The 144,179-nt window shown below is 44.9% G+C and overlaps 1 protein-coding gene, 1 long non-coding RNA gene and 3 pseudogenes across 2 annotated transcripts; 3 read left to right on the top strand and 2 right to left on the bottom strand.

The window, feature by feature from the left end:
- Positions 1-13,623: 13,623 nt before the first annotated feature.
- Positions 13,624-13,762, bottom strand: LOC123073111 (uncharacterized; annotated as a pseudogene).
- Positions 13,763-14,804: 1,042 nt separating this feature from the next.
- Positions 14,805-15,618, bottom strand: LOC123064601 (COBRA-like protein 5; annotated as a pseudogene).
- Positions 15,619-21,298: 5,680 nt separating this feature from the next.
- On the top strand, positions 21,299-22,022 carry LOC123064600 (uncharacterized). The gene is made up of 2 exons (XR_006430741.1): positions 21,299-21,529; positions 21,703-22,022. It is a non-coding gene; the product is annotated as an uncharacterized lncRNA (long non-coding RNA).
- Positions 22,023-37,161: 15,139 nt separating this feature from the next.
- Positions 37,162-99,447, top strand: LOC123064599 (flavonoid O-methyltransferase-like protein Os11g0303600; annotated as a pseudogene).
- Positions 99,448-104,952: 5,505 nt separating this feature from the next.
- Positions 104,953-106,583, top strand: LOC123068416 (flavonoid O-methyltransferase-like protein Os11g0303600). The gene is made up of 2 exons (XM_044491005.1): positions 104,953-105,804; positions 106,015-106,583. The coding sequence occupies exons 1-2, from the start codon at positions 105,007-105,009 to the stop codon at positions 106,306-106,308; spliced, it is 1,092 nt and encodes a 363-aa protein (XP_044346940.1). The 5' UTR covers positions 104,953-105,006; the 3' UTR covers positions 106,309-106,583.
- Positions 106,584-144,179: the final 37,596 nt, after the last annotated feature.

Raw genomic sequence — 144,179 nt, 5'->3', positions numbered from 1 at the left:
TGCGAGATTCTCGGGGAATGAACTACGATAGTAAGCTCCAAAACATGAGCTGGTTCTGCTACAAACATGTGGACACGTTGTCCCAGACAAGCATGGCCACGTAGCAGTCTTATAATTAAACACTACCGAGTTCAGGTGGAGAACCATCATCGAGGATATCGAAGTCTTTACGCAAGTCCATGGATTAGATCCCAAGCATAGACTTCTTTTCCTTGAACAAGTCAATCAGTGGCTTAGTGTGCTAGGGACACATATAGAATGAAGGTTGCAAGTCTCCAGACTACAGAATACTTCGCACGTGTGCATGACTGATTTGGGATGATTCCAAAGGAAGCAAAACTAACTTTCTCAAATTCACGGCGGCAACTTTCACCATATGCACGTGTATAAGAGAAAGTCACTCCTTTCATCAAACAAATACTTCATGAGTTAGCATGAAGAAATGCTTTCAAAAGTTTCCAACACTAGCTTAATGTTCAACAAAATCATGGAGGGAATAAGGATGTTGTCAATGGGCTCAACAACAATTCATCCGGGTTTCCTTTTTAAAAGGAATTCCATAGTTAAGTGAACACGGTGATAGCATTGGTCAGACCAAAGATGTAATGGTGTATGCTCGAGGGATCAACCACGAGTAAGACAACATTACGGATATCGTTGGTTCTGGTCTGATTGGATGATAGCCCATACTCAAATCAAAGATGGGGTAAGACAATAGGTCCAACAACTGATCACAAGGACCAATTAATGAAGATATCATCTTTCTTCAACACACATACATAGAAAGATATCCCTTTGGAACGAACTAAGTCAGGCAAGCTTTTATCCTCCAACTCTCCAAGTTGTTGTCTAGCTTAACCAACTAGCTCAGGGTATCCAACATGGATTCTTGGAGAAAGGGTGGTTTACAGGAATAAACCAACTTGATCACGAACTCAACATAGTGGTCAGGTGACAACCTGGTAATACTTCTGAGAAGATATTCAGAAAATCACGAACCACCGATATGTTACTAAGCTCGAGAACAATCTCGCTTTTGAGGGCAAGACGATATGATCAAATGAGTGAGGACTTGAAATAATCCTAACTCATCGATCGAGGAGTGAACCAGGAGAATGGACTAGGTAGCACGATCAATCTTAGAATGATGATTCAATAACCAACACACTAAGAATGAAATTATTGTCCTTAACTACCCAGCAACGAAGTTGCTAGGCGTATTGATTTCACACATCACAATTCATTTGTCGGTATTCCGGTTGCATCAACACGAAGACCGAGGAATGACTAATGATGGCAAGAAGTATCACTGTACCAAGAGTTCATAGGATGGTGTGCAATTCCTATAACAATCCCGATATAAAGATGGTAATACTCCAAGATAGAACAGAACAAAAGCTGGATTAGCAATTTGATCTGCGGAGCACAACTTCTTTGACCCAATCCTGGATATGGAAGAGGTACTGGAGTTTGTTTCTCCTAGTCATTCTGCGATAGAATGGCTTGACGGACCACAAGAGTAATAGGCATCGATAAACGAACGCACGCACTATCGATTGATAGACGAGGGTCAGAAGGCAACTAAAGAGAACAACTCAAAGGAACATATAATTTTCTGAGTTGTGGATGCATAAATTAGTATGTCGAACCAAGTTCAACATATTTCTTCCGGATAACCCATGCAGAAAAGTAGAACTGGCAGAGTCACGATTTATGAATGGAGAACTCCTCAAGAATAATCCTGTTGTGATATTTCAGTTCAACGAGGAACTTCTGCCATAAGTAGTTCATGGTATTTGGAAGAAGAAGATACCACGGACCTCGAGGACTATCGCAAAGTTACTAATATCCTGAAGGAACTAGCAAACACTATCAACATGAAGTAAGTAGAGTGAATCTCGGGTTCAAAGCCCAAGGAGTAGAATACCTACTACTAAGTAGCATCACGGGATGCTTTCGAGAATAAAGGCCAGAATCATCACACTAGGACACAAATCATGGCTAGACCACTAGATGATCCCCTGAGACACCTAGGGTCATAATAATAACTTCAACATAAAGGTCGAGGCAGTAGAGTACCTCAACTCAACAATTAGTGTGATTGAGCTGGCATAAAGGAACATTGAAACGGGAAGAAAGGATTTGCAAATGCATCAGACTACTTAGAAACCTGGGATGACTCGGACAGCATAACGGCTGTAAATGCTCAGAAAAGATTTGAGACATTCACAAAAATGGTGGCATAACCACTCAGAGGCACAATATCAAGGTTTCGAGATCAACAATTAACATACGGAAGCAGTAAAAACTGAACAGAGGCTTAAGTCCAAAAATCTTATAAGTCTACGGAATAGTAACACGTGATCCTGATAGAAAGAAGAGATAGCCTAGTTCTTAATCCCCGTAGAAGAGAAGATGATGACTCAGATCAGAAGGCCATGAAGTATAAGGAGTAAAAAGAGCCTTACGTTCCATCCCACAATCAATTCCCTTATATAACTAAAGAATTTCTAGACTCAACTTCGACCAGTTTGGCTTGGTAATCCTACAGGCAGTCAAGCTCTGATACCAACGCTGTCAGGACCCCGACTCAATGCCACATAGATCTAGCATGTAACACTTCATATCACTTTGCGGCCTCACGCACGGTATTCCCACGGGTGTCGCCTTACCTTTTCCCGGGACCGTTTGCGCCTTTTGGCACACGTATATGACAGTGTCGCTAGCATCCATATGATAAGGAGCCCGGGCTGACATGGCTAGTCGTAAACCCAAAGTGGCACAAACTTACAGGGACAGGCATCCATGACCCAGCATCGAACGTGTCGGTCATCAGCGAGTGAATCCAGACTGTAGCACTGGGCTAGCAGGACTCCGGTGAACCGGGCTGTAGCGGGCTAACAGGACTCTGGTATTCATCGCGTGACATTTCCCCGAAGGGACAGACACAGGAACGAAGAAGGACACATGCCGGCCAGCCTAAGTGTTCCGGAGCAGTAGCAAGCTACCATGGCTCGGTGGAAACACTAGGAGACATTTCCCGGTAAGAGAGGCTACTGAAGATAAACAACTAGATAGTCAGATCCCACACATACCAAGCATTTCAATAACATACACACAATATGCTCGATATGTGCAATACAACATGGCATCACAAAATGACTCTACGACTCAAATAGTTTATTCAATAGGCTCCGAGGAGCGAGACATTACAAACATGGGTCTCATGACCCAACAATCAGAGCATACAAGTCAAAGCACAAGCGGAAGCTATCATGTCTGAGTACAGACATCTATAAATGAAAAGGCTGAGAAGCCTGACTATCTATCAGATCCTGCCGAGGGCACAAGATCGTAGCTGAGGTATCAAGCTAAACGTCGAAGTCCAAGCGGAACTACTAGTGAGACTGAAGTCTCTCTGCAAAAACATAAAATAGGCAAACGTGAGTACAAATGTACCCGGCAAGACTTACATCAAATCTATCTACACATGCATCATTATCAACAAAGGGGATGGTGGAGTTTGACTGCAGCAAGCCAGCTTTGACTCGGTGGCTATCCTAAACTACGACTGCAATGTAACTCTTTTGAGGTGGCGCACACGAGTCCACATATTCACCATATCAATACACCACTATGGATCCGCTCCCGTCTCCCTACGAGAACGCCATCCATAGCACTCACGCTTATCTTGCGTATTTTAGAGTATCCACTTTCACTTGTCTATGAACTGATATAAGCAACCCAGAAGTCCTTTACCGCGGACACGGCTATTCGAATAGATGATGTTAACCCTGCAGGGGTGTACTTCTTCATACATGTTTCCACCACTTAGCGTCTGCACATGACATGTGCTCGGCAGACTTCAAGCGAAAGCCGACGTGGGTGTAGACCACGACCTACCTAAACACTCAAGTCTCTAGTCCAGGTTTATCGCCTATTCGGGTTCCATCCATGAGGAGATCCGGCCGGAGTTTCGCTCACAGCCCCAAACGATGTGAACAGGGTTCCGTGACACCAAACGGGTGCCCGGTTTACCCGGCCACGTGCCTACCGCATCACAGCCCACCCCTACGGTCAGCGCTGTCCACGGCCTCCAGCATACTACAAACACCAGAAACTACTTGCAACTCCTGGACAGAGGACAAGGGTGAATAAGAAGTCGAGCGGGGTCATATTTCAGGGCCCAATGTATGGTAGTAGCTGAATCATGGATCACAAACACAGAACTCAGTTCCTAAGAACGGCTTCAATGAGACAACCCACCATGTACTCCTACATGGCCTCTCACCGCTACCTTTACCAAATTGTGTTCACACACTTAGCTCACACACAATAGGACATGTTCACACACCTCTGATTCATCCCCGATGAATCAGACCTGACTCAACTCTAAGCAGTAGCAGGCATGACAAACAAGCATGAATGAGTAGGCACATCAGGGCTCAAATAACTCCTACTCATGCTAGTGGGTTTCATCTAATTACTGTGGAATGACAGGTCATGCAGAGGATAAAGGGGTTCAGCTACCGCAGCAAGTAACAGATGAATCGATGTTGTCCTAATGCAGTAAAAGAGAGCAGGAGCGAGAGAGTGGGATTGTATCGGAATGAACAAGGGGGTTTTGCTTGCCTGGCACTTCTGAAGATAACATTGAGTCTTCATCAGTGTCAACAATCACATCATCGATATCACGTCTATCGAGAGGGGACAAATACCGGCAACACAGAAGGGAACACAATCAATGCAATGCACAATATGATGCATGCTCATGACATGGCAAAATGAATGTGTTTTGGGCTAATGCAACTAAAACCAGATTAAATGAAGTTGGTTTGAATACAAGATTCAAATTCAAACTCCATATGTGATTATTCAAATGCCATTTAATTGATTTGTGCTAAACAGCAGCTATAAGTTGTTCTATCATGCATGAAAATGGTACAGATGGATTCCTTAAATTTTTCTGATAATTTTTCATATATAAATTATTTAATTTGGAGTTACGGTTAATTTTCTATGATTTTTAGAAGTTTTAGGCATTTTCTGGAATTTTCTGAATATTTAGAATTAAAATAATTCCAAAAAATGATTTATGGCGTCAGCACCACGTCACTGTGACGTCAGCAGGTCAAAGGCGTCGACCAGGTCAAACCTGACCAGTGGGGTCCACTGGTCAGTGACCCAGTCAACTAACCAAGTTAGTTTAGCCCTAACTAACTTAGTTAGCCGGGCGGGGCCCGCATGTCAGTGGCCTATCTAATTAGCTAACTTAATTAACGCTAACTAATCTGACCCTAATCAAGCAGGCGCCTGGGCCCACACGTCAGGGGGTCAAACCCCGGGTCAAACCCGCCGGAGTTGACCCGCGGCTTGTCGCCGGCAACGCCAGCAACGGCGGAGGGCGTCGGAAACGCTGCTCCGGCCACGGTTTGATGCGCGGGTGGGTGCTACGAGTAGCTGGCGATGTGGCGCATCCAACGGTGGCGGTGTTTGGTGCTGGGGTGGCCGGAGTTAACGGCGGCGAGCTCTTTTGCGGCCGCCGGAGTTCGGCTATCGACGGGAACTATGCCATAGAGCATGGGAGGAGCAGCAGTTGGGTGATTTGAGCTCCTTCGGATGCGCTGAGCGCGTTGGCGGGCTCATAAGCAAGCGGTGACGGCTGTGGCCGCGACGGCGCCATGGCCGGCGGCGAGGGATTCTCGGGCAAGGTGGTGGGGCTAGCTAGAGAGGGAGGTGGGGCACGGGGAGAGGGGGAATCGGGTCGAGGGCTCACTGCGGAGCTGCAGGGAGGGTTAGTGGGCTCGGGGGCGCGCCGGAGTGGCCGAATCGACGGAGAAGATCCTCGGCGGCCGGCGAGGGGGAAAACGTCGGGGGCGGCGTTCCGGGGCTCTTCTGGTCGCGTGAGACGACGAGGAGGACGAGGGAGGACCGGCGGAGCTCTGGGAGGCGTCGGGGAGACGAGACGGTGGCTGTGGCCGCGCGAGCGCTGGTCGGCGGCGACGGCCTCCATTCGGTCGCGTGAGGGAGAGAGAGCAGAGGAGAGGGAGGAGCGAGGGAGAGCTACGGGAGAGTGAGAGAGGTCGTGGGGGACGAGGGGGGGAGTGCGTGGCTCCCTCGGGTGCCTCCAGCGGCGAGTAGGTAAGCAGGAGGTGGCCGGAGCTCTTCGGGCGCGCGCCACGCCTCGCCTCTGCCTACTGGCAGAGGAAGAAGAGGACAAGGGGGGAGGAGGTGGGCTGGGCCAGCGGGAGGAGCTGGGCCGGCTACAGGTAAGTGGCCCAGGTACGGTTCTTTCTCTCTCTTTCTGTTTTAATTCTGTTTTTCTATTTTTTTTTAAATTTGTTTTGGCATTGTTTTGAATTTAAACAAATTCAAACAATGCCAAAAACTCCTCTGAATATTTTTTTATTTGCTAGATGGACTTTTCCAACAGCACATAAAGCATTTCAGAGTTATTTGAAAATATATCCCATATATTATGAATATAATTCCAAATTCAAATACAATAATGATTTAAATTCAGTGCTCAAAATATTCCTCAAATGTTCATTATTTTTGGTTTGGTGCAAAACCCTTGCCAAAATATAACCAACATTATTTAAGGCCATTTTGGAACATTGAATGCATTTTCCCAGGGTTCTTTGCCCCTCTTTTATTTAAGTTCTTGAGGCTTCCAAAATTCCTCAGTTCAAGTTTCAAAAATTTAAACATGATGCAAGCAAGATGCAACACTAGACAGCACCAGAAGCTAGGGATGTGACAGTTGGATGAAGCGGCCCTGACCGACATTACGCGTACGCTTACACGAGACTGGTTTTACCGCCGTGCTTTGCACACAGGTGACTAGCGGGTGTCAGTTTCTCCAACTTTAGTTGAACCGAGTGTGGCTACGCCCGGTCCTTGTGAAGGTTAAAACGGAGTCTATTTGACAAACTATCGTTGTGGTTTTGATGCGTAGGTAAGAACGGTTCTTGCTAAGCCCGTAGCAGCCACGTAAAATTTGCAACAACAAAGTAGAGGACGTCTAACTTGTTTTTGCAGGGCATGTTGTGATGTGATATGGTCAAGACGTGATGCTATATTTTATTGTATGAGATGATCATGTTTTGTAACCGAAGTTATTGGCAACTGGCAGGAGCCATATGGTTGTCGCTTTATTGTATGAAATGCAAACGCCCTGTAATTGCTTTACTTTATCACTAAGCGGTAGCAATAGTCGTAGAAGCAATAGATGGCGTAACGACAACGATGCTACGATGGAGATCAAGGGTCGCGCCGGTGACGATGGTGATCACGACGGTGCTTCGGAGATGGAGATCACAAGCACACGATGATAATGGCCATATCATATCACTTATATTGATTGCATGTGATGTTTATCCTTTATGCATCTTATCTTGCTTTGATTGACGGTAGCATTTTAAGATGATCTCTCACTAATTATCAAGAAGTGTTCTCCCTGAGTATGCACCGTTGTGAAAGTTCTTCGTGCAGAGACACCACGTGATGATCGGGTGTGATAGGCTCTACGTTCAAATACAACGGGTGCAAAACAGTTGCACACGCGGAATACTCAGGTTATACTTGACGAGCCTAGCATATACAGATATGGCCTCGGAACACGGAGACCGAAAGGTTGAGCGTGAATCATATAGTAGATATGATCAACATAGAGATGTTCACCATTGAAACTACTCCATCTCACGTGATGATCGGACATGGTTTAGTTGATTTGGATCACGTGATCACTTAGATGACTAGAGAGATGTCTGTCTAAGTGGGAGTTCTTTAGTAATATGATTAATTGAACTTAAATTTATCATGAACTTAGTCCTGGTAGTATTTTGCAAATTATGTTGTAGATCAATAGCTCGCGTTGTTGCTTTCATATGTTTATTTTGATATGTTCCTAGAGAAAACTGTGTTGAAAGATGTTAGTAGCAATGATGCGGATTGGATCCGTGATCTGAGGTTTATCCTCATCGCTGCGCAGAAGAATTATGTCCTTGATGCACCGCTAGGTGACAGACCTATTGCAGGAGCAGATGCAGACGTTATGAACGTTTGGCTAGCTCAATATAATGACTACTTGATAGTTTAGTGCACCATGCTTAACGGCTTAGAATCGGGACTTCAAGGACGTTTTGAACGTCATGGACCATATGAGATGTTCCAGAATTTGAAGTTGATATTTCAAGCAAATACCCGAATTGAGAGATATGAAGTCTCCAACAAGTTCTATAGCTAAAAGATGGAGGAGAATCGCTCAACTAGTGAGCATGTGCTCAGATTGTCTGGGTACTTCAATCACTTGAATCAAGTGGGATTTAATCTTCCAGATAAGATAGTTCTCTAGTCACCATCACCAAGTTAGTAGAACTTCGTGATGAACTATAGTATGCAAGGGATGACGAAAACGATTCCCGAGCTCTTCGTGATGTTGAAATCGACGAAGGTAGAAATCAAGAAAGAGCATCAAGTGTTGATGATTGACAAGACCACTAGTTTCAAGAAAAGGGCAAAGGGAAAGAAAGGGAACTTCAAGTGGAAAGACAAGCAAGTTGTCACTCCTGTGAAGAAGCCCAAAGCTGGACCATGGCCTGAAACTGAGTGTTTACACTGCAAAGGAAATGGTCACTGGAAGCGGAAATGCCCTGAATATTTGGTGGATAAGAAGGATGGCAAAGTAAACAAGGGTATATTTGATATACAGATTATTTGATGTGTGCCTTACTAGTGTTTATAGTAGCCCCTGAGTATTTGATACTTGTTCGGTTGCTAAGATTAGTAACTCGAAACAGGAGTTACAGAATAAACAGAGACTAGTTGAAGGGGAAGTGACGATGAGTGTTGGAAGTAGTTCCAAAATTGATATGATCATCATTGCACACTCCCTATACTTTCGGGATTAGTGTTAAACCTAAATAAATGTTATTTGGCATTTGCGTTGAGCATGAATATGATTTGATCATGTTTATTGCAATACGGTTATTCATTTAAAGTCAGAGAATAATTGTTGTTCTGTTTACATGAATAAAACCTTCAATGGTCATACACCCAATGAAAATAGTTTGTTGGATCTCGATCGTAGTGATACACATATTCATAAAATTGATGCCAAAAGATGCAAAGTTAATAATGATAGTGCAACTTATTTGTGGCACTGCCGTTTGAGTCATATCGGTGTAAAACGCATGAAGAAACTCCATAAAGATGGATTTTCGAAATCACTTGGTTATGAATCATTTGATGCTTGCGAACCGTGCCTTTTGGGAAAGATGACTAAAACTCCGTTCTCCGGAACAATGGAACGAACTACTGACTTATTGAAAATAATACATACCGATGTATGCGATCCAATGAGTGATGATGCTCGTGGCAAGTATCGTTATTTTCTGACCTTCACAAGATGATTTGAGCAGATATGGGTATATCTACTTGATGAAACATAAGTCTGAAATAGTTGAAAGGTTCAAAGAATTTCAGAGTGAAGTGGAAAAATCATCGTAACAAGAAAATAAAGTTTCTGCGATCTGATCGCGGAGACAAATATTTGAGTTACGAGTTTGGTCTTCAATTAAAACAATGTGGAATAGTTTCACAGCTCACGCCACCTGGAACACCACATCGTTATGGTGTGTCCGAACGTCGTAACCGCACTTTATTTGATATGGTGCGATCTATGATATCTCTTTACCACTATCGTTTTGGGGTTATGCATTAGAGACAGCTGCATTCACGTTTTAAAATAGGGCACCATCTAAATCCGTTGAGACGACACCATATGAACTATGGTTTAGCAGTAAACCTAAGCTGTTGTTTCTTAAAGTTTGGGGCTGCGATGCTTATGTAAAAGTTTCATCCTGATAAGCTCGAACCCAAATCGGAGAAGTGCGTCTTCATAGAATACCCAAAGGAAATTGTTGGGTACACCTTCTATCACAGATCCGAAGGCAAGACATTCGTTGCTAAAATGGATCCTTTCCAGAGAAGGAGTTTCTCTCGAAAGAAGTGAGTGGGGAGAGAAGTAGAACTTGATGAGGTAATGTACCTTCTCCCTTATTGGAAAGAGTTCATCACAGAAATCAGTTCCAGTATTCCTACACCAATTAGTGAGGAAGTTAATGATGATGATCATCAAACTTCAGATCAAGTTGCTACCAGACCTCGTAGGTCTTCCAGAGTATAGATCCGCACCAGAGTGGTACGTAATCATGTTCTGGAAGTCATGTTACTAGACCATGATGAACCTACGAAACTATGAGGAAGCGATGATGAGCCCAGATGTCCACGAAATGGCTTGAGGGCCATGAAATCTGAGATATGATCCATGTATGAGAACAAAGTGTAGACTTTGATTGACTTGCCCGATGATCGGTGAGTCATTAAGAATAAATGGATCTTCAAGAGGAAGACGGACGTTGAAGTAGTGTTACTAATCTACAAAGCTAGACTTGTCGAAAAAGGTTTTTTGACAAGTTCAAGGTGTTGAATACGATGAGATTTTCTTACTCGTATCAGATGGCTTAAAAGTCTGTCCCGAATCATGTTAGCAATTGCCACATTTTTATGAAATTTGGCAAATGGATGTCAAAACTACATTCCTTAATGATTTATTAAAGAGAGTTGTATATGATACAACCAGAAGGTTTTGTCAATTCCTAAAGGTGCTAACAAAATGTGCAAGCTCCAGCAATCCATCTATGGACTGGTGCAAGCATCTCAGAGTTGGAATATACGCTTGATAAGTGATCAAAGCATATAGTATTATACAGACTTGCGGGTGAAGCCTGTATTTACAAGAAAGTGAGTGGGAGCACTACAGCATTTTCTGATAAGTATATGTGAATGACATATTGCTTGATCGGAAATAATGTAGAATTATTCAGCAAAGCATGAAAGGATACTTGAATAAGAGTTTTTCAAAGAAAGACCTCAGTAAAACTACATACATATTGAGCATCAAGATCTATTGAGATAGATCAAGACGCTTGATAAGATTTTCAATGAGTACATACCTTGACAAGATTTTGAAGTAGTTCAAAATGGAACAGTCAAAGAAAGAGTTCTTGCCTGTGTTGCAAAGGTATGAAATTGAGTAAGACTCAAATCCCCGACCACAGCAGAAAATAGAAAGAGAATGAAAAGTCATTCCCTATGCCTCAGTCATAGGTTCTATAAAGTATGCTATGCTATGTACCAGACCTATTGTATACCTTGCTCTGTATTTGACAAGGGAGTACAATAGTGATCTAGGAGTAGATCACTGGACATTGGTCAAGAATATCCTTAGTGAGGACTAAGGAAATATTCTCGATTATGGAGGTGATAAAAGAGCTCGTCGTAAAAGTTATCATCGGTGCAAGTTTTCACACCGATCCAGATGACTCTAATTCTCAATCTGGATACATATTGAAAGTGGGAGCAATTAGCTAGAAGTAGCTCCATGCAGAGCATTGTAGAACATAGAATATTTGCCAAAATACATACGGCTCCTGAATGTGACAGACCTGTTGACTGAGCTTCTCTCACGAGCAAACATGAATCACACCTTAGTACTCTTTGGGTGTTAATCACATAGCGATGTGAACTAGATTATTGACTCTAGTAAACCCTTTGGATGTTGGTCACATTATGATGTGAACTATGGGTGTTAATCATATACAGATATGAATATTGGTGTTAAATCACATGGCGATGTGAACTAGATTATTGACTCTTAGTGCAAGTGGGAGACTGAAGGAAATATGCCCTAGAGGCAATAATAAAGTTATTATTTATTTCCTTATTTCATGATAAATGTTTATTATTCATGCTAGAATTGTATTAAGCCGGAAACATAATACATGTGTGAATACATAGACAAACATAGTGTCACTAGTATGCCTCTACTTGACTAGCTCGTTTATCAGAGATGGTTATGTTTCCTAGCCATGGACAAAAGAGTTGTCATTTGATTAACGGGATCACATCATTAGGAGAATGATGTGATTGACTTGACCCATTCCGTTAGCTTAGCACTTGATCGTTTAGTATGTTGCTATTGCTTTCTTCATGACTTATACATGTTCCTGTAACTATGAGATTATGCAACTCCCGTTTACCGGAGGAACACTTTGGGTACTAGCAAACGTCACAACGTAACTGGGTTGATTATAAAGGAGTATACAGGTGTCTCCGAAGGTACATGTTGAGTTGGCGTATTTCGAGATTAGGTTTTGTCACTCCGATTGTCGGAGAGGTATCTCTGAGCACCTCTCGGTTAATGCACATCATTATAAGCCTTGCAAGCAATGTAATCCAATGAGTTGGTTACGGGACCGATGCATTACAGAAACGAGTAAAGAGACTTGCCGGTGATGAGATTGAACTAGGTATTGGATACCGACGATCGAATCTCGGGCAAGTAACATACCGATGACAAAGGGAACAACGTATGTTGTTATGCGGTTTGACCGATAAAGATCGTCGTAGAATCTGTAGGAGCCAATATGGGCATTCCAGGTCCCGCTATTGGTTATTGACCGAGAATAGTTCTAGGTCATGTCTACATAGTTCTCGAACCCGTAGGGTCCGCACGCTTAAGGTTTCGATGACAGTTATATTATGAGTTTATGAGTTTTGATGTACCGAAGGAGTTCGGAGTCCCGGATGAGATCGGGGACATGACGAGGAGTCTTGAAATGGTCGAGACGTAAAGATCGATATATTGGACGACTATATTCGGAGTTCGGAAAGGTTCCGAGTGATTCGGGTATTTTTCGGAGTACCGGAGAGTTACGGGAATTCGCCGGGAGAAGTATTGGGCCTTATTGGGCCCTGCGGAAAAGAGAGAGGGGCTACCTAGGGCAGGCTGCGCCCCCCCCCCCCCCATGGCCTGTTCCGAATTGGACTAGGGGGAGGGGCCGCACCCCCTCCTTCCTTCCCTCCTCTCTTCCCCTTCCTTGTCTCCTACTCCTAATACATGGAAGGACTACTAGTTGGACTAGGAAAGGGGGAATCCTACTCCCGGTGGGAGTAGGACTCCCCATGGCGCGCCATAGTAGAGGGCCGGCCTCCTCCTCCCTCCCTCCTTTATATACGGGGGCAGGGGGCACCCCATGGACACACAAGTTGATCTACGGATCGTTCCTTAGCCGTGTGCGGTGCCCCCTTCCACCATATTCCACCTCGGTCATATCGTCGCGGAGTTTAGGCGAAGCCCTGCGCCAGTAGAACATCATCATCGTCACCACGCCGTCGTGCTGACGGAATTCATCTCCGGAGCCTTTGCTGGATCGGAGGGCCGGAGATCGTCATCGAGCTAAACGTGTGCTGAACTCGGAGGCTCCGTACGTTCGGTGCTTGGATTGGTCGGATCGTGAAGACGTACGACTACATCAACCGCGTTGTGCTAACGCTTCCGCTTACGGTCTACGAGGGTACGTAGACGAATACTCTCCCCTCTCGTTGCTATGCCATCACCATGATCTTGCGTGTGCGTAGGAAATTTTTGAAATTACTACGTTCCCCAACAGAAGTCACGGCCGCGGTCACCACCGCCGCCGTTTGTCTTGTTGAAGCGCCCGCGCGCCGCCGCGTTTGCAGACGACTGAGAAGACCCGCCACGCAGGTTCATGCAAGTCTCGAAGCTTAGGAGCTGTGAGTACAGCTCCGGCACCCCAACGGGCTCGACCCGTGTGCACATGGCAGACACCACGGGATCAAACTCCTCGTCAAGTCCAGCGAGGATGTGGGAGACGACATCTTCCTCGTCCACCTTCTTTCCTGAAGCAGCTAGTTCATCACAAAGTGTTCTAACCTTACTGACATATTCAGCGACGGAGTGGTTGCCCTTCTGGAGGTTCGCCAGGGCAATCCTGACGTTGACGGTCTGTGCGCGGGTATGCGATGCCAGCATCCCTTGCACAGTGTTCCACAGCTCAGCTGCGGTATGGCATGTTGCAACTTGGATGGCCATCTCGCGCGGTAGCGTCGTCAGCAGGTAGGAGAAGACCTGCTGATCTCGCGCATACCACACGCTGAACTTCGGGTTCGGAGCCTTGGTCTTGGTCTTGCCGTCGGAGGAGGTGACCTCCGTGTGCATGGGTGGCACCTCCTGCTCGAGGTCGATGAAGGCCGCCATCTGCGCCCCCGGATGGCTGAGAGGACGGTGGCGCGCCAGAGTGCCTCGTTTCCTCTCGTGAGCTTCTCTGTGGCGAAGTGTGCAAAAGGAGATGAGGGGAACGAATTTGTGGATGAGTTCGCCATGGATGCAACTGAGGTAGGCTCTGATTACCATATAAGAAAATAGGCTAAGCGTTTGATGATCTCATCAGGGACGCATTCGTGTTAATATATATAGCACAAGATACATGAGAGTTTGAGGAGGTTGTTGAAGTCTTGGCCCCTAATCCAAGCTATACTAGAGATAAGGCCGGCTACAACAACCTCCCTTGGTTACAATGTTATCCTACTACAGCCGAACGTACACATGTATACATACGCGTTGACACGCTACAATCTATCTTTTAACAATAGCCGCTTTATTAGTAGGTAAAGATAAATATAAAGATTAGAATTCTTCAGAAACCGTGGTAATTTTGCTCATGCATGCGCACAATTACAGGTACACTGTTTTGGATCTAACATCCAAAAAGAATAAATACAAAGAAACCTGCATCTAATTAAGGATTACAATGAATCACTTGAAGAATATCTTCTTGGTGATATCAACCTTTACAAGATAAAGTAGTCGCAAAATCACTACCCAGAAGACTGCATTGTCTTTTACAAATTAATGGGAAAATTATGCCACCAGGAGGATAGATCATGATGCCGGGAGCAGCAGCAACAACATCAAGCACGTCGAGGCAGCGGTGACGATGGAAGAACGCGGCGGCGTGGAGTTGAGCAGGTAAGGGTAGGATTCCGGCGGCGGCATCTTGCACTCATTGCCGTTGAAGTAGATCTTGCGCGGGAAGGCCCGCCCCTGGCTGAAGGTGAAGGTGGTGTCGTCCTTGCGCATGAGCACCTCCGACTGCACGTTGCCGAAGGGGCCGGGCTCCATGAGCTGGTCGTTGTAGAGCTTGAGGCCGTAGAACATGCCGGTGTCGTTGATGTTGCCGTAGGGGAAGAAGGGCTTGTACTGGAAGCTGAAGACCTCGCTTACGTTGTTGAGGTTGGAGTGCTGGGCGACAAGCGTCCACTGCGTGTAGTTCATGCGGTAGTTGAAGTTGGTGACGGCGATCTCGGCGCGCCAGTAGTCCTTGTAGTTGAGCTTGACGTGCCAGTGCACGCGGATGGGGCACATGTGGTTGGTGCACTGCAGCAGCTGCGCGCCGTCCTTCTTGGGGTCGCCGGCGATGCACCCGTCGCCGTGGCTCTTGCCGCCGCGGCTGCCCGTGCTCTTGTGAGGGCCGCACCCGCACGGCACGATGGTGCTGTTGTAGGAGGAGAAGGAGACGCAGCACGTCGGGTACCTGGACGCCAGCTGCCGCGAGTAGGTGCACATCACCGTCCACGTCATCAGCGCCTGAGTCTTGCGCCGGTGGTCGGCGGTCGAGCACACAGTGGAGGGGCGATGGTGGCAGGGCCACAGGTGTAGCCGAGCCCGGGGCCCATGAGCGTGAAGTTCTTGGGCAGCTTCCCCGTCTTCTTGGGCAAGCCCCAGGGAGACCTGGAACGCGGAGAACCAGCCACGGGCATCGAGTTGCGGAGCTCCATCCATCGTTGCACTCCCCTGCTAATGAAACCGTAGAAATCATAAATAATAAAAAATATAAAGAAGAAAACAAGAAAAACCTGATACAACCGGTGAAACAAAAATCAAAGTGTAGCGAGAAAAAGAAAAATGAAAGAGAATAGCTGAAGAAAAATAAAAAACCATAAGTAAAAAAAACCCCAAGAAAATACAGAAAAAAAATCCGGCCCAATTGAAAAAACCAAACCAAAAAACACAGAGAGAAAAAAATGAACGCACTACTAAAGAGATGGGCCAGCCCGGTCGCGCCGTGCTTCAGCTGAGGGGAGCTACCATATCGCTATAAGCGAGATATATGTGTCGCACGAAATCTATGCCAATGTTATACATCACCTACGAGAGCCGAAATTACTAGTTAAGAGTTACCCTTTCCTTCTCGGGCACTGCCAACTAGCACACTACATATGTGATAATTGTCGCAACCTGAGAGTTTCTTTTTTTTTCCATAAATTCGTTTATTTGAAAGCTTTATCTATTGTACCGTGCTACCAAATCTTGAACAGTTTCATCATTGGATTTCTTGCATCGAAATATTCAAAACTAAATCACATGTTAATACGTTTCGGTGAACATTTTTTTAATAAAAAACTGAAATAAAAAAAGCGTACAAAAACCATGTGACGAAATAAAAGAGAAGAAAAAATCCGGAGCGGAAAGCACGGGTTTCTTCTTCACTTTTCCCTTTCCAAGAAGGTTCGAGAGGCACATATGTGTTTAAATCTATGCCTCCATGAGAAGCAAACATGTGCTTCTCGTGAAAGCACAAATCTTTTTTGCTTTCGGAGAAGCACATTTTCTTTTTCTGAGAAGTACTTGCGGAAACAAATATGTGCCTTGACGAGAAGCATATATATATATATATATATGTGTGTGTGTGTGTGTGTGTGTGTGTGTGTGTTTGTTTGTTTGTGTGTGTGTGTGTGTGTGTGGCATAGGAATTCCTTTTTTCTTTTCGAGAAGCACAACTATGCTTCTCGTGAAAGAAAATTTGTGCATGCACGAGAAGCAAACTAATGCTTCTCGTGGAATCACATTTTCTTCTTCCGCGCAAAAAAATATCATGGTTTCCCCCCTTCCAAAAATCTAGGGATAACTGGACAAAAACCAAACAGCCCAAAATACCCGCTGGCACGCTGCTGCCCGCGACCTGGACGCCATAGAGCTTCCGGCGCCGTTCTCATGGCAGATGTGCCTTCTCCTAGGGACCTGATTGCTTTTTCGAAAAAAACTTATAGGGATCCAACTGCTTTTAAAAAGAACTTACATGGACCTAATTGCTTTTTAAGTTTTTTTGCACGGACCTGATTGCTTTTTTTAAACTTACCGTAGTTATTCTGTAAAAAAATGTGGCCATATATTTTGGGATTTTTATTAGAGTGTAAGAGACATTGACATGTGGCCCCCACATGTTAGTTAACGGTCAAACATACAATTTGTTTAGGAGCGGGCCCGACCTGTCAAAATCACGATCAATTGTGAAGCACTCGATGATTTGGATTTTGGAAACAACCGATGCCGATTCTGGTAATTATCAGTGACAAACAAATTTTTGGTAGTTTTTTTTTGAACCCTAACACGAATTGTGGTAGTTTTATGCTATTCACTCGATGTTCCTATATATCCAAGAAAGCTAAAGAGGCTTGGAGGTTGTTGGGGTTGAATGAAATTATTACTAGGGCTTGTGAATTTGATCCGGATGGTGAGGTTCTACTTGAGTATTTACTCATGTGTTATCTATTTTGGGTATTCAGAATGTGCTTGAGATGACTACCATTACCACTTGGTACTTATGATGGGAAAGGCGCAAGTTGGCCCATGAGGAGAAGACTTAAAATGTCAATCAGATTAATATGGGGATTCGGAAAAATCGGGGGGATAGTTTAGTTAGTGGGGCGGATAGTTTAGTTAGGATGAAAATGACTAGAGTGCCATCTTTACGAAGGCAGGGTTTGGTGACTTCAAAATTGTCAAGAAGCTTGGAGCTCGAGGTGTCATCAAGGTCTATCTATAAGTTCGTGTTGCAAATGGTGTGATGGTGACCATCTGGTATAAATTGGCGTGGTATAGTAAATAAATAAATAAATAAGTGAGGCGTGTGGTGCATTACTATCTAATGGAAGACATAATGTAATAAAAGTTGGTAACTGAAACTTTAAGGGCTACCACATGGCACATGTGGTAAGCAATTCAAACTCGATGAACCGTTTGGGGTGTGGTCACGACGAAACTAGCATGTAATTCTTTTTTGAGGAAGTATGTGCATAAAAGTTGGTATCAAGAAGTGTTCAGGCGCGAATCAACCTGTGGTTGAGATGGTTAGGTGGACAGTGGTATCCCCAACCCACCAGGGTTCAAATCCTGGTGCTCGCATTATTTCTGGATTTATTTCAGAATTTCAGGCGATGCGCTTTCAGTGGGAGGAGACGTTCCCGTCGAAGACGAGGCGCCTGCGGTGACTTCGTAAATCTCAAGATGATATGCCGGCTCAGTCTTTCGGAGGTGCTCATAGGGGTAGGGTGTGCGTGTGTGCGTTCATAGGGATGAGTGTATGCGCGTGTATATGAGCGCTTGTGTCTGTACCGATGCTAAAAAAAAGAAGTGTTCAGGCATTCGGTGTGTATCTATGTACGTGCCACGTTTGTATACTCCAACATGAGGAGATATTATGCTTACCATGTCTATCTATTTGCCGATCGGTAAATCCACAAACGTGAAAAATTAAGCCCTCGGCCAGTTAGAACACGCGATCCTAACACATAGGACGGGTGCAGAGGACATTCCACTGCGTTGGTAGCAGTTTTCTAAGCGCCACTAGTTAAACACATATGTATATCAAGGTAGAAAAATGAATTTAAAATTCGATTATAAATTTCATCGTTTGATATTTCATGGTTACCCCCCCCCCCCCCCCCCCGCGGGGGTGACACGCTCTGGGTGCATCCATACACCCTCCCCCACCCAAGAACCTTTGATGAACATATCAACAGAAAAACACGGTGCCAGTGATCCCCGGCAGCAAGAGAAACAAGAACATGCGGTAGTCTAGCAAGAAATAGAAAAGGCATTGCCGCCGTCATCACCCCTCCCAAGCTAGAGTCGCAAAACGTTGTTGTAGACAATCGGAAAGTTATCATCTTAAGGCCCCGTAAGACTAGCGCATCAGAACAGCAACCGCAATCGATGAAGAGATACGCAGATCGGAAGGACCCAACTTGAAGACACACGCAAACACAAGCACCGACCGAATCATGAGAGTTTCATTGGAGCCACACCTCCACACGCCCTCCGACGGTACTAGACGAACCACCAGAATGGGGGCTAGGTGGAGAAAACCTTATTCCGTCTTGGCTTCAAGGAGTCGCCATCGTCTCGTCTTACTGAGCAGGATACAAACCCTAACAAAACCAAAAAATTGTCTAAAAATGAAGCCCTCTTACCGGCAAAGGCTAGGATCCACCGCGCCCCCATGGCCCTAGGGCTACCGGAGACGAGGTGGACCCACGGCGGCGCCGGTGGGAGACGAAGGAACCCAGCTTTTTTGGAGGAGGCGGCAGCGGCTGCATAAGCGACTACATATATATTCACATGTCTTCTAATTTTTACCAGCTCAACGTCTTAGCATGGCATCATAGGAAAAGTAAATCTATAGGTGAAGGTACAAACCAGTGAAGGATCCACCTCTCGTCCCATTGTGAAGATTGGTGCAGCCAATCCTGGTATAATGTTGTGAATGTTTGCTGAGATTGGAGTGGCACATGAAGCTGCAGTGGCGTAGTCCATGGATCACCCTGTAATTTGGCCCATTACTTCTCTATATAGTATATGCTAATTAACAAAAAAAATTATCTTTGCTTGCATCGGCCAGGGCCCAAGCCCAAAATACAAGGACTGCAGCTGATCCGATCGCTAGGCTTTGTCGTTGAAACCTCCTATATGCCGCTCGTTGCGGCAAAAGGTCGGGGTTTCGCACAGGGGCGGCTAACCTGGGCCGGCTCCTTTACAGTGGCACGCGACGGCATCATGTTCGCGAGATGGAAAAAACAAAAAACAAAAGTGAGTGCTCTATGATTCGATCCCACGACCTCCTTGCAAATCGTGACCTGCACTAGCCGCTGCGACAGAGAAACGTTTGCGAAAATTTTGCAGCACCACACTTGAAAAAGCAAACGACAGCGGCAAAAAACAACGGTTCCTTCAAATTCCAAGCATGTAAAGTTCGTGACAGGACTCAAACCGACGACCTACTACAAGTGATCAACGTCACTAACCACCGTAATCCCTAAAGATTAGTGTCCAAAATGGCAACCCAGTTTATATGAACTTTTTTTTTTGCAATTTCAAACGTGATTTTCTTCTTTGATATTTCTCAACAAATTTTAAAACTCTACCAATTTGTGAAAACACAGCAATTCTTGGGAATCTCCAAGCACATTTTCAAAAAAAGGAACAAATTTGGAAACACGAACATTTTTCAAAATTATGAACAAATTTTCGAAAAAGAGGAACAAATAATGGTAACACCATTTTTTTTGAATTTACAAACAATATTTGCAAAACCCGAACATAATTTTAATTGGCGAACAAATTTTTTAAATAAGAACCTTTATTGAATTTGTGAACAAATTCAGAAAGCAGGAACATTTTTGAAATTCACGAACATTTTTTGAATTTGTGAACCAAAAATTACAAAATGCAAACATTTTTCGAAATTCACTAAACAAATTCTAAAATTTGAAAACTTGAACATTTTCCAAATTAGTCAATAAATTTTGAAATTGGGAACATTTTTCGAAATTCCCGAACATTTTTGAAATTTCTCAACAAATTTAATAAATATCAATATCTTTCGAATTTGTGAACTTTTTTAAAGTGAGAACATTTTTGAAATAACCAAACATTTTTGGAACTTTATAACAAATTATGAATACATGAACAGTTTTTGAATTTGTGAACCAATTTTCAAAGTGGGAAGTTTTTTGAAATTTATGAATATTGCATGAATTCGTAAAAGAAAACTGCAAACATTTTAAAAATTTAAATCCCACCCTATTTCGAACATTTTTTGAATAAAAGGGAACAAAATTTGTAATTCTTGAACATTTTTTTAATATAATGGTACAAAATTTGGAAACTTGAGCAAATTTTGGAGAGTTGAACATTTTTGAATAAATATTTACAAAGAGTTTTTAAAACCAGTAAAACATAAAACATAAAGAAAATAATGAAACACTGAAGAAAAGGGCAAAAAGAAACAACTAACAAAAAACGAGTAAAAGAAAAGGAAAAACGAAAAATAAAACATAAAGAAAATAATGAAACACTGACGAAAACCATAAAAGAAACAACAGGAAAAAAAGAAAAAAGAGAAAACTAGATCTGGACCAGTTGGGAACCTTCTAGAAGGTTCCCAAAACCAGGATCAGTGTAACGCGCAACGGGCCAGCCCATTTAATCGCTCGCTTCACGCTGCTGTGTGTTTGCACGACAACTTGACGCAGCGAGCGTCCAATAGGGTTTTCCTTTCTCGTTTGCTTCGTATTCTTTATGCCCCCAGCCTCCCAGAAAAACTCTCCTCGTTTCCTTCGTATCCTATATGATTACTCGAACCGACGCATGGCCGGCAAACCCTAGCGAGGGACGGAGGCAGCACAAGCCGGTGATTAACGGCCGGCGGTGGGCAGGTAGAGGCAGATTGGAGGAGTGCGCTAGGGGCCGCGGCGCCCTGGCGGCTGGCAACACGCGCACTGTAGACCACATAGGAGCTCACTCTCATCTTCTCCGATTAAAGTATAATCTCTATCTTTTTTTAATTCAAAGTATAGTTTGCCTTTAAGATTTAAACAAGTTTACTCGTGATTGCAAATTAGAAATCGGAACTGATTTATTGAAATGATTGATTAACGATTATTATGTATTGAATCAGACATACAATTAACGGATCGAACTTCTTTTTATTGCAGAATTGTTGCAAAACGAAAAAGGCACGGATACATTGTATCTCTTTTTATGCAATACGCAACAAAGAAGAGGGTTGATCCTCCGTTTTCATAACCTTCTCCGACACCGGTCGCAGCCATGGCAGAAGAGCCAAGATGATACAATAGATACTTTCATGGCATTGAAAAGGCGTGATTCCGGCAAATAAGGTGTGTTATTTTCTTATGCAAATTCAGAAATTAAACTGTGAATTTTCATATTCTTTGTAAGACCTCATTGATGTAAGTTTTGATAAATTCCGTATGATATGTTGGTATGCTTTGTTTGTGGTGTATTTTTTCTATCAGTTTGACCACAATGGCATAAAATCCTAGCTACGCCACTATGAAGCTATGATCCTTGCTGAGAAGATGGAGATTATTTGATCATGTTATTATGTAAAGACCTGAACGATGATGCTGAGTAATGAATTATTAATTACATCCATTTTTGGGGAAAAAGAGAGAGGGCACTTAGGCTAGTCGTAGTGGGGATTATCATATACTAGTATCATGCATACAATACTATTATATGATACTACATCCGTAGTGCATAGTATTATTATAGATTATTATCATATCTAGTCTCATTTATTGACATGCATGACACATAGTAGCATGAAATTTATTATGATACAGTATCATAATATGATACTCAACCTTTTTCTTTTTCATTTAATTCTACGTGACCTCATTAGGCTGGTCGTCGTGGGAGCATCATAGCTAGCATCATGCATACTAACTAGGCAATTTAGATGAGGTGGCATAGAATTAGATGAAGAAAGAGAGGGTTCAGTATCATATCATGATACCGTATCATAATAAATGCTATACCATTATGTATCATGCAAGGCAAATAATAAAGTCATACATGATAGTATTATATGATACTATGCATTAGGGGATAGTATCATACACTAGTATCAAGCATGATACTAACTTATAATACTACCTGAGGGAGTCCTGGACTAGGGGGTGTTCGGATGGCCGAACTATCATCATCGGCCGGACTCCAAGACTATGAAGATACAAGATTGAAGACTTCGTTCCGTGTCCGGATAGGACTTTCCTTGGCGTGAAAGGCAAGCTTGGCAATACGGATATGTAGATCTCCTACCATTGTAACCGACTCTGTGTAACCCTAGCCCTCTCCGGTGTCTATATAAACCGGAGGGTTTTAGTCCGTAGGACAATAATCATAACAACAATCATACCATAGGCTAGCTTCTAGGGTTTAGCCTCCTTGATCTCGTGGTAGATCCACTCTTGTACTACCCATATCATCAATATCAATCAAGCAGGAGTAGGTTTTACCTCCATCGAGAGGGCCCGAACCTGGGTAAAAACATCGTGTCCCTTGTCTCCTGTTACCATCCGCCTAGACGCACAGTTCGGGACCCCCTACCCGAGATCCACCGGTTTTGACACCGACATTGGTGCTTTCATTGAGAGTTCCTCTGTGCCGTCACGATCAGGGAGGATGCCTCTTCCTGTCTTTAAAGACGGTACCATTGCCAAAGGAGCTTTGGCCGCCGGCCAAACTATCCGGCTAGGTGGTTTTCTTATGACCGCCTGTTCGGCCGCTGCTCCGACGATGACCTCTCGGGTCATCAAAAGCGATCTTCATGTCAACTTGAAATTCACCGAGCAGCTAGATCCGATGGAGCTCTCTTCCGTAAACGAGCTCTTGGATCACTTCGCCGCCCTAGGAGTCGCTACAGACTACAATCAGATTGGGCTTAAAACCGATCTGAGAGAGATTGACTCTCCCCAGGTTACCCATCACGTTGCTGTGGTAGAAGAACAACGCGGCGATTCTTCCTCTGTATTAAAAACCATTTATGTCTGGACTCCTGACCCCTCCATGCCGGATTCCCGCGGAGGGACGGACGTCAATCAAGTACTGAACCTAAAGTCAGACAGCAGACCAGATTCGTTGGACGACATCCAGCAATCCAAGCTTCCAAATTCGGAAACTTTTCGGCCCTTGAGCCTCAAGTTGGGTAGGGTTCCGGACTTAATTCCACCCGCCCACCCAAACATAAGCGATCTATCTCAAATCCGGCAAGAGCCCGCTGAAACAGTACATCATTACTGGGCCAGATTCCTTCTAGTCATGGACAGGATAAAGGACTGCCGTGAGGAAAACGTAATTTCAATTTTCTGCAACAATTGCACGGACAAGGGAATCTTGAACGCCGTAAGTCATCGCGAAATTACATGCTTCGCCGACCTGGCGTCCATAGTACGAAAGTACTGTGCGATGGAGAGTGTCCGGAAAACCGAAACTAAGTATTGGGACAATCCAGCTCCGAACACAACCCCAGTCCGAAACAAAAGGGTTCATTATGCTCAGGCACACGGGACAAAAACCAAAAAGCAAAAACCCCATAAAGGGCACGGAACCGTATTGGAGGGATGGCTCAGCGGACCCTGTAAAATTCATAGTACAGAGGGCGCCACTCCAACTCATAGCCTTCGAGCATGTTGGATACTGCGGCAGGTGGCCAAAAGTGGCGAAGAGCTTCTAGCCCCGGAGAACCACCCCATTAGTACCAGTACGGTATTAACAGTCTTCGAGACTTTCACATCAAATAATATGCGGAAACGAACAATCCGCAGCCTCGCCGAAGTCTACCAAGTAGCAGCAACAAATCCATGGAGTGACACGGCTATCACCTTCAACGCCAGCGACGAACCTAAATTCCGAACAGCCCGAGCACCAGCCGCATTGGTCCTTAGTCCAATAGTGGACGGCTTTCGCCTTACCAAGGTACTCATGGATGGCGGCAGCGGATTAAACCTCATCTACGAGGAAACCCTTTGAAAAATGGAAATAGACTGGAGCCGCATTGAGCGAAGCAGCACAACCTCTAGAGGAATAATCCCTTGTCGTGAAGCGCGCTGCATAGGAAAAATTACACTTGATGTGGTGTTCGGCTCGCCGGACAATTACAGGTCCGAGGAGGTCACGTTCCAAGTGGCCCCGTTCAGCAGCGGATATCACGCTTTATTAGGACGAGAGGCATTCACAATTTTCCAAGCCATACCCCATTACGGGTACATGAAGCTTAAAATGCCCGGGCCCAATGGAACCATCACTCTTTTCAGTAATCCGGACATAGCACTCCGCGCCGAAAACAAGACAGCCGCACTAGCCCTAGAGGCACTATCCGAAGCCCTAGCGGCAGAGGAACTCACTGCGCTACGCTCTACGGTGAACAGGGACGATGTGATACTCGATAAGAGATCCAAGTCCACCTCTTTTAAACTAGCGGACGACATAGTCAAATTCCAGGTCCATCCAACGGACCCCACAAAGACGGCCTCCATTGGGGCACAGTTAAGCCCTGATGTAGACGCCGCACTACGAGAATTCCTTCGGAAGAATTGGGACATCTTTGCCTGGAACCCTTCAGATATGCCAGGAATCCCACGCAGATTGGCAGAACACAGCCTAAACATCCTAAAAGGATTCAAGCCAGTCAAATAGGCCCTTCGGCGATTTTCCGAACCCAAAAGACAGGCAATGGGAGAGGATCTAGCCAAACTATTGGAAGCCGGATTCATCAGAGACATCAAACATCCGGACTGGCTAGCGAACCTGGTAATGGTACCAAAAAAGGACAAATCCTGGCGCCTTTGTGTCGATTTTAAAGACCTTAACAAGGCCTGTCCAAAGGATCCTTTCCCCCTTCCCCGCATCGACCAAATCATCGATGCTACCGCAGGGCACGATTCATTGTGCTTCCTCGATGCATACTCCGGCTACCATCAAATCAAGATGGCGGAGGCAGACCAAGCCGCAACGGCATTCATTACTCCATACGGACCATTCTGCTTCAACACAATGCCCTTCGGACTCAAAAACGCCGGCGCAACATATCAGCGTATGATTCAAACATGTCTGGCTACCCAGATCGGCAAAACAGTGGAGGCATACGTAGATGACGTGGTCATCAAAACCAAACACGTCGAAACTCTAGTAGACGACTTGAGGCTCACATTCAACAACCTCCGAGCATATGACATTAAGCTCAACCCGGAAAAATGCGTTTTCGGCGTACCAGCCGGAAAGCTCTTGGGGTTCATTGTATCCGGTAGAGGAATTGAAGCAAACCCAGCCAAGATCCGAGCTCTGTCACAGCTGAATATCCCAAAAGACCTCAAACAAATACAAAAATTGACTGGATGCGTGGCGGCTCTAAGCCGCTTCATCTCCCGTTTGGGAGAAAAGGCATTGCCCCTCTATCGCCTCCTCAGGCGCACCGAACACTTTGAATGGACGGATGCTGCCACGGCCGGACTCGAAGAAATAAAGGCCATATTGGCAACTAATCCGGTCCTGGCCGCGCCCAATTTGGGCGAACCAATGTTGTTATATATCGCGGCAACACATCAAGTTGTAAGCGCGGTGCTCGTCGTCGAACGAGAAATAGAAGGGCATAAATTCCCTCTACAAAAACCAGTGTACTACGTATCCACTGTCTTAACTCCATGCAAGTCCCGGTACCCGCATTATCAAAAGATAGCATACGCGGTGTTCATGGCATCCCGGAAGCTGCGACACTACTTTCAAGAGTGTTCGATAACAATGGCCTCCGAAGTACCCCTCAACGACATCATAAACAACCGCGACGCGACGGGCAGGATTGCAAAATGGGCCATCGAGCTCTTACCATTCGACATAACCTACAAACCATGGTGAGCTACAAAGTCGCAAGTCTTGGCTGACTTCATCGCTGAATGGACCGGAGCCGAACTCCCTAAAGAGTACGGCGCATACTCCAATTGGATCATGCATTTCGACGGCTCTAAAATGTTGGCCGGCTTGGGGGCTGGCGTCGTTCTGACATCCCCAACCGGAGACACAGTCCAATACGTACTTCAAATAATGTACACGGACTCCAACAACGCAGCCGAATACGAGGCCCTTCCACATGGTCTCCGGATGGCAATCTCCATGGGCATTCAACGCCTTGAGGTCCGCGGGGATTCAAACCTCGCAATATCACAAGTAAATGGAGACTTTGATGCCAAAGATCCGAAAATGGCAGCCTACCGTAACGCCGTCTTAAAAATGTCAGCTCGGTTCGAAGGACTCGAATTCCACCACGTAGCTCGGGATAATAACCAGGCGGCCGACGTGTTGGCACGCATCGGTGCAAAGCGCGACGCCGTCCCTCCAAACATCTTCCTAGAGCGGTTCTTTAAGCCATCCGTAGTATGGGAAGAGGGGTCCAGAAACAACAATCCGGAACCAACCGCACCGCCCAACAACAAATATTCTGACACAACCGGTGGCTCAGCCAATGACATAACACCTTCAGCCCACGAAATAATGGCAGTCATTGCCCCGTGGACGGAACCATTCCTATCCTACTTAATTAGGCAGGAACTTCCCGAAGACCAAAATGAGGCCCGCTGCATAGTTCGGCGATCTAAAGCCTACAAGGTCCATGAGGGAGAACTTTATAAGAAAAGCACAACCGGAGTCCTTCAAAGGTGCATCTCCGAAGAGGAAGGGCGAAATCTTCTGGCTGAAATTCACACCGGACTAGGCGGACACCACGCTGCAGCCCGGGCCCTTGTAGGTAAGGCCTTCCGGTACAGGATTTTATTGGCCGACGGCCCGGGCAGATGCTCAGGACTTAGTCCAACGATGTGTCGGTTGTCAGCTCTTTGCTAATCAGAGCCACATGCCACCCACCACCCTCAAAACTATACCCATCACCTGGCCGTTTGCAGTCTGGGGGCTTGGCATGGTTGGACCCCTTAAAGGGGGAACCCACAAGCAAAAATACCTATTGGTCATGGTGGACAAATTCACCAAATGGATAGAGGCCAAGCCAGTTAAAATGGCCGAATCCGGACCTGTGATAGACTTCATATCCAGGGTAGTACACCGTTACGGTATCCCCCACAGCATCATCACCGATAACGGTATGAACTTCACAGCCGACGAGGTTAAACTCTAGTGCAAAAATATGGGCATTAAGCTCGACTACGCTTCAGTCTATCACCCTCAAACCAATGGTCAAGTTGAACGAGCAAATGGTCTAATCATGAGCGGCATCAAACCCAGATTAGTGTGGTCCCTTACGGAATCTAACACGCACTGGGTAGAGGAGCTCGACTTCGTACTCTGGGGGCTGCGGACCACGCCAAACCATACTACCGGATTCACACCATTCTTTATGGTATACGGCGCAGAGGCAGTTTTGCCCTGCGATATAATTCATGACTCACCTCGAGTGCGCATGTACGAAGAAAGAGAAGCCGAGTTGGATCGGCAGGACAGCTTAGACGCATTGGAGGAGGATCGCGACATGGCAAAGGCTCGTTCCGCATTCTATCAGCAGCAGGCTCGAAGATATCAAAGCAGAGAAGTACAGGCTAAAACTTACAATGTTGGCGAACTAGTTCTACGCTTGCCGGACAAGAAAAAGGACAAACTCAAGCCCAAATGGGAAGGTCCCTTTATCATCGACCAAGTCCTGACCGGCGGAGCATACCGTCTGCGAAACACATCGGACAACCGACTCGAGCTGAACCCATGGAACGCAGCCCGCCTCTGAAGATTCTACGCCTAGCGCCGGACTCAGAGTTCGTCTCCTTCCTCCGTCCACATTTTATACTTCAGTTGTCTTTTGTTTCTCTCTTTTCTCCCCACCTTTTCGTAAAGCCTTTGAGGGCTGATCTGCGAATTGTTCGCACACACTTGACGTGCCACTCGCACTCATTATACCTGGGGGCTTCTTTAACAGAAGCTTATTTATACGGGCTTTATGCCCAACACATGTGTCAAACTTCCGCATGTACCTTTTATTCACCATTATATGCATCGATATGACTTAAGTTTTGGCCAAGCTAGGTTGCCTGGCTCCTGTGCTTACCCCTACGTTCCCTATTGTTCGGCTAGGAGGTAAAGGGAGCACCTCTGCGATTGTTACTGCCGGGTCAGCCGGATGTGTACATCAGACTGGGTGAAGCCGAAAGCTAGCATTCTTAAGGGAATATTCGGTCGGTGACTTGAAATATGATTTCTTATTCATTCATTTATCTGCCCCCAGATGCTTTTCTGCTCTTTTCGCAGTCCGGACATGCACTTTAGGGCATGCCTCCTAGGGAAAGGAACCCCTAACGGAACTATTCTCCCTGGAAGATGTTTCTTACTAACCATGTAATATAACATAACTAGTTGGGCACTTGTCTGATAAAGCACTAATGACCCCTACGCCTGGTCTCCATGCATGCCCCGGTTTTTTGCATAATCGCGAGGGTATTCGGACACACTCCGGACCGTTGGGTCCCGAGGTTGAAGCGAAAAGGTCCGCAAAGACAAACGATCTACAATCCGGCTAGAAGGCATTATACATGTCATTTTAAAAATACATCGTCACATTGACTGATGGTACTCCTCTTCAATCCCATCTAACAGGCTGTCTAATTTACATTCCCGTTGGGAATACTTAGCGGCCACCTCTACTTGGCCGTACACTAAGCTCACAGGTATCTCCTTCCCATCGGGCCCCACAGGTCCGACCTCGGCCATGTGGTTCGGATCCGCCTTCTTGTACCGCGTCTTCACCATGGCCCAGGCCTCCCTGGCGCCTTGACGACAAGCCGATATCTTCCATAAATGGAAGCGCTGCCGTGCTCCCTGAAGCTTCTCCGCAAGCCCTCCAAGACCCTCGGGTAGGGAGACGGACGGCCATAAGGCCTGGGCGAGGCTACTCATCGCCTGCCGAACACGTTCGAGCAGTTGCAGCAGCTCGGGAAGTTGATCACCCATTGAACCAGGCATTTCCTCCGCAGGGCGACCTGTGAGCACACCTACAGACACATTTCTGTCAATCGACTTCCTCGCCGAAGTCTTCTTTTCAAAAGAGTTTGCTCAAGCACTTACTGTAGATGCCGTGACGAAGCCGCTGATTCTCCTTCACGGAGCCAGACAGCTGGGCCCGAACACCTTTCAGCTCTTCTCCAAGCTAGGTGTGGGCATCTTGGAGTTTGTTCCTCTCCTGCTGCACCTTCATAAGCACCCTCTCACCGGCCTTCAGCTGGCGCAGTAGCTGTTGCTTGTCCGGATAAAGTCTGGCAACATCTGCAATATTATTGTCAGACTTATACGCACGCCGCACACCACTTATCTTTTTGAAATATGTGTTACCGGAGGGGGGGTCTCTGTGTCTCCTCCTGCAGCGGCTAGTGCGGCCTCAAGTTGAGCCTTGCACTCTTGTAGCTCCTGGGACAATTGGGTATTCTTCTTCGTAAGATCCTGCATATCAAATGATCCTTAAATCAGTTATTTTAACTACTTTAAGTCTCGGGGGCTACTGGCATATACAACTATTAAAATCCCTTACCCGTATGTCTTTCACATACTGCTCTGTGGCTCTGGTTAAACCATCTTGAGTGGCACGGAGGTGCGTGTCTCCCGCGTTAAAGGCATTCAACGCCTTCGGGGAGAAACACGCGTCACGAAGAACTGTCCGGCGGCGCCTGTGATTCATGGCGCTCTCCACCTCAGACCTGGTGGCGGACAGCCTGTCGGCATCCTCCGTTGGAGGAGCATCCGGCTCGCGCCTTGCGCTCGCCTCCCCCTCTGGACCAGGTGTTGGAGCCTGGCTGGCGGAGGCTTGGTTGGCAACCTCTCCGGACACAGTCCGGCGAGCGCTCTTTCTCCTGGAAAAGTCGTTAGCATCAATATACTTCACAGGGGTCTTTTTCCTTAAAAACGGTGGCGTGTCATACCGTTGCGGTGACGTTTCAATTCGCACTGCACCCCTCTTCCGCCTGCTGGGCCAAACTGACCCTGGTTGGTCAGCTGCTGCGGGATCTGCTTCCCGCCTTGAAGGCACCTCCTGCGAGACATCGTTGGTATGCGGTGGTCAGAAATAAGCACGGATGAAGTAATGGTGTCGGGGATCCGGTCATAGTTACCTGGGAAGCCGGAGATAAACCGGGGTAGTCAGCCGTAATGGCGACTAGAGCATTGTCCATGCTAAGTTGATGGAACACCCCGTCAATCAGCTCCACCTTTATGTTCGGATCTTCTTCGGAGGCCGGATCAAGGGATCTTCCTGGATTCTCGGGTTGTGGAGCCGGACTGTGTATGCCCTCCACATCCCGACGCAGATCCTGCGTCGAAATCATAAAGTAAGACATTTAACTTTGAAAGCACGGATCGGATAGATAAGCGTTCACTTACCCAGCTCCGAGGGTTATTCATGGAGAATCCGTTCAATGGACTCGTTTGGAGGAAGTCCTCCTTCTCCCCCTTGTACAAGCCGGACATGATCTTCACCAGATCTGCGGCCGATCCCGGCCCCTTGCGGCCATGACGGGTGGCATCATTCTCTCCGTTGAAATCCCACATGGGGTGGCCCCTATATTGGAGCGGCTGCACCCCTCGCATAATGCACATGGCCATGACTCCGATCATGGTCAGTCCGGAATGAGCTAGCAGCCTTATCCGGCCCATCAAATAATGGACGCTCCTGTCATCCTCTAGTTGAGGGCTCCGCGGGCGCCAACTCAGGCGTTTCTTCAGAGGAGCGTTGCTGAACTCCAGGAGGCCGATCCGAACTGGGTCCGGCAGTGGAGCATCTTCCACATAAAACCATTCCGAAGGCCAGTCTTCGGACGCCTTCTTTGGGGTTCCGGATAGATATCCGGTCCCGGCGATGCGCCATATTTCGGCTCCGCCCACTTGATATATCGACCCCTCGTGAGAACGGGGTACAAGGCAAAACAATCTCTTCCACAGCGCGAAATGGGGCTCGATGCCCAAGAACAGCTCACAAAGAGCTACGAAACCCGCAATGTGCAGAATGGAGGCGGGCGTGAGGTGATGAAGCTGGAGTCCGTAGAACTCCAGAAGCCCCCGGAGAAACGGATGTATGGGAAATCCGAGCCCCCTTATTAGATAAGGGACAAAGCACACCCGCTCTTCTTTGGAGGGACAGGGGGTGGTCTCCGCCTGCTTTCCACCTTTGTAGGTGGCCAGCCCGGCTCGAACCGGGACCATAAAGGCCGGAGGGAGGTATCCCTCCGCTTGGAGCGTCACCAGCTCGCTGTGCGGGACTGAACATCTCCCCCAATCTCCTGGCTGAGGGCTGGGAACGCGAGAGGAGGAGCCGCGTCGATGGTCCATGATGGAGTGGATTTTTATCAGAAGCGCTCCGATGAGTACTCGCGGGAGGAGGATGGTGTGATTTGGATCTGGATTCTTGCCTCTCTTATAGGCAGCTTATTCGTGCAGCTAGGGGGTAAAATGTAAAAATACCCTGGCCTTTCGCATTCGTACGACACGTGGAAGAAGGCCATTATTGGGCGTAGAAGCCAAGGAGCGCAACATTTATAAGGAAGCCGGACACTATTCGGCAAGCACATGCAATTTGGGGGAGAACCCGCCTTGCAACGCCGAAGACAATATACGCGCCGGACTCGTCGTCATTGAAGCCTGGTTCGGGGGCTACTGAGGGAGTCCTGGACTACGGGGTGTCCGGATGGCCGAACTATCATCATCGGCCAGACTCCAAGACTATGAAGATACAAGATTGAAGACTTCGTCCCGTGTCCGGATAGGACTTTCCTTGGCGTGGAAGGCAAGCTTGGCAATACGGATATGTAGATCTCCTACCATTGTAACCGACTCTTTGTAACCCTAGCCCTCTCCGGTGTCTATATAAACCGGAGGGTTTTAGTCCGTAGGACAACAATCATAACAACAATCATACCATAGGCTAGCTTCTAGGGTTTAGCCTCCTTGATCTCGTGGTAGATCCACTCTTGTACTATCCATATCATCAATATCAATTAAGCAGGAGTAGGGTTTTACCTTCATCGAGAGGGCCCGAACCTGGGTAAAAACATCGTGTCCCTTGTCTCCTGTTACCATCCGCCTAGACGCACAGTCCGGGACCCCCTACCCGAGATCCGCCGGTTTTGACACCGACACTACCCATAACCCATTACAAGCAGCCTTAAAATTGTCTAGTTAGCATGCATGATACAAGGCAGATTTGACCGACTGTAAAACTTTGATCCGTAGCAGCGAATGGAACTCTCTTTGCACACGTCATATAAAAGGGCGCGTGCATCACGTGGCAACTAGCTCATCCTTGTTTACGACGCGCGGTGTGTGATGTCTCTTTGTCGTGCCCAACTTGCTAGCTATCTACTCCTACATCGATTGGCCTCCACTTAGCAGACGGAAGTGCAGTGCTGCTTGGATTCATAACAAATGTTAGAGTTGTGTCGAATATAGTGTACAAGATAGGTTACAGTTGGACTCTGGGTAGTATTGTGTTTACATAGGATATGGAGTCGTGTCCTAGTAGGACACATGTATCCTAGGCCTCTCATATATAGCGGGGGTAGACACACGATGTAACCTATGCCAACATAATAATACAGGCGCGCAAGGGGGAGCCGGCGGCATGTGCCGGCGCCCGGGTGGCCGGTGTGCGGTATTGCGACGGTGTCACGAGGAGGAGCGCCCGTAGTCAGGCCCCGGGGATGTAGCCATATCGGTGGTCCTCGGTAGATCGATGATGGCCTCGGATTAATTCTAACAAGTGGTATCATGAGCTAGGGTTGCGAAGATCGGAGGTTGTGTAGTCGTTGGTCCGTGAGGAAGAAAATATCGACAGAGATCTGCAGGATGTAATACGGGCGATATCGTCGGCGAGTTACGATTCCAAGGCGAATATTGGTCGTAATTTTCACGGAAAGCGATCTCGGCGAGACAGCAGCAGGGGACGCGAGATCCCGCGTGCAGAGGCCCAGGCAGGAGCCCTATCTGCGATGAGAGGTCCAGGTGCGGGCCCAGGGGCTCTCGGTTGGCGAGGCCCATGTGGGGCACTTGCGGCTAGTGTGTTTTGACCCTGTGGGCAAGACGCTGGGAATTGCTGGAGACCGCGAGACACGTCTGCGGAGCTGTTGGAGATCTACGGATAGCCACATCGTGAGGATTTGTTTGAGCAAAAAAGGCTACAGGACCACGTGTGTGTGCATGAGAGCAGTTTGGTTGGATCAAGTTCGGTCCGTTGTTCTGTCTGCTATATGGTACACGGAGAAGCAACAACAAACAATGACAGGAAAGAAGAAGAATTGTGCAGTTCCCATAGATGTTTTTTTTTCTGGGTCGGTTTGCTGTGCTGGCTTGGAACACGTGGGCAGGTGGCGGAGGCGCGCGGGCAAGCATGTCATATGGATGTGCATACAAGGCTTGTGGAGTTTGGTGCATGTCGTGCAGCCGGACATGTTCTGCTGGGTCGGACTAGATAGTCTGACGGGATCGATGCAAGTCGGTTGGTACAGAAGACGGTGGTGGAATCGGCGACGACGACATAGGAGCGTGATGCCGATGGTGACCGACTTCTGGGCGTGGAAACACGTGGCGCAGGCCCCGAGGGCTTGTGTGGCTTCGACAAGACTATGGCGTGGGGTTGATTCAAGATGGGGTACGCATGTGAGCTTGAAGTCGACGGGACGCGGGGTGGACTGATCATCTACCATGGAGTCATGTTGAAGGTGGAGCTTGATTGAGGGGCTACGGTGTAAGGATCCAGAGAGTCGAAGCCTATTCAGCTGGGAAAAAGCGAGTGACATGCAGTTTGGACTGGAGCCTAGTGGTTTGATGGAAGCGTGAAACTCGTCATCGGTCGGTGATGATCGGTGGTACTCTGCAGTGGGGGTTGAGTGGTGTGGTTTAGCGACCCTTGAGACTCGACCGGGACAGCGGAGGCTCGACGCGATAATAGCGGTGAGGCATGCGGTAGCACGGGGCATGGAGACGGGCCAGGGCTCTGGTGGTCATACATGTGGTGAGGCAACTGCGAATTTGACTCGGGGTGACTACAAGCAATGGTGAAATTCTTTCAGGTTTCAGACAGGCGGTCAAGAAATGAGCGGTGATATTGAGTTCAGCTAACTCTTATATGTGACACCCAATATGTGAGTTGTTCACTTTCACGCAGGTCAGTGATCGGTGTGTGATGGTGTTGGACTGATACTCTGAAAGTTGGGAGCGCAAACTAGAGTAATGTGAAACTTAATTTCGCTCGAGTGTTGACTGTGGTCAAGAAAAGAAGGGACTACAAGTTGCAGGTGGAGTCACATGGAGTCTTTGGAGTAACAGCGGCGCTCACGGGATAAACTCAAGTCCAATGTACATGAAAGTTTGACGCATGGACGAACTCAAGGTGGTGGAGAATATTCGCCAAGGTGGAGTTTGTTAGAGTTGTGTCGAATATAGTGTACAAGATAGCTTACAGTTGGACTCTGGATAGTATTGTGTTTACATAGGATATGGAGTCGTGTCCTAGTAGAACACATGTATCCTAGGCCTCTCATATATAGCGGGGATAGACACACGATATAACCTATGCCAACATAATAATACAGGTGCGCAAGGGGGAGCCGACGGCGTGTGCCGGCGCCCGGGTGGCCGGTGTGCGGTATTGTGACGGTGTCACGGGGAGGAGCGCCCGTAATCAGGCCCCGAGGATGTAGCCATATCGGTGAACCACGTTATCAAATCTCGGTGTCCTTCCTCATGTGATTGCTTGGTCCTCGGTAGATCGACGATGGCCTCGGATTAATTCTAACAACAAAAATTCTAAGATGTGTTGCAACTAGCTAGCTCGTGACGGCGGCAACAGCAGCTGCTAGCTAGCTAGCTAGCCCGCGTAGCTCACAGCAGCAGCTCGCGGCTCGAGCAATGGCGGCAGCTCACGGGTCGGCAGTAAGGGTCCGGTGGTCATCGGCGTTGAGGCGTTTCGGCGAGGTCACGTTCGGGAAGAACATGGCGGGAGCTGAAAGTTCTCTCCCGCCAACTGTTTCTTTATTTTCAGGTCCATGTAAAAATTGCTCCCAATCTCGTAGATATAGAGGAAACTGCACGGAATATGCAGGTTCCGCAAAAAAAAGAGGACGGATGATTTTGTGTGATCTATTCTGGGCGAAAAAACATCCTCATCCCATGGCGGTTATTTTATCGGATGGTCTTTTTACGGGATCTGCTAGTTTATTTATCCATTTTCACAGTGGCGGAGCCGGGGGGGGGGGGGGGGGGGGGGGTGCCTACGGAACACTTGGCCCCCCTATACGATGCGCTCCAGGCTTGAAGCCCACACGCCCAACTACAGATTAATTTGGTCAAAAGTTGTACGCACTGCAGCCCATTACTAGTTGGTCAAAACGGCCTGTTTAGTCTAGCGAATCCCCATCGTCTACCCATTGTATCGGCGCCGACGCGACGCACGACCCTCGCTGCGTGCCTGCCTCATTCTCACGCTAGTTATAGGAGAAGGGCTGGGCGCATACGGCACTGCATAACCGGTCCTGATCGACGGCGACGGCCGAAGCAGGCAGGTTCCGTCCGCCTCCGGTGACCTTGGTGATGCTCAAGAAAATCCTACGGTCAGTCTCTCCTTTGTTGATTTATATCATACGCGTTACTGGTCTATGTCAGGCAGCACCGATTTCATGACTTAGATTAAATTAGTTAGGTCAGTGATTTCTTCTTCTATCCTGGCATACCGGTATTGCAAATCAGCCATGATGCATTGGTTATATAATTTAGATTTAATCTTTCCTAAATTGTTTTTGTATTTGTGTAGTCATGAAGACGAAAACAGTATATTATTTGTCTGTAAATAACACATTTGATTTTCTGGGTAGTCAAGAACCCGATTTAAAAAAAAATGCAAATGTAACATATTTGCATTGCCCCGCTGAGTGTAAGATACTCCCTTCATTCCACAATGGAGTATATCAAAAGCATTTAATACATCTACGATGTTGACTATTTTTTCGGGTTATGGTCTCTTGGCCCCCTATGCACAAATCCTGGCTCCGCCTCTGCATTTTCATCACATGCAAACCCTCCACTTTATCAACCATATGCTTATATTTCACTTTCTACCACATGCAAACCTCCACATCAAAAACATGCAAGCCCTCCGCGCCATCTTTTTTTATTTTCACCAACAAATTGTTCCATCTCGATTTATACTCCATAAACAGAGTAGCCAGGTGTACCCAGGGAGCACATTGCATTAAAGCTAGTAACTAATGAGCTGTCCATGACACTAATTATCTATCCGGCAGTATTGTGGAAAGGAATCTCGGTACTATACTTTGCGTCCGTCACAAACAGACCCCGCTCTGCTCCTGGGCAGTGTGCGTAACAAGCCATGTGGACGTGCATAGCCCTGTTCTGCAACAAACAGCTCCTCGCTCAGCTTTTGAGCAGTGTGGGTAAGAAATGTCGAGGAGCACTGTCCACCTCGAGTTCCACGAGTGAATGATTGAATCAGTGTTAGTTGTTGTAGCAATAGCAAAAATGGATGCTATATAAACCCTCCTAGCTAGGGAAGTAATCAACACACAAACACAACACCAGCCTCATAGCAAGAGATAGAGAAAGCAATGGCTGCTAAGTCTTCACAGACGATGACAATCCCCACCGACGCCGAGCTAATCAAGGCGCAGTGTGACACCCGGATAATTAAGCTACAGTAATCCTCTGCTAATGACACAACGTCACCACAATTACTGTTGATAAATTCACGTTGATTCAAACTCCGTTCAAATTTAATTTTTAAAATCAGGTCAAACTTTAAAAGATTTCAAATGTCAAAACTAAAATGTTCGTCATGTGGCAAATAATTCCTAATTAATTATGGTCGAGAAACCAACATTTTATAAAGTGGCTAAGTGCCCCAAAATAATTAAATCAGTGGCTAAAACAATAATTTAGATGCTTTTTAAATTATAAAAATTCCAAATATTTTTATCTAAGTGCCAAACTTTTTGTGGCACTGCTATATAATGTAATGTTATTTATGGGACTAGTTACATATTTTCATAAAAGCCAACTAGTGGCTAAAGGAATTACAAAACAGAATTCATAGAGGAAAAAAAGATTAGTAATAAAAAGAAAGGTAGAAAAGTGAAACGGCCACATGGCACTTTGCACTTAGGCCTGCACAGTGCCAGTGCAGCCCAGCCGGCCCAGCCTGCCTCGCCCGCCCGTCGTCTTCCCCCCTTCTGTTCCTCGATGCGCTGGATGCCTGTGCGTCGTCCATGGAGTGGGATGCCGCACGCGTCAGCCATCCGCCGCTCCCCTGTCGCCTTCTAGGTCACCTCGACCTAACCCTAGCGCCCCTAGTTCCCCTCTTCCTTGCGCCGCTCCTCTCTTTCCCCTCTCCCTCGAGCGCAACCGTTGCCGCCGCCTGCTCGCCCGCGTTGCCACCGGCGTCCTCGACAACCGAAACCGCGCTCGGAAGAACCGCCGTCATCTCCTACATCACCTGAGGAAATCCGTTGGAGCTCAACGTCTCCGCATCGAGCTCCACGACGCCGTCTTCAACCTCTGCCCCGCCGGAACTCACCGTGCGATTTGTCAACTCCTGCGCTTCCCCGAGCCCACTGATCAGCGCTCCCTCTCCGTGGTGAGCTCCGCCCCGAAAACCCCATGTCTGCATCGTGAATCCGTGCCGTAGCTCGCCGTTGCCATTACCGTGCCCGTGTCGCTGCTGCTCGACTTGCCGACGTGGCCACGACCATCGTGGGCCTCGCCCAACCCCAGCACCGTGCTCCTGGTGCTCCTAGCAGCACGACGCACCCTCGCACGCCTCACCTCGTGCCCCGTAGCGCCGTCTCTGCCCCTCCTTCCCGAACGCCACTGCCGCTCTTCGTCGCCTTTCCGGCCAACTCCGACGACGCCACCAGTCCCAGTCGACGCGCGGTCGTCTGGCCGTTCGAACGCGCCCAGCCGCGCTTCGATCTGTGCCCTGTGTACGATTTCTGGCGAGACCCGTGCATCTCCGCCGCTGGTTTGGTCGCTGCCGACGCAACACCGGCGACGCTGACATGTCCGGCCGGGTTAGTTGCTAATGCCCCTAATTAGTTAACCCAATGTGACTGACCATCAGGCCCCACTGCCCTAATTAAAATTTGGTTTAACTAAATACTAATTAAACTACCAAATGTGCCACTCACATATGGGGCCCTCCCTTTAATTAACCCACAGTAAAATTTGCCTCTATTAATTAGTCTGTGTGAATGACAGGTGGGACCCAACTACTATTCTAGTGGATAAGGCCATCTCAGTCAGCTGCTGAGTCAGCAGCTGGGCCCACTAGTAAGCCTTTGCTGACTGGGTAGTTGACTCAGTCAACTGGCCCTACTGTCAGACACACGTGTATCCCCTGGGTACACTCTCTGTGTATCCATAGCAATTAAGTTTAATATATATTTTTGAATTAAAATAATTCCAGATAATTCAAAAATGATTTAAACTTCGAAAAATCATATAAAATAATCCGTAACTCAGATGAAAATACTTTGTACATGAAAGTTGCTCAGAACGACGAGACGACGTAGTCTGTTCATGCACCACACGTCCTTAGCATAGCGAACCTGCAACAATCCCCTCCGGTCCGTCTGTTCGAAAACGTGAAACAACGGGAATACTTTCCCGGATGATTCCCCACTTCACCGGTATCACCTGCTACTGTGTTATGTCACCACTAGCACCGCGTATTGCCATGTTATGCTTTGTGATGATTTGATTTCTTAGTTATTTATTGTGTTCCCTCTCCGTTACTTCTTTTCGGTAGACCCTGAGACTGCCGGTGACCTCCAGTTCGACTACGGTGTTGACGACCCCTCCTTTTTGCCAGAACAACCTGGCAAGCAACCCCCCCTTTGATCAACCAGATATCGCCCACTCTCTTCTCTCTTATTCTTGCATTAGGTTTTCTACTGTTGTTGATTCGCTAGCTCCTATTCTATTGCATAGCCTGTCATTGTTCCTACAATTGTTGATACCTTTACCTGCTATCCTAATGCTTAGTATAGGTTGCTAGTATTACATCAGTGGACCTACACTCTTGTTCGTCTGCCATGCTATACTACTGGGTCGTGATCACTTCGGGAGGTGATCACGAGTTTATACTATATACTATTACATAATGATGTTACTGTTCGGAGATGTGGGCTGAAGGGGAAGTTGGTTCCACCCAAGTAGTGGTGGGCTGGGGTTCCCGAAACCTCCTGATGGTTACTTTGTGGCGAAGCGACAAGGCAGGTTGCGACCACCTAGGAGATAGGTGGGCCAGGTCCATGGTCGGCGTCCGTGGATACGCACTAACCAACTACGCGGGAACAGTTATGGGCAGTCGACGGCGTGGTATCAGCTGAAACCTTCTTCACGTCAGCAACTGAGTGGCACACACCGAATTGGACTGGAACACCTACTCTTGTATTAGGAGGCTAGGTCTGCTTACCGGCCACGTACGCAACGTGCAGGTGTGCGACGGGCGATTGGCCCAGACCCCTGCGTGCATAGGATTTAGACCGGCGTACTGACCTCTCTCTGTTGTGCCTAGGTAGGGTTGCGATGTGTTCATCTTCCGAGGCCTGGCATGACCTAGGAAAGTGTGTCCGACCAGAGGGATCGAGCGTGTTGGGTTATGTGGTGCACCCCTGGAGGGAAGTTTATCTATTTGAATAGCCCTATCCCTCGGTAAAAGGACGACCCAGAGTTGTATTCTGACCTTATGACAACTAGAACTGGATACTTAATAAAACACACCTCTTACAAGTTCCAGAGATAACCCGTTGATCGCTTTCCCACAGGGCAACGAGGGGAGGATCGCCGGGTAGGATTATGCTACGCAATGTTACTTGGTGAACTTACCAGCTACTCTCTTCTACATGCTTCAAGATGGAGGCTGCCAGAACTGCAGTCTTTGATAGGACTAGCTATCCCCTTCTTATTCGGACATTCTACAATTCAGTCCATATATACTATCTATTTTATTGATACCGATGCATTTGTAGTGTAGATCCTTGCTTGCGAGTACTTTGGATGAGTACTCACGGTTGCTTTGCTCCCTCTTTTCCCCCTTTTCCATTCTTCTTGGATGTCGCAACCAGATGTTGGAGCCCAAGAGCCAGACGCCACGGACGACGACTCCTACTACATTGGAGGTGCCTACTACTACGTCCAGGCCGACGACGACCAGGAGTAGTTAGGAGAATCCCAAGCTAGCCATCTTATGCCACCTTGTTTAACTTATGTCTGTATTCAGATATTGTTGCTTCTGCTGACTCGTTTATGATCGAGCACTTGTATTCGAGCCCTCGAGGCCCCTGGCTTGTAATATGATGCTTGTAATACTTATTTGTTTTTAGAGTTGTGTTGTGATATCTTCCTATGAGCCCCTGATCTTGATCGTACATGTTTGTGTGCATGATTAGTGTACGGTCAAATCGGGGGCGCCACAAGATGGTATCAGAGCCGACTGCCTGTAGGAATCCCCCTTTCCAACTCCTTGGCCGAAGTTGAGTCTAGTCGTTGAAAAACTTTTAATAACATGGTTGTTCGGATTATGATCCCACGTCGATATTGGGTGGTAATAGGATCTTTTATTCCTCGTCTATACTCTGGGACTCTAATCTCTCTTCTATTCGGGTTAAATGATTTTACTAATTATAACTCTAGGCTCTCATACCCACTTCCTGCCGGAGAGCCCCTTCATTCCAGATGACTGGTTGCATCACCAGAAGATTCTGACGATACTCTCCGATGTTCTCCCCAGACTTGCCATCGCTTTTGCAATTCCCAACCATCGATAAATCCCTATGGATAGCTACATACACTTTGCCGTCCATACCTTCATTTCCAATTGCTCTTGTTGTTACAAGATACTCTGTAACACTTAATGATATTCTGAGAATCCATTGTGACCATTGCCTTGCAGCTCCCTTTTTTGCAAGAATACATGTACGGATAATTTCTCGCACTTACCGAGTATCCGCTCATCCCCAGTTTTTCATATGTTTCATATGATACTTTGAAATACTACCGGATCTATCGAGATTCCTCTGCAACATATTGCTCTGGAAAGTCTTGCCTGCCTGCATTATGGTTACTTTCATATGTCTAGCAATATTCACTAGCATCCCTTGTCATCATCATTTTGAGTCCGTTGATTCAATATGTTGCGAATGCTCGCAATCCTCAATCAGATCCTAGAATTCATCCTTCCGGCTCAGACATCATTTTAAACATGAGCTGGATCTTGACCAACCAAATTGCCATTGATTGCACCCCTAAGCCTACTCAACATATCCATCCCTAATCAACGCGTTTGCTTTTGATCCTTTGAATTGAAAATCATAATTCCTTTGCTTTTGAGCTTTGAATTAGTCATTTGCTTCTATAATCCAATGTATTTGCATTGTTTTCTTCCTCTGATTCTGTGCTGATGCTCACATCATCTCTGTTATGGACCGCCAGATCCTTTGTTGAATTACCATCCGACAATGTCGTTCATATACTAAACCTCGAGTAGTTCTTTCTTTGATATGTAATGCCATTGGTAGATCCTATTCTCTGATTAGCCAACCATGCTATGCTTTCGAGCTGGTGATATTTACTATTGAAGCTTGTGGTATATGTTTCCATGATGCCACGATGGGTAGAACCTATGCCTTCCTTAATATGTGTGAACTCAAAAGTTTTCACTAGTCATACTCTTCTGGTATTTTCCCAGGTAAAATTTCAACACTACAACTTCATCGAACGTGAGAAGTGAATGAAAGGTTATGCGTTGGAGAAGTGGGAGTCGACCTTGAACTTTGTGTTCATGCCCATGGACACGATGTAGATCTTCTCATCGAAGCTCCTTTTAAAATTAATTATTCCCTTGGTATAAGTTCATCTATATCTGGGATCTGGACTTTGATACGTCTCTAACGTATCTATAAATTTTGATTGTTCCATGCTATTATATTATCTGTTTTGGATGTTTAATAGGTATTTATATGCTATTTTATATTATTTTTGGGACTAACCTATTAACCGAGAGCCTAGTGCCAATTTCTGTTTTTTTGCCTATTTTAGAGTTTTGCAGAAAAGGTATATCAAACAGAGTCCAAACGGAATGAAACTTTCGTGATGATCTTTCTTGGACCAGAACAAACCAGAAGACTTGGAGATGAAATCGGAGAAGCAACAAGGCGGCCACGAGGGTGGAGGTTGTGCCCCCTACCTCGTGGGCCCCTTGTGGGTCTCATGGCCTAGTTTCTTCGCCTATATATACTCTTATACCCTGAAAACATCCAGAGAAGCCACCAAACCACTTTTCCACCGCCGCAACCTTCTGTACCCGTGAGATCCCATCTAGGGGCCTTTTTTGGTGTCCTGCCGGAGGGGGATTCGATCACGGAGGGCTTCTACATCAACACCGTTACCTCTCCGATGAAGCGTGAGTAGTTTACCACAGACCTACGGGTCCATAGCTAGTAGCTAGATGGCTTCTTCTCTCTCTTTGATTCTCAATACCATGTCCACCTCGATGTTCTTAGAGATCTATTTGATGTAATATTCTTTTGCGGTGTGTTTGCTGAGATCCAATGAATTGTGGATTTATGATCAGATTATCTATGAATATTATTTGGTTCTTCTCTGAATTCTTATATGCATGATTTGATATCTTTGCAAGTCTCTTCAAATTATCAGTTTAGTTTGGCCTACTAGATTGATCTTTCTTGCAATGGGAGAAGTGCTTAGCTTTGGGTTCAATCTTGCGATGTCCTTTCCCAGTGACAATAGGGGCAGCAAGGCACGTATTGTATTGTTGCCATCGAGGATAAAAAGATGGGGGTTTCATCATTATTTCTTGAGTTAATTCTTCTACATCATGTCATCTAACTTAATGTGTTACTCCGTTCTTATGAACTTAATACTCTAGACGTGTGCTGGATAGCGGTCGATGTGTGGAGTAATAGTAGTAGATGCAGAATCGTTTTGGTCTACTTGACACGGACGTGATGCCTATATTCATGATCATTGCCTTAGATATCGTCATAACTTTGCGATTTTCTATCAATTGCTCGGCAGTAATTTGTTCATCCACTGTAATATTTGCTATCTTGAGAGAAGCCACTAGTGAAACCTATGGCCCCCGGGTCTATATTACATCATATGAGTTTCCCATTGACTTGCCAATTTTTGTCGTCGTTCCTTATGTTGCAATCTTTACTTTCCAATCTATAAACCAAAAATGCCAAAAATATTTACTTTAACGTTTATCTATCTCTATCAGATCATACTTTTGCAAGTAACCGTGAAGGGGTTGACAACCCCTTTATCACGTTGGGTGCCAGTTGTTGATTGTTTGTGCAGGTATTCGGTGACTTGTGCGTTGTCCCCTACTGGATTGATACCTTGGTTCTCAAACTAAGGGAAATACTTACGCTACTTTGCTACATTACCCTTTCCTCTTCAAGGGAAAAACCAACGCAAGCTCAAGAGGTAGCAAGAAGGATTTCTGGCGTCGTCGCCGGGGAGATCTACGTCAAGTCAAGCCATACGAAGTACCCATCATAAACTCTTCTCTCTTGCATTACATTATTTGCCATTCGCCTCTCGTTTTCCTCTCCCTCACTTCTAAAACGATTTTCAAAAAGATTTGCATTTTCTCCACCCCTCTTCCATTCGAATTTTTCGCTTGCTTCTTGTGTGCTTGTGTGTTGGATTGCTTGCTTTGTCACGATGGCTCAAGATAATACCAAATTGTGTGACTTTTCCAATACCAACAACAATGATTTTATTAGCACACCAATTGCTCCCACTACTAATTTGAATCTTGTGAAATAAATGCCGCTTTGCTGAATCTTGTTATGAAAGATCAATTTTCCGGCCTTCCTAGTGAAGATGCCGCATCCCATCTAAACAATTTCGTTGATTTGTGTGATATGCAAAAGAAGAAAGATGTGGATAATGATATTTTTAAGTTAAACCTATTTCCGTTTTCTCTTAGAGATCGTGCTAAAATTTGGTTTTCATCTTTGCCTAAAAATAGTATTGATTCGTGGAATAAGTGTAAAGATGCTTTCATCTCTAAGTATTTTCCTCTCGCTAAGATCATCTCCCTTAGGAACGATATTTTGAATTTTAAGCAACTTGATCGTGAACAGGTTGCGCAATCTTGGGAGAGGATGAAATTGATGATACGTAATTGCCCTACACATAGTTTGAATTTGTGGATGATTATACAAATTTTTATGCTGGACTAAATTTTGCTTCTAAAAATCTTTTAGATTAGGCCGCGGGAGGCACTTTTATGGAAATCACTTTAGGAGAGGCTACTAAGCTCCTAGATATTATCATGGTTAATTATTCTCGATAGCACGCCGAAAGATCCACTAGTAAAAAAGTTCATGCGATTGAAGAGATTAATGTTTTGAGTGAAAAGATGGATGAACTTATGAAATTGTTTGCTAATAAAAGTGTTTCTTCTGATCCTAATGATATGCCTTTGTCCACTTTGATTGAGAATAATAATGAATCTATGGATGTGAATTTTGTTGGTAGGAACAATTTTGGTAACATTACGTATAGAGGTAATTTTAATCCTAGGCCGTTTCCTAGTAATTCCTATAATAATTATGGCAATTCCTACAACAATTCCTATGGAAATTTTAATAAGATGCCCTTTGATTTCGAGAATAGTGTTAAAGAATTTATGAGTTCGCAAAAGAATTTTAATGCTTTGATTGAAGAAAATTTCTCAAGATTGATGATTTGTCTAGGAACGTGGATAGAATTTCTCTTGATGTTGATTCTCCAACCTAAGCATGATATCAATGAGTCTCTCAAGGCCATGAGAATTTCCATTGATGAGTGCAAAGAAAGAACCGCTAAGATGCATGCTAAAAAATATTGGTTTATAAAAGCGTGTTCTTCTAGTTTTCATGATAATAATGATGAAGATCTAAAAGTGATTGATGTGACTCCTATTAAATCTTTGTTTTCCAGTGTGAATCTTGATAAAGATGGGATTGGAGATGAGTCAACTTTAGTTAAAAGGCGTCCCAATGATTTGGACCTTTTAGATCTAGATGCAAATATTGATAAAAGTGGGATTGGAGACTTCAAGACTTTAAGTAGCATGCAATGAACTGTGGCACCCCGGCTCAGAGAAAACTGGAACGCCCCGTATTTCAGCCCAGAGATCGAGATGAAGTCTTCTGGAATATGGCACTGCTTAGCATAGAACAAACCAGCTCTTATAATATTACACGAATATGAATACAAGGTCTCCGATATTACAATGAATAACATCGGTACGGCGACACTACGCCATCCTCAGTTGCTCTATGCAAGCACCAGAACAACTCGAAGCAGCGGAATAACTCTAGCAGCAGAACAACGACGATGGTGGTGAACTCCACTCCGCAGGGACTCTGGCTGGAACGCTTATCCTAGCTCGCACGAACAGAAACCACGGCAAGCAATCAAATCCGGCATGACCTGCAAATTGGCATGACACGCCAGGTCAGTACATTGAATGTACTTGCAAGCTCACAATAACCAGAAGCATTCAAGACAGACAACAACATGGCAATTACAGGTTAAACAAGAATTATCATGATATCATCATAGCAACATGGCATGACCAACATAAACATGATACAACTATCTCAACATGAACATATTAACCCAACAATACTAGCATGCAACATGATGACACTATATGCACCACTTATTCTACTCGGGTTACCTCGTAACCAACACATGCATCACTTACCAACCTCGGACATCACACGATTATCTCAGGATCAAATCAAGCTTGGTATAAACAATACCGTAGTAATCAGTAAATGACCACAAGGAGCTTGACCTTTACCCACGATTCTCATACAACAACAACACGAATATACAACAACTCGGTATCCTCGATACCACTGTGATCTTTCCGGCGATCACAACCCGACCAACAAATGGCCCGTGATCCTTACGGCGATCACAACCCGACCACTAAATGGCCCGTGATCCTTACGACGATCACAACCCGACCACTAAATGGCCCGTGATCCTTACGGCGATCACAGCCAACTTATCTCATTATTATTAAGCACATTATTCTTATTACTGTTGACTCATGGTGTGACCTACTTTCGACCTGGGCCCTTATCCGCGGGCGCGACTATCGATAGATTTAATATACACTCTGTAGAGGTTAGTACACTGTACCCACACCACGGAACCCATGGCCTCGCACTCCCATTCGGGTGGACCAACAACGTTCCGACAAAATCGATCTACTGCCATGACACTCTCCCGGCCACTCCGACTCACTCCCCACTGAGCTAAGTCATGGGTGGCCCCGTGTCTACCTCCAGACACAATGGCCACCGTTGTGGCCCGTCCCACACGGGGACACGGATCCAAAAACTCAAACAACTCAACAACAGGCACACAAGGTTATGCCTGCTTACCAAGCCAGGGTACAGCACACCCATAACCTTCCCTCGTTTGAGGCACTGGCGAGAGGCACGACAATAGACCCAGTTAGGATCGTCCCATACCGGTAAGCGTGGTTGCACTGGTTAGCATCGATTCAACGACACCATGACTCAGCCAACAGTTGTTCAAGTTCAATTTAATCCAGTTAACTTGAATGCAAATATGCTGAGCCATGATAAAATGCATGAACATGATATCAACATAATCATGAGGGTATCACATAACTTTCCACCATATCAACAATAAATCATATCCACTGAGCATCGCATACTGACTAGCATGACCATCTCCAACATCAACATGTACTACTAGCAAGCATAAACATATGAAAGGTAATACTAGCAGGTATAACATGGTCACAGAGTACAAGACAACATAGCACAAAAGTGAACATGCAAATCTGAACATCACCGGAACAACGGTAACCATCTTTTCAAGAAGCAAACATTTATTAAATATTCAAGTTGAAAACCATGGCTACTGCATGACTATCATGCAAGTGGGTATTGTGCCTTGCCTGGGGATGAAGAAGGCACCGGGGAGAAGTGCGAGAAACTCACGGAATGAATCACCGGAAAACATTCTCTCTCGGAGGGAGCTGATTAATGGCAGGGGCAAAATGGTCATTTTAAGTATGCCAAAACATAATGAAAGTGACACCAAGAGAGAGGGCTCGACAAAAAAAGAAGTGAGCGTTGGTTTCACTTTATTTGGAGTTACGGATAAAAAGTTATGGAGGGTTGAAGCTCAGGGACTTTTCTGCAAAAATTTCTTCAGCAAACAGGTCCCTGAGTGGATAGGGCAGAAGCGTAAAATTAGAAATACGCTTTCGGCAAATGAAAACGCACACACAGAAGGCGTCTTCACTTATCTAACGTGGCCCTTGACCAGTCAACGGGCCAGAGGCAGGGCCGGGCGTCAGGGCCGCCGACAGGTGGGGTCGCGGGGCCTGCCTGGACAGGTCAACGCCCCACCTGGCCATCTCATTCTTCCTCTCGACAGAAGTAGGGGAGAGGCGAGGCCGTGCATCGCTGGCGATGGACTGGGCAGCTCCGGCCGTCCCCGATGGAGCTGGGACCACCGACGGGCGCGGAACGGAGTGCTGCTCCCTCCTGGAGTAGCAGCAGGCGCTGGGGAGGCCTGGAGTTCATGGCGGTTGGCGGGGGCCGACGGCAGTGGCGGCGGTTGACCTTGGGGCACGCGGCTAGGGGTACTACGGCGACGAGGGGAAGGATTGGGGAGGGTCACCGGAGCATGGGGAGGACGTGGGTGAGGTCAGTGGGTGGAGAAGGGGACCGGGGAGCTCGAATTTGAGCCGAGCTTCGCGGCGGCCATGGCGATGCTGAGGGGCACAGAGAGCTCCTCGAGCTCGGGGAAGAAGCTAGGCGGGGCTAGAGGAGGTGCAGGAGGCCAATGGTGAGCTCGGGAGGCTCGGGGGATGGCTATATATAGCCGGGCGAGAGGGAGTCGCGCTGGCGTCGCCGTGTATGTGTGGCCGGCACCACGGACTCGTGCTTGCGTGCATGAGCTCGGGGAAGACGACGGCGAGGCACATGGAGAACTTCATGGGGAGGAGGAGGCCAAAGGAGCACGGGGAAGAAGGCGACAACGACGAAGAGATCCAAACCACCACTATGCTCTCGTGGGCGTGCGGCGGTTTGCGTCGGTGAGCAAGCTGCCGGAGGGGGAGAGGGGTCCAGGAGAACAGCGACGACGCGAGGAGCACGTTGGACATCTTCACAAGCGCGAAGCCGACGAGAGGAGGAGGGGGTCCAGCACAAACAGTGCTCTGGACACGCCACAGCACATAGAGCGCACGCACAGGCATGCCATCATCGTAGTCACCATGTGAACATGGGCATTTAATGCTCTACAGTGCCCAAAACATTGTCTAGATGTAAGTTCCTCCAGGGTAGGTCTCAACTACGGTGGTAACTTGGTTAAACAGTCTTTGGGTAAATAGTTAGTGAGCTCTGAAGTTTACTGCAGTAAACTTTATCAGCTCAATGTGATCAACAGGGAGCTGCTAAGGGCCAAATAAGTTGTCTGGGGTGTTTAGGATAGGAAGGACTACAATCCTGGGGAGCTTGGGAAGAAATGGACCAAGCTAAATCATAGTTGCTTCACAACTGCATATTTGGTCCAAAAATGAAGATCAACAAGATGCACTCACATGGAGTGTCCACTTGAGCTCAAATTGGGCAAGGCTTAGTCATTTGGACATATGAATATGTTGTAAAAAGCTCATGCCAAATGGACAAACCAAAATAGCACTTGCTTCGCAAACATCATTTCTGTCCAGAAACTTGGAATAATATTGGTGATCAAATAGCTCATTTAAATGATGCCAAAATGGGTGTAGATATGTTATATGGGTATAAGAATGATCTGGTAATTTATCAGGATTTTTGAAGCAATATAAAATACACTTGCTTCACAACCTGAAAATATTGCCAAAATCAAATATTTACTCCTGTGCTCACATAGATGATTGGATGGGGCTGCAAATAGGCGGAGGGGGTTAATATGAGCACATTAAGGACTGTGCAAATGTTCAACTCATTTTGGTACTCCTAGCTAGTACTTCCTTCACAAAGTCTTCTGTTTGACAGAAACTTTGAAAAATCACTGAGGAAGATTGGCTAGGCAAATAAATTTGAAATTGTGCATGAGGCCATTATTTGGACATATAAACATGCCCAAAAAGGTTGGTAGCCACTAGAAAAATATAAATGACACTTCCTTCACAAAGTGCCATTCAGGGCAGAATAGAAAAAGAAATATTGGGGAATTATTTTTGAACATCGCAATGAAACGTTTTGCCATATTTGATCAAGATATGACCCAAACAATTTATGAGAATTATTTGGGAATTTTTGGAGTGATGGAAATATAGGTTGCTTCACAACCTAGGGCAATTTGAGTTATTCCTTTAATAGAAAAGGAATATTCCCAATAAAAAAGAATATTGGGATTTGGGCTAGGATGAAAATGACAGGGTCTAGGGAGGGATTTGGGAATGACAAGCCACTCTGGAAACAAAGAAGAGGGCATCTTCTTCTTTTTCCAGACCACAAAGCCACGGAAAAAGAAAACTCAGGCAAAAACCTCGGAAAAACAAAGAAAAAGAAAGAGACAAAAATCAGGCCCACTCTTTTGGATTTCAATGAATTTAATTATCATAATTTTTCTTTAATAGATTGTATTTCCTTATTGCAATCTGTGTTAAATTCTCCTCATGCTTATAATCAAAACAAAGCTTTTACTGAACATATCATTGATGCTATGATGCAATATTTTGAAGAAAAGCTTGAATTAGAAGTTTCTATCCCTAGAAAAATTTATGATGAGTGGGAACCTACTATTAAGATTAAGATTAAAAATTATGAATTATATGCTTTGTGTGATTTGGGTGCTAGTGTTTCCACGATTCCCAAAATTTTATGTGATGTGTTAGGTTTTCATGAATTTGATGATTGTTCTTTAAATTTACATCTTGCGGATTCCACTATTAAGATACCTATGGGAATAATTAATGATGTTTTTATTGTTGCAATTAGGAATTATGTGGCCGTAGATTTCGTTGTTCTTGATATAGATTGCAATCCTACATGTCCTATTATTCTTGGTAGACCTTTCCTTAAAACGATTGGTGTAATTATTGATATGAAAGAGGAAACATTAGATTCCAATTTCTGTTAAGGAAAGGCACGGAACACTTTACTAGGAAGAAAATTAAATTTCCATATGAATCTATTATGAGAGACACTTATGGATTGCATACCAAAGATGTCAATACTTAGATCTACTCATGTTTTTATGCCTAGCTAAGGGCGTTAAATGATAGCGCTTGTTGGGAGGCAACCCAATTTTATTTTTGTTCTTTGATTTTTGTTCCTGTTTAGTAATAAATAATTCATCTAGCCTCTGGTTAGATGTAGTTTTCTGTTTAATTAGTGTTTGTGCCAAGTTAAACCTTTAGGATGGCTTACGGTGATATTTGGGTTGATCCTGCTGAAAATCAGAAACTTTTGCGCCCAGTAAATTAGTTTTGATAATTCGCAGAAACGTGATTTTTATCTGATTCATTTTGCTCTGGATTGGTACACAAATTTCTCAGGTTTTTCAAATTTGGCTGGATTTTTGGAGTTACGGAAGTATTCGATAGTTACAGATTACTACAGACTGTTCTGTTTTTGACAGATTCTGTTTTTCGCGTGTTGTTTGCTTATTTTGATGAATCTATGGGTAATATCGGGGGGGGGGGGGTATGAACCATGAAAAGTTGGAATACAATACATATTACACCAATATAAATAAATAATGAGTTTGCAACAGTACCTTAAAGTGGTGATTCATTTTTTTATACTAACGGAGCTCATGAGATTTTCTGTTGAGTTTTGTGTTGTGAAGTTTTCAAGTTTAGGGTAAGGATTTGATGGACTATGGAATAAAGCGTGGCAAGAGCCTAAGCTTGTGGATTCCCAATGCACCCCAAGGTAATATTCAAGGACAACCAAAATCCTAAGCTTGGGGATGCCCCGAAAGGCATCCCCTCTTTCGTCTTCGTCTATCGGTAACTTTACTTGAGGCTATATTTTTATTCACCACATGACATGCGCTTTGCTTGGAGCATCTTGTATGATTTGAGTCTTTGATTTTTAGTTTATCACAATCATCCTTGTTGTACACACCTTTTTGGAGAGACACGCATGAATCGTGATTTATTAGAATACTCTATGTGCTTCACTTATATCTTTTGAGCTAGACAATATTGCTCTAGTACTTCACTTATTATATCGTTTTAGAGCACGACGGTGGCTTTATTTTATCAAAATTGTTGAACTCTCATGCTTCACTTATATTATTTTGAGAGTCTTTTATAACATCATGGTAATTTTCTTTGGTTATAAATTTAGTCCTAATATGATGGGCATCCAAGATGGATATAATAAAAGCTTTCATATAAAGTGCAGAATACTATGAGAAGTTTGATTCTTTATGATTGTTTTGAGATATGAAGATGGTGATATTAGAGTCATGCTAGTGGAATAGTTGTGAATTTGAGAGATACTTGTGTTAAAGTTTGTGATTCCCGTAGCATGCACGTATGGTGAACCATTATGTGATGAAGTCGGAGCATGATTTATTTATTGACTGTCTTCCTTATGAGTGGTCGTCGGTGACGAGCGATGGTCTTTTCCTATCAATGTATCCCCCTAGGAGCATGCCCATAGTACTTTGTTTCGATAACTAATAGATTTTTGCAATAAGTATGTGAGTTCTTTATGACTAATGTTGAGTCCTTGGATTATGCACACTCTCACTACTAGGGAAAACCTTATACACAGAACTTTAGTAGTAGCGCGGGTCAAAAAAGCATGCTAGAGCTAAGTAGCAGTAGCGCGCCTATGCAAACCGCGCTACAGATAAAGTTCTAGTAGTAGCGCGCCTTATTCCAAACTCGCTACTACTAAAATTCCCACGGCTTAGCCGATAGGCTACACATATTAGTAGCGATCTATATCGAACCGCGCTACCACTACTTGCTTTGTAGCAGCGAGTTTTATTCTACACTCGCTACTGCTAAAGGATATAAAATTAAATGGAAAGAAAATAGAAAAGTAATTGAAAATGAAATAAATAGAAGAAGGTGAAAGGAAAAAATAAAATGTGAAGAAAAATAAATGAAAAAGGGAAAAAAGAGAAAGGTGTAGCAGTAGCGCGTATCCCAGAAAGCATTGTAGCTAACTTATCAGTACCTAGCTTTTTGGAACGCGCTACTGCTACTTCTGACTTAACCACACGTTTCCTTCCCCACGGCTGCTTTCCCCAAATCCAATCCTCCGCTCTCGCCGTCGCCGTTTCCCGTCGGCCGCCGCGCGCTCTTCGCACACCCTCGACATCGTCCCCGACCCCGGATTCGACGCCGCCCCCGCCCCCGACCTCGACGCCGCCCCGGACGCCGCCCCCGACCCCGACCTCGACGCCGCCCTCCGCCGCGCCCCCGAGCCCCGACCCGACCTCGACGCCGCCTGCCCCTCCCTCGCCGCATGCACTCGAGGTGAGCACGCCTGCTCCTCCCTCTCCCCTACCTATGCCTAGGGTTTCTTCAAATTTTAGTTGCATCAAATTAGTTAGGGTTTATGTAAGGGTGCAAACGAATCGGATGCGGATGCGGCTCAAATTAGTTAGGGTTCATGTAAGGGTGGAAACGAATCAAATTTCTAAGATGAATCATAAAACGAGTAAAATTTGACCACTTATTTCACTTTTAAGTTGGATAATTGGAATATCCGCTACCACTTTCCACACCCTAGGTTCATAAAATTAGATGGTAATTAGGGCAGTAGTTCCTAGGTGCAAATTAGTTAGTAGGAACTAGGTACTAATTAGGTACTAGTTTATTTTTATTTTTATTAAGTTTATTTTTAGTGAGAACTAGTTGAATTAATAGAACTAGTTGAAGATGTCACATTTGTTGTTATTTTTTTAAGTTAATGCAAATTTTCCCGCATCGACATCGACGATGCCTATCCCGCATCCTCGTCGTCGACTCGGTGGAGGACGCCTGCTTGACCAGATGGACCATGTCCGGGACTGGGCTCCGCCGGGATGGTATTGGGAGGCGCTACCTACCGGGGGGCTCAGCTTGGTAAGGAGTCAGCTCATCATTGACCCGAACCTTCTTTGGTGGCGGTTGTTGGAAATATGCCCTAGAGGCAATAATAAATTGGTTATTATTATTATTATATTTCCTTCTTCATGATAATCGTTTATTATCCATGCTATAATTGTATTGATAGGAAACTCAGATACATGTGTGGATACATAGACAACACCATGTCCCTAGTAAGCCTCTAGTTGACTAGATCGTTTATCAATAGATGGTTACGGTTTCCTGACCATGGACATTGGATGTCATTGATAACAGGATCACATCATTAGGAGAATGATGTGATGGACAAGACCCAATCCTAAGCCTAGCACAAAGATCGTGTAGTTCGCATGCTAAAGCTTTTCTAATGTCAAGTATCATTTCCTTAGACCATGAGATTGTGCAACTCCTGGATACCGTAGGAATGCTTTGGGTGTACCAAACGTCACAACGTAACTGGGTGGCTATAAAGGTACACTACGGGTATCTCCGAAAGTGTCTGTTGGGTTGGCACGAATCGAGACTGGGATTTGTCACTCTGTGTGACGGAGAGGTATCTCTGGGCCCACTCGGTAGGACATCATCATAATGTGCACAATGTGACCAAGGGGTTGATCACGGGATGATGTGTTACGGAACGAGTAAAGAGACTTGCCGGTAACGAGATTGAACAAGATATCAGGATACCGACGATCGAATCTCGGGCAAGTACTATACCGCTAGACAAAGGGAATTGAATACGGGATTGATTGATTGAATTCTCGACATCGTGGTTCATCCAATGAGATCATCGTGGAACATGTGGGAGCCAACATGGGTATCCAGACTCCGCTGTTGGTTATTGGCCGGAGAGTTGTCTCGGTCATGTCTACGTGTCTCCCGAACCCGTAGGGTCTACACAATTAAGGTTCGATGACGCTAGGGTTATAGGGAATAGATATACGTGCTTATCGAATGTTGTTAGGAGTCCCGGATGAGATCCCGGACGTCACGAGGAGTTCTGGAATGGTCCGGAGGTAAAGATTTATATATGGGAAGTCCTGTTTTGGTCACCGGAAAAGTTTCGGGTGCTATCGGTAATGTACCGGGACCACCGGGAGGTTCCCGGGGGTCTACCAAGTGGGGCCACCGGCCCCAGAGGGCAGCATGGGCCAAGTGTGGGAGGGGACCAACCCCAGGTGGGCTGGTGCGCCCCCCACCAGGGCCCAAGGTGCCTAGGGTTTGGGGAGGGGGCGCCTCCACATTACTTGGGGGACAAGTTTCCCCCTCTCCCCCTTGGCCGCCACCCTAGATGGGTTTTGGGGCAGCCGCACCCCTTGGGGTGGGAACCCTAGAGGGGGCGCAGCCCCCTCCCTCTCCCCTATATATAGTTGAGGTCTTTGGGGCTGCAAAGACAAGAGTTTCCACCTCTCCCTGGCGCAGCCCTACCTCTCTTCCTCCTCCTCTCCCGCGGTGCTTGGTGAAGCCCTGCAGGATTGCCGCGCTCCTCCACCACCACCACGCCGTCGTGCTGTTGCTGGACGGAGTCTTCCCCAACCTCTCCCTCTCTCCTTTCTGGATCAAGGCATGGGAGACGTCACCGGGCTGCATGTGTGTTGAACGCGGAGGTGCCATCCGTTCGGCACTAGGATCATCTGTGATTTGAATCACGACGAGTATGACTCCATCAATCCCGTTCACTTGAACGCTTCCGCTTAGCAATCTACAAGTGTATGTAGATGCACTCTCCTTCCCTTCGTTGCTAGATTACTCCATAGATTCATCTTGGTGTTGCGTAGAAAATTTTGAATTTCTGCTACATTCCCCAACAGTGGCATTATGAGCTAGGTCTATGCGTAGTTTCTATGCACAAGTAGAACACAAGTTGTTGTGGGTGTTGATTTTGTTCAATATGCTTACCGATACTAGTCCAATCTTGTTTCGACGGTATTGTGGGATGAAGCAGCCCGGACCGACCTTACACGTACACTTACGTGAGACAGGTTCCACCGACTGACATGCACTTGTTGCATAAGGTGGGTAGGAGGTGCTAGTCTCTCCCACTTTAGTCGGATCGGATTCGATGAAAAGGGTCCTTATGAAGGGTAAATAGCACTTGACATATCACGTTGTGGTTTGGCGTAGGTAAGAAACGTTCTTGCTAGAAACCAATAGCAGCCACGTAAAACATGCAAACAACAATTAGAGGACGTCTAACTTGTTTTTGCAGGGTATGCTATGTGATGTGATATGGCCAAAAGTTTGTGATGAATGACATATGTGATGTATGAGATTGATCATGTTCTTGTAATAGGAATCACGACTTGCATGTCGATGAGTATGACAACCGGCAGGAGCCATAGGAGTTGTCTTAATTTATTGTATGACCTGTGTGTCATTGAACAACGCCATGTAATTACTTTACTTTATTGCTAAACCGTTAGCCATAGTAGTAGAAGTAATATTTGGCGAGACAACGTCATGGAGACACGATGATGGAGATCATGGTGTCATGCCGGTGACGATGATGATCATGGAGCCCCGAAGATGGAGATCAAAAGAAGCAAAATGATATTGGCCATATCATGTCACCTTTGATTGCATGTGATGTTTATCATGTTTATGCATCTTATTTGCTTAGAACGACGGTAGTAAATAAGATGACCCCTCATTAAAATTTCAAGAAAGTGTTCCCCCTAACTATGCACCGTTGCGAAAGTTCGTTGTTTCGAAGCACCACATGATGATTGGGTGTGATAGATTCAAACGTTCACATACAACGGGTGTAAGCCAGATTTACACACGTGAAACACTTAGGTTAACTTGACGAGCCTAGCATGTACAGACATGGCCTCGGAACACAAGAGACCGAAAGGTCGAGCATGAGTCGTATAGAAGATACGATCAACATGAAGATGTTCACCGACGTTGACTAGTCCGTCTCACGTGATGATCGGACACGGCCTAGTTGACTCGGATCATGTAATCACTTAGATAACTAGAGGGACGTCTATCTGAGTGGGAGTTCATAAGATGAACTTAATTTTCCTGAACATAGTCAAAAGATCTTTGCAAATTATGTCGTAAGCTCGCGCTTTAGTTCTACTGTTTAGATATGTTCCTAGAGAAAATTCAATTGAAAGTTGATAGTAGCGATCATGCGGACTAGGTCCGTAAACTAAGGATTGTCCTCATTGCTTCGAAGAAGGCTTATGTCCTTAATGCACCGCTCAGTGTGCTGAACCTCGAACGTCGTCTGTGGATGTTGCGAACATCTGACATACATGTTTTGATAACTACGCGATAGTTCAGTTAAACGGTTTAGAGTTAAGGCACCAAAGACGATTTCGAAACGTCGCAGAACATATGAGATGTTTCAAGGTCTGAAATTGGGATTTCAGGCTTGTGCCCACGTCAAGAGGTATAAGACCTCCGATGAATTTCTTAGCCTGCAAACTAAGGGAGAAAAGCTCAATCGTTGAGCTTGTGCCCAGATTGTCTAAGTACAACAATCACTTGAATCGAGTGGGAGTTAATCCTCCAAATAAGATAGTGATGTTTCTCCAAAGTCATTTCCACCAAGCTGCTAGAGCTTTGTGATGAACTAGAACATATCAGGGAAGATATGATGATCCTTGAAATATTCGCGATGTTTGACACCGCGAAAGTAGAAATCAAGAAGGAGCATCAATTGTTGATGGTTAGTGAAACCACTAGTTTCTAGAAGGGCAAGGGCAAGAAGGGATACTTCATGAAACGGCAAATCAGCTGCTGCTCTAGTGGAGAAACCCGAGGTTGAACCCAAACCCGAGACTAAGTGCTTCTATAATAAGGGGAACAGTCACTGGAGCAGAATTACCCTAGATACTTGGTAGATGAGAAGGCGGGCAAGGTCGATAGAAGTATATTGGATATACATTATGGTAATGTGTACTTTACTAGTACTCCTAGTAGCACCAGGGTATTAGATACCGGTTCGGTTGATAAGTGTTAGTAACTCGAAATAAAAGGCTGTGGAGTAAACGGAGACTAGCTAAAGGTGAGCTGGCGATATGTGTTGGAAGTTTTTTCCAAGCTTGATGTGATCAAGCATCGCACACTCCCTCTACCATCGATATTGGTGTTAAACCTAAATAATCGTTATTTAGTGTTTGCATTGAGCATAGACATGATTGGACTATGTCTATCACAATACGGTTACCCATTTAAGGAGAATAATGGTTACTCTATTTATTTGAATAATACCTTCAATGGTCTTGCACCTAAAATGATATAAGATAGTAATGATAGTACCACCTACTTGTGGCAGTGCCATGCAAGTCATATTGGTATAAAACGCATGAAGAAGCTCCATGTTGATGTATCCTTGGACTCACTCATTTTTGAAAAGTTTGAGACATGTGAACCATGTCTATTGGTGTATATGCATGAAGAAACTCCATGCAAATGGACCATTTGGACTCACTTGATTTTGAATCACTTGAGACATGCAAATCATACCACATGGGCAAGATGACTGAAAGCCTCATTTTCAGTAAAATGGAACAAGAAAGCAACTTGTTGGAAGTAATACATTTTGATGTGTGCAGTCCAATGAGTGCTGAGGCACGCAGTGGATATCGTTATGTTCTTACTTCACGGATGATTTGAGTAGATACTGAGTATATTTACTTGATGAAACACAAGTCTGAATTATTGAATGGTTCAAGTAATTTCAGAGTGAAGTTGAAGATCATCATGACAAGAGGATAAAATGTCTATGATATGATCATAGAGATGAGTATCTGAGTTATGAGCTCTGGCACGCAATTAAGACATTGTGGAAATTGTTTCACAATTAATACCGCCTGGAACACCATAGTGTGATGGTGTGTCCGAACATCATAGTTGCACCCTATTGGATATGGTGCGTACCATGATGTCTCTTATCGAATTACCACTATCGTTCATGGGTTAGGCATTAGACACAACCGCACTCACTTTAGTAGGGCACCACGTAATTCCATTGAGACGACACCATTTGAACTATGGTTTGGAGAAACCTAAGTTGTCGTTCCTTAAAAGTTTGGGGCTGCGACGCTGATGTGAAAAAGTTTCAGGTTGATAAGCTCGAACCCAAAGCGGATAAAATGCATCTTCATAGGACACCCAAAACCGTTGGGTATACCTCCTAATTCAGATCCGAAAGCAATAGGGATTGTTTCTTGAATTGGGTCCTTTCTCGAGGAAAAGTTTGTCTCGAAAATTGAGTGGGAGGATGGTGGAGACTTGATATGGTTGTTGAACCGTCAGTACAACTAGTGTGTAGCAGGGCACGGGAAGTGGTTCCTGTGGCACCTACACCAATTGAAGTGGAAGCTGATGATAGTGATCGAAGCCTCGGATCAAGTCACCGCCGAACCTCGTAGGATGACAAGGACGCAGACTGCTTTAGAGTGGTACGGTAATCCTGTCTTGAAGGTCATGTTGCTATCTAACAATGAACCTACAAGCTATGGAGAAGCGATGGTGGGCCCGGATTCCGACAAATGGCTCAAGGCCATAAAATCCGAGAGAGGATCCATATATGAAAACAAAGTGTAGAATTTGGTAGAACTACTTGATGGTCATAAGGCTATTGGGTACAGATGGATTTTGAAAGGAAGACAGACAATGATGGTAAGTATCACCATTAAGAAAGCTCGACTTGTCGTTAAGATGTTTTCCGACAAGTTCAAGGAGTTGACTACGGTGAGGCTTTCTCACTCGTAGCGATGCTAAGAGTCTGTTGGAATTGGATTAGCAGTTACTGCATTATTTATGAAATCTTGCAGATAGGATGTCAAAACATTGTTTCCTCGACAATCTTCTTGAGGAAAGGTTGTTTGTGATACAACCAAAAGGTTTTGACAATCCAGAAAGACGCTAACAAGTATGCAAAGCTCCAACAATCCTTCTAAGGACTGGAGTAAGCATCTTGGAGTTGGAATGTACGCTTTGATGAGATGATCAAAGATTTTGGGTTTATACAAAGTTTGTGAGAAACTTGTATTTCCAAAGAAGTGAGTGGGAGCACTATAGAATTTCTAATGAGTATATGTTGTTGACATATTGTTGATCAGAAATGATGTAGAATTTCTGGTAAGCATATAGGGTTATTTGAAAAGTGTTTTTCAATAGAAAACCTGGATTAAGCTGCTTGAAGATTGAGCATCAAGATCTATGAGGATAGATCAAAAACGCTTAATGGTACTTTCAAATGAGCACATACCTTGACATGATCTTGAAGGTGTTCAAGATGGATCAGTCAAAGAAGGAGTTCTTGCCTGAGTTGTAAGGTATGAAGTTAAGACTTAAAGCTCGACCACGGCAGAAGAGAGAAAGGACGAAGGTCGTCCCCTATGCTTTAGACATAGGCTCTACATATGCTATGCTGAGTACCGCACCTGATGTGTGCCTTGCCACGTGTCTGGCAAGGGGGTACAAGAGTGATCCAGGAATGGATCATTGGACAGCGGTCAAAATTGTCCTTGGAGTAATAAGGACATGTTTCTCGATTATGGAGGTGATGAAGAGTTCGGCGTAAAGGGTTACGTCGATGCAAGCTTTAACACCTATCCGAATGACTCTGAGTAGCAAACCGGATACGTATAGTGGAGCAACCATTTGGAATAGCTCCAAGTGGAGCGTGGAAGCAATATTTACAATATGACCTACAGATTTGCGAAGTACATATGGATCTGAATGTTGCAGACCCGTTGACTAAAACCTCTCTCACAAGCAAAACATGATCAAACCCCAGAATTCATTGAGTCTTAATCACATGATGATGTGAACTAGTTTAGTGACACTAGTAAACTCTTTGAATGTTTGTCACATGGCGATGTGACCTGTGAGTGTTAATCACATGGTGATGTGAACTAGATTATTGACTCTAGTGCAAGTGGGAGACTATTGGAAATATGCCCTAGAGGCAATAATAAATTGGTTATTATTGTTATATTTCCTTTTTCATGATAATCGTTTATTATCCATGCTATAATTGTATTGATAGGAAACTCAAATACATGTGTGGATACATAGACAACACCATGTCCCTAGTAAGCCTCTAGTTGACTAGCTCGTTTATCAATAGATGGTTACGGTTTCCTGACCATGGACATTGGATGTCATTGATAACAGGATCACATCATTAGGAGAATGATGTGATGGACAAGACCCAATCCTAAGCCTAGCACAAAGATTGTGTAGTTCGTATGCTAAAGCTTTTCTAATGTCAAGTATCATTTCCTTAGACGATGAGATTGTGCAACTCCCGGATACCGTAGGAATGCTTTGGGTGTACCAAACATCACAACGTAACTGGGTGGCTATAAAGGTACACTATGGGTATCTCTGAAAGTGTCTGTTGGGTTGGCACGAATCGAGACTGGGATTTGTCACTCCGTGTGACGGAGAGGTATCTCTGGGCCCATTCGGTAGGACATCATCATAATGTGCACAATGTGACCAAGGGGTTGATCACGGGATGATGTGTTACAGAACGAGTAAAGAGACTTGCCGGTAACGAGATTGAACAAGGTATCAGGATACAGACGATCGAATCTCGGGCAAGTACTATACCGCTAGACAAAGGGAATTGAATACGGGATTGATTGATTGAATCCTCGACATCGTGGTTCATCCGATGAGATCATCGTGGAACATGTGGGAGCCAACATGGGTATCTAGATCCCGCTGTTGGTTATTGGCCGGAGAGTTGTCTCGGTCATGTCTACGTGTCTCCCGAACCCGTAGGGTCTACACACTTAAGGTTCGATGACGTTAGGGTTATAGGGAATAGATATACGTGGTTACCGAATGTTGTTCGGAGTCCCGGATGAGTCCCGGACATCACGAGGAGTTCCGGAATGGTCCGGAGGTAAAGATTTATATGTGGGAAGTCCTGTTTTGGTCACCGGAAAAGTTTCGGGTGCTATCGGTAATGTACCGGGACCACCGGGAGGGTCCCGGGGGTCCACCAAGTGGGGCCACCAGCCCCAGAGGGCAGCATGGGCCATGTGTGGGAGGGAACCAACCCCAGGTGGGCTGGTGGCGCCCCCCCACCAGGGCCCAAGGCGCCTAGGGTTTAGGGAGGGGCGCCTCCACCTTACTTGGGGGGCAAGTTTCCCCCTCTCCCCCTTGGCCGCCACCCTAGATGGGTTTTGGGGCAGCCGCACCCCTTGGGGTGGGAACCCTAGAGGGGGCGCAGCCCCCTCCCTCTCCCCTATATATAGTTGAGGTCTTTGGGGCTGCAAAGACAAGACTTTCCACCTCCCCCTGGCGCAGCCCTACCTCTCTTCCTCCTCCTCTCCCGCGGTGCTTGGCGAAGCCCTTCAGGATTGCCACGCTCCTCCACCACCACCATGCCGTCATGCTGCTGCTGGACGGAGTCTCCCCCAACCTCTCCCTCTCTCCTTGCTGGATCAAGGCATGGAAGACGTCAACGGGCTGCATGTGTGTTGAATGCGGAGGTGCCGTCCGTTCGGCACTAGGATCATCGGTGATTTGAATCACGACGAGTACAACTCCATCAACCCCGTTCACTTGAACGCTTCCGCTTAGCGATCTACAAGGGTATGTAGATGCACTCTCCTTCCCTTCGTTTCTAGATTACTCCATAGATTGATCTTGGTGTTGCGTAGAAAATTTTGAATTTCTGCTACGTTCCCCAACAGCGGTCGCATGGGCCAGTGACGGTCGAGAGGCTTGAGGACCCCGCGGAGGTGGTACGCCACCGTGTCAGCGAGGAGGACGCGCACGTCCGTCGCTACTTGCACTACTAGGGAAAAGCCTAGCAGTAGCGTGGGTTTTGGGGCTATCAGTAGCGCGGGCAGGAGCGCTACTGATAAGGCGCTACAACTAATGCTTAGCAATAGCGCGTCTTGGCCCACGCTACTGCTAAATTGACATAGTAGCAACGCTTCTTCAGAACATCGCTACTGGTAGTTAGTAGTAGCGCTTCTCCTTACCCGCGCTACTACTATTATTTAGTATTTTATTTCTTTTCTTTTTCATGTTGTATTCATACACCTTTACACAAGTTTTCATACAACATGAATTTAGAGATTGTTTTTACATCATAATGAGTTATTACATCATGGGGTGAAAGAACCGTGGACTAGTTTCAAGTGGATGTCCATCCGCTTGAAACTAATCCGCGATTCTTTCACCCAATGATATAATAATATCATCATCATCATCATATCATTAACAACTTAGCATCATAATACATCATTGTCATATAACACCTCCTCAATATCATCGTTTTCATCATTGACATCACATAACACCTCCTCAAGATCATCATTATCAACTCTAACACATTACCACAAACATATTGTACCTCATAGGACCTATTACATTCGATTAAGACCTACTACATTTTCTAAGGTAAAATAACAAAAAACAAGATAGCCCCTGACTCTCCATTATGGAGAATGGAGATTAGCCTGTCTCCAATTCTTGCCTTTCGCTGAATGTTACTTCCAAGATCCTCCTTGCGAATGTCCATACATTTCTTCCATTCTCTGATGATCATGTGTTCACGGGTTTTAGAAATCCGATATGCACAGGTGAGCTCCGTAGATTTACCTGGCAGTATGTTCAGAACGGAGAGGCGACCATGCAGAGACATCAGATGAGGCACACAATCCATCGTGAGTTTCTATTGAAAAACATAATAATAACTTCGTAGTTAGCAATGATGTACTAGTTTTAGAAGTATGCAAAAAATGCACGGATGTCGTAATAGTAAAAAATCTTACCAGGGTATCTCCAGAGAAGTTATCGTTGTTCAACACATGCACTAGTGGCACGTATTCACCATAATTTGGAGGAGTTCGATAATAGTCATTGTAATTCTCAAGTAGAGTACAAAATGCGATCAGATGATTTTTCTCCTTATACGTTAATTGCGTGCCTTCGGTGTAGTGGATTTTATCTACCATCTTCCGCACAGTCTTTGAAGAATCAAAATAAGCTGTCAATGGAAATAAGCTATCAACTATTTTGAAATAAACAATATAAATTAGTTAATAACTATGTTTGAGAAACTCACATAGCGGTACAATCGGAAGCGTATCAACAAGGACCCAAATGTCCATATTGTCTTCCTCGCTGTCAGGTCACCAAGATCCATGGTGACAATCATACCCTCATAAAAACCATACATTTTGCAAAGTGCTTCCCAATTTTGGCAACCAAAATGGGTTAGGCTCTGAGCATTGCACAAATTTACTTCAAAATCCATATCATGATGGGTCCTTAGGTGTATTTTCTTTGTTTTGAAATTTTCATGGTCTTCAAAACACATCCTCTCCAAGACATAGCGTCTTGCATGGCATGGGATAAGCTAGTCGAATTGTAAAATATGAAAATTAGACGTTGAAATAGTTGAAGTCATGCTTAATGGAGAAAAAAACACTTGTCGTTGTTGCGTACCGTTTCACAATCGAAGGTCTCCTCGAGCTTAATGCTGAAGCGCCGATCTTCGTCCAGCCGAACGAACCTGTTGCACATACCTCGATCGTCGTGGCACCAGCTACACTCCCCCGGGAGACCGTCGCCGTCCGAGTAAGACATTTCCTACAATCATAATTCAAAGATTAAACTTGTACATATTCTAGCACAAGTCATGCCAGAATTCACGACAAAATTCGGCATGACCTTTGCTAAAAAAGGACATATCGAGCGCCTGAAATTTGCCGGAACGGAAATTAATCAACACTCCGGCAAAACATAGGCCACTCGGAGATGTAAACTGAACATGAACGACCACTTGGGCAACCACATATCCTGTTTGAGCAACAACACAAGATATACAAGGATATTTGGCTGGTCTCACCTCGATGTCGGAGGGGGTACGTCGGTGACTGGGATAACAGCGGGGATGTCGGAGGGGGTCGGTGACGGGGACGACGGAGGTCACCTGAAACCATATAAGTTATCACTAACAACAAACATGACATGTTCAACTAGTTTTATTAATTCAACTAGTTCTTACTAAATATAAACTTACTATAAATAGAAAAAAACTAGTTCTTTCTAAAAATAAAGTAGTTCAACTAGTTATATTAATTATCTTACTAAAAATAGATTAGTTCTATTAATTCAACTAGTTCAACTAGTTTATTAATTTACTTACTAAACTAGTTCAACTATAACTAAAGTAGTTCAACTACCACTACTACTACTAAAAATCTAGTACTAACTAAGCTAAATTAACATCTACTACTACTAAATTAACATCTAGTACTAGCTAACCCTAAATTAACATCTACTACTACTAAATCTAGTACTAACTAGTGGCAGGGGGTGGGGGGCGACGGAGAGGTAGCTAGGGGCGGCGAGGTCGAGGGCGGTGGGAGGAGGGCTGCCGGCGGAGGAGGGAGGAGGGGCGGCCGCAGGCGGAGGGAGGAGGGCGGCGGCGGAGGAGGGAGGGGCGGCCGCAGGCGGAGGAGGGAGGGCGGCGGCGGAGGGAGGAGGGACGGAAGGAGGGGTGTACCTCGGCGGCGGACGGACGAAGGCGGCGGCGGCGGCGACGCACGACGACGGTTGACGCGGGCGAGAGTGAGAGTGTGAGTGAGAGGGCCGGTGGTCGTGCGCGTGGGGATAAGGTAGGGATAGTTGTAGCGCGTTTGCCAAAACGCGCTACAGCTAACCTGAATAGCAGTAGTGCTCTATAGTAAAGTGCGCTACTGCTATAGCTAGCGGGGGGCCAAGGTCATGGCAACTATAGCAGTAGCGCTGTATGCGTTGCAAGTGCTACTGCTATTTCCAAGTCAGCAGCGCGTTTTGTAGACACGCACTGCTGCTAAGTAGCAATAGCGTGGTATTTTGAAGAGCGCTGCTGGTAAGATTCTGTGTATAGGCTTTTCCCTAGTAGTGTTGTTTGCGTTGGAGCACGGGTTCTCCAATACCTAGCAGGTTCTCCAGGGATCTCACTGGAGCTATGATCTTGTGATGGTTCCTTCTCTTTGGGTGTCCACCGCCCGCGCCGATACCCATCGTTCGCTAGGGTTTTAGTCGTATTAGTGATGTTATATGTATAATACTATTCGGGATGTATTAGTGATATTATTCGACGATGTACGGACGCAAGAGATGATTTACTTTTGCTTATTGAATGCATGCTAATTTGAATACTTATTTATTTTATGATTTGGTTTTGCTTATTGAATGCTCATGTCAATATGAGTCCTATAAGATATTTTGAAATGTATATCTTGTGTTACTCAAATAGGATATGTGCTTGCCCAAGTGGCCGGTCATGTTTGTAGGTTACACCTCCAAGTGGCCTATGTTTTGCCGGAGTGTAGATTCATTTCCTTTCCGGCAAATTTCAGGCGCTTGATATGTCCTATTTTAGCAAAGGTCATGCTGGGTTTTTCCGTGAATTTTTGCATGACTTGTGCCAGAATATGTAGGAAATATCGAGTGCCCCGGATTTGTGTGTTGAGTATCCTGGTAGTTGTCTTCGATCGATTTTCAATTAATGTTTCAACTATGAACATAGGAAATGATTGACGATGAAAAGGTTTTTGGTATTTGCTAATACTGCGAAGACGGGCACAGCCTGTGCGATAGAATCTTCCTAGATGATGATAGGCGCTTCAGCATCAAGCTGGACAAGAACTTCGAAGTGGATACAGTAAGTCACAACGACAAGTCTTTTTTCGTAATAAAGCATGACATATGCTTCATTTGCTTCAACTTATAATTTTTTTTACTATTCTACTAGCGTATCCCCTGCCATGCAAGAGTTTTGGTCTTGGATAAGATAGGTTTTAGTCCTATGAAAAATACTATGGTGGTAAAGAGAGTTTACTTGAAGACCGAGCATGGTTGTATTTTCCACGCAAAATTATACAACGCAGACACCTACACCTATTTTGGATGCAAAACTTGGGAAGCACTATGCAGGACTTACGCATTTGAGCCTGACATGGTTATGACCTTTGATATTCGTCCGGAAGATGATATTGAAGGTAATATCGACATCTGGGTCGACGTGCAGACGCCTCCAGTTATACCATTATGTGAGTTTCTCAACCATATTTATGTCTTTGATATTGTTTATTCAAAAATAGTTGACAACTAATTTCTATTGACAGCTTATTTCCAATCAAGCTAACATGCCCGACACTTGGTAGACAGGACCTACTACTGTCCCGGGGCTAAACTAAACTGCGATGAGATAAGTCATTATGTTTCATGGCTTGAGGATCTTCTTACTGTCAAGAAAAATTATTTTTTTGGACTTGAAAATCTTAGTACTCAAAACGTGCGACCAATAGTGTTCGTACTTAAACTATAGTCACATCTATTTAGGAAAGATGGTAAGATTTTTACTATTTGTCCTCAGTGCATCTTTTGCATACATTATTTTTTAAGCTAAACTTCATTGCTAAGTATGTTACTATACGATGTTCTTCAACAGGGACTCCCGATGAATGTTGTGCCTCATTGGATGGAGACTAAAGGTCGCATAAGAATTGTTAGCTTACGACCAAGATATCCTACAATGCACCTTAGTGCATACATGATTTCTAAAAGCGAGGAATGCTAATAGTGAAAGACTGGAGCAAAATTGTGAACGATCGCAGAGAAGTACTAGGGGGCAGCAATCAGAAGCACAACCCACGATTAGGAGACAGGTTCATCGGCATGCTCCAACTTGATGAAGCAGGAGAGCTACACATGTTTTATGTTATTTTACCTGAGAGAGAGTAGCAGGAGTGATTAATTAGCTGGCTAGAAATGAGTTTGAAGATGATGATGTGCTACACTATGACTATGATGATTACATAGCTAGTGTTGGTGGTAATGATTATGATGATTATTATTAGCTAGTGTTGGTGGTGATTAGATAGCTACCGCAGCTAGTGTTCGTGGTGATTAGCTAGCTAGAATGAGTTTGAAGATGATGATGTGCTACACTATGACTATGATGATTAAATAACTACTGTTGGTGGTAATGACTATGATGATGATTACATAGCTTGTGGTGGCGGATTAGATTCAAGTGGAGGCAACATGTGGTGCACATCGAAAGTACTACTAGTCCAAACTAGATCAAGTTTGGATTAGTAGTACACTTTTGATATGCACCACATATTGCCTCTACTTAAACCTAATCCACATTTATTTGACACACTGTTATGGACATAATGATATAAACCTCATAATTGGTATTGTACCAAAATTTGTATAACGGCGTATAAATACACTTAAAAAAGGAATACTAGTAGTGATGGACAGGAAACACGCTAATACTAGCTAGATTAGCAGCAACGCGTTATAGAACAAACGTTGCGGCTATGAGTCTTAGCAGTAGCGCACGTCATGCGCGCTACTGCTAAGTAATAGCTGTAGCGCCATATTAGTAGCGCGGTTACCCGCGATACAAGTGGGTACTAAACCCGCGCTACTACTAGGGTTTTCCCAACCCTAGTAGTGTCTCGCCCTTCCACCATTGCTAGCCTCTCTTGTGCCACGCAACTTTCGCCGGTACCATACACCCACCATATACCTTCCTCAAAACAGCCACCATACTTCTACGTCTTGAGCTTGCATTGGTTTTCCTTGAAGAGGAAAGGGTGATGCAGCAAAGTAGCGTAAGTATTTCCCTCAGTTTTTTAGAACCAAGGTATCAATCCATTAGGAGGCTCCTCAAAAGTCCCACACACCTACACAAATAAACAAAGAACTCGCAACCAACGCAATAAAGGGGTTGTCAATCCCTTCACGGCCACTTGCAAAAGTGAGATCTGATAGAGATAGTATGATAAGATAAAAATATTTTTGGTATTTTATAATATAGATGCAAAAAGTAAAGATGCAAATAAAAGTAGATTGAAAGCTTATATGATAAAAGATAGACCCGGGGGCCATAGGTTTCACTAGTGGCTTCTCTCAAGAGAGCATAAGTATTACGGTGGGGAACAGATTACTATCGAGCAATTGATAGAAAAGCAAATAATTATGAGATTATCTAGGCATGATCATGTATATATGCATCACGTCCGTGACAAGTAGACCGACTCCTACCTGCATCTACTACTATTACTCCACACATCGACCGCTCCAGCATGCATCTAGAGTATTAAGTTCATAAGAACAGAGTAACGCATTAAGAAAGATGACATGATGTAGAGGGATAAACTCAAGCAATATGATATAAACCCCATCTTTTTATCCTCGATGGCAACAATACAATATGTGCCTTGCAACCCTTTCTGTCACTGGGTAAGGACACCGCATGATTGAACCCAAAGCTAAGCACTTCTCCCATGGCAAGAAAGATCAATCTAGTAGGCCAAACCAAACTGATAATTCAAAGAGACTTGCAAAGATAACTCAATCATACATAAAAGAATTCAGAGGAAATTCAAATATTTCTCATAGATAAACTTGATCATAAACCCACAATTCATCGGATCTCGACAACAAACACACCGCAAAAAGAGTTACATCAAATAGATCTCCACAAGAGAGGGGGAGAACATGGTATTGAGATCCAAAAAGAGAGAAGAAGCCATCTAGAGAATAACTATGGACCCGGAGGTCTGTGGTAAACTACTCACAACTCATCGGAGGGGCTATGGCATTGATGTAGAAGCCCTCCATGGTCAATTCCCCCGCCGGCGGAGCGTCGGTGAAGGCTCCAAGATGGGATCTCACGGATACAGAAGGTTACGGCGGTGGAAATTGTTTTTGGTTGGCTCCTTGGATGTTTTCAGGGTACGTGGGTATATATAGGAGGAAGAAATACGTCGGTGGCCGCCCGAGGGGCCCAGGAGACAGGGGGCGCGCCTAGAGGGGGTGTGCGCGCCCTCCTATCTCCTGGCCGCCTCGATTGCTTCTTGACTTGCAATCCAAGTCCTCTGGATCACGTTCATTCCAAAAATCACGCTCCTAAAGGTTTCATACTGTTTGGACTCCGTTTGATATTCCTTTTCTTCGAAATACTGAAATAGGCAAAAACAAAACAGCAACTTGGGCTGGGCCTCCAGTTAGTAGGTTAGTCCCAAAAATGATATAAATGTGTAAAGTAAAGCCCATAAACATCCAAAAGGGGTAATATAATAGCATGGAACAATCAAAAATTATAGATACGTTGGAGACGTATCAAGCAACCCCAAGCTTAATTCCTGCTCATCCTCGAGTAGGTAAATGATAAAAACAGAATTTTTGATGTGGAATGCTCCCTAGCATAATTCTCAATGTAATTTTCTTTGTTGTGGCATGAATGTTCAGATCCAAATGATTCAAAATAAAAGTTCATATTGACAAAAGAAATAGTAATACTTCAAGCATACTAATCAAAGCAATCATGTCTTCTCAAAATAACATGGCTAAAGAAAGTTCATCCCTACAAAATCATATAGTTAGGCTATGCTTCATTTTTATCACACAAAGATGTTCCAAAATTCTACACCTCTGATGACAAGCCAAGCAATTGTTTCGTACTTAAATAATCTCAAACTTTTTCAACTTTCATGCAATACATGAGCGTGAACCATGGATATAGAACTATGGGTGGAATAGAATATGATGATGGGGATTGTGTGGAGAAGACAAAAAAAGGAGAAAGTCTCACATTGACTAGGATAATCAACGGGCTATGGAGATGCCCATCAAGTGATGTCAACATGAGGAGTAGGGATTGCCATGCAACGGATGCACTAGAGCTATAAATGAATGAAAGCTCAACAAAATAAAACTAGTGGGTGTGCATCCAACTTGCTGGCTCACGAAGACCTAGGGCATTTGAGGAAGCCCATCGTAGGAATATACAAGCCAAGTTCTGTAATGAATAATTCCCACTAGTATATGAAAGTGACAACATATGAGACTCACTATATGAAGAACATGGTGCTACTTTGAAGCACAATATATGGGACTCACTATATGAAGGACATGGTGCTACTTTGAAGCAGAAGTGTGGAAAAAGAGATAGTAACATTGCCCCTTTTTATTTATTTTCTTTTTTTCTTTTTTTCTTTTTTTTCTTTTTTTCTTTTTTTTCTTTGGGACAATGCTCTAACAATGATGATCATCACACTTTTATTGCTTACAACATATGAATTACAACTCGAAACTAGAACAAGATATGACTCTATATGAATGCCTCCGGCGGTGTACCGGGATGGTGCAATGAATCAAGGGTGACATGTATGAAAAAATTATACATGGTGGCTTTGCCACAAATACAATGTCAACTACATGATCATGCAATGGCAATAGGACAAAAGTAATGTATGTCATGATGATGAACGGAACGGTGGAAAGTTGCATGGCAATATATCTCGGAATGGCTATGGAAATGCCATAATAGGTAGGTATGGTGGCTGTTTTGAGGAAGATATAAGAAGGTTTATGTGTGATAGAGCGTATCGTATCACGGGGTTTGGATGCACCGACGAAGTTTGCACCAACTCTCAAGGTGAGAAAGGTCAATGCACGGTACCGAAGAGGCTAGCAATGGTGGAAAGGTAAAAGTGCGTAGAATCCATGGACTCAACATTAGTCAAAAGAACTCATATACTTACTGCAATAATTTAGAAGTCATCAAAAACCAAGCACTATGCGCATGCTCCTAGAGGGATAGATTGGTAGGAAAAGACCATCGCTCGTCCCCGACCGCCACTCATAAGGATGCACAATCCAAGCACACCTCATGTTTCAAATTTGTTACACAACTTTAACCATACGTGCATGCTACGGGACTTGCTAACTTCAACACAAGCATTCTTTAAATTCATAATCACCCAACTAGCATGACTTTAATATCACTACCTCCATATCTCAAAACAATTATCAAGTATCGAATTGATCATAGCATCCAATTCACTTCCTATGATAGTTTTTGTTATACCCAACTTAGATGCCTACCATCCTAGGACCAATTTATAACCATAGCAAATACCATGATGTTCTAAAAGACTCTCAAAGTAATATAAGTGAAGCATGAGAGACTAGCAATTTCTACAAAATTAAGCCACCGCCGTGCTGTAAAAGATATAAGTGAAGTACTAGAGCAAAAACTATCAAGCTCAAAAGATATAAGTGAAGCACATAGAGTATTCTAATAAATTCTAATCAAGTAGGCTTCTCCCAAAAGGTGTGTACAGCAAGAATGATTGTGGTAAACTAAAAAGCAAATACTAATATCATACACGACGCTCCAAGCAAAACACATATCATGTGGCGAATAAAAATATAGCTCCAAGTAAAGTTACCAATGAACGAAGACGAAAGAGGGGATGCCTTCCCGGGGCATCCACAAGCTTAGGCTTTCGGCTACTCTTGAATATCTTGTGGTGCCATGGGAATCCCCAAGCTTAGGATTTTGCCACTCCTTATTCCATAGTCCATCAAATCTTTACCCAAAACTTGAAAACTTCACAACACAAAACTCAACAGGAAACCTCATAAGCTCCGTTAGTGAAAGAAAACAAAACCACCACATAAGGTACTGTAATGAACTAATTATTTATTTATATTGGTGTTAAACCTACTGTATTCCAAGTTCTCTATGGTTTATACCACTTATACTAGCCATAGATGCATCAAAATAAGCAAACAACACACGAAAAATAGAATTTGTCAAAAACAGAACAATCTGTAGCAATCTATAACTAACGCCAACTTCTGGAACTCTAAAAATCCTACCAAAATAGAAAGTCCTGGGAAATTTGTCTACTGATCAGCAGCAAAAAGTATCAACGCAAATGCACGTTTCTGTGATTTAACAGAACTAATTTTGTTTGCGCAAAGTTTCTGTTTTTCAGCAGAATCAAATTAACTATCACCATAGGTTATCCTATAGGTTCTACTTGGCACAAACACTAATTAAAGCATAAAAACACAGCTAAACAGAAGGTAGATGCAAAATTTATTACTAAACAGAAACAAAAACAAAAAACTTAAATAAAATTGGGTTGCCTCCCAACTAGCGCTATTGTTTAACGCCCCTAGCTAGGCATTGAGATTTCGATGATGCTCACATGAAAAACAAGAATTGAAGCACAAAGAGAGCATCATAAAACATGTGAAAAAAACACATCTAAGTCTAACATACTTCCTATGCATAGGCATCTTATAGGCAAACAAATTATCAAGGCAAGCAAAAACTAGCATATGCAAGGAAGAAGAGAGAAACAATAGCAATCTCAACATAATTTTGAACATTCTCCAAATATGTGGGATCTAAAGTTGAAACTCTTCCAAACCCACTTTCAATATTATTGCTAACATTATTATCAATCTCATATTCACAAAGGGGCTCAAATAAATTTTCAAGATCGTAAGAAGAATCACTCCAATCATGATCATTGCAACAAGTAGTAGACATAGCAAAACTAGCATCCCCAAGCTTAGGGTTTTGCATATTATTAGCACAATTGACATCAAGAGAATTTATAATAAAATCATTGCAATCATGCTTTTTATTCAAGGAGCTATCGTGAATCTCTTCATAAATTTCTTCATCACAATTTTCAGATTCACGAATTTCAAGCAAAACCTCATAAAGATAATCTAGTGCACACAACTCACTAGCAATTGGTTCAACATAATTGGATCTCTTAAAAAGATTAGCAAGTGGATGAGGATCCATAAACTTCTAGCAATCAAAGATGCAAGCAAAAGGAAGGCACATGGAGACACAAGATCGAACGGAAGAGGGGCAAAGAAAAGGCAAAGGTGAAGTGGGGGAGAGGAAAACGAGAGGCAAGTGGCAAATAATGTAAATGAGAGGGAGATGAGTTTGTGATGGGTACTTGGTATGTCTTGACTTGAGCGAAGACCTCCCCGACAACGGCGCCAGAAATCCTTCTGGCTACGTCTTGAGCTTGCGTTGGTTTTCCTTGAAGAGGAAAGGGTGATGCAGCAAAGTAGCGTAAGTATTTCCCTCAGTTTTTGAGAACCAAGGTATCAATCCATTAGGAGGCTCCTCAAAAGTCCCACGCACCTACACAAACAAACAAAGAACTCGCAACCAACGCAATAAAGGGGTTGTCAGTCCCTTCACGGCCACTTGTGAAAGTGAGATCTGATAGAGATACACTACTAGGGAAAAGCCTAGCAGCAGCGCGGGTTTTAGGCCTGTCAGTAGCGCGGACTGGAGCGCTACTGGTACGGCGCTACAACTAAAGCTTAGCAGTAGCGTGCCTCAACCCAAGCTACTGCTAAATCGACTTAGTAGTAGCGCTTCCCCAGAGGAGCGCTACTGGTAATTAGTAGTAGCGCTTCTCCCTGCCCGCGCTACTACTATTATTTCGTATTTTATTTCTTTTTTATTTCATGTTGTATTCATACACCTTTATACAAGTTTTCATACAACAGGAATTTAGAGATTGTTTTTACATCATAATGAGTTATTAGATCACAGGGTGAAAGAACCGTGGATTAGTTTCAAGTGGATGTCCATAAATATCATCGTCATCATCATATCATTAACAATTATCATCATAATACATCATTGTCATATAACACCTCCTCAAGATCATCGTTTTCATCAATGACATCACATAGCAAATTGGTCACTAGTCGTAATCACAAGTACTCCTCATCATCAACTCTAACACATTGTACCACATAATAAACATATTGTACCTCATAGGACCTACTACATTCTCTAAGGTAAAATAGCAAACAACAAGATAGTCCCTGACTCTCCATTATGGAGAATGGAGATTATCCTGTCTCCAATTCTTTCCTTTCTCTTAATGTTACTTCCAAGAACCTCCTTGCAAATGTCCAAACATTTTTTCCATTCTTTGATGAGCATGTGTTCACCAGTTTTAGAAATCCGATATGCATAGGTGAGCTCCCTAGATTGACCTGGTAGTATGTTCATAACTCTAAGGCGACTATTCAGATACATCAGATGAGGCACACAATCCATCGGAATTTTCTGTTGAAAAACATAGTAATAACTTCGTAGTTAGAAATGATGTACTAGTTTTAGAAGTATGCAAAAGATGCACGGGTGTCGTAATAGTAAAAAATCTTACCAGGGTATCTCCATAGAAGTTACCGTGGTTCAACACGTGCACTAGTGGCACGTATTCACCATAATTTGGAGGAGTTCGATAATAGGTATTGTAATTCTCAAGATAAGTACAATAAGCGATTAGATGACTTTTCTCCTTATAAGTTAATTCGGAGCCATCAGTGTAGTGAGTTTCGTCTACCATCTTCCGCACATTCTTTGAAGAATCAAAATAAGCTGTCAATGGAAATAAGATGTCAACTATTTTGAAATAAACAATATGAATTAGTTAATAACTATGTTTGAGAAACTCACATTGTGGTAGAATCGGAAGCGTATCAACAAGGACCCAAATGTCCATGTTGTCTTGCTCAATGTCAGGATCACCAAGATCCATGGTGACAATCATACCCTTATAAAAACCATACATTTTGCAAAGTGCTTCCCAATTTTGGCAACCAAAATGGGTTACGCTCTGAGCATTGCACAGATTTACTTCAAAATCCATATCATGATCGGTCCTTAGGTGTATTTTCTTTGTTTCAAAATTTTCATTGTCGTCAAAACCCATCCTCTCCAAGACATAGCGTCTTGCATGGCATGGGATAATCTAGTCGAATTGTAAAAGATGAAAATTAGACGTTGAAATAGTTGAAGTCATGCTTAATTACAAAAAAAAACACTTGTCGTTGTTGCGTACCGTTTCAACATTGAAGGTCTCCTCGAGCTTAATGCTGAAGCGCCGATCTTCGTCCAGCTCAATGAACCTGTCGCACATACCTCGATCATCGTGGCACCAGCTGCACTCCCCCGGAGACTGTCGTCTTCCGAGTACGACATTTCCTATGTTCACAATTCAAAGATTAAACTTGTACAATTAAATATATGTACTAAAAAATCTAAATTAGATCATTATTTTTCGAGAAGATCCAGGCCACTCGATATTTCCTACATATTCTAGCACAAGTCATGCCAGAATTCATGAAAAAACCCGGCATGACCTTTGCTAAAAAAAGGACATATCGAGCGCCTGAAATTTGCCGGAACGGAAATTAATCAACACTCCAGCAAAACATAGGCCACTCGGAGGTGTAACCTGAACATGACCAACCACTTGGGCAACCACATATCCTATATGAGCTACACAAGATATACATGGAGATTTGGCAGGTCTCACCTCGAGGTCGGAGGGGGTCAGTGACAGGGACGATGGCGGGGATGATGGAGGGGCTCCTTGATTTCTGCAAAAGCAAAAAAAACCTATAAGTTATCACTAATACATCCCGAATAATTGCTTGAACTAAAAAAATAACAACAAATATGACATGTTGTACTAGTACTATTAATTCAACTAGTTCTTACTAAATATAAACTTACTATAAATAGAAAAAACTAGTTCTTTCTAAAAATAAAGTAGTTCAACTAGTTATGTTAATTTATTACTAAACTAGTTCAACTAAAACTAAACTAGTTAAACTAGTTTATTAATTTACTTACTAAATATACATTAGTTCTATTAATTCAACTAGTTTATTAATTTACTTACTAAACTAGTTCAACTAAAAGTTAACTAGTTCAACTACTAAAAAATATTATCTATGAACCCTAAATTAACATCTACTACTACTAAAAAACATCTAGTACTAACTAAGTAGAGAGAAAGGGGTGGGGGAGGGGTGGGGGGCCTACAGAGAGGGGAGAGACTATGGCGTGGAGGTGCTCAGTGACGGAGAGGTAGGGGCAGCGAGGGCGGGCTCGGGATCGGGAGGCGGCGGTGTTGGGCGGGCTCGGGCGGCGGCGGTGAGGTCGAGGGCGGCGACGGTGAGATCGAGGGCGGCGATGGTGAGGTCGAGAGCGACGACGCACAGCGGCGCTGAGGTTGAGGGCGGGCGGTGGCCGTGAGGGCAGGCTCTGGCGGCGGCGACAGAGGAGTTGGGGGAACAGGGCCGGGGGGAGTGGGGGGAAAGGAGGACTTAGCAAAATTTTGAGCCCGCGTGTGGTTAAGTCGAACTAGCAGTAGCGCTGTTTCGTAAACGTGCTATAGCTAAGTTAGCTATAGCGTGTTTCAGAAAAACACGCTGCTGCTATAGGAAGCAGTAATTTATTTTGTTTATCCTTATATTTTCTTTTTTTTTTTCATTTCTCTGTTTCCTACTTCTATCATTTTCACTTACTTTTCTATTTTTTTTCATTTTTCTTTTATTTCTTAGTAGTAGCGCTGTACGCAGGAAACGTGCTGCAATAATGACCATAGTGGTAGCGCGCTTTGCGCGGAATCGCTACTACTACTCTTAGCCTACCGCAAACACGGTGGAAATTATAATGGTAGCGCTTGTTTCTGAACATGCGCTACTGCTATAGTTTAAGCTATAGCGCGCTTTGCACGAACGCGCTACTACAAATTAGCAGTAGTGCCTTATTTTAACCAGCGCTACTGCTATACCTCTGTGTATAGGCTTTTCCCTAGTAGTGATAGTATGATAAGATAAATATATTTTTGGTATTTTATAATGTAGATGCGAAAAGTAAAGATGCAAATAAAAGTAGATTGAAAGCTTACATGATAAAAGATAGACCCGGGGGCCATAGGTTTCACTAGTGGCTTCTCTCAAGATAGCATAAGTATTACGGTGGGTGAACAAATTACTGTCAAGCAATTGATAGAAAAGCGAATAATTATGATATTATCTAGGAATGATCATGTGTATAGGCATCACGTCCGTGACAAGTAGACCGACTCCTGCCTACATCTACTACTATTACTCCACACGTCGACCGCTATCCAGCATGCATCTAGAGTATTAAGTTCATAAGAACAGAGTAACGCATTAAGAAAGATGACATGATGTAGAGGGATAAACTCAAGCAATATGATATAAACCCCATCTTTTTATCCTCGATGGCAGCAATACAACACGTGCCTTGCAACCCTTTCTGTCACTGGGTAAGGACACCGCAAGATTGAACACAAAGCTAAGCACTTCTCCCATGGCAAGAAAGATCAATCTAGTAGGCCAAACCAAACTGATAATTCGAAGAGACTTGCAAAGATAACTCAATCATACATAAAAGAATTCAGAGGAGATTCAAATATTTCTTATAGATAAACTTGATCATAAACTCACAATTCATCGGATCTCGACAAACACACCGCAAAAAGAGTTACATCAAATAGATCTCCACAAGAGAGGGGGAGAACATGTATTGAGATCCAAAAAGAGAGAAGAAACCATCTAGCTAATAACTATGGACCTGAAGCTCTGTGGTAAACTACTCACAACTCATCGGAGGGGCTATGGTGTTGATGTAGAAGCCCTCTGTGGTCAATTCCCCCTCCGGCGGAGCGCCGGCGAAGGCTCCAAGATGGGATCGCGGATACAGAAGGTTACGGCCATGGAAATTGTTTTTCGTTGGCTCCTTGGATGTTTTCGGGGTACGTGGGTATATATAGGAGGAAGAAGTACGTCGGTGGCTGCCCGAGGGGCCCAGGAGACAGGGGGCGCGCCCAGAGGGGGTGGGCGCGCCCTCCTATCTCCTGGCCGCCTCAATTGCTTCTTGACTTGCACTCCAAGTCCTCTAGATCACGTTCTTTCCAAAAATCACGCTCCCGAAGGTTTCATTCCGTTTGGACTCCGTTTGATATTACTTTTCTTCGAAATACTGAAATAGGCAAAAAAACAGCAATTCGGGCTGGGCCTCCGGTTAGTAGGTTAGTCGCAAAAATGATATAAGTGTGTAAAATAAAACCCATAAACATCCAGAAGGGGTAATATAATAGGATGGAACAATAAAAAATTATAGATACGTTGGAGACGTATCACATACCTACCTATTATGGCATTTTCATAGCCATTCCGAGATATATTGTCATGCAACTTTTCCACCGTTTCGTTTATTATGACACGCTCCATCATTGTCATATTGCTTTCCATGATCATGTAGTTCACATCGTATTTGTGGCAAATCCACCGTTCATAATTCTTTCATACATGTCATTCTTGAATCAATACACATCCCGGTACACCGCCGGAGGCATTCACAAAGAGTCATATTTTGTTCTAAGTATTGAGTTCTAATTCTTGAGATGTAAGTAAATAAAAGTGTGATGATCTTCATTATTAGAGCATTGTCCCATGTGAGGAAAGGATGATGGAGACTATGACTCCCCTACAAGTCGGGATGAGACTCCTGACGAAAAAATGAAAAATAAGTAAAAAAAAGAGGTCATAAAAAAAGAGAAAGAGAAGGCCCAAATAAAAAAATGAGAGAAAAAGAGAGAAGGAGCAATGTTACTATTCTTTTTCCACACTTGTGCTTCAAAGTAGCACCATGACCTTCATTATAGAGAGTCTCCTATTTTATCACTGTCATATACTAGTGGGAATTTTCATTATGGAACTTGGCTTGTATATTCCAATGATGGGCTTCCTCTAAATGCCCTAGGTCTTCGTGAGCAAGCAAGTTGGATGCACACACACTTAGTTTCTTTTTGAGCTTTCATACACATATAGCTCTAATGCATCCGTTGCATGGAAATCCCTACTCACTCACATTGATATCTATTGATGGGCATCTCCATAGCCCGTTGATACGTCTAGTTGATATGAGACTATCTTATCATTTTTGTCCTCTCCACAACCACCATATTCTATTCCACCTTAGTGCTATATCCATGGCTCACGCTCATGTATTGCATGAAGATTGAAAAAGTTTGAGAACATCAAAAGTATGAAACAATTGCTTGGCTTGTCATCGGGGTTGTGCATTATTTAAATATTTTGTGTGATGAAGATAGAGCATAGCCAGACTATATGATTTTGTAGGGATAACTTTCTTTGGCCATGTTATTTTGAGAAGACATGATTGCTTTGTTAGTATGCTTGAAGAATTATTATTTTTATGTCAATATTAAACTTTTGTTTTGAATCTTTCAGATCAGAACATTCATGCCACAATAAGGAAAATTACATGGATAAATATGTTAGGTAGCATTCCACATCAAAAATTCTGCTTTTATCATTTACCTACTCAAGGAAGAGCAGGAATTAAGCTTGGGGATGCTTGATACGTCTCCAACATATCTATAATTTTTGATTGTTCCCTGATATTATATTATCTGTTTTGGATGTTTAATAGGCATTTATATGCTATTTTATATTATTTTTGGGACTAACCTATTATCCGAGAGCCCAGTGTCAGTTTCTGTTTTTTTGCCTATTTTAGAGTTTCGCAAAAACGAATACCAAACTGAGTCCAAATGGAATGAAACTTTTGCGATGATCTTTCTTGAACCAAAAGCAAACCAGAAGACTTGGAGATGAAGTCGGAGATGCAAGGAGGCGACCACGAGGGTGGTGGGCGCTCCCCCTACCTCGTGGGCCCCTCGTGGGTCTCCTGACCTAGTTTCTTCGCCTATATATACTCTTATACCCTAAAAACATCCATGGGAGCCACCAAACCACTTTTCCACCACCGCAACCTTCTGTACCCGTGAGATCCCATCTAGGGGCCTTTTCCGGCATCCTGCTGGAGGGGGATTCGATCACCGAGGGCTTCTAAATCAACACCATTACCTCTCCGATGAAGCGTGAGTAGTTTACCACAGACCTACGGGTCCATAACTAGTAGCTAGATGGTTTCTTGTCTCTCTTTGATTCTCAATACCATGTTCTCCTTGATGTTCTTGGAGATCTATTCGATGTAATATTCTTTTGTGGTGTGTTTGCCGAGATCCGATGATTTGTGGATTTATGATCAGATTATCTATGAATATTTTTGGTTCTTCTCTGAATTCTTATATGCATGATTTGATATCTTTGCAAGTCTCTTCGAATTATCGGGTTAGTTTGGCCTACTAGATTGGTCGTTCTTGCAATGGGAGAAGTGCTTAGCTTCTGGTTCAATCTTGCGGTGTCCTTTCCTAGTGACAGTAGGGGCAGCAAGGCACGTATTGTATTGTTGCCATCGAGGATGAAAAGATGGGGTTTTCATCATGTTCCTTGAGTTAATTTCTCTACATCATGTCATCTTACTTAATGCATTACACCGTTCTTATGAACTTAATACACTACACGCATTCTGGATAGGGGTTGATGTGTGGAGTAATAGTAGTAGATGTAGAATCGTTTTGGTCTACTTGACACGAACATGATGCCTATATTCATGATCATTGCCTTAGATATCGTCATAACTTTGAGCTTATCTATCAATTGCTCGACAGTAATTTCTCACCCACCGTAATATTTGCTATCTTGAGAGAAGCCACTAGTGAAACCTATGGCCCCCGGGTCTATTTTACATCATATTAGTTTCACATCAACTTGCCTATTTCTATCTCCGTTCCTTATTTTGCAATCTTTATTTTCCAATCTATAAACCAAAAATACCAAAATATTTACTTTACCGTTTATCTATCTCGATCAGATCTTACTTTTGCAAGTAACCGTGATGGATTGGCAACCCCTTTATCGCATTGGGTGCAAGTTGTTGATTGTTTGTGCAGGTATTCGGTGACTTGTGCGTTGTCTCCTACTTGATTGATACCTTGGTTCTCAAACTGAGGGAAATACTTACGCTACTTTGCTGCACCTCCCTTTCCTCTTCAAGGGAAAAACCAACGCAAGCTCAAGAGGTAGCAGCCTTTTACAATCGTCGTTCCGACCATGATACCCTTAAAATACCATTTCCTGTGCAAGTTTAAGCACATGTCTTCTACAGAGCAATACCCCATTCCAACCTCTACTTTGATCTGTCGTCGAGTATAACCCCCTGGTATCTCGATATTATCACAGAACCACATAACTTCTTATGAGTTCGTCATCAAGTACTACATTCTCACCGGTTCCAATTTTTCCTGGGTTCTGAGTGGTTAGTCACTCGAGTACACCGATAACTGAATCACATGCGTTCTATGATTCAACCATTCTTAGCAATCTTCTTTGCTTACGAGTTTGTACCCGATCACTTCATTCCTAGCCTGATTGACTATATCATTATTGAGCTAATTTTTAATTGTGCTACCTAGTCCTTCTTCACGGAGCACAATTTTCGACGATGAGCTAACCCTACGTAGATCTTCCTCATCATATCATTTCGTCTTGAACAGCAAGCTTGATTTCGCGTATGTGTCCTATCCTTGGTTCCAATAACCTTTCGCTTCATCATTCCTTTGACTTGATGTCATCGCTGATCGATTACACCTTCATGAAATCTCTCGACAATTGTGTCATGATCATCATCAACATGTTGAGCTCTTCCAGGATATCAATCAAATTCATGATGGGAAATACCATCCTTGCCCCTCGATGATTGTGTTATCATCGACAACTTTCTTGCCTTCCCCCAACACAAACTTGTTCATGTTATGGATGCAACTTGCTATCCAGCTTGTATGATGTTCTACCTTGAAGTATGTTTGTCTTTTATGTCAAGGATGTTGTGAGGATTGCTTCACCTTTTATGAATTTTTCAAATAGTGATACTTCTCACCATCACCATTCTTTCTTGGTTCCCATGTTAATTCTAACCGGGGCACCAACAAGTGAATGGTGTTTTTTGGATTCTGTACTTCTAGCAACCCTGATGCTTTGAAGTAATGATCGACAGTTCATTCTTAGACCATCGGTTATTGGATCACCATTCTAACAATTGATCAGGCTACCTATGCCCATATTTCGGGCACACCTGTCAACCAATGTTTAATTTTGGATGCTTTCCTCGAACATACATCATTATATTGTACCGTTTGATCTGGCAAATGTTTTCTCCTTGTTCACATAATTGTGGAAATCCATCTTGTTGGAAATCTCGAGGATTGTCGCTGAGTCCATCAGCCACCCCTCATCCTATCCTTAGTTTGAACTCTTGTGTCAGAACTCAATCCTGAGAATCTTACAATGTCATCTCATCAATTTGCGTTGCACCTTTTCTTCTCAGGCATCCCGAGTCCGAGGTATCCTGACACCAGTCAGATTTGAATCTCGGTCAGAAATGATGGTTGGAACATATTTCCAAGAGCTATAACGTTGGTCTTTATATAGCCCTGTAGGGTGATGTCATGCCTAGCACACCTTCCCGGAGGACCTATTGTTATAGTTTCGTTTTTAGAAAGGTTAACCATTCTTCCATGATGAAATTGCAAGACTTATTCTATAAGTTTTTCCTGATGGATCCTTTGTGTATCTTAAGTCTGACCTTTATTTGAAGGCCATGCCAATGCTAACTCGAAGCATGACTGTGGTACTCCGACGTTCAATAAGAACATTGGAAGCGCAATGCTAGACAATTTATTAATCAGCTAGCCAAACACCATTGTATGGTTAATGTCATGAAACTTCTCTCCCCTTTCCTAAAGGCCTTACTATGTTATATCCTGTCATGGATATCATGCTCTGCTTGCGCCTGGGAAGGAGATACACCTAATACTCATGTATACCCCTTTTTCCTTTCCATTGTTCGGTTTAAATCTGATAATCAATTCTTTCCTTTCCATTGGTTTGTTTAACCCTTCTTGTGATCTATATGATATAAGCAGCAATAATTCCCTGCTTATGTAAACACCTCGGTGTACAACTCTCTCAGTAAGATCCTGTTGCTTTTGTTGATGACATTCTGGTAACCACCGATGGACAAGAACTTTGCCTATTGGTTTGTCTCATTTCAATGAGCGAGAAAGTGTTTCTCTTCGTCCCTCTCCCTTGGTACTAATGTTGTTGCCAACATAACTGACATGTTATCCTCTGACATGCCTTGCTATCATGACCTTGTAATTTGTCGGTGCCCTTTTCTACCTTTAACCCGCATGGTGGGCCCATAAACAACAGTTCCACAGGATCAAAACCTGACTCTCCTGTACATCCCTATTTCCAAATGTTTATCCTTCGAACTTTACCTCGTATGTAATTCCGCGAGCTACCTTCCGTCAGATGCTATGTTTCGGTACCAGACATAATATTTGTTCTCCTTGCTCTGAACCCCTTTCACACCCTGTTTTAGACATTGAACGATTGACTATCCACTTGAAACTTCTTATTGCACCTTCTTACTTTCCTCTCGATGTTTTTCTTAAGTTCAATTAGAGAGTTACTTTCTGCCACATTCCCTGAACTATCTACCAGATAATCAACCTTGTAGAGGTCCGTTCTTCCAAAGTTACCCCTTGTCCTTTTCATAAGTACGATGGAGTTCTCGACGAAAGGATGCCAACTTCTTCATGATGATCTGAAGTAGAGAAATGAAGATGACATTGTAATGGATCGACCACTTCGAGAAGAGCAACCAGGAACAAAAGGATCCATTGGAATTACGTGAGCACAACTTTCCCCCTCACTTCCCCTCTTAAATCTCGGGACGAGATTTCTTGTAGTGGAGGAGAATTGTGACGCCTAGATAATTAAGCTAAAGTAACCCTCTGCTAATGGCGCCATGTCACCACGATTACTGTTGATAAATTCACGTTGATTCAAACCCCATTCAAATTCAATTTTTAAAATCAAGTCAAACTTTAAAAGTTTTCAAATGTCAAAACTCAAATGTTCATCATGTGGAAAATAATTCCTAATTAATTATGGTGGAGAAACCAACATTTTATAAAGTGTCTAAGTGCCCCAAAATAATTAAATCACTGACTCAAACAATAATTTAGATGCTTTTTAAATTATAAAAATCCCAAACCTTTTTATTTAAGTGCCAAACTTTTCGTGGCAGTGTTATATAATGTAATGTTATTTATGGGACTAGTTACATATTTTCACAAAAGCCAACTAGTGACTAAAGGAATTACAAAACAGAATTCATAAAAGAAAAACAAATTAGTAATAAAAAGAAGGTAGAAAAGTGAAACGGCCACATGCCACTTTGCACTTAGGCCTGCACAGTGCCAGTGCAACCCAGCTGGCCCAGCCAGCCTCCCCCGCTCGTCGTCTTCCCCCTTCCTATTCCCTGATGCGCTGGACGCCTGTGCGTCGTCCATGGCGCGAGAAGCCGCATGCGTCGGCCATCCGCCGCTCCCCTGTCGCCTTCTAGGTCACCCCGACCTAAACCCTAAACCTAGCGCCTCCAGTTCCCCTCTCCCTCGCGCCGCTCCTCTCTTCCCCCTCTCCCCGAGCGCAACTGTTGCCACCGCCTACTTGCCCGCATTGCCACCGGCGGCCTCGACGCCTGAAACCGCGCTCGGAAGAACCACCGTCGTCTCCTATATTGCCTGAGGCAACCCGTGGTCAGCGCTCCCTCTTCGTGGTGAGCTCCGCCCCCAAAACCCCTTGTCTGTGCCGTGAATCCGTGGAGTAGCTCACCATTGCCATTACCGTGTCCGTGTTGCCACTGCTCGACTCACCGATGTGGCCACGGCCGTTGTGGACCTCGCCCGACCCCCAGCACCGTGCTCCTGGTGCTCCCAAGAGCACGACGCACCCTCGCACGCCTTACCTCGTGCCCCGTAGCGCCGTCGCTGCCTCCCGAACGCCACGCCGCTCTTTGTCACCATTCCGGCCAGATCCGGCCAACTCCGACGACGCCACCGGTCCCAGTCGACGCGCCGTCGTCTGGCCATTTGAACGCTCCCAACCGCGCCTCGATCCGTGCCCTGTGCACGATTTCCGGTGAGACCCGTGCATATCCGCCGCTGGTTAGGTCGCCGCCGGCGCAACTCTGGCGACGCTGACATAATGTCCGGCCGGGTTAGTTGCTAATGCCCCTAATTAGTTAACCTAGTATGATTGACCATCGGCCCCACTGCCCTAATTAAAATTTGGTTTAACTAAATACTAATTAAACTACCTAATGTGCCACTCAAATATGCGGCCCTCCCTTTAATTAACCCATAGCTAAATTTATCTCTATTAATTAGTCTGTGTGAATGACAAGTGGGACCCAACCACTATTCCAGTGGATAAGGTCGGCCGAGTCAGCTGCCCACTCAGCAGCTGGTCCCACCAGTCAGCCTCTGCTGACTAGGTAGTTGACTGTCAACTGGCCCCACTATCAAACACACGTGTATCCCCTGGGTACACTCTTTGTGTATCCATACCAAGTAAGTTTAATATATATTTTTGAAATAAAATAATTCTAGAAAATTCAAAAAATGAATTAAAACTTCGAAAAATCATATAAAATAATTCGTAACTCAGATGCAAATACTTTGTACATGAAAGTTACTCAGAACGACGAGACAAATCCGAATATGTAGTCCATTCGTTCACCACACGTCCCTAGCATAGCGAACCTGCAACCATCCCCCTCCAGTCCGTCTGTCCGAAAACTCGAAATACCGGGAATACTTTCTCGGATGTTTCCCCACTTCGCCGGTCTCACCTACTACTGCGTTTGGACACTTGTAGCACTGCGTATTGCCATGTTACGCCTTGTGATGCTTTGATTGCTCTGTTATTTATTGTGTTCCCCCTTCGTTACTTCTTTCTGGTAGACCCCGAGACTGCCGGCGACCCCTAGTTCAACTACGGTGTTGGCGACCCTTCCTTCTTGCAAGAACAACCGGGCAAGCAAACTCCCTTTGATCAACCAGACATCGCCCACTCTCCAATCTCTTATTCTTGCATTAGGTTTGCTACTGTTGTTTATTCGATAGCTCATATTCTGTTGCATAGCCTATCATTGTTCCTACAATTGTTGATACCTTTACCTGCTATCCTAATGCTTAGTATAGGTTGCTAGTATTACATCAGTGGCCCTACACTCTTGTTCGTCTGCCATACTATAGTACTAGGCCGTGATCACTTCGGGAGGTGATCACGGGTTTATATTATATACTATTACATACTGATGTTACTGTTCGGAGATGGGGGCTGAAGGGGTAGGTGGTTCCACCCAGGTAGTGGTGGGCCTAGGTTCCCGACAGCCCCCTGATGGTTACTTTGTGGCGTAGCGACAGGGAAGGTTGCAACCACCTAGGAGACAGGTGGGTCTGGTCCCTGGCCTATATGCACTAACCAACTACGCAGGAACAGTTATGGGCACTCGACGTCAGGGTATCAGCTGAAGCCTTCTTGACGTTAGTGACTGAGCGGCGCGCGCTGGATTGGACTGGAACGCCTGCTCTTGTATTAGGGAGGCTAGGTCTGCTTACTGACTGGGTACGCAATGTGCAGGTGTGCAATGGGCGATGGGCCCAGACCCCCGCGCGCATAGGACTTAGACCGGTGTGCTGACCTCTCTATTGTGCCTAGGTAGGGCTGCGGCGTGTTTATCTTCCGAGGCCGGGCATGACCCAAGAAAGTGTGTCCGGCCAGAGGGATCGAGCGTGCTGGGTTATGTGGTGCACCCCTGCAGGGAAGTTTATGAAGGAAATATGCCCTAGAGGCAATAATAAAGTTATTATTTATTTCCTTATTTCATGATAAATGTTTATTATTCATGCTAGAATTGTATTAACCGAAAACATGATACATGTGTGAATACATAGATAAACATATAGTCACTAGTATGCCTCTACTTGACTAGCTCATTAATCAAAGATGGTTATGTTTCCTAACCATAGACATGTGTTGTCATTTGATTAATGAGATCACATCATTAGGAGAATGATGTGATTGACATGACCCATCCCGTTAGCTTAGCACTTGATCGTTTAGTATTCTGCTATTGCTTCCTTCATGACTTATACATGTTCCTGTAACTATGAGAATTGTGTAACTCCCGTTTACCGGAAGAACACTTTGGGTACTACCAAACGTCACAACGTAACTGGGTGATTATAAAGGAGTACTACAGGTGTTTCCGAAGGTACATGTTGAGTTAGCATAATTCGAGATTAGGTTTTGTCACTCCGATTGTCGGAGAGGTATCTCTGGGCCCTCTCAGTAATACTCATCACCTAAGCCTTGCAAGCATGTAACTAATGAGTTAGTTATGAGATGACGTATTACGAAACGAGTAAAGAGACTTGCCGGTAACGAGATTGAACTAGGTATTGGATACCGACGATCAAATCTCGGGCAAGTAACATACCGATGACAAAGGGAATAACGTATGTTGTTATGCGGTTTGACCGATAAAGATCTTCGTAGAATATGTAGGAACCAATATGGGCATCCAGGTCCCGCTATTGGTTATTGACCAGAGACGTGTCTCGGTCATGTCTACATTGTTCTCAAACCGTAGGGTCCGCACGCTTAAGGTTTCGATGACAGTTATATTATGAGTTTATGTATTTTGATGTACCGAAGGTTGTTCGGAGTCCCGGATATGATCACGGACATGACGAGGAGTCTCGAAATGGTCGAGACATAAAGATTGATATATTGGACGGATATATTTGGACACCGGAAAGGTTCCGGAAGAGTTTGGAGCTCCGGGAGGTTACCGGAACCCCCCGGGAGGTATATGGGCCTTATTGGGCCCATGTAGGAGGAAGGGAGAAGGAGCAAGGGAGGGGGGCGCGCCCCCCCAAGCCCAATCCGAACTGGGGAGGGGGGCCGACCCCCCTTCCCTTTCTCCTTCCCCCTCTTCCTTTCCTACTACTAGTACTACTTCCTAATACTAGTACTCCTTCCTTCTCCCTCCAAATAAGATAAGGAAAAGAGAGGGAAACCTACTTGGAGTAGGTTTCCCCCTCCCTATGGCGCGCCCCCCCTTGGGCCGGCCACCTCCTCCCTCCCTCCTTTATATACGGGGGTAGGGGGGGCACCCTAGAACACACAAGTTGATCATTGATCGTTCCTTAGCCGTGTGCGGTGCTCCCCTCCACGATATTACACCTCGGTCATATTGTAGCGGTGCTTAGGCGAGGCCCTGCGACAGGAGAACATCAAGATAGTCACCACGCTGGCGTGCTGACGGAACTCCCCCTCGGAGCCTCTACTGGATTGGAGATCGAGGGTGCGTCATCGAGCTGTACGTGTGTCAAGAACTCGGAGGTGCCGGAGTAACGGTGCTTGGATCGGTCGGACCGGGAGGACGTACGACTACTTCCTCTACGCTGCGTGAATGCTTCCGCTTCGGTTTACGAGGGTACGTAGACAACACTCTCCCCTCGTTGCTATGTCATCACCATGATCTTGCGTGTGCGTAGGAATTTTTTTTGAAATTACTACGTTCCCCAACAGTTTATCTATTCAAATAATCGTGTCCCTCGGTAAAAGGACGACCCGGAGTTGTATTCTGACCTTATGACAACTAGAATTGGATACTTACTTAAACACACCTCTTACAAGTTTCAGAGATAACCCGGTGATTGCTTTCCCACAGGGCGACGAGGGGAGGAACGCCGGGTAGGATTATGCTATGCAATGTTACTTGGTAAACTTTGTTGGGAACGTAGTAATTTCAAAAATTTCCTACGCACATGCAAGATCATGGTGATGATATAGCAACGAGAGGGGAGAGTGTTCGTCCACGTACCCTCGTAGACCGTAAGCGGAAGCGTTATGACAACGCGGTTGATGTAGTCGTACGTCTTCACGATCCGACCGATCCAAGTACCGAACGTACGGCACCTCCGAGTTCAGCACACGTTCAGCTCGATGACGTCCCTCGAACTCCGATCCAGCCGAGTCTCGAGGGAGAGTTCCGTCAGCACGATGGCGTGGTGACGATCTTGATGTTCTACCGGCGCAGGGCTTCGCCTAAGCTTCGCGACGGTATGACCGAGGAGGAATATGGTGGAAGGGGGCACCGCACACGGCTAAGGAACGATCTGTAGATCAACTTGTGTCTTCATGGGGTGCCCCCTGCCCCCGTATATAAAGGAGCAAGGGGGGAGGAGGCCAGCCCTAGGAGGAGGCGCACCAAGTGTGGAGTCCTACTTGGACTCCCTAGTCCTAGTAGGATTCCACTTCCCTTGTTGGAGTAGGAGAAGGGGAAAGAGGGGGAGAGAAGGAAGGAAAGGGGGGCTGCGCCCCTTGTCCAATTCAGACCAGAGGGGGGGGGCGCAGGCCTCCTTCCTTTTGGCCTCTCTCCTCTATTCCCGTATGGCCCAATAAGGCCCATATACTCCCCGGCGAATTCCCGTAACTCTCCGGTACTCCGAAAAATACCCGAATCACTCGGAACCTTTCCGAACTCCGAATATAGTCGTCCAATATATCGATCTTTACGTCTTGACCATTTCGAGACTCCTCGTCATGTCCCCGATCTCATCCGGGACTCCGAACTCCTTCGGTACATCAAAACTCATAAACTCATAATATAACTGTCATCGAAACCTTAAGCGTGCGGACCCTACGGGTTCGAGAACTATGTAGACATGACCTAGAACTATTATCGGTCAATAACCAATAGCGGGACCTGGATGTCCATATTGGCTCCTACATATTCTACGAAGATCTTTATCGGTCAAACCGCATAACAACATACGTTGTTCCCTTTGTCATCGGTATGTTACTTGCCCGAGATTCGATCGTCGGTATCCAATACCTAGTTCAATCTCGTCACCGGTAAGTCTCTTTACTCGTTCTGTAATGCATCATCCCGTAACCAACTCATTGGTCACATTGCTTGCAAGGCTTATAATGATGTGCATTACCGAGAGGGCCCAGAGATACCTCTCCGACAATCGGAGTGACAAAACCTAATCTCGAAATACGCCAACTCAACATGTACCTTCGGAGACACCTGTAGTACTCCTTTACAATCACCCAGTTACGTTGTGACGTTTGGTAGTACCCAAAGTGTTCCTCCGGTAAACGGGAGTTGCATAATCTCATAGTTACAGGAACATGTATAAGTTATGAAGAAAGCAATAGCAACATACTAAACGATCAAGTGCTAAGCTAACGGAATGGGTCAAGTCAATCACATCATTCTCCTAATGATGTGATCTCGTTAATCAAATGACAACTCTTTTGTCCATGGCTAGGAAACATAACCATCTCTGATAAACGAGCTAGTCAAGTAGAGGCATACTAGTGACACTATGTTTGTCTATGTATTCACACATGTATTATGTTTCCGGTAATACAATTCTAGCATGAATAATAAACATTTATCATGAAATAAGGAAATAAATAATAACTTTATTATTGCCTCTAGGGCATATTTCCTTCAGTCTCCCACTTGCACTAGAGTCAATAATCTAGTTCACATCACCATGTGATTTAACATCAATATTCATATCTGTATATGATTGACACCCTTAGTTCACATCTTCATGTGACCAACACTCAAAGGGTTTACTAGAGTCAATAATCTAGTTCACATTGCTATGTGATTAACACCCAAAGAGTACTAAGGTGTGATCATGTTTTGCTGGTGAGAGAATCTTAGTCAACGGGTCTGTCATATTCAGAGCCGTATGTATTTTGCAAATATTCTATGTCTACAATGCTCTGCACGGAGCTACTCTAGCTAATTGCTCCCACTTTCAATATGTATCCAGATTGAGACTTAGAGTCATCTGGATCAGTGTAAAAGCTTGCACCGATGTAACTCTTTACGATGGGCTCTTTTATCACCTCCATAATCGAGAAATATTTCCTTAGTCCTCACTAAGGATATTCTTGACCAATGTCCAGTGATCTACTCCTAGATCACTATTGTACTCCCTTGCAAAATTCAGAGCAAGGTATACAATAGGTCTGGTACATAACATAGCATACTTTATAGAACCTATGACTGAGGCATAGGGAATGACTTTCATTCTCTTTTCTATTTTCTGCCGTGGTCGGGATTTGAGTCTTACTCAATTTCACACCTTTGCAACACAGGCAAGAACTCTTTCTTTGACTGTTCCATCTTGAACTATTTCAAAATCTTGCCAAGGTATGTACTCATTGAAAATCTTATCAAGCGTCTTGATCTATCTCAATAAATCTTGATGCTCAATATGTAAGTAGCTTTTACTGAGGTCTTTCTTTTAAAGAACACTCCTTTATGCTTTGCAGAATAATTCTACATTATTTCCGATCAACAATATGTCACTCACATATACTAATCAGAAAGTCTGTAGTGCTCCCACTCACTTTATTGTAAATACAGGCTTCATCATAAGTCCATATAAAACTATATGCTTTGATCAACTTATCAAAGCGTATATTCCAACTCGGAGATGCTTGCACCAGTCCATAGATGGATCGCTGGAGCTTGCACATTTTGTTAACACCTTTAGGATTGACAAAACCTTCTGGTTGCATCATATACAACTCTTCTTTAATAAATCCATTAAGGAATGCAGTTTTGACATCCATTTGCCAGATTTCATAAAATGTGGCAATTGCTAACATGATTCAGATAGACTTAAGCATCGATACGAGTGAGAAAATCTCATCGTATTCAACACCTTGAACTTGTTGAAAACCTTTCGCAACAATTCGAGCTTGGTAGATAGTAATACTACTATCAGTGTCCGTCTTCCTCTTGAAGATCCATTTATTTAACATGGCTTGCTGATCATCGATCAAGTCAATCAAAGTCCATACTTTGTTCTCATACATGGATCATATCTCAGATTTTATGGCCTCGAGCCATTTCGCGGGATCTGGGCTCATCATCGCTTCCTCATAGTTCGTAGGTTCATCATGGTCTAGTAACATGACTTTCAGAACAGGATTACCGTACCACTTTGGTGCGGACCATACTCTGGAAGACCTACGAGGTTCTGTAGTAACTTGATCTGAAGTTTCATGATCATCATCATTAGCTTCCTCACTAATTGGTGTAGGAATCACTGGAACTGATTTCTGTGATGAACTACTTTCCAATTCGGGAGAAGGTACAAATTACCTTATCAAGCTCTACTTTCCTCCCACTCACTTCTTTCGAGAGAAACTCCTTCTCTAGAAAGGATCCATTTTTAGCAATGAATATCTTGCCTTCGGATCTGTGATAGAAGGTGTACCCAACAATTTCCTTTGGGTATTCTATGAAGACGCACTTCTCCGATTTGGGTTCGAGCTTATCAGGATGAAACTTTTTCACATAAGCATCGCAGCCCCAAACTTTAAGAAACGACAACTTGGGTTTCTTGCTAAACCATAGTTCATATGCTGTCGTCTCAACAGATTTAGATGGTGCCCTATTTAAAGTGAACGCAGCTGTCTCTAATGCATAACCCCAAAACGATGATGGTAAATCGGTAAAAGACATCATAGATCGCACCATATCTAATAAAATGCGGTTATGACGTTCGGACACACCATTACACTGTGGTGTTCCAGGTGGCATGAGTAGTGAAACTATTTCACATTGTTTTAACTGAAGACCAAACTCGTAACTCAAGTATTCATCTCCACGATCAGATCGCAGAAACTTTATTTTCTTGTTACGATGATTTTCCACTTCACTCTGAAATTCTTTGAACCTTTCAACTATTTCAGACTTATGATTCATCAAGTAGATATACCCATATCTGCTCAAATCATCTTGTGAAGCTCAGAAAATAATGATACTTGCCACGAGCCTTCATACTCATTGGTCTGCATACATCAATATGTATTATTTTCAATAAGTCAGTAGCTCGTTCCATTGTTCCGAAGAATGGAGTTTTAGTCATCTTGCCCAAAAGGCACGGTTCGCAAGCATCAAATGATTCATAACCAAGTGATTCCGAAAATCCATCTTTATGGAGTTTCTTCATGCGCTTTACACCGATATGACCTAAACGGCAGTGTCACAAATAAGTTGCACTATCATTATTAACTTTGCATCTTTTGGCTTCAATATTACGAATATGTGTATCACACGATCGAGATCCAACAAACTATTTTCATTGGGTGTATGACCAATAAGTTTTTATTCATGTAAACAGAACAACAATTATTCTCTAACTTACATGAATAACTGTATTGCAATAAACATGATCAAATCATATTCATGCTCAACGCAAACACCAAATAACACTTATTTAGGTTTAACACTAATCCCGAAAGTATAGGGAGTGTGCGATGATGATCATATCAATCTTGGAACTACTTCCAACACTCATCGTCACTTTCCCTTCAACTAGTCTCTGTTTATTCTGTAACTCCTGTTTCGAGTTACTAATCTTAGCAACCGAACAAGTATCAAATACTCAGGGGCTACTATAAACACTAGTAAAGTACACATCAATAATATGTATATCAAATATACTTATGTTCACTTTGCCATCCTTCTTATCCGCCAATCAATTGGGGTAGTTCCGCTTCTAGTGACCAGTCTCTTTGCAGTAGAAGCACTTAGTCTCAGGCTTAGGACCAGACTTGGGTTTCTTCACTTGAGCAGCAACTTGCTTTCCATTCTTCTTGAAGTTCCCCTTCTTTTCCCTTTGCCCTTTTTCTTGAAACTAGTGGTCTTGTCAATCATCAACACTTGATGCTCTTTCTTGATTTCTACCTTCGTTGATTTCAACATCACGAAGAGCTCGGGAATCGTTTTCGTCATCCCTTGCATACTATAGTTCATCACGAAGTTCTAGCAACTTAGTGATGGTGACTAGAGAATTCTGTCAATCACTATCTTATCTGGAAGATTAACTCCCACTTGATTCAAGCGATTGAAGTACCCAGACAATCTGAGCACATGCTCACTAGTTGAGCGATTCTCCTCCATCTTTTAGCTATAGAACTTGTTGGAGACTTCATATCTCTCAACTCGGGTATTTGCTTGAAATATTAACTTCAATTCCTGGAACATCTTATATGGTCCATGACGTTCAAAACGTCTTTGAAGTCCCGATTCTAAGCCTTTAAGCATGGTGGACTAAACTATCAAGTAGTCATCATATTGAGCTAGCCAAACGTTCATAATGTCTACATCTGCTCCTGCAATAGGTCTGTCACCTAGCCGTGCATTAAGGACATAATTCTTCTGTGCAGCAATGAGGATAAACCTCAGATCACGGATCTAATCCGCATCATTGCTACTAACATCTTTCAACACAGTTTTCTCTAGGAACATATCAAAATAAACATATGAAAGCAACAACGCAAGCTATTGATCTACAACATAATTTGCAAAATACTATCAGGACTAAGTTCATGATAAATTTAAGTTCAATTAATCATATTACTTAAGAACTCCCACTTAGACAGACATCTCTCTAGTCATCTAAGTGATCACGTGATCCAAATCAACTAAACCATGTCCGATCATCACGTGAGATGGAGTAGTTTTCAATGGTGAACATCACTATGTTGATCATATCTACTATATGATTCACGCTCGACCTTTCGGTCTCCGTGTTCCGAGGCCATATCTGTATATGCTAGGCTCGTCAAGTATAACCTGAGTATTCCGCGTGTGCAACTGTTTTGCACCCGTTGTATTTGAACGTAGAGCCTATCACACCCGATCATCACGTGGTGTCTCAGCACGAAGAACTTTCGCAACGGTGCATACTCAGGGAGAACACTTCTTGATAATTAGTGAGAGATCATCTTAAAATGCTACCGTCAATCAAAGCAAGAATAAGATGTGTAACAGATAAACATCATATGCAATCAAAATATGTGACATGATATGGCCATGATCATCTTGCGCCTTTGATCTCCATCTCCAAAGTACTGTCATGATCTTTATCGTCACCAGCACGACACCATGATCTTCATCATCTTGATCTATATCAATGTGTCGTCACATGGTCGTCTCGCCAACTATTGCTCTTGCAACTATTGCTATCGCATAGCGATAAAGTAAAGCAATTATTTGGCACTTGCATCTTATGCAACAAAGAGACAACCATAGAGCTTCTGCCAGTTACCGATGACTTCAACAAAACATGATCATCTCATACAACAACTTATATCTCATCACGTCTTGACCATATCACATCACAACATGCCCTGCAAAAACAAGTTAGACGTCCTCTACTTTGTTGTTGCAAATTTTACGTGGCTGCTACGGGCTTAGCAAGAACCGTTCTCACCTACGCATCAAAACCACAACGATAGTTTGTCAAATAGACTCCGTTTTAACCTTCGCAAGGACCGGGCGTAGCCACACTCGGTTCAACTAAAGTTGGAGAAAGTGACACCCGCCAGCCACCTGTGTGCAAAGCACATCGGTAGAACCAGTCTCGCGTAAGCGTACGCGTAATGTCGGTCCGGGCCGCTTCATCCAACAATACCGCTGAACCAAAGTATGACATGCTGGTAGGCAGTATGACTTATATCGTCCACAACTCACTTGTGTTCTACTCGTGCATATAACATCAACGCATAAAACCTAGGCTCGGATGCCACTGTTGGGAACGTAGTAATTTCAAAAATTTCCTACGCACATGCAAGATCATGGTGATGATATAGCAACGAGAGGGGAGAGTGTTCGTCCACGTACCCTCGTAGACCGTAAGCGGAAGCGTTATGACAACGCGGTTGATGTAGTCGTACGTCTTCACGATCCGACCGATCCAAGTACCGAACGTACGGCACCTCCGAGTTCAGCACACGTTCAGCTCGATGACGTCCCTCGAACTCCGATCCAGCCGAGTCTCGAGGGAGAGTTCCGTCAGCACGACGGCGTGGTGACGATGTTGATGTTCTACCGGCGCAGGGCTTCGCCTAAGCTTCGCGACGGTATGACCGAGGTGGAATATGGTGGAAGGGGGCACCGCACATGGCTAAGGAACGATCTGTAGGTCAACTTGTGTCTTCATGGGGTGCCCCCTGCCCCCGTATATAAAGGAGCAAGGGGGGAGGAGGCCAGCCCTAGGAGGAGGCGCACCAAGTGTGGAGTCCTACTTGGACTCCCTAGTCCTAGTAGGATTCCACTTCCCTTGTTGGAGTAGGAGAAGGGGAAAGAGGGGGAGAGGAGGAAGGAAAGGGGGGCTGCGCCCCTTGTCCAATTCGGACCAGAGGGGGGCGCAGGCCTCCTTCCTTTTGGCCTCTCTCCTCTATTCCCGTATGGCCCAATAAGGCCCATATACTCCCTGGCGAATTCCCGTAAGTCTCCGGTACTCCGAAAAATACCCGAATCACTCGGAACCTTTCCGAACTCCGAATATAGTCGTCCAATATATCGATCTTTATGTCTCGATCATTTCGAGACTCCTCGTCATGTCCCCGATCTCATCCGGGACTCCGAACTCCTTCGGTACATCAAAACTCATAAACTCATAATATAACTGTCATCGAAACCTTAAGCGTGCGGACCCTACGGGTTCGAGAACTATGTAGACATGACCTAGAACTATTCTCGGTCAATAACCAATAGCGGGACCTGGATGTCCATATTGGCTGCTACATATTCTACGAAGATCTTTATCAGTCAAACCGCATAACAACATACGTTGTTCCCTTTGTCATCGGTATGTTACTTGCCCGAGATTCGATCGTCGGTATCCAATACCTTGTTCAATCTCGTCACCGGTAAGTCTCTTTACTCGTTCTGTAATGCATCATCCCATAACCAACTCATTGGTCACATTGCTTGCAAGGCTTATAATGATGTGCATTACCGAGAGGGCCCAGAGATACCTCTCCGACAATCGGAGTGACAAAACCTAATCTCGAAATACGCCAACTCAACATGTACCTTCGGAGACACCTGTAGTACTCCTTTATAATCACCCAGTTACGTTGTGACGTTTGGTAGTACCCAAAGTGTTCCTCCGGTAAACGGGAGTTGCATAATCTCATAGTTACAGGAACATGTATAAGTTATGAAGAAAGCAATAGCAACATACTAAACGATCAAGTGCTAAGCTAACGGAATGGGTCAAGTCAATCACATCATTCTCCTAATGATGTGATCTCGTTAATCAAATGACAACTCTTTTGTCCATGGCTAGGAAACATAACCATCTCTGATAAACGAGCTAGTCAAGTAGAGGCATACTAGTGACACTATGTTTGTCTATGTATTCACACATGTATTATGTTTCCGGTAATACAATTCTAGCATGAATAATAAACATTTATCATCAAATAAGGAAATAAATAATAACTTTATTATTGCCTCTAGGGCATATTTCCTTCAAACTTACCAACTACTCTTTTTTACATGCTTCAAGATGGAGGCTGACAGAAACGTAGTCTTCGATAGGACTAGATATCCCCCTTTTTCTGGCATTCTGCAGTTCAGTCCATAGATACTATCCATTTCATTGATACCAATGCATATGTAGTGTAGACCCTTGCTTGCGAGTACTTTGGATGAGTACTCATGGTTGCTTTGCTCCCTCTTTTCACCCTTTTCCATTCTTCTCGGACATTGCAACCAGATGTTGGAGCTCAGGAGCTAGATGCCATTGACGGTGACTCCTACTACACCGGAGGTGCCTACTACTACGTCCAGGCCGCCGACGACCAGGAGTAGTTAGGAGGATCCCAGGCAGGAGGCCTGCGCCTCTTTTGATCTGTATCCCAGTTTGTGCCAGCCATCTTATGGCTCCTTGTTTAACTTATGTCTGTACTCAGATATTATTGCTTCTGCTGACTCGTTTATGATCGAGCACTTGTATTTGAGCCCTCGAGGCCCCTGGCTTGTAATATAATGCTTGTATGACTTAATTTTTTTAGAGTTTTGTTGTGATATCTTCCCGTGAGTCCCCGATCTTGATTGTACACGTTTGCGTGTATAATTAGTGTACGGTCAAATCGGAGGTATCACACGCAGGCTGACCTTGGACGCCACAACCTCAGCTACCTCATACCAATGGCGCTCAGGTGCGCCATCCAGCTCGGCATCCCTACCGCGATCCACCACCTCGGCGGTGCCGCGTCATTGCCTAACCTGGGCACCGCGCTGTCCTCCCACCATAAAAGGCTTCATTCCTCAGTCGCCTCTTGCTACTGCTGTCCACGACGTGGGTGCTGGCGTCAAACGAGGTTGGGATCTACAGCCTCGTGCTGATGTCCAACCTCCTCGTGGATGGTATACTCGTTGATGGAGATGCTAGCCAGGCAGCACTTGTGCTCTGCTTGACCTCGCGGTATCACATGGAGGCGGCTATGGGGTTGGCCGTCTGGTTCAAAAAAAGATATCGCCCAACCCGTGCCGTCACCATTCGAGGACGTGCATGGCGTGACACTCTTCGAGGAGAGTATGGCCGTCCTCGACCCTGAGAGTGACAAGTTATTCAATGAAGCTTTAGCTGCCCATGAGCATATGGGAATCGGTACAATATTGCGGGAATGCCATGGCTTATTCAATGGCTTGCAGTCGCTCACCGACTGTTGTGGTGGTGATGGAACGACAACTAGAGCCATTGTTAAGGCCTTCCCTCACATAAAGTGCAACGTGTTGGACCTTCCAAGGGTGATCAATAAAGCTCCAAGCGATGTCCTCGTTAACTATATCGCTGGTGACTTGTTCCATTCCATCCCACCTGCTCAAGCTATAATGCTCAAGGTACAAACCATAATCTCTCTACCATGTTTCATTTTTTTGCCTGGATCCTGTGCCGGATAGATATTGTGATCTTGCGTCACTAGCAGGCACATTTTTTTGGTCTCGTTATTATTTATATCAAACTAAATACAAATGCTTATGCATAATTGCACTGAGTACATGGACTGTTTGTCCTTGAAAATACATTGTTTGACTGTAAAGATATTAGTCCATGCCAGCTTGTTCTACACTTCTGGAGCAACGAGAACTGCATCAATATCCTAACGATGCAAGAAGGCCATTCCTTCTCGAGAAGTGGGAGGAAAAGTTATTATCATGGACATTGTGGTTGACTCTTCTTCAGGACCGATGTTCGAAACCCAAATGCTGATGGATATGGTGATGATGGTATGTACCAGGGGACGACAACGTGATGAAAATGACTGGAGTTCCATCTTTATGAGGGCAGGGTTTAGTGACTACAAAATTGTCAAGAAGCTTGGAGCTCGAGGTGTCATCGAGGTCTATCCATAAGTTCGTGTTGCAAATGGTGTGATGGTGACCGTCTGGTATAAATTGGCGTGCTATAATAAATAAATAAATAAGTGAGACATGTGGTGCGTTACTATCTAATGGAAAACGCAATGTGATCTCTACAATTATTTAGCTCCCATGAAATGGAGCCCTCTGCTTCATCGTGGACTTTGGTCAAATGGTGGACCCCGTCAAAACTGATTTTCTAGCCAATGATTACTACGTGGCAACGTATTAGTAGAAGCGAAAGTAAAACTGAATTTCGTGACTCGGTTGTTTGTTTTTTTGTTTGAGTCAACCGCATCGTCCAACGCTGCCCGACACATTTTTTCCGCATCCAGTTAAAAAACAATTCTGAAAGCATGCATTCAAATCAAAAATAAGTAAACATTAAATGGCCAACCGCCGACAAAAGTCCACTTAAACATTGATAAAACAAAAAACTAAATAAACGCGCCTCCCAACCATCCAGCACGCTGCTCTAAGCGTCGCCATCGTTGCCATCGTCGCCAGTGAGGTCGACGAAGGCTGGCAGCGGCCCAGCCCATTGGAATGCGGTCTCCCACACCACACGCGCCGACTCCTACATCATCTGCCCATCGGCAGCATTGCTGCGGGGCGCGCATTCCTCATTCTCCTGCTCCCGGCGCTCTTCCTCCACCTCCCGTGCCCGGCAAGCACGGTGCTCCTCCTCCTCGTGCTCGGACTGCATCCGGCGCTCGCCGTCGGTGCGCTCCTCACACAGGTGGAGTAGTCCCAGTGCTCCAGGTAGCCTCCTCTTGCTCCGGCGTGGCGCCCAACGCGATGGGCGGCGCGCTCACCCACTCGCGGAGGATGTCGGTCCACGCGTACAACTATGACTCCGGCTCAGTGTTCGGCGTCGGCGTGAGCGTGAGCGCCTGTGTGTGCTCGGGCTCGGCCTTGGGCTCGGGCAGCGGCGGAGCGTAGGCGCTGTCCCCCGCCATCGATAGCGTGTGTCCTCCTCGCGCTGGCTTTCCTCTAAGGCGCGCTGGAGCACCACCTTCAATGTGACCTGGTGGGCCGCCTCCTCCTCCGAAACCACCTCCGAGGGTGGCGGCACGAACCCAAGGTTAAGCTGCACACCGCCGCAGCGGGCCACGTCGTGCTCCGCAGCGAACCAGGCCTCCCGGTTGGGCGAGTCTTGCATGTAGGCAGGGGCCGCACCGATGCTCTGGCGTCAGAAGGCCGAGGCGCTTGCGCACCTCCTGCGTGTGCGCCTATGCTGACCACGCCATTGTTGGCATCGGGATGCGGTACGGGTCAAGGTGCTAGCCATGCGAGAGGTCAACATCTGGCCATGGCCGCGGTTGTCGGTAATTCTAGTGCCAACGTGCTTGGTGCACCTTGTTGTATAACCGGTCTCGTGGGCGGCGACAACTAGCCGCACGGGGATTCATCATGTAAGCTGACGGGGGCGGCGGCGGTGGCCGCGGCGGAGGTGGAGGCGACATGCAGGACGAGCTCGTGCCGGCGTCAAGTTTGCCCTTGCTCTTGCCGAAGATAACCATGGCCAGCGCTTGCGTTGTCGGCGGCGAGGGGAGTGAGGGTGGCCAGATGTGGATGGAAAGGAGAAGTAGATGACCCCCCCCCCCCCTCCCCCACCCACACACACTTACATTAGGAAGGACGAGCACACCGGGCGCTTCTAGACGCTGCTCAGGTTAGGTGCATGCAATGACAGCGGTCGCGTGGAGTAGTTGTGTTGTCAATGCGCGAGCCTGAGGCGGACATCAAGCGGACACGCGGTGCCTCCGTCTCGTGTTAGCGTGGACGCAAATTTGGGCCAAATGCATTTAGACGGGCATAGAGCGGACGGCTTTTGGGTTAGGTTCATCGCATATGGCCGGTATTTTCATTCATTTGGATGCAAACAGACACACGCGAACAATTTAGGTCCTTACGCCTAGAGTTCCTCTAATCTTGGAGTTCCTCTAATCTATGTCAACAACTGCTTGTTGCAAGGGACTAATTGACGTCAATAGCTCTTTGCTTCTTGCTCATGTGTTGATGTCTACTTCAAATTGAGTTTAAAATGGGTTTAACCTGAAGTTTTAAAATGGTTTTTGTTGGTTTCGGTTGGAGAGTTTGGTTTGTATAAATTTGGATTGTGTTGGTAAGTTTTATTAGTTTGCATGGTCTATGACTTAAACCTTTTCCTGGCCGGCTTGCCTATTTGCTGATGAGCAGTACTGGTCCAATTTCTTTATTTGTTCAAAATTTTGCCGAATGTTAAATGGCGGAACTGAACATTATATATTTTTTTAAAAATAATGTTGCTAATTTTTTTACTTCCCCTTGTCATATCTTTTAAGGTTCTAAACTCTTAAGGAATGTTAGCTCCTGGTCCATCAGGGCTTTGTGGAGCTGGCGGGTCCACCTATAAGAGAGTGAATCGCTCATGTGTTATTTGCTTGGGTCCACTCTCAGGCGAACGTGACACTCATATATTGATTGATGTGTTATACATAAGAATACCACAACCACCCACAAAACAATTTAGTTCACCTCTCAGATAGATGTTGTCTCTATCAAGCAAGAGCGAAGCCAACAAAAAGGGAAATCATTAGTGCAACTAAAAGTCAGCTTAACTCACATGAAATACACAACAAACCCACCGACCATAATATCATGTCAAATAAAAAGGATGGCCTAACTCATGTCTAACGACGGCGCGGCAAAGCGCGTGTCAATCTCTAGTAAAAGTTGGTAGCTGAAACTTTAAGGGCTACCAAATGGCACATGTGGTAAGTAATCCGAGCTTGATGAAACGTTTGGGGCGTGGTCGCGACAAAACTAGTATGTATTTTTTTTTTTTGAGGAAGTATGTGCATGAAAGTTGGTATCGAGAAGTGTTGAGGCACTCGGTGTGTATCTATGTACGTGCCATGTTTGTATACTCCAACACGAGGAGATATTATGCTTACCATGTCTGTCTATTTGATGATCGGTAAATCCACAAACGTGAAAGATTATGCCCTCGGCCAGGTAGAACTCGCGACCCTAACACATAGGACGGGTGCAGAAGACATTCCACTGCGTTGGTAGCAGCTTTCTAAGCGCTACTAGTTAAATACATATTTATATAAAGGTAAAAAAGTGAATTTTAAATTTGATTATAAATTTCATCTGAGATGTTTGATATTTCACGGTTACCTTGTAAAGGGGACCCCTCCCCCGCCCCCGGCGCGTTCTCTCTCGTGAGAAAAATATCCAAAATCTTGTAAGAAATAGAAGGGTGGATCCACACACCCTCCCCCCACCCAACAATCTTTGATGAACAAATCAGCGAAAAAACATGGTGCAGTGGTCCCCGGCAGCAAGAGAAACAAGAACATGTCGTAGTCTAGTAAGAAATAGAAAAGGTGCGCTGCCGTCATCGCCCTCCCTCGCTAGAGTTGGAAAATCTTGTTGTAGCAAACAGTCAGAAAGTCGTCATGCTAAGGCCTCATAGGACTAACGCATCAGAAACAAGAACCACCATCAATGGAGAGACACGTAGATCAGAAGGATCTCACTTGAAGACACACGAATGTAGACGAACGAATGCCGGATTCGAGTAGATCCACCAAACACAACCACCGAGCGAATCATGAGAGTTTTATCGGAGACACACCTCCACACGCCCTCCAATGATGCTAGACAAACCACCGAAATGGGGTCTAGGCAAGTAGAACCTTATTCCATCATCAAGGAGCCGAGATCTTCTCGTCTTCCTGAGCAGGACATAAACCCTAACAAAATCAAAAGAATTGTCTAACAACGGAGCCCTCCTACCGGCAAAGGCCAGGATCCACCGCGCCTCCACGGCTCTAGGGCTACCAGAGACAAGCTGGGCTGGTGGTGTCGCAGGTGGGAGACGAAGGAACCCTAGCTTTTTTGGAGGAGGAGGCGGCGGCTACATAAGAGACTATATATACATATATATATATATATATATATATATATATATATATATATATATATATATATATAAACATATCTTCTAATTTTTACCACCTCAACGTCTTAGCATGGAATCGATCACAGGAAAAGTAAATCTAAAGGCGAAGGTACAAACCGGTGAAGGATCCACCACTCGTCCCTTCGTGAAGATTGGTGCAGCCAATCCTGGTATAATGTTGTGAATGTTTGCTGAGATTGGAGCGGCACAAGAAGCTGTGATCCTTGCTGAGAAGATGGAGATTATTTGTTCATGTTATTATGTAAAGACCTGAACGAGGATGCTGAGTAATGAACGATTAATTACATCCATTTTCGGGGAAAAAAAGAGAGGGCACTCACAAGGCAGATTTGACCGACTGTAAAACTTGATCCGTAGAAGTGACTGGAAATCTCTTCGCGCACATCATATAAAAGATGCGCGTGCATCACGCGGCAACTAGCTCGTCGTTGTTTATCCGACCAATGCATGTGCTAGCTAGTAAAACAACTATTAGATCAGAGACCTTACGAACCCCACCTTTGTTGCAGTAATTCTGCCCTCTGTGCTATTTCCGGGTCGTCAAGGCTGTTCAGTTTATTATGACGCGCGATGTGTGATGTCTCTTTGTCGTGCACAACCTGCTAGCTATCTTAGGTCGATTGGCCTCCACTCAGCAGACGGAAGCGCAGTGCGGCTTGGATTCATAACAAAATAGAAATAAAAAAAATCCTATCCTATCCTATATTTGAGAGCTAATCCTCTCCTATATCCTCTATTTTGTAAGTTTCTAAGCAGTTTATCCATTTCCAGCACATGCAAACCCTCCACTTCATCAACCATATGCAGTTCATTAATATTTCACTTTCTACCACATACAAACCTCCATAACAGATACTCCCTCCTGTCCTTTTTAGTTCGCATATAAGGTTTGTCTGAAGTCAAACCTCATAAACTTTGACCGAATTTATAGAGAAAAATACCAACATTCAGAATGTGAAAATCAACAACGTTAGATGCGTCATGACTTTATGTTTTCATATTGTATAAATTTAGTATTGTACATATTAATATTTTTTCATATAAATATGGTCAAACTTTATGAAGCTTGACTTCAGACAATTCTTATACGCGAAGTAAAAAGGACCGGAGGGAGTACATGCAAGCCCGCCATGTCATCTTCCTTTATTTTTATTTTCACCAACAAATTATTCCATCTCGATCCATACTCGAAAGACAGAGTACAGGCCAAGTGTACCTTGGGAGCACATTGCATTAAAGCCAGTATTTAATGAGCTGTCCGTGAAACAAATTATCTGGCAGTATAACGGAAAGGAATCTTGAGCTGACCCGCTCTGCTCCTGAGCTGTGTGCGTAACGAGGCATGTCGACGCGCATGGCCCTGTCATGCAACAAACAGCTCCACGCTCAGCTTTTGAGCAGTGTGGGTAAGAAATTTCGACGAGCACAGCTCACCTCGAGTTCCACGAGTGAATGATTAAATCAGTGTTAATTTCTGTAGCAGTAGGCAAAAATGCACGCTATATAAACCCTCCTAGCTAGGTAAGTAATCAACACACACACAACACCAGCCTCATAGCAAAGAGAAAGAGAAAGCAATGGCTGCCAAGTCTTCACACACGATGACAATCCCCACCGACGCTGAGCTGGTCCAGGCGCAGGCTGACCTTTGGCGCCACAGCCTCAGCTACCTCACACCAATGGCGCTCAGGTGCGCCATCCAGCTCGGCATCCCTACCGCGATCCACCGCCACGGTGGTGCCGCGTCGTTGATTGACCTGGTTACCACGCTATCCCTCCCGCCATCAAAGGCGCCGTTCCTCAGCCGCCTCTTGCGGCTGCTGTCCACGACGGGGGTACTGGCGTCAAACGAGGTTGGGATCTACAGCCTCGTCCCGCTGTCCTACCTTCTCGTGGATGGTGTACTCGTTGATGGAGATGCTAGCCAGGCAGCTCTTGTGCTCTGCTTGACCTCGCGGTATCACATGGAGGCGGCTATGGGGTTGGCCGACTGGTTCAAAAAGGATATCGCTCAACCCTTGCCATCACCATTCGAGGACGTGCATGGCGCGACACTCTTCGAGGAGAGTATGGCCGTCCTCGACCCTGAGAGTGACAAGTTATTCAATGAAGCTTTAGCTGCCCACGACCATATGGGAATCGGTACAATATTGCGGGAGTGTCATGGCCTATTCAATGGCTTGCAGTCGCTCACCGATTGTTGCGGTGGCGATGGAACGACGGCTAAGGCCATTGTCAAGGCCTTCCCTCACATAAAGTGCAATGTGTTGGACCTTCCCAAAGTGGTCGATAAAGCTCCGAGCGATGGTCTCGTTAACTATGTCGCTGGTGACATGTTCCACTCCATCCCACCAGCTCAAGCTATAATGGTCAAGGTACAAATAAAGTGATATCTCTCTGCAAAGTAGTATTTTTTTTCTTGGATTCTATATCGCATAGAAATTGAGATCAGTAATGTGCACATACTTTTTAGGGTCCTTTTTATTTAAATGAAAACAATGACCAATACTCATGCATAATTACACCGAGTTCATAAACTGTGTCCTTTATCATTGCTTAACCATATGGATATTTCTCCGTGCTAGCTTGTTCTACACTTCTGGAGCGACGACGACTGCATCAATATCCTAGCTCAATGCAAGAAGGCCATTCCTTCCCGAGAAGCAGGAGGAAAAGTTATTGTCATAGACATGGTGGTTGATTCTTCTTCACCGATGTTTGAAACTCAACTGTTGATGGATGTGGCAATGATGGTATGTACGAGAGGACGACAACGGGATGAAAATGATTGGAATGCCATCTTTATGAAAGCAGGGTTTAGCGACTACAAAATTGTCAAGAAGCTTGGAGCTCGTGGTGTCATGGAAGTCTATCCATAAGTTTGTGATGCAAATGTTGTGATGGTGACCGTTTGGTATAAATAAAGTACGTAGTGGTGTGCTATAAGAAATAAATAAGGGAGTCTGGTGCCTTGCTTTTTAATGGAAAACACAATGGAACTCAAATTAGTAGCTCAGCCCGTGCCTTGTCACAACATAACCGGAGCGTGTATTTAAATTAGTTTTGAGAAGTATTGAGTCACTCAGTGTGTGTCTGTGTACACGGTATGTTTGTATGCTCCAACATGCTGAAATATCAAGTTTATATTATGTTATATGCCTAGCAATAACCTTATTTTCAAATGGAGAGCATTCGTATATATATGGCTGTCATGCTAATATCCTTTCCCCAACTCTCGTCGTTGCCACCATATGTACAAACAAGCAACAACAACCGATTCCTCTAGTCCCAAAGTTCCCAAGACATGAGACTGCCCTTTTTTATTGCATAAGATATATTCGAGCACAACTGAGCCCGATCTGTCCACAATCAGGGCATATTTAATGACATCATGAAGACCCAGTTCCTCCCAAATGCACCAGACACGAGGACATGTGAAGAGGAGATGATAAATATTCTCTGGACCCGTCTAGCATACCGGGCATTGCGGCGATACAGGGATATGTCTTGTTGGCAAGACAACCTTTCCGGGCACGGTACCATGCAAGGCCTTCCAAATGAAAATTTTAGTCTTGCTTGGCACTTTTAACTTCAGCAAAATATCCCATACAGGGTTTGGTCTTGAAGCTCCCTGTCCATCTTCTCTTTTCACCCCTAGCACCAAATTGATGCTCCCATTCTGTATAGTACGCCGATTGTACCGAGAATAAGAAGATTATGTGTTGTGCCAAGCAACAAGATCATCCTGCTTGTGCTCACTCAATGGGATCATAAGAATATTGTGCATCAATGGGCAAAAGAGATATTCATCCCACCTGCAGGAGTCATGATCACTTAACACATCAACTATTCGAAGAATGCAATTCCCTCTTCTGGTAATGATCTTTCTAGAAGAGCAATTTGGGACCCAGTGGTCCTCCCAAATATAGTTTTTTGCTCTGTTTCCAACTCTCCATATGTGTCCATGTCTGAAAGATTGCACACCCGCGAAAATGCTCTGCCGTGTGAAAGAAGAGCCCATTTTGGATCTAGCGGCTCGGAAGGTTTCCATTAGAATAGTATTTAGCCCTCAACACCTGAGCGCATAATGAGTCCTGGTTATTGAGGAGTCTCCAAGACTGTTTGGATAGCACAACAACATTAAAAGAGTGCAAATCATGAAACCCCATGCCTCCGAGCTTGTTTGGTATGCACATTATCCACCAGGAGAATCAATGCATTTTTCTTTGACCATCTGAGTCACCCCACCAAAAAGCAGACATAACATCATTCATCTCCTTATATAATTTCTCGGGATCTAAAAACTTTCATAGCAAACACCGGAATTGATTGTATCACCGCCTTAATTAGAATTTTGTTTGCACCCAAGGACAAAAGCTTCTCCTTTCACCCCTTGAGCCTTTCAATGATTCTCATCAGAAGATAAATAAAACTATCACTTCTATCCAGCCCCACCATGGAGGGTCATCCAAGATATTTATTCACATATGGCTTCAGTGAAAATATTTAATTCAGTGCAGATCAGAGCTTTCACATCTACATCCACATTTGAACTGAGGAAAACACTGCATTTCGCTTCACTAATTTGTTGTTCAAAGTTGCAAAAATGCATAGGAGCATCCGCGGGCTCACCCTCCCTATATCTCACCACTGAGTAAGCATAGGGATCTGTACCACTATATTAATCTGCATGTATTCCTCAAATTTAATTGGACGTATGCTTTGTTTTAGGAGAGGTGTTTTTTATAGTCTTAATGATCTGTGACAAAAAAATAAATGGATCTACATGTGAATGATTGGACACTTGGACTGGACATCTGACAATGCCCCATATGCATGTAAATTTTACGAGCCCTACGTTTTGAATCATGTAAACACATTTAATAAATGCATCTACATCTGAACACATCTTCATATGATTACTGTTTTTGACGAATCATATAAACACATCTAATATTTAGTTGTACACTTCGCAGCTTGTGGAGTACCAAGTTCCTAGGAAATTTCTTTCAACACTAATTCCTAGAAAATTATGTAGGTAAATCCAAGAGATTTCTCAACATATTTCTTGTTATTTTTTTAAGTGAAAAACTGAGAACGTCATCGTAATAGTTCCAGAAACTTCCTTAATAATCTAAGTTTAAAAAAATATCGAAGGAATTATTCTGTTCTAAGAAGCTGAGAATTTAATAATAAGATTCTAAGGAAGGCACAATTAATCGTCAAAATCCAAACAAATGTATCCCATCACATAGGCACAAACAAAATTGCTACATGCCATCGGTGGAAGAGACAGTTTCTATCTTTACATTTTTACAGTGCTTCGTCCTGGTTCTTTTTATTAAATGGACGTGTACCAAAAGTCTTTGCCATTCATTGCTCCGTTGAAATCTTTGGTATGTTTTTCAGGCATAGTACCTCAGACTGAATGACCGGAGAGCATTTACTGTTGGCATATACACAAACACGTTGTATTGCGTTCTTGCTGCCAATTAAAATAAAACATGCACCGATCCCCAAACAAACAACTAGTGGCTTTGATTCATGGGGTGTGCCTCGCCGTGTGCTCCTAGTCCGATTCCTCCCAAGTTGGCACAATATTCATCCAATACTTGTCTCAATGAGGTTGCATTAATCAAAACAACAAAGGAAGTGCTTTGAGATTGGTTCAAAAAAAAAGGTGCTTTGAGTACAACCTTTAAAAAATAATATTATTATCGATGTAAATCAATGGTAAAGATTAAAACTTACCCCTTCATTGAAAAGGATCTTTTAGTATATGAAGAAAAGCTCAAACTTTTTAAATTTTTTAAATATATTTGTCAACTGTTTAAGTTAGTACAAAGAACATCGGAAGTAAAAGTTACATTTAGGTTCTTAGACCACTCAGTGATGACGTACAAGCACTCGAGCGAGCAGAAGACGTGCCGTCGCCATCGCTCATCCACCGCCGGAGCTGGACAAACCTTGTTGTAGTAGATAGTCAAAAAGTCGTCATTAAGGCCCCAAAGGACCAGCACACCAGAACAGCAACCGCCGCCCATGAAAAAAACCCAAAGATCCTTAATCAATTTGATTCATGTGTTTTCTCTCCCTACGCCGCCACGCCACCTTTGATGTCGCCCAAGATGGCCATGGCCTCGCCGCATGCTCTGAGTATCATACAGTCGATCGTGTTGCCAACGGTGTGCTCTGCTCACTCCGCCATTTGCGCGTCCGTCATCATCGCCGCTGTGCTGTGGACCATGGGATGCGCGTCCTGCGTCGTGCCTTGCAGCGGACCTCACCATCACATTCATCGGGGAGCGAGGTCACTTACAGTTCTTGTCGTGGTCTGTGCCAGTTGTTGCCGTCCGGGGCGGAGCTTGCTTACCTACAGCCGTCCACCGTCACGTACCTAGGTTTGCCTACCTCCGGTGCATGCGGCCGTGTGGCCCGGGCCTAGGGCGTCGGGGAGGTTGCATCCAGTTGGTTATTGCATCGGACTGAGGCAACGCGGGCGACGCCCGCGGCGAGCGCCGCGATCCGGGCGCCGGCGCCCGTTGACCCTGGTACGAGGCATATCGGCGGGCGGTTCTGGATCCTCGCGGCATCGGACAATGAGGATGACGACGGCAGGGATCACGCCGGAGCTTCGCCGGACGAATACTCACCAACGCCTTCGTACATGATCTGCGAGGCGTTTAGTCCTGGGTATTCGGAAGAGGAGGTGGCCACGTTGGTGGACGACGTCGTGCCAAGTGATGATCCGGCGCGGCTTGGGCTGCATCCCGAGGACAAGGTGGAGGTAGTTCGCCGGGTTATTCACCGGAGGACGGCGGTGACTGCGATCCGGCCTTGGAAAGGGCCGCTACCTAAGGTATGCATCAAACCTTTAACATTGTCAGATTTCTTCCAGCCAGATTCATGGACTCGTGTAGTCAGTAAGAAAAAGAAGAGGAAAGGGAGGCCGGAGGCGGCACCGCCGGCGCCGGAGATTAGCACGGTGGCTGAGATCCGGGCGGCTAGGGCTGCCCGTTTGAAATTCATCTTGGGCCGATCTGAAGCTGTGGATGAGCGGGCCGGCTTGGACCTCGTGAGTGGGTATGTGGCCCAACATGAGGAAGCCGAGGAGGGGCTAGGTGGACCGGTGCGTATTGGGTATGTGGCCCAGAAAGATCAGGTCGCTCCTCCTGTGCCTATCGACACATGCAGCGATCACGATCGACGTGAGTCTGAGTCTTCATCGCTGCCACCGCATAGGTTTTCTTCGCGACGTGCTTTGCCTGGCTTTCTCGGTGCGGAATAGGCCGTGCCGCCCATATTCCCCGTCTCACCATGGCTGGGCGAGGGGGTGCTCCGCCGGGACCGAGGCCGTCGGGAGCTGCCGGGGTTCTGCCGACAAGCCGTGGAGCTGCGCCTCCCTCGGCCCAAAGGCAACCTGTGGCTGCCGGTAACGCGGGCACGGGCCGTGCTGCTGCGGCTCCGCCTGGGCAGCGGCCGGCGGGGGCCGGGGGTATGGCTTCGGCTAGAAGTGGTGGTGCCCCACCACCGGGTCAGCGGCCACCGACTGCCTTCATGGTCGTGCAGGCTGTGGCGGGTTGAGGTGCGGGCTCGTTGGGACCTCGGCCGCCACCGCCTGGGGCCGCCGTGGTGGCGCAGCGCAAGCAGGCGCAGACACAGGGGTTGCAGCCTCGGGCTCCGCATCCCCATGTTGCTGCTTGGCCGGTACAGAAGCGCGCTGGACCGATGCCAAATACTGCTCCGCCGCAACAAGAGAGTGATGGGGGCGCCAGTCTTGCTCAAGTGTCAGTCCACCGTGCTGCTAATGGACCACCTCGGGGTCAATGGGGCGATGATGGCATTAATTCTTACAGCGAGGGGCATCATCGTGGCTCGTCGTCGTCAGGCGGCGGGCGTGGCTATGCGTGGCAGAGCGATGGAACGGCTGAAAGACCGTTTTATGGTCCTCCAGGAGGCTTTGTCAAGGGGGCATCTGGCCCTGATCACTGGCACAGAGGTGGATACCGTGGTCATTGCGGTCATCGCGGTGGGAGAAACCGTTACCGCCAACATCCGCCGGCGGTCGTTGTGGAACAGACAGCGTACATGGAGGTGGCTACTTCTGGGCAGGTGATAACCCACAAGTGTAGGGGATCGCAACAGCTTTCGACGGTAAAGTATTCAACCCAAATTTATTGATTCGACACAAGGGGAGCCAAAGAATATTCTTGAGTATTAGCAGTTGAGTTGTCAATTCAACCACACCTGGATAACTTAGTATCTGCAGCAAAGTATTTAGTAGCAAAAGTGGTATGATAATAAAGGTAACGGTGGCAAAAGTAAAGATAATAGTTTTTGGGTTTTTGTAGTAGTTGTAACAGTAGCAACGAAAAAGTAAATAAGCGAAGAACAATATGTGAAAAGCTCGTAGGCAATGGATCAGTGATGGATAATTATGTCTGATGCGATTCCTCATATAGCTATAACATAGGGTCACACAGAACTAGCTCCAATTCATCAATGTAATTTAGGCATGTATTCCATAAATAGTCATACATGCTTATGGAAAAGAACTTGCATGACATCTTTTGTCCTACCCTCCCGTGGCAGCGGGGTCCTAGCGGAAACTAAGGGATATTAAGGCCTCCTTTTAATAGAGAACCGGAACAAAGCGTTGGCACATAGTGAATACATGAACTCCTCAAACTATGGTCATCACCGAGAAGTATCCCGATTATTATCACTTCGGGGTTGTCGGATCATAACACATAATAGGTGACTATAGACTTGCAAGATAGGATCAAGAACACACATATATTCATGAAAACATAATAGGATAATAGGTTCAGATCTGAAATCATAGCACTCGGGCCCTAGTGACAAGCATTAAGCATAGCAAAGTCATAGCAACATCAATCTCAGAACATAGTGGATACTAGGGATCAAACCCTAACAAAACTAACTTGATTACATGGTAAATCTCATCCAACCCATCACCATCCAACAAGCCTATGATGGAATTACTCACGCACGGTAGTGAGCATCATGAAATTGGTGATGGAGGATGGTTGATGATGACGACGGCGATGAATCCCCCTCTCCGGAGCCACGAATGGACTCCAGATCAGCCCTCCCGAGAGAGATTAGGGCTTGGCGGCGGCTCCGTGTCGTAAAACGCGATGAAACTTTCTCTCTGATTTTATTCTCCCCGAACGTGAATATATGGAGTTGGAGTTGAGGTCGGTGGAGGTTCAGGGGGCCCACGAGATAGGGGGGCGTGCCCGGGGAGGGGGCGCGCCCCCCTGTCTCGTGGACAGGGTGTGGGCCCCCTGGTCTTGATTCTTTCGCCAATATTTTTTATATTTTCCAAAAAGTCGCTTCGTGGATTTTCAGGACATTCCGAGAACTTTTTCTTTTCTACACATAAAACAACATCATGGCAGTTCTGCTGAAAACAGCGTCAGTCCGGGTTAGTTTCATTGAAATCATGCAAGTTAGAGTTCAAAACAAGGGCAAAAGTGTTTGGAAAAGTAGATATGTTGGAGACGTATCAACTCCCTCAATCTTAAACCTTTGCTTGTCCTCAAGCAATTCAGTTGATAAATTGAAAGTGATAAAGAAACTTTTACAAACTCTGTTTGCTTTTGTTGTTGTAAACATGAAAAGCCAGCATTCAAGTTTCAGCAAATATTATGAACCAACCATACTCACAATAACACTTAGGTCTCACAATTACTCATGTCAATAGCATAATCAGCTAGCAAACCATAATAATAAAACTCGGATGACAACACTTTCTCAAAACAATCATAACATGATATAACAAAATGATATCTTGCTAGCCCTTTCTGAGACTACAAAACATAAATGCAGAGCACCTTTAAAGATCAAGGACTGACTAAACATTGTAACATGGTAAAAGAGATCCAGTCAAGTCATACCCAATATAAACCAATAATAATGAATGCAAATGAAAGTGTGCTCTCCAACGGTTGCTTTTTAATAAGAAGGGTGATGACTCAACATAAAAGTAAATAGATAGGCCCTTCACAGAGGGAAGCAGAGATTTGTAGAGGTGCCAGAGCTCGATTTGAAAATAGAGATTGACTAACATTTTGAGCGGCATACTTTCACTATCAATGCAACAACTATGAGATGGCTATATCTTCCATACTACATGCATCATAGGCAGTTCCCAAACAGAATGGTAAAGGTTTATACTCCCCCAACCATCAACAAGCATCAATCCATGGCTTGCTCGAAACAACGAGTGCCTCCAACTAACAACAGCCCTGGGGGAGTTTTGTTTAATTATTTTGATTTGCTTTGATCTTTGGATCATGGGACTGGGCATCCCGGTTACCGGCCCTTTCTCGTGAATGAGGAGCGGAGTCCACTCCTCTTGAGAATAACCCACCTAGCATGGACGATATAGGCAGCCCTAGTTGTAACATGAGCTGCTCGAGCATACAAAACAGAATTTCAGTTGAAGGTTTGGAGTTTGGCACATACAAATTTACTTGGAACGGCAGGTAAATACCGTATATAGGAAGGTATAGTGGACTCATATGGAATAACTTTGGGGTTTAAGGAGTTTGGATGCACAAGCAGTATTCCCGCTTAGTACAAGTGAAGGCTAGCAAAAGACTGGGAAGCGACCAACTGAGAGAGCGACAACAGTCATAACCATGCATTAAAATTAATTCACACCGAATACAAGCATGAGTAGGATATAATCCACCATGAACATAAATATCATGAAGGCTATGTTGATTTGATTCAACTACATGCGTGAACATGTGCCAAGTCGAGTCACTCAATTCATTCAAAGGAGGATATCATCCCATCATACCACATCATAATCATTATAATAGCATGTTGGCACGGAAGGTAAACCATTATGACTCATAACTAATCAAGCATGGCACAAGCAACTATAATCTCTAATTGTCATTGCAAATATGTTTACCTCATAATAGCTGACTCAGAAACGATGAATTCATCGTATTTACAAAAATAAGAGAGGTCGAGTTCATGCCAGCTTTTCTCATCCCAATAATTCCATCATATATCGTCATTATTGCCTTTCACTTGCACGACCGAACAATGTGTATAATAATAATAGTGCACGTGCATTGGACTAAGCTGGAATCTGCAAGCATTCAACTCAAGACAGAAGACAAGTAATATGGGCTCTAAGTTAAATAAACAATCATGCATATGAGAGCCACTAAACATTTTCAATATGGTCTTCTCGACCTCCAAAGGAAAGAAAAGAAAAGAAAACTATTTACACGGGAAAGCTCCCAACAAGTAAGAAGAAGAACTAGAAATCTTTTTGGGTTTTCATTTTAATTTCTACTACAAGCATGGAAATTAAACTAACTAATTTTTTTGGTTTTTCTTAAGGATTATCAAACACACAAGAAGAAAACTCAAAAAATAAATTTAAACTAGCATGGATAATACAATGAAAGAGTATGAGCACCGACGACTAGTGTGTGAACATGAATGTAAAGTCGGTGAGAAATACGTACTCCCCCAAGCTTAGGCTTTTGGCCTAATTTGGTCTAGTACCGAGGACAGCCTCGCTGATATCCGTAAGTGAAACTGGGGTCGTACTGAGATGCAGCGGCAACCGCCTCCTGAGCTGCGGCATGTTGGCGAGCCACCTCCGCTCTCCCCTCGTGTTCAGCTGCTTCTTCCCTGGTGACAACATATCTTCCTTTTGCCTGATAATCAAAAAGGTAGGGAACAGGAAGAGTGACATGGACGACGTTGCGTCTGTCATAGTTTAGTCGATATTGGAGAAATTGTTCATTCCTCCTAAGAAATTGATGATTGACCATAGTTTCATAATCCAAAAGAACAGGTGGTATAATCATATCCCCTTCTCGTGGGGCTATACCAAGATAATTAGCCACACGGGTTGCATAAATTCCTCCAAATAAATTTCCCTTTCTACTACTATTCTGCAACCTACATGCGACTATTGCCCCCAAGTTATAACCTTTATAACCTAACACAGCACTCTTGAGGACACACAGATCAGGAACACACATGTGACATGCTTCATCCTTACCGTTAATACATCTACCAATGAAGAGAGGAAAATAATGTATAGCAGGAAAATGAATGCTACCTATGGTAGCTTGTGCTATGTCCCTAAATTCTCCCACAGTAATACTAGCAAGGAAATCTCTAAATTCAGATTTGTGAGGATCACTAATATTACCCCACTGCGGGAGTTTGCAAGCAGTTGTGAACTCTTCTAAATCTATGGTATAAGATGTATCGTAAATATCAAATATGACACTAGGAGAATTACGCGCACAGTTATATTTAAACCTCCGCACAAAGGAGTCAGTCAATTGATAGTACTGAGGACACTTATCTTGTAAGAAGCCCCCCAGCTCGGCATTACGCACATACGCGTCAAATTCCTCCTTAAAGCCTGCTTCGACCATAAAATTATCGGATGGCCACTCACAAGCTCGTACGTCCGCGTCCCTCGGCAATTCAACATCTTGCTCACGTATGGCAATCCTTGGCCCTTTCTTCGCCAAGGAGCCACCTTGGTACATTCTTCTAAGCATAATTCTTTTTCTGAAATAATTCTGAAATTTTAGTAACTTCAAAATAAAAGTGAATAAAACTAAACAAGATTGGTAGCAACTACTCCTACAAGTGCCTAGAGCCTATATCATGAATTGGAATTGCTTGGGACCTCATAAATTCAACATGCAAGCTCAAGAACATGGTCACCTATGCAGCAAACATTTGTAATGAATAAAGCACTAGAACAAAAACTAATTGGACCAATGGAGGAGTCACATACCAAGCAACAATCTCCCAAAGCAGTTTTGTGAATGGAGCTTTGAGCAAGGAGATCGAAAATTGCAGCAAAATGAGCTAGAACTCGTGCTTGAGCTGGATGGGGATTTTTTTGGGTAGAAGATGAAGTGTGTGGGTGCTGGCATAAGTGTAGGGGGGGCACCAGGGGCCCACGAGACAGGGGGCGCGCCCAGGTGGGATGGGCGCGCCCTCCACTCTCGTGGCCTGGTGCTTGCCCCTCCTGCAATGATTTCAGTGCCTAAAATCCTCAAATATTCCATAAAAAATCATACTAAATTTGCAGGGCATTTGGAGCACTTTTATTTTCGGGAATGTTTTTTAATGCACGGATAATTTAGAAAACGGACGGATAATTCTATTTTTTGCTTTATTTATTCTAAACAACAGAAAGTAAAAAGAGGGTACAGAAGGTTGTGCCTTCTAGTCTCATCCATCTCATGATCATCAAAACGAATCCACTAACAAGGTTGATCAAGTCTTGTTAACGAACTCATTCCGAATAACACGGAACCGGAGAAATTTCGAATAACACTAAGTTACCTCAACGGGGATATGAAAATCCCCGACAATAAGAATATCATACTTTTTCTTGAGAGTAGAGAGAGGAAATTCAAAACCTCCAATAATAATAGTTGGAACTTTTCCAATAGAATTGATGCTATGAACTTGAGATTGTTTCCTCGGAAAGTGTACCGTATGCTCATTACCATTAACATGAAAAGTGACGTTGCCTTTGTTGCAATCAATAACAGCCCCTGCAGTATTAAGAAAAGGTCTACCAAGGATAATAGACATACTATCGTCCTCGGGAATATCAAGAATAACAAAGTCCGTTAAGATAGTGATATTTGCAACCACAACAGGCACATACTCACAAATACCGACAGGTATAGCAGTTGATTTATCAGCCATTTGCAAAGATATTTCAGTAGGTGTCAACTTATTCAATTCAAGTCTACGATATAAAGAGAGAGGCATAACACTAACACCGGCTCCAAGATCACATAAAGCAGTTCTAACATAATTTCTTTTAATGGAGCATGGTATAGTTGGTACCCCGGGATCTCCAAGTTTCTTTGGTATTCCACCCTTAAAAGTGTAATTAGCAAGCATGGTGGAAATTTCAGCTTCTGATATCTTTCTTTTGTTTGTAATGATATCCTTCATATACTTAGCATAAGGATTTACTTTCAGCATATCAGCTAAGCGCATACGTAAGAAAATAGGTCTAATCATTTCAGCAAAGCACTCAAAATCCTCATCATCCTTTGTTTTGGATGGTTTAGGACGAAAGGGCATGGGTTTCTGAACCCATGGTTCTCTTTCTCTACCGTGCTTCCTAGCAACAAAATCTCTCTTGTCATAACATTGATTCTTTGATTGTGGGTTATCAAGATCAACAGCAAGTTCAATTGCTACTTCATTGTTTTTGCTAGGTTGAGCATCAACATGAACATTATCACTAGGTTCATGTTCATCACCTGATTGTGTTTCAGCATCAGAAATAGAAATATCATAGGGATTCTCAGGTGTGTCTATAGTAGGTCCACTAGAAGCATGGAAAGTTCTATCGTTTTTCTTTTTCTTCTTTTTAGAAGAACTAGGTGCCTCTAAATTATTTCTCTGAGAATCCTGTTCGATTCTCTTAGGGTGGCCTTCAGGATACAAAGGTTCCTGAGTCATTCTACCAGTTCTAGTAGCCACTCTAACAGCAAAGTCATTTTTATTATTTAATTCATCAAGCAAATCATTTTGAGCTTTAAGTACTTGCTCAGCTTGAGTAGCAACCATAGAAGTATATTTGCTAATGAGTTTAAGTTCACCTTTAACTCTAGCCATATTATCGCTCACACGTCCTACCTCGAAAGCATTATTCTTTAACTCTCTACCAACATAAGCATTAAAACTTTCTTGTCTAGCCATAAAGTCATCAAAATCATCTAAGCATAGGCTATAAAATTTAGTAGAGGGGATTTCCACTTTATCATATCTATAGAGAGAATTTACCTTTACTACCTGTGTTGGGTTATCAAGACAATGTGGTTCTTCAACAGGCGGTATATGAAGACCATGTATTTCTTCAATAGGTGGTAAATTCTTAACATCTTCAGCTTTAATACCTTTTCCTTTCATTGATTTCTTTGCCTCTTGCATATCTTCGGGACTGAGAAATAAAACACCTCTCTTCTTCGGAGTGGGTTTAGGAATAGGCTCAGGAGTTGGCTCAGGAAGAGTCCAATTATTTTCATTAGTCAACATATTATTCAATAGTAATTCAGCTTCATTGACTGTTCTTTCCCTGAAAACACAACCAGCACAACTATCCATGTAGTCCTTGGAAGCATCAATTAGTCCATTATAAAAGATACCAAGTATTTCATTTTTCTTGAGAGGATGATCAGGCAAAGCATTAAGTAACCGGAGAAGCCTCCCCAAGCTTGTGGGAGACTCTCTTCTTTGATTTGCACAAAATTATATATTTCCCGCAAGGCAGCTTGTTTCTTATGAGTAGGGAAATATTCAGCAAAGAACTAATAAATCATATCCTGGGGAGTATGCACACAACCAGGAGCAAGAGAACTATACCAAGTATTAGCATCACCTTTTAAAGAGAACGGAAATATCTTAAGGATATAATAATAGCGAGACTTCTCATCATGAGTAAACAGGGTAGCTATAACATTCAACTTGGTAAGATGTGCCACAACAGTTTCAGATTCAAGCAAAAGCAGGGTCAGGTTTCATTCTATTATTAAGAGACTGCTGCTTCCATTTAGCTAATAATTTCTTAAGATCATATCTTTCATTGCAAGCAAAGATAGCTCTAGCAGCTTCTTCATTCATAACATAACCCTCAGGAACAACAGGCAATTCATAATCATTGGGAGAATTTTCATCATCACTATCATCAATAATAACATCTTCAATAATTTCATTCCCCCTAACTCTAGCAAGTTGTTCATCAAGAAATTCACCTAATGGCAAAGTAGTATCACGCACAGAAGTAGTTTCATCATGCATAGCAGAAGTGGCGTCATCAATAACATGCGACATATTCTGAATTCATAGCAGTAGCAGGTTTAGGTGTCGCAAGTTTACTAATAACAGAAGGAGAATCTAGTGTAGAGCTAGATGGCAGTTCCTTACCTCCCCTCGTAGTTGAGGGCAAAATTTTGGTTCTTTCGTCTTTCAAGTTCTTCATAGTGATCAACAGATATAAATCCCAAGTGACTCGGAGAGTAGAGCTATGCTCCCCGGTAACGGAGGCAGAAATTAGTCTTGATAACCACAAGTGTAGGGGATCGCAACAACTTTCGAGGGTAAAGTATTCAACCCAAATTTATTGATTCGACACAAGGGGAGCCAAAGAATATTCTTGAGTATTAGCAGTTGAGTTGTCAATTCAACCACACCTGGATAACTTAGTATCTGTAGCAAAGTATTTAGTAGCAAAAGTGGTATGATAATAAAGGTAACGGTGGTAAAAGTAAAGATAATAGTTTTTGGGTTTTTGTAGTAGTTCTAACAGTAGCAACGGAAAAGTAAATAAGCGAAGAACAATATGTGAAAAGCTCGTAGGCAATGGGTCAGTGATGGATAATTATGTCGGATGCGATTCCTCATGTAATAGCTATAACATAGGGTGACACAGAACTAGCTCCAATTCATCAATGTAATGTAGGCATATCTTCCGTAAATAGTCATACGTGCTTATGGAAAAGAACTTGCATGACATCTTTTGTCCTACCCTCCCGTGGCAGCGGGGTCCTAGCGGAAACTAAGGGATATTAAGGCCTCCTTTTAATAGAGAACCGGAACAAAGCGTTAGCACATAGTGAATAGATGAACTCCTCAAACTATGGTGATCACCGAGAAGTATCCCGATTATTGTCACTTCGGGGTTGTCGGATCATAACACATAATAGGTGACTATAGACTTGCAAGATAGGATCAAGAACACACATATATTCATGAAAACATAATAGGATAATAGGTTCAGATCTGAAATCATGGCACTCGGGCCCTAGTGACAAGCATTAAGCATAGCAAAGTCATAGCAACATCAATCTCAGAACATAGTGGATACTAGGGATCAAACCCTAACAAAACTAACTTCATTACATGGTAAATCTCATCCAACTCATCACCGTCCAGCAAGCCTACGACGGAATTACTCACGCACGGCGGTGAGCATCATGAAATTGGTGATGGAGGATGGTTGATGATGACAACAGCGACGAATCCCCCTCCCCGGAGCCCCGAACGGACTCCAGATCAGCCCTCCCGAGAGAGATTAGGGCTTGGCGACGGCTCCATGTCGTAAAACGCGATGAAACTTTCTCTCTGATTTTTTCTCTCCGAACGTGAATATATGGAGTTGCAGTTGAGGTTAGTGGAGGTCCAGGGGGCCCACGAGATAGGGGGTCGCGGCTAGGGGTAGGGGGCGCCCCCTGTCTCATGGATAGGGTGTGGGCCCCCTGGTCTTGATTCTTTCGCCAATATTTTTTATATTTTCCAAAAAGTCGCTCCGTGGATTTTCAGGACATTCCGAGAACTTTTCTTTTCTACACATAAAACAACATCATGGTAGTTCTGCTGAAAACAGCGTCAGTCCGGGTTAAGTTCATTCAAATCATGCAAGTTAGAGTCCAAAACAAGGGCAAAAGTGTTTGGAAAAGTAGATACGTTGGAGACGTATCAGCAGGCGCCGGAATTGTCTGATGAGGCTATGGAGGTGGTGACGACGCTCGCTAATGTTGAGGTCCCTGTGACTAAGCCAGTGACATCGGGCGCTTCCGGGGCCGTTGACAAGGCAGATGGTGAGAGAACTTCTAAGTGGGCTCGGAAAAAAGGCGATGTTGTGTTATCGCTGTGGTGAGAGGGGTTACTTTATTGCTGAATGTGTGACCGCGTTATGTGATACTTGCCTCAAGCCTGCGCATGACACGGGTGAGTGCCCGATATTGCATGATCAGATGTCGAGTATTACTATCTATGGAGTCTGTTGTGCCGAGCTGATGTTCTTTGAGTCTCCTTGTGTGAGGGATGTTCCCGAGGAGTCCCCGAGCATGACTACCGGGATCGTGAAAGTCACGAAAGGTGATGTGTCAGAGCCTCAGATTTTGCAGAGGCTTAGGGAATTGGTTCCAGGTGATTTTCAGTGGGAGCTTGTTCTTCTCGAGGCCAACATGTATAAGGTTGACTTCCCTACTACAGAGGACTTGGAGCGTCTTCTAAGTTTTGGGTTGTGCAAAATTCCTGGCACAGAGTGCATTCTTGAGTTTCACGAGTGGAAGAAGGTAGAGCCACAGGACAAGCCTCTCACTCAGGTATGGTTGCGTTTTTCGGGGACTCCGTCGAAGCTGATTCAGGATGCCCAGGTTGCTGCTAGCTTTGGAATTCTGGTTGGGAAAACTGAGAGGGTGGACATGTCTTTTACCCGAGCTAACGGGGTTGCACGGCTTCTGGTGACCGTTCTGGATATCGAGTTTGTTCCTTACATGGTCAAGTGGACACATAAGGGCCTAGTTTACAACCTCGACATTGAGTTTGAGGATTTCGAGTACTTCGCTGAGGCACTGGTAGGGACTGATGTGGACATGCATGATAAGAATGATGGATCGGGTAATTCGGAGGCGCGGGGGGAGGATGTTGGGCATGAGTTGCCCAATGGCCCGGGGGCTGACCCACAAATGCCCGGGAATGGGGCTGCACCCGCTACTTCGGTACCGATGAGTACTTTGTGTTTTGGTTCTTTTCAGCCAGCTTCCGCTCCTCCTAGGTTGTGGAGTGACAGGGTGGAGTCTGAGGATGTGCTTGAGTGCACGCTTCCGCCCCTGGACTTTCCGGAGGCTGATGACTCTCTGGAGGGGAGGGACGATCTTGGGCAGGTGGCCCCTAGTTCTCCCACCCTGTCTGCTGTTTTGGCGCACGGGAGGACCCCGCCGGGACTGCCCACGGAGCTGGCAGTGTCTCCGATCAAGCAGGCGGCCTCGGCTACCTCGTCACCTAGTCTGTCCAGGGTGGCTGAGCTTGCGGTGCCGACCGAGCCCTGCCTGACGCCGTCAGGAGTGGACACGACGATCTTCATTCTGACTGCCGGGTCTGGTGGGGCACGGGGGCAGGCGGCCCCCGTCCTCTCTTCTCCTCCCAGGCACTACTAGGAAAAGGGCTATAGATAGGATTGATTCTAATGGCGCACCGTGGAAGCAGTGCGCCACTACTATATACTAATGGCGCACCTGTTTGCGATACGCCATTAGTGTGGAAGACACTAATGGCGCACCGTAAACAGGGTGCGCCACTAGTATGAATTATTTTTTTTCCATTTTCCCATACATACTAATGGCGCATCTGGTCCATAATGCGCCATTACTATCTATAACTACTAATGGCGCACCAAGCAGGTAGTGCGCCATTACTGTAAATTTTGTTTTATTCTTTTTTTTACAAAACTACTAATGGCGCATCCTCGCACAGTGCGCCATTACTAGCTTAAACTAGTAATGGCGCACTCAGAGGAGATGCGCCATTAGTATATATACTTATTATTTTTACTTTTTTTGCAAAACAACTAATGGCGCACCGTCTGCTGATGCGCCATTAGTAACCAGGGTTACTAATGGCGCATTTTCCTACAGTGCACCATTAGTAACCTGGGACCAACAAGATATTTTGGACAGCCCACACCTATCCACTCACTTTCCTCACTTCATTCCATCCACCTCCTTCTCCAAGCTTTCGGCCATCTCCTCCTCCTCACCTCATTTCCACCATAGATTCAACAAAATTAAGTGGTGAAATTACCTTTTTTTGATAGGTAAGTAAGGGAAAGCTATCTTCATGATATAGATTTACTTTTTTTTCTCCCTAGCACGCTCCAACAACGTGCACATGCACTTTTTGTGGCCTAGCTAGATCTATGTATGTTTGCGGTGTTGCATGTGTTTGTGGTGTTGCATATATGTTTGTGTTTGAAGGTACCGGAATTTGAAATATGCGATAGTTGCCAATATTTTGCCGGAATGTTTTGATTCATTTCCGTTTCGGCGAGAATTTTGGCACTATGCATTCTTTTTGGTCCTATTTTTAGGGAAGGTCATGCCAAATTTTTTCTTGGTTCTAACATATCGTTTTGCTCTACCCCGCAGGCGACCATGGTCCGCACGATGACTGAAGGCATCGTGAATAGGTTTTTGAGCTCCGCGAAGGCCGAGATGCTTCAAAGGAACGAGACGGAGATAAGATGTCCATGTCGAAGATGCAAGCTGAAGAGCCTTATTGCGGACCCGGATTCCGGGCAGGTGCGGGACCACCTGCTCTTGCATGGTTTCATGGATGGCTATCGGTGGCAAGGTGATGAAGATGACTATCAAGTCGTCCATGGCCGGGGCCGGGCAAGAAATGAGGAAGGGCAACAAGACAAGTACCACTGCGGCGAGGGCGGGCGAGAAGACGAAGAATCTCCAGCACATGATCACGACGGTGATGCTGTACACAGTCATCATGTAGAAGATGTCGTACATGATGATGAGGAAGATCAAGACGAAGGGCATGATCATGAAGATGAAGATGCCGGAGCAGACGACGATGGAGGCTGGGTGCAGGACCCTCATATTCAAGAGCTGCTTCTCAAGCGGACGGATAACGCAAGAGCTGCCGCCCGAGAGAAAGCCAAGCTGGATCAGCTGGAGATAGACGCGGTTACTCCATTGTATGAAGGATGCAGGCCCGAGGATACCCGCCTGAAAGTAACGCTCATGGCTCTGGAGATGAAGGTAAAACACAAAATGACCGACGCATGCTTCGACGAGAACATGTCATTCTGGCACGAACGTCTTCCCAAGGGGAACAAGTGCCCGACCAGTTTCGAGGAGGCGAAGAAAATCGTGTGTCCTCTGGATTTACCGCACGTGAAATACCATGTGTGCATGAACAATTGCATCATTTATCGGGACGAGCACGCGGAGTCTACCATATGTCCGGTGTGCGGCGTCACTCGATACAAGAAGAGGAAGAAAGCTCCTCGAAAATCGGTGTGGTACTTTCCGATCACTCCTCATCTGCAGCGGTATTTGCGGACCCTAAGGTAGCAAAGCTCCTGCGTTGGCACGCGGATAGGGAGGAGAAGAAGCGAGAAGATGACGCAAATGATCCAGAGATAGATAAAAAAGGCAAGATGCTGAGTCACCCTAAGGATGCGAGCCAGTGGCAAGCGTTGAACTTCGAATACCCAGAATTTGGGAACGATCCAAGGAACATCGTGCTGGGCGCGAGCACTGATGGAGTTAATCCGTTTGGCAGCCAGAGAAGCACACATAGCACCTGGCCTGTGTTTGTGTGGATGTACAACCTTCCCCCCTGGTTGTGCATGAAGAGGAAGTACATTCACATGAGTATGCTAATTGAAGGGCCGAAACAACCAGGGAACGACATCAATCTGTATCTGGGGCTGCTGAAAGAGGAGCTTGACACGCTGTGGAAAACGCCAGCCAATACGTGGGACGCCGCAGAGAAAGAATATTTCCCTATGAGAGCCGCACTGCTCACGACGGTGCACGACTATCTCGGTTACGGATGTCTCGCGGGGCAGGTAGTCCACGGATTTTCTGGATGCGTAAGGTGCATGGATGACACAACATATCGCCAGCTAGATAGAGATCCCGGGTCTTCGAAAACCGTGTTCATGGGACATCGAAGGTGGCTTCGCGACGATGACCCGTGGAGGAAACGCAAGGATCTGTTCGATGGTGAAACCGAACCCCGAAAATGCCCGTGTACGAGGAGCGGCAAGGAAATAGACAAGCTGTTGAAAAATTGGAAAGACTGCCCACTGCCGGGAAAGAAGCGAAAGGCGCCAGAGCCGCTGCTGAAGGTATGGAAATCGAGGTCTGTTTTCTGGGACTTGCCGTACTGGAAGATCCACCGTGTGCCTCACAGCCTTGATGTCATGCATATCACGAAGAACGTGTGCGAGAGTCTGCTTGGTACCCTGCTCAACATGCCAGAGAGGACCAAAGATGGGCCGAAAGCAAGGGCAGACTTGAAATCAATGGGCATCAGGCAGGAGCTTCACGCTAATGATGATGATGATGATGATGATGAGGCGAAGCAGGACACGGAAAGTCGTCGCAAAGGCAAAAAGGCCAAGAAGACCAGAAATGACTACCCTCCCGCGTGCTTCACTCTAAGTCAGGAGGAGATCGAGCAGTTTTTCACCTGCCTCCTAGGAGTAAAACTTCCTTACGGTTACGCGGGGAAGATAAGCAGATACCTAGACCCAGTGAAGCAGAAGTTCAGCGGGATGAAGTCTCACGACTGTCACGTGCTGATGACGCAGATACTTCCAGTTGCAATCCGTGGGATCATGGACGCGCACGTCCGTGAAACGCTATTTGGCCTATGCAACATTTTCGACGTCATCTCTCGGAAGTCGATTGGCGTGAGGCAACTCAGAAGGCTACAGGAAGAGATCATGGTGATACTATGCGAGCTTGAGATGTACTTCCCGCCCGCATTCTTCGACGTTATGGTGCATCTGCTGGTCCATATAGTGGAGGATATCATCCAACTCGGGCCGACGTTCCTGCACAGCATGATGCCGTTCGAAAGGATGAATGGTGTCATCAAAGGATACGTTCGCAACATGTCACGTCCAGAGGGAAGCATAGCTAGGGGCTTTCTGACCAAAGAGTGCATCTCCTACTGCACGAATTATCTAGGCATCGAGAACCCCGTTGGTCTGCCCGTCAACAGGCACCTCGGCAGGCTCGCTGGATGGGTCACCATGAGGGTCGCCGCGAAATGCATGTCGACTTCGAGGGTCGACTCGCCGACTTTGAAAGAGCAAACCTAGTCGCGCTACAACACATAGACGTGGTCGATCCTTGGGTGGTAGAGCACAAAACCTTTATTAATAAGACGTACAATGACCGAGGCCAACAGAGGACGGACGGAGATATACTCAAAGAGCACAACTCATGTTTCACACGTTGGTTCAAGCAGAAGCTTCTGTCGTACCCTTTACATGAGGATTCTTCCGCGGAAGAACAACTCATATTCGCCTTGTCACAGGGCGCCGAGCACAACCTGATGACCTATGAGGCGTACGATATCAATGGCTACACATTCTACACCGAGGACAAGGACATGAAGAGCGATGGTTATCAGAACTCCGGGGTAATGATGGAATCCTACACCGGTAACGACAAGGACAGATACTACGGAAGGATCGAGGAGATCTGGGAGCTGAGCTACGCTGGAGAGAAGGTCCCGATGTTCCGTGTCAGATGGGCCAAAAACGTCATAAAAGAAGACCGGTATTTCACCACCATGGTTATACCCGAAGCCAAATCCAAGACCGCGGGCGCAAACGTTACCGCGAAAAATGAGCCATGGGTACTGGCTTCCCAAGTGGACCAATGCTTCTTCATTACCGACCCGCCAAAGCCCAGTCGTGTTGTCGTGAGGAGAGGCAAAAGGAAGATCATCGGAATGGATGGAGTAGCCAATGAGCAAGACTTCGACAAGTACGGCGACCCGAAGATCGAACATGACGACGACGATGAAGTAGAAGGACCACCACAAGAAGAAGCAGGACCACCCTACCTAAAGGACGTCCGTTCCACAGAAGAACTCCGTTTGCAAAAAAGAAGGGCAAGAAGATTGTGAACAGATAGCTAGCTAAGACCGATTGTATTTAAATCGTAGTCTTCATTTCTCGATTGTATTTCATGGGCACTTTTTGATATCATGAATATTTTTAAATTTCATGGGCACTTTTTGAATTCATGAGGACACTTGATCTCGATTCCCCCTCCATCTCGATCTCGATCCCCCTCCATCTCGATCGCACCTGCACCCTCCCCCGCTAGCTCCACCCATCGCAACCCTCCCCCGCTCCACCGCCGGAGCACCCGGCCCCCCGCACCCGCACTTTTTGAACATATTTTTTAATTTTTTTTACTATTTTTATAAAAAATATTACTGTTATAATTTAAACAAGTTTGAACATATTTAAACACAAATAAATATAAAAAACAGCATTTAAAATGCATAAAAAAATATTGGGGATCCTAGGAATCGAACCCAGGACCTCCTGGTGTGTGTGCTGCGTGCTGACCAGTCGGGCTAGTGGGTGGGTTCTATTGTAGATAGGGTTGGGCTGTAGATATGGCTACTGGGCTAGATTAAAACAAAATTCTAATGGCGCACCGAGGGGTGGTGCGCCATTAGAACAGTCGTACTTATGGCGCACCGGCGTGTGGTGCGCCATTAGAAAGCTTCCCTCCACCTATTCCCCTCTGGCCTCTCTCCCTCCCTCGCCAGATCCCCCCCCCCCACTCGACCTAACTTTGCCCCCGCACCGTTGCCCCCGCGCCGTCGCCCCCCGAGCCAGAGGAGACAACGACCGCCTCTACCTCAGCTCAGCCAGGCCACGCGATGCCGAGCCGAGCGCCGCCTACCTCGCCATCCCCCCTCCGCCCGCGCCCGCGCCCTCGACGTCCTCCTCCCAAGCCGAGACGCAGAGACAGGCGAGTGGTGGAGCCCACCGCGTGTCACCGGAGCTTCAACGCCCAGCCGCTGCCAGAGCTTCAACGCCGGCGTCTTCCTCCATTCCTCCATCCCCTCCCCCAGGTGATTCCTCCCTGCTCCTCCATCCCCTCACCTGCATGTATTTCAGAGAACAAATTCGTAGTTCATTTCATTATGTTGGCCTGCATTAGCTAAGCATCAAGTGGATTTAACTATTTTAGACAGTTTCAGTTAACTGTTTTGTGTTTCCTGAAGAGGTTCACCTATAGTTTCAAAAATTCAGTCACTGGATATATGCAATAATTTACAAAGAGCAAGTGATGTAGAGCAAAAATTCAGCAAATGATGTATAGTTTCAAAAATTCAGTGAAACTGAACCTACCCTATTGCTTCATGTAGCAAAGGCGGCAATGCAAGCAAGATCATGCTTGGCTTAGCCAAATTCATGTTACTGAATTTTTTTCAACATGATAAAATTGTCATGCTACTAAATGTTATAGAAATGCAAGGGAACACAGAAATACTAGGGCACACAACATTTAGAGTACTCTGAAATTCAGTTCTGAAATTTTTTGTTAGATAGTGGCTACACTAATCTAGAGTAGTATCCCAATCTGATGGAGTACTCGATTTAAAACTCCTAATCTAGACTAATATCCTAAAATCATTCCTGGAATTGCTGGAGTATAAATCATTAATCATTGATCATTGATGTTTGAGTATAAATCATGAAGAGCAATATCCATGTAACTGTACCTGCAATCTCCAGAACAAATTCAACATTTCAATAACATTTCGCTACCTTCTGAACCCACATAGGCTGCAGGTAAAACAAGTTCCAGAACTTCTTCCCTGATCCATCACAATAACCTTGCACACGTATAACTAGTAGTACCGTGCTATGGTAGCTGGCTCGAGGATGTGGTGGGGGATCTTTGCATGCCTAACACTGATTTTTGTGACAGTACCCGAATATTGCTGATGGCCTCTTTCTATAGATGTTGCATATGTAGAGTGTAATGAGATCTTAGTGTCATTTATGACACATATTAGACAGTGTGCAGCTTTGTCATTTATGACACATGTGCAGCTTACCAGATGTATTGAAAGAAATCATTTCTTTATTTTTGTTAAGTGGAGCGAACAAAATCATTTATCTGGTTTTATTATTTCGCATACCCACTTGGAACTGCAATTTCATTTATGTTGTTATAAGTTTGTTGCTGTCAGCATGAGTTAACTTGCTGTCATTTATCGAAATTCAGAATGTGCTGGACTATATGTTCATTGGTACTACTTGTGATGCTGCTGCTGTACTACTTGGAAATTTTGTCAACTTGTGATGCTGCTGCTGTACCCCGAGAGGCCCTTGAGTTTGCCGGAATGTCGATTAACTTCCGTTTCGGCAAATTCGGGTACTCCATATGTCCTATTTTCAGCAAAGGTCATGCTAAAATTTTCCGTGAATTTTAGCATGACTTTGCTAAAAATAGGACATATGGGGTACTTGCGACTAATGCATGGGCCGGGCTATCTTAGTACTTAGTTAAGTAGGATCAACTGCCCTGCCATTCTTGCTGCATTAAATCATAGGTGGCAATAGAGCCAAGTGATTAGGCCCAACTTAGAATTATCCTTAGCATCGATAAACCCTAGATGATAAACCCAACATAGGTGGCAATAGAGCCAAGATTAGGCCCAACCTAGGGTGCCTCGGCATTGATAAACCCTAAATGATGAAAACTTAACTTGGCTGCCCCGGATGCCTCGGTGTTGATGAGAACCTAAATGATGAAAGCTTAGGCTTTTAGGGTGCCTCGGTGTCGACAAACCCTAAATCATGAGACCATGATCTTGTTCCTTGACAATAACCATCTTTTTGACCAAACTTTTTTCCTATTTAGAGAGAAACATGGCCCACAACGATGAGGCCGGTGGTTCGGGCGGCAAGCAATTCTGGGAGCTGTCCCAAGAGATGGAGGAACAACCTCACCGCTATGATGACGCCGCGGAAGACACCGATCCTGATTACACAACCCCTAGTGGCGTCGGGGATGACACCACTGATGGTGCCGCCGAGGATGCCACCACTGATGATGGCGGCGCACACACAGATGGTGGCGGCGCACACACAGATGGCAGCCAACCGAAGAAGCAAAGGAAGGACCGGCGCCCGAATGCGCTCCGCACCGTCAAGGAGGAATTCACTCAAGTGGACTCCGACGGGAATCCAACGGAGCCCAAACATATAGTCAAGGGGTACTCGGTTCAGCTCGGGTGCATTCTCCGGAGCACCGTCTCGATCAACACCGAGAACCTTAGGCATAAGGACCGAGGGAATTTGCGCAACCTCCTCTTCACGAAGCTGCACGAACGATGCAAGTTCCCCGCCAAATTTGAAAACACACGCCTCTCAGGGAATAAAGTGAACAGTGCCGCCCTCACGAAGATGAGCACGGCCCTGTCTACTTGGAGAAGCGCGGTGAAGAGAATGATTGATAAAGGTGATAGTTATGACAAGATCAAGGCGAAATATCCTTTGATGAGCGAAGATGAGTACAAGGAGTTCAAGATCAAGTGCCAGAGCCCCGCAACCTCCGAATCAAGTCAGTGGCGGAAAGAAATGCGGGAGTTGAACTTAGGGGAACACAAACTCGGTCCCGGCGGTTATAGAGTGGCGGAGCCTATATGGGACAAGGAGGACGCGGAGCGTGCCGAGCAAGGCCTACCGCCCCGCTTCGAGAAATACAGCGGTGACAAGCAGACCAGGAACTATGTCAGGGCCCGGTACAAGGAGGACCCGATAACAAAGGAGCTTACCACGGATCCGAAGACCAGGGCGCTTGAGCTTGTTCTGGTAAGGAATACACCCCCGCGTAATTAGCTCCATATGGTTGCACTCTAATTAATCCCCAATATTTCTAAATGGTTCATGTTCCTTTCGCAGGACAATGAAAGCAGTAGCGCGGGGTCGTCTAAGAGCTCCCCTTTCGACACCCCTTTAAATAGGGCGTTGAACGTAATGAAAAAGAAGGATAAGCTCAATAAGCCGACGTCAGCTGGTCGTGTGGCCGGCAAAGGCTTGTCCACAAAATGGGGGTCATACTATACCGCTGGTGTGCGGAAGGAGAAAAAGACCAGCTCGGAAAGCCAGACGCGCGAGGTTGAAGAACTCAAGGCACAAGTGGCGCGGATTCCGGAGCTTGTCCATGAGCAAGTGCAACAACAACTTGGAACGACGCTCAACGCCATGGTGCCTACGTTGATTCATGGGCTGACGACGTGGATTGCGGGCGGCCAAAAGGGGCCTCCCCCGGTTCCCAGCTTCACGGCCAGCAACTCGCACAGCGCGGCGGCGGCACCATTGGTGTCTCCGGCGGCGGCGCCATTGCTGTCTCCGGCGGCGGCGCCATTGGTGTCTCCGGCGGAGGCGGTATTCATGTCTCCCGCACCGGCACGGGCATTGGAGCTTAATGCACCCGGGTGTACGCCGACCGGCACCTCGCCAGCAAGCGCCCCCTCCGTCAGTTGCACGCCTGCCGTTGGCGGTGCCTCGACATTAGTCGAGCTCGACGGCATCACGGTAACTAAGCCTCTCGGCCGATGACTTCATCTTCTTGCCTTTGACTGGGCATCCCTGACGCCCTATACATGTTTTCGCAGGGCACCGCCGACGTTCCTTGCACTCTTCTGCACTTCGTGGGCGCCGAGTTGGTCGATGTCGCCAAGGGCAGAATCGTTCAACCGGGCAACCCCATGTTCCACGGTAATCCGATGCCAACCACAATGTATAGGGTTGAAGTGGTCCGGGTGCTGCCAGGCTGCGACGAGCTGTTACCTCCGATTCGACCCGCTGGGGCCGACGAAGAAGATGAGATGACCCTCGGCACCTGCGTAAACTGGCCCCTGCTATGGCCGAAGAGCCAGATTCGTTTGGGGGCGGGGGACACCACCCCACAGACAAGACCGCCAGTCGTGCCGGCGCCAAGCCATGGCAAGAACGCCGCAACGCTACCGGACCTGCCGGACATCCCTATGGCACAGGATTCGGACAGCCCTATGGCACAGGATCCGGACGGTGACGACAACGACGACGGTACATTTACCAAAGTTGACAAGTACTTTGCCGAACATGGGTACGCTGACGAGTTCTGCGGGCCTCTTTCTCAAGAACCCAGCCAAGACCACCGCAATCTAGCTGGTACGGCGGAGAAATCCAATTGCAACAAGCGTCGTCTGGCGTTCAGTTCTCAGGACACGCCTCCAGCTCCCGCCTTCACCGAGCCTCAGATAGCTGAGGCGCGAAATATTATCAGCCCCAACACGCTGAAGAAGGCGGTCTGTGAGCAGAAATTACAGGAGATCAAGAAGAAGGGCCGGAAATGAAAGACTAACAAGGGCGCCGGTGCGAGCCAGCCGGCATCGAGTTCGATCCGTGCTCAGGACGGGCCACCTTCACCTAAGGATATCTAGAGGAGGGTGCATGTGGCGGGTAGGGCGATGCTACCGCCAAATATGTTGAATGCTGCAACCGGTGCTTTGAGGAGTCTGCACGACAGTGTTCTGATTTTGGAGAAGCAGCGTCTCAGAGAGAAGGATGTGGCATACCCGGTTTTCGTGGCCAAGGTGCCAGAGAGCAAGGGCATTGTGGATGGCGACATCGGGGGTATGATCATCCTGCGGTTTGATGACATCTTTGCTATGTTTAACCTTCATCCGTTGCACTACACCTTCGTTCGGCTGTTTTCGCTGAGCATGCAGATGCGGATCATTAGAGACAATACCCCGGACATCGTGATAGTCGACCCCTTCTACATGCGTGCCAAGCACTTGAGCAGCGCTGGGGACCGCCAAGTTGCGAGTTCACACCTCGAAGGCGTCATTCTGGCAAACGCAGATAAGGATAACTTCCTTGTGCCTTACTTTCCCGAGTAAGTCATCCCTTAACCGCCCCGTAACATATGATTTCTTAGATTTCGATCGTTCTTTTTTTCCTAACATTCCGTGTTCTGTGCAGTGACACACATTGCACACTCATCCTCTTAAGCCCGAAATATTCCATGGCCACGTATTTCGACCCGAACCGTAACTCCATGATAGACTACACAAATGTCAAGAAAGTTCTTGATGATGTTCTCCCCAGCTACGCCAAATCTGGAGGCACCTTCACCAGGCCAGTTCGTAAGTACGGCAAGCACATCTTCTCACACAATACGAAGTTCTGCTGCGTCAAGCAGCCGCCTGGCGGTCAGAAGGATGCCTACTACTCCCTCCGTCACATGCGGGCGATCGTAAGGGACCATCATCACCTTCTGCTACCAGATAATCTCAAAGATTGGGCCGCGAGCTTGTCGGCAGTCCAGGACGCGGACCTCAGACAAGAATTCTTTCGCATCCGGTCGGACTTTGCGGACATCATCCATCAAGATGTCCTTCATACGTCGGGGCAGTTCTTCCTTAGATATCAACCGTCCAACAATGAGCTAGATGGAATGCTACAAATGCAGGGTGACAACGACCGCGATTTCATGACCATCGCGACAGACGGCGGCTTCATCCACGCTCCTGTCCGATGAGTCGAGTCGAAAGTAGTGATGTGTAGTTCTGAAACATTGATTGGCTCATGTTGTAATTAAACTTTAATGAATTCGTATATCTCTTTGGTTTGGACAGTCGTTCAACTTAGATGTAATCGATGCTATTTATTAGTAGGACCATGAATTGTGCTATTAATGTCTTGCTTTTCTCTTCCGATCCTTTTGTTGCATACTTACATATTGCTTATGTATTGTCTATTGTTTGGCTTGTGCATAGAGATGCCGTCGTATGTCGTGTACAAGGGTAAGGTTCCCGGAGTCTACGACGACTGGGAGGAGTGTCGGAGACAGGTTCACCGCTTCAGTAGTAACAGTTACAAAGGGTACACCACTAGGGCGGAGGCCGAATCTAGATACGCCCGCTATCTAGCGGGAGAGAGGAGGCAGCGTTGGAGGAACCGGATGAAGACCAGTTTGATCGCGATGATGCTCATCATGATGACCACAACTCTCTTCTATGTGATGGTAGTTTAGATGGTCGATATCGACTTGTAATGTGAAGACAAACTAGCTACTCGCGGTCTCGAGACTTGTAATGTTCTATCTTTGTTCGGTCTTTTGAATTCAGAGACTAATATGATGATTTGTATTCGGAGACTAATCTTCTATTGTATTCGATGAATCTGCTGTTGATGTGTGATGTTGTCTAAATTCTGTCCAATAATATATTTTGTAACCTGTGAAAATATCATAAAAGAAAAAAAAATATCCATACTAATGGCGCATCAAGGCAGAGTGCGCCATTAGTATGCCAAAGGATACTAATGGCGCATCTAGGCAGAGTGCGCCATTAGTGTGACAAAGCACATGGTTACGTATGGCCCCCCGGGAGGCATACTAATGGCGCATGGAGTTACATACTAATGGCGCACTACGTGGTGCGCCATTAGAACACCAGATACTAATGGCGCACCAGTGGTGCGCCATTAGAATTTAATTCTAATGGCGTGATGCTAGTGGCGCACCAGTAGTGCGCCATTAGAAGGCAAAACTGGTGCGCCACTAGCATGCCTTTTCCTAGTAGTGAGGTCTCCGGGTGGGGAGTCTGGGCAGGTGGCCCAGTCCTCGCTAACCCCGAGATTGCCGGCGGGTCTCTGTGGTTCTGCGACTTCTCTTGCCGGGCCGTGCGTTGGGGGTGGGGCAGGAGGCCTCACCCCAAACGGAGCGATCTGGGAGGAGGTCATCGCCTTTGGAGGTATTCCGGATCCTGTGTCTGAGGGAAGACAGATGAGTTGTCGCCTTCAGGACCAGCCGGAGGTTGATGATATACAGCTGAGGTAAGCCATGCGGGCGGCCAAGCTTCATGACATGGAGGTCACTACTGGTATGTCGGTCAATACTTCCAATTCCATTTTGCATTTTTCTAATGATGAGATCATTCACAATGCAAATGGGTTAGGAGTTTCACTAGGTAGTAATGATAGTGAAATCTCTAAATCTGTTAATGATATTCTGGACCTGGAAGCGGAACGTGCTCTAGAGTTGATTCGTAGCTTAGCAGCGGTCAAACCTATGAACGACACTGACATGGATGCTTTGGGAGTCAGGGTGATAGATACGTTTTGTGCGGATCTTGTCCCATCAATCCCACGAGACTGAGGAGGATGACGGTTCTATACCCCTAGGGGAGAGTGCCCCGGTCGAGTGTCAGGATGTTAGGTCCACGGAGCCCGGTTGTGAGGACCGGGTAGAGTATCAGGAAAAGCCTAAGAGAACGTGGAGGCGCAAGATCTATCCTGCATCCGCGGTACGTAGAAGTTCTAGGGTCCGTACAACCAAAAAATTCCATGATGAACTATGAGAGGCATGTTTTGGAATAGCAGAGGTCTGAGGGACTTGGCAAAAAGAAGGTTTCTAGCAGATGCTTCAATTGAACATAAACTTGATTTTATTGCCCTTTCCGAGATTGGAAGGGACAATTTCTCTCCCCAGTTTCTGAGCATGTTATCCGGAGGTGTCGATTTTGATTGGCACTGTCTTCCCCCAAGAGGAAGATCAGGGGGATCCTGCTTGGGGTTAGATGTGAGGCGTTGGAAGTTCGAAGTGTGGTCATGGGTGATTTCACTGTCAAATTTCGTGTCAGGTCCAAAGTCGATGGATTCAATTGGGCATTGGTAGCGGTATATGGGGCCGCGCAGCCAGAGCACAAACCAGAATTTTTGCTGGATGTCATCCGGATTTGCCGGTCTCACCAGCTTCCAATCTTGGTTGGGGGTGATTTTAACATTATCAGAAGGAGAGAAGAAAAGAACAATGATAATTTTGACGCCAGGTGGTCGTTCATGTTCAATACTATCATTGAAAGCTTGGATCTTAGAGAGATAGAGCTTTCGGGTAGAAAATTCACTTGGGCTAATACTTTGCAAAATCCGATGTATGAGAAGCTGGATCGAGTCCTAGCGAGCGTCGACTGGGAACAGAAATTCCCACTGGTTGCAGTCCAAGCGTTATCTCGCGGTATCGCTGACCATAGCCCTTTGCTAGTTGACTCTGGTGAGGCAACACATGTGGGTAATAAAAATATCTTTTCTTTCGAACTTGCGTGGTTTGAAAGAGAAGGTTTTCTGGATCTGATAGCCATGGAATGGGCAATAGATGCAGGAGGAAGGTCTTCTATTGAGAGATGGCAGAATAAGATTAGAAACTTGAGAAGTTTCTTGTGAGGGTGGGCTAAGCACCTCTGTGGGATCTATAAGGTTGAAAAGGAAAGGCTCCTTACACTTATCGAGTCCCTCGATTTAAAAGCTAAGTCCACAATTCTGTAAACCTCGGAACTGAAGAAAATATGCCCTAGAGGCAATAATAAAGTTATTATTTATTTCCTTATATCATGATAAATGTTTATTACTCATGCTAGAATTTTATTAACCGGAAACATAATACATGTGTGAATACATAGACAAACACAACGTCAATAGTATGCCTCTGCTTGACTAGCTTATTAATCAAAGATGGTTATGTTTCCTAACCATAGACATGTGTTTTCATTTGATTAATGGGATCACATCATTAGGAGAATGATATGATTGACATGACGCATTCTGTTAGCCTAGCACTTGATCGTTTAGTATATTGCTATTGCTTTCTTCATGACTTATACATGTTCCTGTAACTATGAGATTATGCAACTCCCGTTTTCCGGAGGAACACTTTGGGTGCTACCAAACGTCACAACGTAACTGGGTGATTATAAAGGAGTACTAAAGGTGTCTCCAAAGGTACATGTTGGGTTGGCGTATTTCGAGATTAGGTTTTGTATCTCCGATTGTCGAAGAGGTATCTCTGGGCCCTCTCGGTAATGCACATCACTATAAGCCTTGCAAGCAATGTAGCTAATGAGTTAGTTACGGAATGATGCATTACGTAACGAGCAAAGAGACTTGCCGGTAACGATATTGAACTAGGTATTGGATACCGACGATCGAATCTCGGGCAAGTAACATACCGATGACAAAGGGAACAACGTATGTTGTTATGCGGTTTGACCGATAAAGATCTTCGTAGAATATGTAGGAGCCAATATGAGCATCCAGGTTCCGCCATTGGTTATTGACCGGAAACGTGTTTCGGTCATGTCTACATAGTTCTCGAACCCGTAGGGTCCGCACGCTTAAGGTTTCGATGATAGTTTTATTATGAGTTTATGAGTTTTGATGTACCGAAGGAGTTCGGAGTCCCGGATGAGATCGGGGACATGACGTGGAGTCTCAAAATGGTCGAGACGTAAAGATCGATATATTGGACGACTATATTCGGAGTTCGGAAAGGTTCCGAGTGATTCAGGTATTTTTCAAAGTACCGGGGAGTTACGGGAATACGGGGAAGAGCATTGGGCCTTAATGGGCCTTAGTGGGAAGGAGCCAGGAGGTGGCGCGCGCCCCTCCCAGCCCAGCCCGAATTGGACAAAGGGTTTGGGGCGCGGCCCCCCTCTCCCTTCCTTCTCCACTTCCCTTCTTTCCCCCCTTCTCCTAGTTGGACTAGGAAAGAAGGAATCCTACTCCCGGTGGGAGTAGGACTCCCCTTGGAGCGCCCACCTCCTAGGGCCGGCCTCCTCCTCCCTTGCTCCTTTATATACGGGGGCAGGGGGCACCCCATCACACACAAGTTGATCTTCGTGATCGTTCCTTAGCCGTGTGCGGTGCCCCCCTCCACCATATTCCACCTCGATCGTATCGTTGTGGTGCTTAGGCGAAGCCCTGCGTCGGTAGAACATCATCATCATCACCACGCCGTCGTGCTGACGGAACTCATCCCCGACACCCTACTGGATCGGAGTCCGCGGATCGTCATCGAGCTAAACCTGTGCTGAACTCGGAGGTGCCGTACGTTCGGTACTTGGATCGGTCGGATCGTGAAGACGTACGACTACATCAATCGCGTTGTCATAACGCTTCCCCTTACGGTCTATGAGGTTACGTGGACAACACTCTCCCCTCTCGTTGCTATACATCACCATGATCTTGCGTGTGCGTAGGAAATTTTTGAAATTACTACGTTCCCCAACAGCGGCATCCGAGCCTTGGTTTTATGCGTTGATGTTATATGCACGAGTAGAACACAAGTGAGTTGTGGGAGATACAAGTCTGCTTACCAGCATGTCATACTTTGGTTCAGCGGTATTGTTGGATGAAGCGGCCCGGACCGACATTATGCGTATGCTTACGCGAGACTGGTTTTACCGCCGTGCTTTGCACACAGGTGACTAGCGGGTGTCAGTTTCTCCAACTTTAGTTGAACCGAGTGTGGCTACGCCCAGTCCTTGCGAAGGTTAAAACAGCACCAACTTGACAAACTATCGTTGTGGTTTTGATGCGTAGGTAAGAACGGTTCTTGCTAAGCCCGTAGCAGCCATATAAAATTTGCAACAACAAAGTAGAGGACGTCTAACTTGTTTTTGCAGGGCATGTTGTGATGTGATATGGTCAAGACGTGATGATGCTATATTTTATTGTATGAGATGATCATGTTTTGTAACCTAAGTTATCGGCAACTGGCAGGAGCCATATGGTTGTCGCTTTATTGTATGAAATGCAAACACCCTGTAATTGCTTTACTTTATCACTAAGCGGTAGCGATAGTCATAGAAGCAATAGATGGTGTAACGACAACGATGCTACGATGGAGATCAAGGTGTCGCGCCGGTGACGATGGTGATCACGATGGTGCTTTGAAGATGGAGATCACAAGCACAAGATGATGATGGTCATATCATATCACTTATATTCATTGCATGTGATGTTTATCCTTTATGCATCTTATCTTGCTTTGATTGACGGTAGCATTTTAAGATGATCTCTCACTAATTATCAAGAAGTGTTCTCCCTGAGTATGCACCGTTGCGAAAGTTCTTCGTGCTGAGACACCACGTGATGATCGGGTGTGATAGGCTCTACGTTCAAATACAACGGGTGCAAAACAGTTGCACACGCGGAATACTCAGGTTAAACTTGACGAGCCTGGCATATACATATATGGCCTCGGAACACGGAGACCGAAAGGTCGAACGTGAATCATATAGTAGATATGATCAACATAGTGATGTTCACCATTGAAACTACTCCATCTCGCGTGACGATCGGACATGGTGTAGTTGATATGGATCACGTAATCACTTAGAGGATTAGAGGGATGTCTATCTAAGTGGGAGTTCTTAAGTAATATGATTAATTGAACTTAAATTTATCATGAACTTAGTCCTGGTAGTATTTTGCAAATTATGTTGTAGATCAATAGCTTGCGTTGTTGCTTTCATATGTTTATTTTGATATGTTCCTAGAGAAAACTGTGTTGAAAGATGTTAGTAGCAATGATGCGGATTGGATCCGTGATCTGAGGTTTATCCTCATTGCTTCACAGAAGAATTATGTCCTTAATGCACCGCTAGGTGACGGACCTATTGCAGGAGCAGATGCAGACGTTATGAACGTTTGGCTAGCTCAAATGATGACTACTTGATAGTTTAGTGCACCATGCTTAAACGGCTTAGAATCGGGACTTCAAAGACGTTTTGAACGTCATGAACCATATGAGATGTTCCAGGAGTTGAAGTTAATATTTTCAGCAAATACCCGAGTTGAGAGATATGAAGTCTCCAACAAGTTCTATTGCTAAAAGATGGAGGAGAATCGCTCAACTAGTGAGCATGTGCTCAGATTGTCTGGGTACTTCAATCGCTTGAATCAAGTGGGAGTTAATCTTCCAGATAAGATAGTGATTGACAGAATTCTCTAGTCACCATCACTAAGTTACTAGAACTTCGTGATGAACTATAGTATGCAAGGGATGATGAAAACGATTCTCGAGCTCTTCGTGATGTTGAAATCGACGAAGGTAGAAATCAAGAAAGAGCATCAAGTGTTGATGATTGACAAGACCACTAGTTTCAAGAAAATGGAAAGAAAGGGAAACTTCAATTAGAATGACAAACAAGTTGTCACTCCCGTGAAGAAGACCAAAGTTGGACCAAAGCCTGAAACTGGGTGCTTACACTGCAAAGGAAATGGTCACTCGAAGCGGAAATGCCCTGAATATTTGGTGGATAAGAAGGATGGCAAAGTAAACAAGGGTATATTTGATATACAGGTTATTGATGTGTGCCTTACTAGTGTTTATAGTAGCCCTTGAGTATTTGATACTTGTTCGGTTGCTAAGATTAGTAACTCGAAACAGGAGTTACAGAATAAACAGAGACTAGTTGAAGGGGAAGTGACGATGAGTGTTGGAAGTAATTCCAAGATTGATATGATCATCATCACACACTCCCTATATTTTTGAGATTAGTGTTAATACTAAATAAATGTTATTTAGCGTTTGCATTGAGCATGAATATGATTTGATCGTGTTTATTGCGATACGGTTATTCATTTAAAGTTAGAGAATAAATTGTTATTCTGTTTACATGAATAAGACCTTCGATGGTCATACACCCAATGAACATAGTTTGTTGGATCTCGATCGTAGTGATACACGTATTCATAATATTGATGACAAAAGATGAAAAGTTAATAATGATAGTGCAACTTTTTTGTGGCACTGCCGTTTGGGTCATATCGGTGTAAAGCGCATGAAGAAACTCCATAAAAATGGATTTTTGGAATCACTTGGTTATGAATCATTTGATGCTTGCAAACCGTGCCTTTTGGGAAAGATGACTAAAACTCCGTTCTCCGGAACAATGGAACGAGCTACTGACTTATTGGAAATAATACATACGGATGTATGCGATCCAATGAGTGTTGATGCTCGTGGCAAGTATCGTTATTTTCTGACCTTCACAAGATGATTTGAGCAGATATGGGTATATCTACTTGATGAAACACAAGTCTAAAATAGTTGAAAGGTTCAAAGAATTTCAGAGTGAAGTGGAAAAATCATCGTAACAAGAAAATAAAATTTCTGCGATCTGATCACGGAGACGAATATTTGAGTTACGAGTTTGGTCTTCAATTAAAACAATGTGGAATAGTTTCATAGGTCACGCCACCTGGAACACCACAACGTTATGGTGTGTCTGAACATCGTAACCGCACTTTATTGGATATGGTGCAATCTATGATGTCTCTTACTGATTTACCATTATCGTTTTTTGGGGTTATGCATTAGAGACAGCTGCATTCACGTTAAAAGGGCACCTTCTAAATCCGTTGAGACGACACCATATGAACTGTGGTTTAGCAAGAAACCCAAGTTTTTGTTTCTTAAAGTTTGGAGTTGCGAAGCTTATATGAAAAAGGTTTTCAACCTGATAAGCTCGAACCCAAATCGGAGAAGTGCGTCTTCATAGACTACCCAAAGGTAACTATTGGGTACACCTTCTATCACAGATCCGAAGGCAAGTTATTCATTGCTAAGATGGATCCTTTCTAGAGAAGGAGTTTCTCTCGAAAGAAGTGAGTGGGAGGAAAGTAGAACTTGATGAGGTAACTGTACCTTCTCCCGAATTGGAAAATAGTTCATCACTGAAATCAGTCCTAGTGATTCCTACACCAATCAGTGAGGAAGCTAATGATGATGATCATGAAACTTCAGATCAAGTTATTACAGAACCTCGTAGATCTTCCAGAGTACGGTCCGCACCAAAGTGGTACGGTAATCCTGTTCTGGAAGTCATGTTACTAGACCATGATGGACCTACGAACTATGAGGAAGTGATGATGAGCCCAGATTCCGCAAAATGGCTGGAGGCCATGAAATCTGAGATGGGATCCATGTATGAGAACAAAGTATGGACTTTGGTGGAGTTGCCCGATGATCGGCAAGCCATATTGTATAAATGGATCTTCAAGAGGAAGACAGATGCTGATAGTAGTGTTACTATCTACAAAGCTAGACTTGTCGGAAAAAGGTTTTTTGACAAAGTTCAAAGTGTTGAATACAATGAGATTTTCTCACTCGTATCGATGCTTAAAAGTCTGTCCGAATCATGTTAGCAATTTCCACATTTTATGAAATCTTGCAAATGGATGTCAAAACTACATTCCTTAATGGATGTATTAAAGAAGAGTTATATAGGATGCAACCAGAAGGTTTTGTCAATCCTAAAGGTGCTAACAAAATGTGCAAGCTCCAGCGATCCATCTATGGACTGGTGCAAGCATCTCAGAGTTGGAATATACGCTTTGATAAGTTGATCAAAGCATATAGTTTTATACAGACTTGCAGTGAAGCCTGTATTTACAATAAAGTGAGTGGAAGCACTACCGCCTTTCTGATAAATATATGTGAGTAACATATTGTTGATCAGAAATGATGTAGAATTTTTCTGGAAAGCATAAAGGAGTGTTTGAAAGGAGTTCTTTCAAAGAAAGACCTCGGTAAAGCTACTTACATATTGAGCATCAAGATCTATTGAGATAGATCAAGACGCTTGATAAGATTTTTCAATGAGTACATACCTTGATAAATTTTTGAAATAGTTCAAAATAGAGCAGTCAAAGAAGGAGTTCTTGCCTGTGATGCAAAGGTGTGAAGTTGAATAAGACTCAAGAACCGATCATGGCAGAAAATAGAAAGAGAATGAAAAGTCATTCCCTATGCCTCAGTCATAGGTTCTATAAAGTATGCTATGCTATGTACCAGACCTATTGTATACTCTGCCCTGGTTTGGCAAGGGAGTACAATAGTGATCTAGGAGTAGATCACTGGACATTGGTCAAAATTATCCTTAGTGGAATAAGGATATGTTTCTCGATAATGGAAGTGATAAAAGAGCTCGTCGTAAAAGTTACAACGATACAAGATTTTACACCGATCTAGATGACTCTAAGTCTCAATCTGGATACATATTGAAAGTGGGAGCAATTATCTAGAGTAGCTCCGTGCAGAGCATTGTGGGCATAGAATATTTGCAAAATACATACGGCTCTGATTATGACAGACCCGTTGACTAAGCTTCTCTCACGAGCAAAACATGATCACACCTTAGTACTCTTTGGGTGTTAATCACATTGCGATGTGAACTAGATTATTGACTCTAGTAAACCCTTTGGGTGTTGGTCACATGATGATGTGAACTATGGGTGTTAATCATATACAGATATGAATATTGATGTTAAATCACATGGCGATGTGAACTAGATTATTGACTCTAGTGCAAGTGGGAGACTGAAGGAAATATGCCCTAGAGGCAATAATAAAGTTATTATTTATTTCCTTATATCATGATAAATGTTTATTATTCATGCTAGAATTGTATTAACCGGAAACATAATACATGTGTGAATACATAGACAAACACAACGTCACAAGTATGCCTCTGCTTGACTAGCTTATTAATCAAAGATGGTTATGTTTCCCAACCATAGACATGTGTTGTCATTTGATTAATGGGATCACATCATTAGGAGAATGATGTGATTGACATGACCCATTCCGTTAGCCTAGCACTTGATCGTTTAGTATATTGCTATTGCTTTCTTCATGACTTATACATGTTCCTGTAACTCTGAGATTATGCAACTCCCGTTTACCGGAGGAACACTTTGGGTGCTACCAAATGTCACAACGTAACTGGGTGATTATAAAGGAGTACTACAGGTGTATCCAAAGGTACATGTTGGGTTGGCGTATTTCGAGATTAGGTTTTGTCACTCTGATTGTCGGAGAGGTATCTCTGGGCCCTCTCGGTAATGCACTTCACTATAAGCCTTGCAAGCAATGTAGCTAATGAGTTAGTTACGGAATGATGCATTACGTAACGAGTAAAGAGACTTGCCGGTAACGAGATTGAACTAGGTATTGGATACCGACAATCGAATCTCGGGCAAGTAACATACCGATGACAAAGGGAACAACGTATGTTGTTATGCGGTTTGACCGATAAAGATCTTCGTAGAATATGTAGGAGCCAATATGAGCATCCAAGTTCCGCTATTGGTTATTGACCGGAAACGTGTTTCGGTCATGTCTACATAGTTCTCGAACCCGTAGGGTCCGCACGCTTAAGGTTTCGATGACAGTTTTATTATGAGTTTATGAGTTTTGATGTACCGAAGGAGTTCGGAATCCCGGATGAGATCGGGCACATGATGAGGAGTATCGAAATGGTCGAGACGTAAAGATCGATATATTGGACGACTATATTGGGAGTTCGGAAAGGTTCCGAGTGATTCGGGTATTTTTCGGAGTACCGGGGAGTTACGGGAATACGGGGATGAGCATTGGGCCTTAATTGGCCTTAGTGGGAAGGAGCCAGGAGGTGGCGCGCGCCCCTCCCAAGCCCAGTCCGAATTGGACAAAGGGTTTGGGGCGCGGCCCCCCTCTCCCTTCCTTCTCCACTTCCC

Source organism: Triticum aestivum, chromosome 3B (assembly GCF_018294505.1).
Source record: "Triticum aestivum cultivar Chinese Spring chromosome 3B, IWGSC CS RefSeq v2.1, whole genome shotgun sequence".
NCBI classification, from domain to species: domain Eukaryota; kingdom Viridiplantae; phylum Streptophyta; class Magnoliopsida; order Poales; family Poaceae; genus Triticum; species Triticum aestivum.
This window is presented reverse-complemented; position numbering and strand designations above follow the sequence as displayed.

Excerpts from the sequence above, each read along its gene's own strand:
- LOC123068416 (XM_044491005.1), top strand. The coding sequence starts at position 105,007 with ATGGCTGCCAAGTCTTCACACACGATGACAATCCCCACCGACGCTGAG. Across the intron at positions 105,805-106,014 it reads CTCAAGCTATAATGGTCAAG|CTTGTTCTACACTTCTGGAG; the intron begins GTACAAATAAAG and ends TCTCCGTGCTAG.